Source organism: Lygodium microphyllum, chromosome 6 (assembly GCF_053477565.2).
Source record: "Lygodium microphyllum isolate KBCC chromosome 6, Lygodium_microphyllum_v1.1.10, whole genome shotgun sequence".
Lineage (NCBI taxonomy): Eukaryota > Viridiplantae > Streptophyta > Polypodiopsida > Schizaeales > Lygodiaceae > Lygodium > Lygodium microphyllum.
Window position 1 is genome coordinate 45,569,019 of NC_141140.1, and position 144,179 is coordinate 45,713,197.

The following is a 144,179-nucleotide window of genomic DNA, read 5'->3' on the forward strand; positions in this document are numbered from 1 at the left end:
GAGAAGCCAAGGGTAGGAAGTCTCCTTCAACACCTATTAATGAGAAAGAGAATGACGTAGTTTGTAGGTTGCAAGACTATGATGGATAGAAAAATTCGCATGCATTAGTTATTGATCAAAGTAATGGAGTAAAAATAGGATTAGTAAATGCCAAGGTTTGGATTAGTCTTAATAAATCGGTTCCCTTACTTTGGAAGATAATATTTGATAATAAAGATTAGAAAGAGTTTACTAATGCTATATATAGTTTCTATGAAACATGGTGTAGGCATGGGGTAAAAGTTCTATCACACATTACACTATATGTATTACGCCAATATTTTAGAAGTGTAAGAGTTTTATAAGTTATTTTGGATATTTTTATTCATATATAGTTTGTTTTCTTGTAGCATATCCTTGAGGAGCATGGTCCATACTTTGCAAAAAAGGAAAGCATCAGAGTTTGGTCCACTTAAGGGATGAAAATTTCACATTGGATAGCACATAGTACATACAAAAGAAAAATTAATCATGGTGGAGAGATGAGTGATGGCAATCCAATGATCCAATTGCTATCATGGCAGTGCATGATCACAGTGGGCAAATAAAGCTTAAGTCTTGCAAATAAAAGAAAATTAGAATATTGACGAATCAGCTACAAACATAATCAAATCGCATTGTATCACTAAAAGAGCATGTTATGATGCATCAAGTGCTAAAGAGGACTATGCTGTGAGTGGCTAGAAACAAGGCTTGATGTCTTGGCCTAAGGTAGCCATAAAGAAGCTTTCCCTTAAAGTCCCATATCATATTCATCTCAATGAAGCATGTGCTGACTCATGTATAGTATTTGATAATGGTACTTCTTAGCTTACTAGCGGACCACCCCCTTCTTGACTTGATTCAACTTCCTCAAGACATCTTGAGAAAGATTCTTCTCAACATCCCAACAAGAAATGTAGGTGGAGGCTAGGTATAGTGGCCTTAAAAGAAATTAGGAAGTGCCAATACCAATACTCTTTTGATCTCATCATTCCAAAGACTAGCTTCTCCAAATTTGTTCATGAGATTGTGCAAGATCTCTATTGAATAGAATGCAAGAGGTGGCTTCTATTACCATAAGGTTAATATAGACCTAAATTCTTCACAAAAGAATGTGTTTGCACTCTATAGGGGGTTGCAAAGTCTTTTTTGGTAAACGTAATGAGTGATGTTCAACATTTTACAATATGTGCAAAGCATGTTACTATAATCCCCAAGGACTTAAACTTGTAAGGAATCTTTACGAATTAAATGATGCATTTGTTCCAACAGAATCAATACTATTTATAACATTATCTTTTTTGGCTAGGTGTCCTCCATACGAATAAGACACGTGACTTTGTTTGGCTAGGTGTCCTCCATATGTACTAGCTTAAAAGTATAAGCAAAGTTTTTGCTTTTGGACTTTACTTTAAGCTTTAATGTGAGTCTTCTTGTTATATTTTTTGCTGCTTAATTACAATATTTGTTATGATTGTCTATTTCAACATGAAAAACACGTCAAAATTTGTCATATCTTATTACATACTTTACTCTTGATGCCTTTGTAGAGTCTACATGATATGTAGATTTCTAAAGATAACTAAATACAATGTTAATTTCTCAATTATTGATCAATCCATAATTTTGAATAGGAAAATTTTATAATCAAAGGCGGCAGCGGCAATCAGTACAATTTTAAGCAACAAGCCCCAAAAGTGCTTTAAAGACCCACCGAGCGACGGTTGGGGAATTTTCATAATTTTTTCGATTGTCGAATGAGACTCTGGGAGATGCTCGACAGTGGGGGACTTTGAGATGGATGCCCATGAATTTTGAGAAGTCGATTCGGAGGCCGAACACATGAGGAGTGTCAAAAATTGACCAACCATTTGAGAGTTGAAGGGGTGCCACCCTTTGGGGGCCTTGGGCATCCCCTAAATTTGACGAATTGGAAGGGGGGCCATTTTTTTTCATGGAGAAGAAAGAGATGGCAACGTTTTGTCAGCACACCAATTTTTGAGCGAAGAGGGGCTATGGGGGATGAAGAACAACTCCCCTTCTGATTATATAACTGATCTTCTTGCTTCCTTTGCTCTCCATTGCTGGTCTTTGTGCGATTTTTTTTCTTAGATTAGGTGTGTAGAAACCTTTCTTTGCATCTAATCTTGGACCTTGGAGAATATTGCTAGTGTACGTGGCCAAAAATTGTTGGCACAAAGTGATTTTTGTTGCCATTGTTTACGTTACGACAAAATCAAACGAGATCCGCAAGTGTTCGATTCACAGAGTGACGCTCGAACACCCTACACCCGTCCGATTCTGAAAATTGAACGTCCAATACCTAGACCAACTTGACCAATTTGATTAGGCTTAGGAAAATCAAACTCAGACACTCGGAAACACCAGATTCAAACACCCCAATAATCTGACCACTACCATGCATCCGATCCTGAGGATGGGACATTTGGACCTGACCTCGTCCAATTTTGAAAATCGGACTCTCAGACCACCCTGTCCGATTCTGGAAATCAGACACACTCAAATCAGACCAACCTAATCTGTCCAATCGGACACACCCTGTCCAATTCCTAGAATTGGACATCCCATAATCGAACCACTTGGAATCGAACATCTCAGAATCGGACACCTATCAAATTGGATGTTTGATTCCTAAAATTGTACACAGAAAAATCAGACTTTGTGACCAGATTTTGACACATCAAAATTGACAAAGTTGGTATGTCTAGTACGACAGAGAGCACAACCCGCAATATGAGAATTCACTGCAAGCATGGCATGCAAATCTAACCCTAGAAATCACAACCAAGCAACCAAGCATAGTGTTGACACTCACATCAGCATATTTGACACACTTAGAGCCGTAAGGCTAACCAGCAAACCCCATTTGACCTTGAGCAAGCTGAATGATGTAGCATAGACCCTAGAGACCAATGGAAGTGGCTAGGAATTGAGCCTAGAGCACCATTAGGCCAAGTACATAGATGAGAGTGCAAAAGGTGCAATTGTCACTCTGTATTTGCACTCACATGGTTTTCCAACACTAAAAGTGCACTTAAGAAAAGTTAAAATCTTGATTTCACACAATGCACAAAAGAGAGTGTACATACACACACATCGAGTGAGTCTAAGTTAAGGACTGTTTGTAAATAATAAGAAACTCACTCAGACCTAACCATCAGAACGAACCCACTAGTAGGAGAAGACCTTGAAACGTAGTTGGGTGATTGCGAACCCCAAGCGTAGGACTATACCATTGGAGGAGTGGATCTACCACACGACTTGATCAATCTCATTGACAACGTGGTGAGCACGAGACCATGAATATGGCAGAGTCAAGCACTAACAAAATGAACGTGACGAAGAGCTTGACTTAGGCGGTTTCTCGACAAAAATCCAGCGGCGGCTAGTTGCCAATTACGATCTACAAACTCGGACAGACCACCACGATAGGACATCCGAGGATATCATAACGAACCTCAAAGAGGATAAGAGACTAGCGAGGGAAGATTTGCATGGCATAGTGGCCTACAATCAAGAACAACAAGCTAGAATCTTGCAACGATAGAACATAGAAATGCTTGCGATTTAGCGAGTGCTAGCCCTAGCAAGCAGAAATAGGATAGGCCTTAATGTAGAAAGGGAAAGAGCATTGAAAGGCGACCTCACATTGAGCGAGCTTCTTACGAAGTGACTGGTAGACAACTCATCATGAATAGAGCAAAGCGTTGTTGCAATGGCAACCTCATTGCTTGCAGGTTTAGGAGTCAACCACGGCTCTAAGAGCCAATCAAGAATCCCTATCATGGCTAAGCAATTAGATAAGTACCAGTCAAACAATGACCCATATAGCTTCATAGAGCAGTTTGAGCAAGTCTACAAGGCCAACGGCCTCAAAGATCTTACTTTATGCTGGCAAGATTTCAATTTATGCTAATGGGACCTAAAATGGGCGGCATTGGCTATGGCACTAGCAGGACCTCATGCACACAACAGACAACCCCACACCACGGCCTCACGGACCAGGAGTGTCTGTAATACACCGATGTACACTAGATAGACTTAATTATGCGTTTGTAGCTTATACGTAGTCCAACGTTTACCTTCCCTTCTCCTCAGAGGGAGATCCCATAACATATAGGCATAATGTCTCGTAACACAAATATAAGGAAGCCCCCCTCGATTGATTGCTGCGGCTCCACTGTGACTCTCCTACACCTCGAGGATTGGCCCCAAGATGCATCACTCCAACATATAAAACATAACACACAAACTCCACTCTTTTCTTGTTTTGTACGATCCAGGAATATATAGATCCTCACCAAACAGTCCCAAGGAAAGCGTACAACTGCCCTATAGCAAAGGCTCCTTTCCACTCCACGTATAAGTCATGTCCTAGGAAGACAATCGCTATGCAATCTAGGATTGATACCATGTCATGTGTCATGCATAGTGCATATGATCCTAGTACAAAAAATATTCATCAAATCAACATTTTGTGATGTGGAAAAACAACCCTTTCATGATTTTCACTAAATGTATGCTTCGATGTATGGAGACTAGCACCGATTTCTCGTGCTACTAGCCCCTTAAACTGAAATATTGCAGTTCTGAATACAATGCACAATCAAATATTTCAAAGATTCAAAATCCTCTTAGCCCTCTTAATCTCTTAACATCACCCTTTCTCTCTAACGTTTGGGTTATGCTGCGTTGCACAGGTGTAGGGTTTTATTTATAACACATAAACAAAGCCGAACTAAAGCCAAACTTCATGCCTCAGTTTTGTTGTACAACCACAACCATGAATCATAATTTTCTAGATTTCTATAACGTGAAAATCCTAAATTTTTCCATTTTAGCTATTTTTCTCTATTTATTTGTGTATAAAAATAGATTATTTTTTGATTTATGATTAGTGACTAATTATGATAACTGAGAGATTTTTTGTCTCAGAATTTTATCCCACGCGCATCTCTTTTTCCCACCCAAAACTAATAAAACCTTCATTTTTACACTAAAAATGCGCTTTTCAGGCTACAATTTAATTATTGCGACTATTTATCATTATGGATCTGCATTTCTTTCATGCACAACCCTAAATCATAATGCAAATAAGATTCAAACAAATTTTTGTTCCATATGAAATCCATTTCGGATGGAGGAGAGAGAAAGATTAAAATCGGTTCTTCGTGTCCAGGTAGCCATTGCTCGCGCAAAGACCGGCGATGGAGAGCGAAGGAAGCAAGAAGATCAGCGATATAATCAGAAAGGGGGGTTGTTCTTCAACCCCCATAGCCCCTCTTCCCTAAAAAATTGGCATGCGGACAAAACGGCGCCATCTCTTTCTTCTCCATGAAAAAAAACTCGCCCCCCCTTCCAATTCATCAAATTTAGGGGGTGCCCAAGGCCCTCCAAAGGGTGGCACCCCTTCAACTCTCAAATGGTTGGCCAATTTTTGGCATTCCTCTCGTGTCCGGCCTCTGAATCGGCTTCTAAAAATTATTGGGTGTCCATCTTGAAGTCCCCCATTGCCGAGCATCTCCCAGAGTCTCATATGACAGTTAAAAAAATTATCAAAATTCCCCAACCGTCACTCAGTGGGTCTTTAAAGCACTTTTGGGGCTTACTACTTAAAATCCTACTGATTGCAGCTACCGCATTTCGAGGAAGTCTGTTTTTCCCTTGAAATTTGGATTTTTTGGCTATATTTAAGCACTTTTCAGAGTCAAAAATCACCGCTCATTGGCGACCATGGGATAGGGCAACTTAGCCCGTCGAACCCCACGAATAGATCTTCACATAAACACAACCACAAAGAGCATCAAGTTGGTACAAAATAGATACACAACAAAACACATCACAACTCTCACCCTACTCCCTGACAAAACCAAGGCATGAAATCCATGAGGAATAGGCCTAGCATAACCTGGTAAAAAGCCCAAAGCTAGTCACTAACCAGCTGCTCCAGCACAACCAAGCCAAAAAGAACTATTAGAGAGGTCATCCTAAGTGGTGGTCTGAACTACCTACCTAATGAAGGACAACTCAACCAAGAGCTCCTCCTCGGGGAGGACTCCTATAGCCTGATCAAAAAGTATTATCATTTTTTTTTGGCACGTCTTTCTTTAGGTTTCCATACTTGGGCGTGTAAAAAGGAGGGAGCTGAGTGTAGTGACCCAAGGAGAACAAGGCATCGGCCTCAGGTCTTGGTACCCAAGAACCTACCAAGCCCTCGCAAGGCGACAGTTAATCCTTTTCTAATGCTCACTTTTATTTTCGCTCCAACCTTCTTTTATTTGCTTTGCTTTTCAGCTAGTTGCCACCCCTAGGAAGACAAGGCATCGGCCCCGGGTCTTGTCTCGTCCCAAGGAACCTACCAGGCCTTCGCAAGGCAATAAACAACTGCTCAAAGATTTTTCTTTCTTCTATAGGGATTAAAACCTCTTTTTACACACCTTTGTATATTCATAGATTTTCTTTTAGATATTTAGGATTTTTTCCTTTTGGTTATTTTTAGTAGGCTTCTCTAACTGCGCCACACAAACAAGATCTCCTACAACAGCCACCTAGCAGGTTAGCAGAATAGGGTCACTAGAACTCCCATCTAAAACACGTCTTTCAGTACTAGACAATGCCAATATAGGAGGCAATGACTACTCAGACCTCCCCCAGACATACAAAACCTAAACCTGTGACTTCATGCCTTGATTGCCGGTCCCCGATAAACAAAAAGAAAGCACCCTTACATACACATGTATCATTATTTGCTTAAGGGAAAAAGACTTGAAAAGGGGACGAAACCACCTGGAATGGCCACAAGAAGCTCCTCCGCAGCCAAGACTCCCTCCAGCGACTTCGTCAACCTATATGATGCAATCACTAGAACAACAAACCATTAAACATACCTACACCAAACATACATACAACCCTCTTGGCCTAAAGAAATAGCACATTTCACTGCAAACTAACTGGCTCTCTTGGCCTAAAGAAATCAATCATTAAAACCTGATAGCAACTGGCCCTCTTGGCCCAAAGAAATCAAGCAAACTAGCTCATATAGATCCCTCCTTGAAAGAAGACAAATATACAAAAATACGCTCTATTCCAAAGGGAAAAATAGGGCTCTTAGCCCTAAACTAAATGCATCAAGTTGTGACCCATATCTCCTACATATATAGCAAGAGGTGTTCACATAACATGTCGTCTAACCAACCTATGGGTCCAATATAATAGTGGTAGATGGGTCTCGGCCACTCTTTGCATTACCCATATCAACTATCGCCTGCCATATAACACGTGATCTGATAAAACTCCCCACAAGTGACCAGGTCATTTCTCATTATCAATAGCAACATTCGGACTAGGATCACAATTGAAGAAGAGATTCTCCTCATAAGCAAAATTGACTAATGAATTCGCAAACTAATTCCAAGAACGGAAAATTAGCTGAAGAGAGACGCTCTCAAATTCATCAACTAGGGTCATAGTAGTTCAATGATACATGCGAAGGATAGGATTCTGGACTGTATATGTCCCATTTAGTTGATTTACAATCAGCCGGGAATCCCCTTTTACTAACAACCGCTGAATACCACCTTTCTTGGCAATATTTAGTCCCATAATCAAGGCTTTATACTCTGCCATGTTGTTAGTGAATCCTACCCTGAGATAAATAGCTAATTTCATTATAACTCTACGTCGGGGATCTCGGATAACTACTCCAACACTCCCTTTTTTATTAGGGCCCCAAGATGCTTCATCAAAGTATAACGTGTATGTCCACAATGGGTTTACACAGCCAGCCATCAAGAACTCCCCTATTCATAATGACGATAATCAAAATTCAACATATTTAGAGGATGAACTGACAGCTCCATCCCATCTTCTTCATTAAACTCAAAAGGGATGCTTGTCAAAATTTGTAAATAGTGATAGAAAACTTTGATCTCCCACACAAATGTATCGTCTTCGTGCTCAATCACTTTGTACCCTTTGCGCCACCAGATAAGCTTCCCCTGATATCTTTGTTTTAGATATGGGTGCTCCAAATAAGGGATTAACCGGCCCATCAACCTGTTTAAGCTCTCCTGTAGGTCTCAAATCAATCCCAGCATGGACCTGCAATGCATTTAGTGGGTTAGCATACTAAAAAATAGTAAGGTTTAATCTTATTAAGATTAACCTTATTTTTAAATTCCACTCCCTGTAGATCAACCAGTAAAGCTGTGGACTTGTTTTTACCTATCCTGACTATCTTGTAAGGGACATCCCATCTAGGTTCCAATTTCCCTGGAAATAACTCCCTACATGCATCGTAATACATAACTAACTGTCATTTTTTAAAGGTATACTTCTTTGCTTTTAGATCATGCAGCCGCTTCATCTGACATTTAGCTACCTCTTGGTGCAACAGACTCTGCAATTTAAGCTCATCCAAGTGGGCTATAATTGTAAACCACTTGAATAGGGCGTCTTCATCACCTAAAGAATGATTGATTGCGAATCTTACAGTTGGCAACTCAATTTCTAAGGGCAAGTTACACTCCTCCCCATAAACTAATTTAAATGGGGTGTGGCCAGTGGCTCGTTTAAACGTTGTGTTATACGCCTAAACCGCCACATATAATTTTGTATCCCAGTCCCGTTTCTTTTTAGAGACTATTTTGGATAGGATACCCACAAGCTGCTTATTGGTACTTTCAACTTGTCCATTGGCTTGTGTTTTATAGGGTGTCATCTTTTTATGCTTGATCTTCCATGCTTCAGCCAGGCTTTTAATTACCTTGTTAAAAAAATGGGTTCCATGGTCCGATACTATTTCCTTTGGCAGACCGAAACAGCAGATGTTCTCCTCAAGTAGGAAACTTGCAATCTCTTTTACATTGTCCTGCCTTATCGCCCGTGCATTTCACCACTTTGTAAAGTAATCACTGGCTACTATAATGTATCTCTTATGAGTAGTAGACGATGGGGTAATAGGACCCACAAAGTTGATGCCCCAGTTCTCAAATGGAAGGATAGCCATAATAGGCATAAGTGGACGCTTCCTATTCTCTCTACTATAATGTCTTTGGCATGTATCGCATCTCTTAACATACTCAAATGAACCTTGGAAGATGGATGGTCACCAATATCCAGCTCTTAAAGCCTTCTGTGCCGTCAACCGCCTAGCAAAGTGCCCTCCACAAGCGGAGTCATGGCACTCCTCCAAGATAAATAAAACCTTGTCAGGCATCACACATCGGCGATACATATCATCAATACCCTGCCAATATAGTGTTCTTGCGATCAAGGAAAATTTCAATGCATGTTGTTTAATTTTTCTCTTCTCGGATTTGGATAGAGTAGCTCGAGTGTCTCCCGTAGATAAATAGTGTGCTATAGCAGCATACTAGGAGGAAATACACACCATATCAATATTAAACAATGTTTCCATGTCACTTCCTTCAACCAAGACCTCTTTTGGCTCTCCGAAATCCATAAGACATTCTACAATGCCCAGAAGCTTCAGTGGCTTTTGCTCTTGATCTCGTAATCAAACTCTTGCAAAGTGATTAACCACTTTGCTAAACGATCTGGCAGATGTAACTTGTTTAGCAACAATCGAAGCACTTCCACCTTCGTATAAAAAACCACCTTCTCATAAAGAATGTAATGCCTAAACTTTTTGGTTGCAAATACCATCGCAAGGCACAACTTCTCCATATAGGTATAATTAATTTCCGATATGCCCAAATTCCGACTAGCAAAGGCTATCAGATGGTACCACTTTTCCTCCCAAATTTGGGATTAGCAGCAGCTGATACTATACATGGTGGGTGTTGAAAATATATAGAACATTTTGCCCCTTTTAGGTGCTTTTAAAATAGGTGTTTTGGCAAGCTTCTGCTTGGCTGAAAGCTATGTACTTCCTTTGCAGTACACGGTGGACTCATGGCAACTATGACCTTGATCTTTTCAGGGTTAGTCGCGATCCCTATTGAACTGACCACATGGCCAAACAACATCCCATAAGGCACTCCAAAGAAACACTTTCGTGGGTTGAGAGCCATGCAAAATTTTTTGTAACACTCAAAAAACTTCCATAAAATAATCAACTGCCTTTCTCTTGTGGTGGCTGCCCCCAGGTCATCAATGAATACTTTCAACTCCTCTGGGGAGATGTCATGTTCTTTGCCACGAACCAGGTGCATTACATAAACCAAATGCCATCACATGGTACTCAAAGGTACCAAAGATAGTAATAAATGTCGTTTTAAGCTTGTCTTGCTCAGCAGTCACCATTTGGTTATACCTTGCAAAGAAATCCATGAATGAATATATTTCCCTACTTGCTAATTGATCCAAAATTTGGTCAATAAAGGGCAACGGATAATAGTCTTTAATAATCTATTCATTTAACTCTCTAAAGTATACACATAGTCGGATTTGATTATTCTTCTTCTTTCTAATCACAACTAGTGAACATCATTCAGTATGCTGAATAGGAAAGATCAAACCCACTTTTCTCAACTTCTGTAGCTCCTCAAACAACTCGTCCCTTAATTCAAAAGGCATATGCCTTACTTTCTGATGTACAGGATGGGTACCTTCCTTTACAGGAATAGTATGCACAGCGAGATTGGGGGGAATGCCCCTAAGTTCATCATAGCTCCAAGCGAAGATGTCACGAAACTCCTAAATTAGGGACACATAGTCCTCTCTCTCTTCCGAACTAAGCATGGAACCCAATTTGATTGGCCACGAATCATTAGGCGTACCAAGGTCCAACTCAATAACATCTGCGTCTCTTATTCGATCTTGAGGCTCTATTGGCTCATTCAATGTTATCTGATAAATGTCCTCGGTAGTGAACCCTTCTTTAGATCCATCGCTCGATGACGTCTCACTACTGGATGGATCATCTACTACTATTTCTAGTTTAGTAGAGGATAAAGGAGCTCTCTCACTTTGAGGAGACTCAGGGTAAGCATCCACTATTACACAATTGACACCTCTACCTAGAATCACTCGACCAGCAGGTATAGATCACAATGTGATGAAACTTAACATGCATACTTGTTAGGTGATCAAGAGTACATTAAACTTTTTTAAAGCAAAAAGAATGCCAAGAAGATCCTTGTTTGAAGTTTGGCATATGGGGTCATTCTTGTGGCTTTGCTCAAACAAAATTTGCAATGCTCTAGGCCACCTAACCAAGTTTTATTGCATTCTAACAAAAGATTATGGCTTTAGCATCATGGAATGAATGCTATATGTGACACTATATTTAGCCAATTTAGGATTTTAAGGATTAGAAGTTCAATCTTCTTCTCATTTTCACATGTCAATTTCACTTCTTCCTCCTTAGCTTCCTCCTCTTCATTCTTCTCTACTTGAGCTTACATGGTGTACTCCAAGCAATCCACTTGGTTGTTTTCCCACCAAGACCACATGCATGGTGTTCCCTTGAGATAGCAAGTGCATCATCCTCGGATGAAAAATACTCCCCTTAAGGAATGGACACCTCCATAAAAGAAGAGAAGATGTGATTAAGTACGATGGCCATGTACAATTGTGTACTTATATAAGGGGTGCCCACATGACTATTGTCCATTCACCTTTAGCCTAACAACCTCCCACTTAAAGGCCGATTCACCTTTATGGGAGTATACGAAGAAAGTGAAAATACTATCCAATGCTTATCAACCTCTATAGTGTAAAAATCACTCAAAAGATAAACATGTTGTGATAAGATACACAAGGTTATCATCTGTATGGACCTTAATAAGCTTAATGTGCTTGTACTCAAGCATCTTCTTGATGAAATGATACTTCACTCATTGTGCTTTGCCTTTGCATGAAAGATAGGGTTCTAACCCAACTAAATGAAACTTTGACTATCACTATGCAATGTAGGTACCTCTCTTGTAATGCCCATGTCTTCCACTAGACAAGGAAGCCATATAGCTTCCTTTTGCAAGCCTCAATTGATTCAATATACTTAATCTTACTTGTAGATAAAGTTGTACATGGCTACAAATCAAGAGACCCAAGAGACTGCACCACTTGTGAAAGTAAATATAAAATCTATAGTAGACCTCTTGAGTCTACATTCCTTGCAAACTTAGTATCTATTTATTTAAGAACATATGCATCCTTTCTTCCTAAGCAAATGTACAAAGCTCTAGTGCCATTAAAATATCTCATGATACTCTTAATTGTCTCCCAATACTTCTGGCCATGGTTTTCCATATACTTGCTAACCACTTTCATTACATAGATAATGGCTAGACGTGTAGTAATCATGTCACACATCAAGCTACCAAAATTGAGGATGCATAAGGAACCTTGGCCATTTCAAACTTCTCATTTGATTTGGGGCCACCTTCTTGGATAAGTTTCAAAAATGGAGGTGATGGAACATTGATTTCCTTCCCCCTCTCCATATTGAAATGTTCAAATGCCTTCCCAACCTATTCCTTTTGAGATGAGTAGAGTATGTTTTCACCTCTACCTAGCATAATGTGCATGTCGAAAATTAGAGTAGAATTTCCCAAGTCCTTTATGTCAAAGGTTCCATGTAGCCTTTTCTTGTCCATCATAAAACTAGCTCAACATGAGCCTATGGCTATTCCACTTGTCCATCCTGTAGAGCATGAGGATACCCCCTGCATGTGGCACTCCCACCTCAGTATTAGCTGGCTATCCAAGCCCTGAAACATGTGGAATAGACCATATATGTTGGTCATGTGATGGCTATCTTGTTGAAATAGCAATGTGGGAGCATGAGAGTGTGCACAAGAGGGAGAGAGAGAGCTTAAGTACAAGAAGAAGATCTTGCTTAATGAGTTGTTCACAAGTACAACTGATACACTCTCCTCTATGTTGAGAGTGACCTTTAGGCTATTTATATAGCCTCTGGATGGCTAGGGTTAGGGTTTTCCCTTGCTCTCTAGTTCATTCACACCTAGCTACCCTTATCCACCCTTGCATCATTGAAGGATAATCTTACAAAAACGGGCTACAGGTTCGCAAGCAATGAGGAATGAAAGAATGTGTGCGGACACCCTCTATGGAGGGGAAAAGAAGGAGGTCCTTGAGAGACTCTCTCTCTCCCTCCTCACCTACCTCTTCATCTTCTTCTTCTTCTCTTTCTTCTTACCTCTCTTTCTTCTTCCTCTTATTCTTCTCTCTCTTCTCACCTCTCCTTCTTCTTCTTTTTCTTATTCTCTCTCTTCTCACCTCTCTCTTTCCCTCCCTATTAGCATGTTGAGGCCTTCCTCTTCTCCCTCTCTCTCTCTCTCGGCATGTCGAGCCCTTCAAGGCCTCCTCTCCCTCTTTGCTTATGATGGGGGGTTTTATATAAGGAAGAGAGTGGTGTTATTGGGGGTGGGTGTGATGGGGGCCCAATCACCCATTTGGGTGGTCAGAGTGGGCCGCCTCCATGCAATCTACCCTGTCACCTTCCACTTTACCTACTCCTTATCGACTTTGATTGTTCGTCGTCGTCATCCTCATGCCATCTTCAACTTTCTCCTCTTTGTCATTTTCTCTCCCTGCCACGTCAACTTCTTCCCCCTTGCTACCTATTGGTGACGGCAGAGGGGGGGAAGAAGGAATTAAAAAATTTTCCCTTAATTACAAGGGGGGTTTCCTATGCCCCACGGGTGGGGTATTACAGAGAACAAGGTAAAGTGAGAAAAATGAGATCTTCTTGTGCACTTATGTTAGGATGTAGCTGGAGGAAGCTTGTTGGATTAGAGATAGCTCTTATACCATTTTGAAATAGCAGAGTGAGAGCATGAGAGTGTGTAGAAGAGGGAGAGAGAGAGCTCAAGTATAGGGTTCACATGCCTATCTCTTAACATATCTATGCTATTGGAATACTATCTTGCAGATCTCAAGTGTTTTAATGGGATGCTATGGGAGCTCTCGCTCAACTGCCAAGACCCACGGACCGATTATTGTTTCAAGCATTCCAAGCCGAGCACTAATGGCTACCTCTCACATAGCCAACGCACCATCCATCTCTATGGGTGTATAAGCCCGATCAAGTTACCTCCTCTCCTGAGCACTCCAGTAGCTCCACGATCCAAGTGCAAGCTTCAAGCGAGCTCCATCCTTAAGCTCCCCACTCCAACCTCCATTGCTGCAAGCAAGAGAAGACAAGACAAGACAAGACAAGACAAGACAAGAAGAGAGGAGAAGATGGAGAGCTTCTCCTCCTCAGTCCCTCACCCTCACACACTCACTCCCTTACACTCTCACACTCCCTCTCTCAAGCACAAGCTCAAGCAAGCAAGAACAAGAATAAGAAGAAGAAGAAGAGGAGGAGAGCCACTTTTGGCCACAACAAGAATGAGCTTCTCATTCACTTTTCAACTTTATATACAAAACCCTAAATCCCTTTTGGGCAGTCATCCCCTTATCCCCTTTTTTACATGGCCGACCGTGGCCTAGGCCCTTTTTCCCATTGTCCTCCTATCTTCCTAGCTTCCTTCCTACCACTCATCTACCTTTACAATTTGCACAGGTGAGAACCAGGCACTCTTAAAAGAAATCATGGTGCGCCTTGCACTTTTTTACAAAAGTATAGACTTACGCTTTTTCTCGTGCACCTTTTTCCTTGCTTTAGGACTTTTCTCCACTTCTTGTGTTTCCAAATTCTTCTTGGCGTGCCTTCGCTCTTCTGTTTCACTCTTGCCTTTGCCTTGTCTTCTGCTTTAGATTTTTCGGCTTTTTCACCTTATTCGTTTGAGGGTTAACATTACCCCCCTCCTAAACGAGTGCCAGTCCCATGGCACTCATCGTCGTATATAGTCGGCTTTGGCATGCACTGAAGATGTGAGTGGAAGGGACAACAGTGGTTTGCCATGAAGGAGTTTTGGTGGTGGTGCGGATGAAGGTCGTTGGGGGCATGTGGTTGGTGATAGGGCTGGGAGTTGCACTCATGGGTTGGCACAAGTGTTGATGTTCTAGGGATTCTACGGGCCGACGATTCTTGGAGGGCTTGCATGATGATAAAGGATAAGAATTCAGAGTTAAGTGTTGATGAAGGGCGAATGACACTTTCGTTGGAGTCTTCAATACCCGCAATTGAAAACCTCTCATATGTGGTCTCTCCCTCTGGGTAGTGCTAGTCTTTTTATCATGCACAAGACGTAGTTCGATTAGTTTGGGAGACAAGTCAAAATCTAAGCAAGCTGGGAATATTGTCATGTACTTGAGGACCCAAAATGTGTATATATTTCAGTGCAAATATGATGTGAGTACTCGTGCATACTTGGATATTACGTAGTTAGAAAACCGCGGGTCTGGTTCCTTGTAACAACGTGTGGATGAAGCAAAGTTGTCCATGTTGAGGAGAAGTACACATGAAGGTGTATGAGATATCCTTTGCGTTGTGACAACATGATATAGCATAATTGAACACATTGACACCGAACTTTTGGTAGCTGGTAGCTACTGGGCTTGCTCGATGAGTACGGTGTACTTTTCATGGCCATTTGTGTGGTGCTTACCACGATCGATTGCAATGGTATTAAGGCAGAGTGCACAAAGGAATCATGCAAATGAGTCAGGGTGACAGGTCTAACCATAGGCGAGACAAGCTCCCTAGGTATGTCCTACCTTGATGTGCCTTGAACAATTGTGGGGGATGTGTAGAGAGCTAGGGGACTAGGGACAGAGCTAGCCGACCAAGGTCACTGGGCGTACTTAATTTGAGGACCGCTAGGTGTCGTGTTGTGATTGTGAGTGCTTCTTCTTTTTATTTTTTTCTTCTTTTCTTTTTCTTTTTCTTTTTTTCTTTTTCCTTCTCTTTTTCTTATTTTCTTTTCTTTCTTTTTTTGTTTTTTAATAAAAAGAATAACATGAGTACAACCATTGCAATACGTTGAGGCTATCAGTCTTTCAATTGGATTGGGAAATGTCGAGATTCAAAGGCTATGAAGATGGATATTACAGCGATGATTGTGTCCTAGCCTCGTTGCTAGAGGAATAGTTGTTGATATAAGGAGATACATTGGAGATTTTGCAAGACCTCTCTCTAACGTGCGATGTTGGTACAATTGAGCTAACAGCTGTCATGAGTGCTAGGTGTAGAGTTTGACCCAAAAGGAGAGAGTGTCCATTGATCATGCTTTGGGCCATGTGATGTGGGCGATCGATAGGGGTGATTTTCACTTTCGGCGGTGAGACTTCTGTCATGGCTCTTTGTGAGGTTGGCGCTCTTGCGGTGACTTGGGCATTGAACACTTTCGTACAAAGACTTGTGTTGTCCTGCATCCACTTGACACTTTGTGAGAGTATATGCAGGTCACATGCATCAATTATAATGAACAAATGCAATGCAAGAAGATATTACTTTATCTAAATCCTATGGTATTGACTGCTATACATATCATCGGTGCTTGTTAAAGACGTGACATGTATTAGTAGTCGGTAAGGGAGGTTTGTAGAGTTAGGGAGTGTGTCCCTTTAAACACTTAAGCACAAAAAGTTATGATAGAATGATATTTGGCAAGCAGCTTATACAACATAGGGCCTATTCTATTTGTATAAGGCGGGGTGAATTTGGCTGATCAAATGACTGGGGCTATGTCAGTGGTGGGCTCCCATCAAGTTGGGCGGGGAAGATATCGGCCAGGACCTAAATGGTGTAGTCCTTGGCCGCAACTGTTTCAAGAATGCTTTTAAATAGTTCATCAAATTCCCTCTTATTTCTAGCTGCCTTCTCCTCTTTCGAGCACCTGGGGCCTGAGTGTTTGGTGAGGGCCTGCACGGCCGGTGTCGCTACACCCCAGGGTCTCCCTTGAGCCTTCGTCCTCTTGGCTTGGGGAGTTTTCGGCCTGTGTCCTGGGCGATGTCACTTGGTGCCTCTTCTTGGCACGTACCTCTTTAGAGTAGACATGTAGCATTCTGGTGGAGATGCTAGTGCCTTACGCTCCCTCCGATGGCGGAGAGCTTCCTTGCATGCCAGATGCATAGTGTGCTCCATGATAACTACTGTGGGGGAATCTACAAAATGTGAACCAAGGTTAGGCTTTGAGGCAGGATAGAATTATTTGCATGAAAGGGTTAAATAGTGGATTATCAAGTGTATATGATGAGGAGAGGTGAGGTGAGGTATGCAATGTTTGTTGTAGAGGGACGGCCCTCGTGATGATATTCATCATGATTTGACTACAGGGCGTATTCCAGTCATTAACAGATCTTGGCTCATGCTAAGTTGCATGGACTGGTTGTGATGGAATGGAGCAGGGCTCATCCTTGGAAGGATAGACCAAAAAGGGATAAAGGTGTATAGAAGGGGACGGTGTCGCATCTACACCATCAAAGAAATTGGTCAAGACTTCCTATGTCGGTAATGAGGGTTGCATGCCCTCCACCTAAAGGCGGGAATGGTCACACGACTTCTAGACGTGTGGGGAGAGGAGGACCTGAGGAGCTCAGCCTATCAAACCCAACTCTTCTCCCTACGCTTGAATATCATTGCTTGTGTGTGTTGATATTATCTATACAGGGTTACAAAACTCATTTTTTATTTATGTACATATTTATGAATCCATGTCACTTTGTGAGGATAAAAACCAATTGTAGAACTCATGATTGTACTGGAGTGTGGCACACGCATTCAGTACTCATGGCAACTTACTCAATAATAATAGATATTTTGCAACATCGAGTAGCATGGTACCTTGTCCAAGACTACTGGCAACATGTAACTCCTCCTTAGTGAGAACCTTATCAGTCAGAGAGTTCTCTTGGCTAGTTTTAGCTAAGTCCATACCCTAAATGGTAGTCAGTACTCAAAAGGAAGTTGGTGCCACATAGGTTGGTTCTCTTTGAGACTGCCATTTGGCCAATTGCTCCTTTGAGACCGTCATAATTTGGGCTCCTAGTTTGGCCATTGTAACATGGTTTTCAAACCAACATTTTTAAAATTGACTTTGACCCTCTGATTTTCACTTTAGTTGCTCTATCTCTAAGAGATTTGGTTGGCAGAGCACATCATTAAATGTCACAGTTAAGCGTAGTTTGTCGGCTTCCTTGTCAGAGATGAGTCACATGCGTTCATGCAGGAGCCTGTCATAGTGCTCATCAAGATGTTCTTGCTCTTCTAGGATAGGGAAAATGGCAAGTATTCTTCAAGATGCTCCCGAGGAAATGCGTCCATGTTTGCCAAGACATAGACACGTGCGAACACTTTGAGCTTAGCATCCAACTCAGTTAAGCATTTTGCGACACTTCTATGTTCAATAAGGGCTTGCTTGGTTGCTATCTCATGCAAGGTTCTAGGAGTTTTCCTAGGCTTTAGCATAGCTGGGGGCTCACGCCTAGATAAGCAAGATTGGTCAACTCTAGGATTGCTTATGTCCTTGGGGTTTCCATGTGTCTCCTGAGGCTTTGTTGTTATTGCATCATGGTTCTCCTTGATGCGATTGGTATAGATTTGTCACCCTCTTGTTACAGTGTTGTATCCACTCTTGATTGGTCAATGCAAGTTCTATTGTCGGTGGATTGAGTGTTGCAAGCAATCGCCAAACTGATGGTGATGGTTGCTTTGACTTATCAGAACACACGAATGTTTCTGAGGTTTCACTGCTGTTAGGGGAGATGACAATGGATTCCTTAGTGGGTGGACTCGATGCTTTATTCCCAAGACCTTCCGTGCTCTTGGTCTCAATCTTCTTGGTGTCCACAACCACTTGTAACTGCCCTTGTGTTCGTTGTGTTCTCCTCTTATTCATGGGCAATGAAGGTGTCTTTCTCAAAGACATAGGACCCTGAACTAGGTCAGCACAACTGATGTGCTAGGTTGTGCCTTAGCACTCTCTTTCTTTGGTGTGCTCTCATGGGACTTAGTTGCGACATGTTGAATAACCTTGCTAGGTTGATTGGTCAAATGCACCATCTCCTTGGCCACATCTTCGAGAGGTTTCTCCTCAAGCCTAGGATCTAGGTGCTTTGGCAGGTATCAGGGATGTTGGTTGCGATACCTCTTCCATCGATGAATGGCTAAGGACACATTCCTCAAGAGGTATCATCACAGCCAAAGGTTGTGATTGCTATGGTTCCTAATCGGAAGTAGTAACGGCTAGTTCAGGGAACTGGCCACCATTGGTAGGCTGCAGTGTCAAGTCCTTAAGTAGATCAAAAGTGGCTATGTCTTTTGTTGCCCTTTGCGTATTCACCTGTGTAGGTTGAGCATTAGTTGAGCTAGTCACGATGGATTGCACAGACATATCGTTAGGCTGAGAGCTAAGGGTGGTGTCATGTTCCGCATTTTGGACATTTGGAAGCTCATATGGAGATAGAGATTGGGATTGAGCAGCTACGCTTGACGATTGCTGTTGTGCTTCATATGTCCATTTAGGGAAAGAGGGTGTAGGAGACTTGGGACTCCTAAGTGGCCTTGAACCTGGTTGGACGATTTGCTCATGGCTATTAGATGATTTTGCCATTTGCTATGTTGAGCAATTAACCTTACCATGAGCAATGTTCTGCCTATGATGCTCATTATTCTCTTGGGAAATCAAAGGCTCCTTGGGCACTAGTGGCTTTTGCGTACCCTCAACGATTACATCTGTTATCTGCTTGTCAAGCACACTAGGCTGAGGATCTACCCTTCGATTAGTCCCGTTGGTTTCTTGATTTCGATTGTGAGGGGCTCGATCACTCCAATGTTTTTGACTCGAGACTTGGTTTTTCGTTTAGATTTCCTCCTGTGCTTCTTCGCTCTTGATACGATCTGGCCTTCAGTTTGACAAAGGTGGTTTAGCCGGGGTTTTGGCACCCAAATCCATTGGTTACCTATGTAATATCCTTGAGCATGTAGCAACACTTTGGATATCCATCGCGCCGTTGTGTTGGCTCTCCATCGCTACCTTCGTCTATAAGGCTTGGGCTTCTTTTGTGGTCTTCTAAGATATTTTTAAGTCCAAAGCCCATCCTTGGCATTGTCTCATGACCTTCTTGTTTCAAGCATGGCCTCGCTCACTGGTTCTCTCTGTTCAACATGCACTTGTACCAACTCCTTCAACAAGTCCTTGCTCTCATTACTAGGCTTGCTTGGCATGTTGGAACATTCCTTGTCTTTCCCTCAAGGTTTAATGAGGTCACCCTTGCTAAATGTTGTGATTATCCTCACACCCGGTAGTGTCAAGTGTATCCTATGTGCTACATAATCGTCCTCACACTTAGTCACCCTTTTGAAAGGTCATCAAAGGAGGGTTTCCTTTCCACAATTAGCACTATTTGGAGGAACATGGAATACGATAGGCAAGCTTTCCGTTTCAATGGTTACAAGGATTTTGCGCTTCCCTATAAGTGCTTGTGAGTGTCCCCCATAAGGAATAAGAGTTGCATTAGTCGGTGTGAGCTCTGGTTGGCCTAGTAGGGTCCATGCATCATAGGTCAAGATATTAAAATCAGCTCCTTCATCAATGAGAGCATCGACAGTGTGCTCTCTCTTCGCGATGAGTTTGACCCTAAAATAAGTAGGTGGTACTATGTCTTCATCTTCCGGGTCTTGACTTATAACTTTAAGCCTTCTGACAAATCCCTTGAGTCCCCAACTACACGACCAGATATGGATTCTCCACTGATGTCTAGGACAGACTATACAGTGCTATTCAAGGAGCATCTATCGTCAAGACTGTCCTGTCTAGTCATCCTTGCAATTGTAGCTTGATGTTGTTACCTTCCGCTTTGACTAGATGTAGTCCGAATGCATCTAATACATGTTTTTGTGGTGTGGCCTTTTTGCCCTTGTTGGCTAGATTGGCCCTTTGAGGTTCTAGGGTCTCTGTTTATCTTTGTTCGGGTATGGGCTTTTGGTTGCTCTTTTGCAGGTGAGAATCCATGCTTTTGTAGAGCCATGACTACACTAGGATCTAATTTGGAGAACCTATCACGGCACATGTTTTCTCTCCAACCTACTTGGGGGAGGTGCGGAGGGGGTAGAGCCCCCTCTGCGGGGTTCTGGGGGGGCCAGTCCCCCCGGCCCGTAGGGCCGTTACGGTAAATACCATATATGATTTGAAGGACCATTTTTAGCTAAGTTTTGAACTACTTGCTCTAGATTTCAATCTAGTGATAGATCTATGATGTGCTTTTAGCTCTATGGGGTCTCTAGTCGGTTTCAGAATCTACAGGTTAGAAATTTGAAGAAATCCAAATTTGGCCCAACAAGTCTGAATTACAAGGGCCAAATGCCTGATCTGACCCATCCAAATGGTCGAGGGCCGAATAAAACTGGGCCGAATGTCAAATTTGGTCTGTCCAAATGTGGTTATTCGAGGGCCGATTGGCCGACTGGCCGAGGGCCAAGTCAGGTGGGCCAAGGGCCGAATGTCAACTTGTCTGAATGGGGTTGGACCGAGTCGGTAGGGCCGAGGGCGGAATATAAGATGAGATCGAGTGCCGATTTTGGGACTCGGCCCAGAATCTCCGTCACTTGAATGGGCCGAGCACAACGCGATTTTTGTCGAACTCCACAGAATTTGTCGCACCGAGCAATCGAGGCCTTCCTACTAGTGAAGCACCTCCAGATCTAAGCTACTCATGTGGGGGAAGGTGTGGAATTACCTATGGTGGGCAAAGAACTCCTCGATGGCAAGATCGAAGTAGGTCCACGCAATGAAGCTTTCTCTCCCTCTCTCCAGCTCTCTTGAAACCCTACAATGCAAAATGTGGTCTTCCTTGCCACTTCTGGTCCCTTATTACCCTGCCCAGGCCTGCACTCACCTTAGTCTTGCTCCCCTCATGTAACCCAAAATTTCACTTTTTGCCCTTCCTTTCCCTGTTTCAGGCTGTTACACGGCAACAAAAAACCCTACTGTGTGCTCCTATGTTTTGCTCCTATACTTCCTAATGCGAGAAAAAATCATAAGGAAAATATCTACACTACTCCAACATGCTTTTCCAAGTCCAAAACCAAAAACCTACTTGCTAAGGAGATCGAATACCTCTTCAAACTCCCTCGCTTCCTACCTATCTACCTCAAGCACCGGTTCGGGAAAAACCCTACTTCAATGCTTGATTCGAAGCGTGCATGCGCTCAAGTGCTCATTCACTTTTCAACTTTATATACAAAACCCTAAATCCCTTTTGGGCAATCATCCCCTTATCCTCTTTTTTACATGGTCGGCCGTGGCCTAGGCCCTTTTTCCCATTGTCCTCCTATCTTCCTAGCTTCCTTCCTACCGCTCATCTACCTTTACAATTTGCACGGGTGAGAGCCCGGCACTCTTAAAATAAATCATGGTGCACCTTGTGCTTTTTTACAAAAGTATAGACTCGCGCTTTTTCTCGTGTGCCTTTTTCCTTGCTTTAGGACTTTTCTGCACTTCTTGTGTTTCCAAATTCTTCTTGGCATGCCTTCGTCTTCTGTTTCACTTTTGCCTTGGCCTTGTCTTCTGCTTTAGATTTTTCAGCTTTTCCACCCTATTCATTTGAGGGTTAACTGATGCTTATGTATCTTATCTTCATTAAAAATGCCATCATGGATGTATACTATCTTCTTAGACTCACGATCCTATAAGGAATAGTCCATTTCTCTTGAATCTCCATATCCAAGAAATATAGAATTCTTAAAGTTAGGATCAAGCTTACTCCCCTTATCGTTAGATGCATGCATAAATGCTTTATAGCCAAAGACACATAAGTGATCATCACTAGGCCTCTTTCCACATCATAACTTCTCTAGAATTCTACCATCAAATGGCTTACTAGTAGATCTATTAATCAAATCCAATCTTGTTTTAAAGCTTCAACCCAAATCCCATTAGTGAGATCATTATTAGAGAGCATACTATTTAAACTCTTTCCTAAAAGCTAGATGGTATGCATCTCTACTTGAAAATGGACATGTATAAATAATAGTAGAATCCCACCTTTAATGATGGGTCTCTTGATGACATGAGAGGAAGTGATAGTGGGATGCAAAGTGAATGGAATGAGAGAGAGAGAGAGAGAGAGAGAGAGAGAGAGAGAGAGAGAGAGAGAGAGAGAGAGAGAGAGAGAGAGAGAGAGAGAGAGAGAGAGAGAGAGAGAGAGAGAGAGAGAGAGCATACAAGACATTAGTAGGTATTGAGATTACTCTTATTCTTCATTATATTTAACTATATATGATTGCATAGTTTATACTAGTACAAAGAGTGCCTACACTCGACCTTTGGCCATTGGCATTTACCCAAAAAACCTCTCACCTAAAGGGTAATGTACCTTTAAGGGAGAATAACTAGTAAAAATACTATCAAATTCCCACACTTTACAATGTGCAAAGCACTCAAAGATAAACTCTTTGTTGTGAGAAGATCTATAAAATTATTATCCATATAAATCTTGCGCAACTCAATGTGATTGCCCTCAAGCACCTTCAAAATGAGATGATGCACCTCAATGTGCTTTACTTTTGCATGAAAGAAAAGATTTTGTGCCAACTAGATGGTACTCTAACTATCACAATGCAAAATGGGCGCCTCTATAGTGATGCCTATATCTCCCACTAGATGAATAAGCCTCTATAGTGATGCATGTATCTCCCACTAGATGAATAAGCCATATCGCTTCCTTACATGTCTTAGTGGTAGCAATATATTTGCTCTTAGTGATAAACAAGGTTGTACAAATTCCCTATGAATGTGAAAACAAATTCTACCATAGACTTTCTAGAATCTATGTTCCCTACAAAATGTTTATTGCTCTAGTGTTGTTCAAGTGTCTTGCCAATGCTTCCTTATGCTTCTTAGCAAGGTTTTCCATAAACCTACTAATCACTCCTACTACATAAGCAAAGCAAACATAGCATACATCAAGCCACATAAACTTGCTAAACACTCCCACTATATAAAGTTGCTAATCACTCCCACTACATAAGCAATGTATGGACGTGTAGCAACCATATCATACATCAAGCTATCAACAACAGATGCATAAGTTACCTTGGCCATTTCAACATTTTGCTCATCCAACTTAGAGATGACCTCTTGGCTAAGCTTCAAATATGGAGGTAATGGAATATAGTTAGCCTTTTCCCTTTCCATATTGAAATGCTTAAGTATCTTCCCAATGCACTTATCTTGAGATAGATAGAGAATCTTATCCCTATCTCACATAATCTGCATGCTAAGAATAAGCATGCATTTCCCAAGTTCTTCATCTCAAAGGTTTCATGCAACCTTTTCTTCAATGCATCCACATCCATGAATTTCCAACAGTGAGCATGCCATCCACAGAAAATATCAAGAAAAGGTTTCGTACAACCTTTTATTCAATGTATCCACATCCATGAATGACTTGATAGTAATGAGCATGTCATCCACATAAAGCTCCAATATCATATGGATTCCATCCATAGCCTTCCATGTATATAAATAGCAACCAATCTCACTCCTAGTGTATCCTTCATACCTCATGAAGACATTAAACTTGTGATACCATTCCCGAGGAGCTTGTTTCACTTTTTAAGCTCTTGATGAGCTTATTTTTGCCTTCCACAACAAACCTTTATGGCTACTGCATATAAATATCCTCATGAAAATATCCATATAAGAAGGTTGTCTTGATATTCATACATATAAGCTCCATGCCATTCTTGAAACCAATGCAAGCATCATATGAAGGGTGGTCATCTTGACTAGTATCGATAGAATCTCATCAAAGTCTATGCCCTTCTCTTGCTTAAAGCCCCTACCAATCTTGCCTTCTACTTAGGCAATGCATCATATGGAGATACTAATCTTACCTTCAACTTAGGAAACAAATTAAATGGGGATACTTTTAGCTTGTAAATCCATTTGGTAATATATGGAAAAATGAGTGAACTCCCAAATAGAACTCTTAGCCAAAGAATCCGTCTATAACTATATAGTTTTCTTCCACTTATAACTATCATCCCTAGTCATGGCATCAACATAAAATCAAGGATCTTCATAATCTATCACACCATGACATTGTTGAGAGATAAATTTATCTCTTTGGTCGTATAGAGGCTCTCATGGATCATCTCAATACTAGCTCAACCTGAGCATCTAGTTGTCCCAATTATCTATTCAATTGTATGTGCAATTTCCCACTTAGCTAGGTCAATTTCACCTCAATATTTCCTAACTATCCAAGCCCTATACATGTAGGATAGGTTGTGCATAGTGCTCATAGATTCTATCCTCCTAGAGTACTCCTCTATGTATCTCAACTATCTTGATGATTTGTTTCTGCATCTTATCCTCATTAAATATAACATCATGGTTGCATACTATATTCTTAGGATTAGGATCCCAAAGATGATAATCCATCTCACTTGAATCTCCTTATCCAAGAAATATACACTTTTTGGATATATAATCAAGCTTGTTCCACACTTATTCTTAGAGATATACATGTAAGCCTCACAACCAAAGACTCCCAAGTGATCATATAAGGGTTTCTTGCCAAACCACAGCTAATTTGGAACTTGCTATCCAATGGCTTGCTATGTGGCCCATTACTCAAATGAGTAGCTATCTTAATAACTTTAGCCTAGAAACCATAAATGAGACTTGGATTAGACAACATATTCGAAACCCTTTCCCATATTCTCCCAGCCATCCCATTTTGAGCTAGTTTTTAGGAGTAATCAAGTCTCTATGGATACCATGCATATCACAAAATCTCTAGAGCACATGAGAAGTACACTCCCTACCATTATTAGCCCTTCAAGCATTTAAGCTTCCTTCCTAATAACTGATTTTTTTAATGTTAACAGAATGGGAGAGAGAGATGAGGCCACATAGAGCTAATTGCTTTCATTTTCTTCATCATTATTCAGGTACACACACACAGCCTTAGTAACCTAATACATCTAGGTCTAAGTGATCAAAACCATACTGATCTACTAACTATAGTTAAGTCATGACCCAAATTATTCAATGACATACACATGCTAGAGACAGCTGGACAAATATTTGTCATGTCGGGCATAGATGCAACTTGAGCTTGAAGTCTCAACACTCCCCTCAAGGTCAAGACAATAGTTTTATACCAAGTAGTTGTTTGAATACCTATTCTTTACAGTGATCTTATTTAAAGCTCGATAGTCAATGCACATACAATAGGTATTATTCTTTTTCTTGACTAACAGAACAGGTGCACAAATGGAGAACTACTAGGTCTAATCAATCCTCTATTTAGTAATTCCTCAACTTGACTCTGAATTTCTTTTTGCTCTATCTGGTTATGCCTATATGGTGCTTTGCAAGGTGGTTGTGTGCCAGGGATCAAATCTATTTTATGGTCTTCTAGACGTGAAGGAGGTAAACCAGGTGGTAGATCTTCGGCAAAACAGTCTTTAAAATGTGCAAGAAATTCTTTATGCCTAGGGTGCATATGATTATCTTTTACTTGCAGTTCATTCACCCAGATGAGATAGGCTTTACTACTCTTGCATAATGCACGTTTAGCTTGAGTATGCAAAAGCAGTGGAAAAACATTAGATGCATGCATACCATATAATGTAATAGATTTTCCTTGAAAATTAATATTCATTGAATGTGTGGAATAGTCTATATCTGGGTTATGCTGGTGACGCCAAGGCATACCAAAAATAATGTCACTCGACTGTAATGGAACAACTAGGAAATTTCTTCTTTCAGTGTATTGACCAATTTGGATCTCTAAGTCATGCACTTCCTGTGTGCCATTATACCTAGTGCCTAAGAATGCTGCTTTAATACGATAATGCGTAGGTACAGTCTGTAACTTCAATTCTTTTACTAATTTTGCTGAAATAAAATCATGAGTATTTGTCATTTTAGTAAACAAATTGTAATCAACCCTTCCAACCATAAAACCAAGACTCTGCAAGTAATTGTTGAAAGGAAAGTGGAACCCAACAGGAGGAAGAAGCTTGGTGGTGAGAGCTATGGCGGATGGAGAGCAAGAGCCAAGAGAGAGAGAGACTCAAGCGTGGGAACTCCAACAACCACCATGTGTGGCCGGGCCATTCTTTATTCAAACTGTCACTAAAACAATAAAGAATAAGTGACTGTGACGGGCGTCCGCCACTTGTAGTGTGCAATGGCATCATGCAAAATAATCTTTTCCTTTCCATGCACCAAACATTTCATAGTCAATAAAGAATGTGGAGTTGGCATACCTGGTAAAGTATCCGAAGTAGTAGTAGTGTCGTCCTCATCTTCTGTGAAATCAAGCATATCTTCATGTTCGTCTTCGTCCATTGCTCCAAGGTAGTTGATATGGGCAGGTGGCTTCTTTGAATGACAATTTGTTGCTAGATGTCCAGGCTGGTGGCATTTATAGCATACTATAGGTTTGGCTTTGGTTACATTGTTTGCAATGGCAGGAAGTCTAGGTACATTAGGATTTGGCTGTGGAATAGGCTTAGGGTTTTGATTGACATTAGATGGTAATGTAGGTGGTTTTGTCCAATTTTTACGGAAAGATGATGAAGAGAAACGACCTGGATTAAATCTTCTAAAGTTGGAATTGAATTGCTTAGATCCATAGTTACCATTGGATTGGAATTGCTGTGGACGTATGTCTCTACCTCGTAGCTTATCTTCAGTGTCATGAGCTAGTGAAATGGCGTCTTCAAGAGTAGCAGACTTGAACATGTTAACTTCAGCGTAGTAATGCCCAAGAAGTCCAGACATATGCTTGCGCTTGTGTGTCGCTTCAGGCACGTCTTCAAGCATGCGTAACTGGAGTAGTGCATTCCAAAAACGCTCTGTGTACTGAGGAATAGGCTCACGATCCCGTTGCTAAAGAAGATCCCATTGCTTAATAGCTTTCTCATGAAATTGTGGAGGAAGGAAATTCTGCACGAACTTCTTCTTGAAATTCTCCCAAGTAGCAGGATAATCTATACTCTTGCGTACTATAGTCCACCAAAGAGATGCTCTGTCCACTAAATGATTAGTGACACACTTGATTTTATCTTTTTCCGCATAGGTTTCCTCACGGAAATAGTCATCAAACTGACTAATGAATGCTAGAACAGTTTTTCCTTCTCGTATGCCATTGAAAGTACGGAATTTGAAACTTCTTTTACTTATCTTTGATTCCTTGAGGATGGTTTCAGCTTCGAGAGTTGTGTCGATGGTACGTCGAATAAGATCTTCAGCTTGAGGTTCTTCTTTGTCAGTAAACGCTCTTTGTAAATTTGCCAGTTGAACTTGCAATGCTTGCCTAGCCCTTCGTTCTTCATCCAATTGCATCATGATTAAGTCCAGCTTTTGCTCCATCGTAGGTTCAGGTAGGTCGCCTTCAGCCACATAAGATCATCCATATGTGGTTCCTCATCCTGCAAAACTCAAAAGACCTTTCTCACTCAAAATCAAGTTAGCAGGATGAGCGTAGCTCAAGTTCGGGAATACAAATCTTATGTGTTTTCGGGTATAGCTTTCACAATCTTCGAAAAATCTGTGTTTTATCCTTCTTCATATGCTGAAAATACTTCAGCAAACCTGCGTATGGGTAGAGTACCTTCCAATGAACAACTTTGCAGTTCGGAGTTTCTGCGCAGGAACAGCCCTTCTATGAGTTTTAAGCACAAGTCAGTTCTGACTCCAGTTGACTTGTCTGACTTGCAGAGTTGCAGACTTATGTGACTTGCAGAGTTGCAGACTTGCAGAACTTAGTCGATTTATGGAACTTGCAGAATTTAGACTTGAGAGACTTGCTGAATCTGAACTTTGCAGACTTGCAGTACTAGCTAAATCTGAGAGGCTTATATGACCTGTGACTTAGGTAACAAAGCTTTTAAGCTTAGTTAATAAAATCGTGAAATCGTGGGGGAGGCGGGGCCGTTTTTTTACGCCGCCAAAAAATCCGGGACGTCCTCTGATATCTCGCGTGATGATTTTGAAGCTTTTAAGCTTCTTAAAGCTTATAAGCTTCAATACTAAGCTTATTAAAAGGAAAAGCTTTTAAGCTTGTTAGCTATGGAGTTTATCTCACTGGTTTTTGACGACTTGTATGTGAGGATGTAGGAGTGGTCCTCCGCCTCTGTAGACCGGTCCTTCGCGATCCAATGATGGAAACAGGGATTCTTGATCCCCAGAAGTCTGCCTGTATCGACGGTTCGCGAAGATTGACCGTAGAGTCCGATCATTCCAGGAGCTCCGTCTTCGCACGAGATGGGTAGCGATTGGAAGCTCTTGATCTCAGCTTCGCTCTGATACCACTGATGCGCGGATCAGTTGTTGTACGCTCGCGTAGTGAATGCCGGAAGGTCCCCAAGAACAATAGAACTCTAGTTTTTGCACAAATTACAAGGTAAAAAGCATGAACGACAAGAGCAAGAGACCAATTGGGTGCAATCTCCCCCCATGCCTTGTGTGAGCGCTCCACAAAGCATGTATTTTATGTATTATTCATCTTCAAGCTCAAATAATAGCCCAAGTTACAAAATAGCAAGCTTTTAGCTTTTGAGTTTGCTTTAACACAAAAATAGGAATAAAGCGAATGGACGGTGCCCAAAGAGTCTGGCACGCCCAACACAATGTCCAAATAGAAATAACATAATCGTGACCCATGCGCATACAAAATAATAATAAATATCAAATGCCTCAATAAATACGCGTGACAAAATATAGGCGTGGCGCCTATCAAAATATCATCCATAAATCGAATACTCGCTATCCTCCAATGCTTTTCTCTGCCACTGCTGCTATCTCTACACATCAACTGAAGCATTCACAATCGTTAATACAATTAAACTGACAAAAGTGAATACCTAGCAGTCTTCAGCTACATAAATAAATCAACTGGTTAGAAATAAATCCTAACCTTAATTTATTACGAGTGCGCACTCTAAACTCATAAACATTTATTAATTTAATATGCATTTTGCGGAATCACCCGCTATGGAATCACCCATGTACACACTAAATTAATAAAACGCCCGAAAAGGACAGGCGTCTCCATCAACTTCTCGCACAAAGAATCCACTTTGTGTATGAGCCCCGGTCATCAAAGTTTATGGAATCCACCGTGGCACGGAATCCACCGTGAAATATGCCTCTTGGCATCATACCCCCGGGGTGGGATAGCAATTGACCTCAATTGCTATTATCTCAATGTGGAGCTAACAGAGTGGGAAAAGCATTTAAGTCTCTAGCGTGCATCCATTGTGCTTCCTCTACAGGATGGTTCTTAAATTTAACTAGATATCTAGAATATATTCGGCCAGTTCTAGTGGTCATAAAGTCAGTGTCTATGATAGCTTCTGGTTCAAGTATTTCAGTCTCTTCCTCTAACAAAGGTGGGTTTTTATAAACAGGGTGTACAGGTAATTGGCCTCTAAATGGTCTCAATAAACTAATGTGAAACGTGTTGTGAATTTTCCAATGAGGTGGCAATTCTAACTTGAATGCATTGTCGTTAATTTTATGAATGATCCTGAATGGTCCATAGAATCTAGGGGCTAATTTCACAACTGGATGTCTATCTACACTTTGTAGTCTACGTTTTTCTATTCTCAACCAAACATAGTCATCAACTTTGAAATTCATCGCTTGTCTTTTCTTATTAGCTTGTTTGGTATATGATTGCTGGGCTTTAGCAATCATATCTTTAACCTCATCAAAAATAGTATTATGCATACTAGCAATATCATCAGCACTCTTAATTCTATTTGACAAAGATGCAACAGGTGTAGATAATCTATATCCATAAATCACTTCAAACGGTGCTTTCTTTGTAGATGTGTGTGGTGTATTGTTATATGCAAACTGTAATAAATGCAAATGTGTGTCTCATGTCTGAGGTTTAGAAATAGTATATGCACGTAAGAGATCTAAAATAGTGCTATTAGTGGCTTCTGTTTGTCCATTAGTTTCAGATGAAATGCAGATGAGAAATCAATCTTTGTGCCTAGGTTAGCAAACAGAGTAATCCAAAAGTTGTTACAAAATCTAGAATCACGATCTTAAATAATAACTTTTGGCAATCCATGGTTAGTGAAAACAGTTTTCAAAAACAATTGTGCTGCTTGTGATGCTGTTAAAGTTTTCTTACATGGAATGAAATATGCTTGTTTACTAAATCTATCTACTACTGTCCAAATCATATCATGGTTAGATTTAGTATTAGGTAAACCAGTAATAAAATCCATAGAAATTTGTTCCCAAGGTTTAGATGGAATAGACAAAAGCATAAGTAATCCATACTGTTTACCATGATGTCTCTTAACTCTTTGACAAATCAAACATTCAGAAACAAAGTTAGATACATCAATGTCCATATGCGGCCAATAAAAATCTTCAGTTAATGTACGTAAAGTAGATATGATACCTCTATGACCTTGATATGGAGGACAATGAATCTCATTCAAAACAAAAGATCGGAATGGAATTGTAACACACAATCTCTTTTCATAAAACATAAATCCATCATTATATGACAATGAATCAATAGGAATCAAGTTATTTTGAACTAATTTATTCCAATCAGCATGAAAAGTAACATCATGATGATAAGTATCTTTCATAGCAATCAAAGAATCAAAAGATATAACAGAAATATTATGAATGGCATGTCTTCTACTTAATGCATCAGCCACTACATTTTCTTTGCCGGGTTGATATTGAATGATAAGATAAAAACTTTGAATAAAGGAGGCCCATTTGATATGTCGGTCAGAGATTTGGGGTTGGCTAAGTAAATGTCGAATACTTTGCTAATCGGTCTTAATTCTGAACCCATTAAGTAGTGTCTCCACTGTCTTAATGCTTGTACAACAACTAATAATTATTTGTCATATGTGGAATATTTCAGTTCAGAGGGTTTCAGCTTACAACTAGAATAGGCTATAGGATGATTATCTTGCATAAGTACAGCTCCTATTCCTGATCCACTAGCATCAGTCACTACTAGGAAGAATGGTCTATTAAAATCAGGCAACTGTAGGATAGGGGCATGGGTTAATGCATGTTTCAATAAATCAGAGGATTTCTGTTGATTCTCGGACCAATGATAAGCAATTCCTTTCTTCAGAAGTTTGGTTAATGGTAAAGCAAGTAATGAAAATTTACGTACAAACTTCCTATAGAAACTAGCAAGACCAAGGAATGAGCGTAACTCGTGCACATTTTTAGGTACAGGCCAATTCATATATTGCATCTATTTTCTTAGGATCAACTTTAATTCCATCATATGATACAATATGACCTAAATACTCAATTTCTGTTTTAAAGAATTCACTCTTTTTAGGATTTGCATACAATTGATTATCTTTTAGTAACTGGAAAACCAATGACAAATGCTCATAATGTTCCTTCTCATTTTGACTAAACACCAAAATATCATCAAAGAAGACAATTACACAATACTGATATTTCAAAAATATACGGTTCATCATTCTACTAAACGTAGCAGGTGCATTAGTCAATCCAAATGGCATCACTAAAAATTCGTAATGACCAAACTGTGTCCTAAATGCAGTCTTGAATATGTCTGACGTATCTAGTCTCACCTGATGATAATCAGACTTAAGGTCTATTTTACTAAATATAGCAGATCCTTGCTGTTTGTCCATAAGGTCATCAACTCTAGGAATGGGATACCTATTCTTTACAGTGATCTTATTTAAAGCTCGATAGTCAATGCACATAAGATAGGTATTATTCTTTTTCTTGACTAACAGAACAGGTGCACCAAATGGAGAACTACTAGGTCTAATCAATCCTCTATTTAGTAATTCCTCAACTTGACTCTGAATTTCTTTTTGCTCTATCTGGTTATGCCTATGGTGCTTTGCAAGGTGGTTGTGTGCTAGGGATCAAATCTATTTTATGGTCTTCTGGACGTGAAGGAGGTAAACCAGGTGGTAGATCTTCGGCAAAACAGTCTTTAAAATGTGCAAGAAATTCTTTATGCCTAGGGTGCATATGATTATCTTTTACTTGCAGTTCATGCACCCAAATGAGATAGGCTTTACTACTCTTGCATAATGCACGTTTAGCTTGAGTATGCAAAAGCAGTGGAAAAACATTAGATGCATGCATACCATATAATGTAATAGAATTTTCCTTGAAAATTAATATTCATTGAATGTGTGGAATAGTCTATATCTGGGTTATGCTGGTGACGCCAAGGCATACCAAAAATAATGTCACTCGACTGTAATGGAACAACTAGGAAATTTCTTCTTTCAGTGTATTGACCAATTTGAATCTCTAAGTCATGCACTTCCTGTGTGCCATTATACCTAGTGCCTAAGAATGCTGCTTTAATACGATAATGCATAGGTACAGTCTGTAACTTCAATTCTTTTACTAATTTTGCTGAAATAAAATCATGAGTGCTATCGTCATCATGCAAAATAATCTTTTCCTTTCCATGCACCAAACATTTCATAGTCAATAAAGAATGTGGAGTTGGCATACCTGGTAAAGTATCCGAAGTAGTAGTAGTGTCGTCCTCATCTTCTGTGAAATCAGGCATATCTTCATGTTCGTCTTCGTCCATTGCTCCAAGGTAGTTGATATGGGCAGGTGGCTTCTTTGAATGACAATTTGCTGCTAGATGTCCAGGCTGGGTGCATTTATAGCATACTATAGGTTTGGCTTTGGTTACATTGTTTGCAATGGCAGGAAGTCTAGGTACATTAGGATTTGGCTGTGGAATAGGCTTAGGGTTTTGATTGACATTAGATGGTAATGTAGGTGGTTTTGTCCAATTTTTACGGAAAGATGATGAAGAGAAACGACCTGGATTAAATCTTCTAAAGTTGGAATTGAATTGCTTAGATCCATAGTTACCATTGGATTGGAATTGCTGTGGACGTATGTCTCTACCTCGTAGCTTATCTTCAGTGTCATGAGCTAGTGAAATGGCGTCTTCAAGAGTAGCAGACTTGAACATGTTAACTTCAGCGTAGTAATGCCCAAGAAGTCTAGACATATACTTGCGCTTGTGTGTCGCTTCAGGCACGTCTTCAAGCATGCGTAATTGGAGTAGTGCATTCCAAAAACGCTTTGTGTACTGAGGAATAGGCTCACGATCCCGTTGCTGAAGAAGATCCCATTGCTTAATAGCTTTCTCATGAAATTGTGGAGGAAGGAAATTCTGCATGAACTTCTTCTTGAAATTCTCCCAAGTAGCAGGACAATCTATACTCTTGCGTACTACAGTCCACCAAAGAGATGCTCTGTCCACTAAATGATTAGTGACACACTTGATTTTATCTTTTTCCGCATAGGTTTCCTCACGGAAATAGTCATCAAACTAACTAATGAATGCTAGAACAGTTTTTCCTTCTCGTATGCCATTGAAAGTACGGAATTTGAAACTTCTTTTACTTATCTTTGATTCCTTGCGGATGGTTTCAGCTTCGAGAGTTGCGTCGATTGTACGTCGAATAAGATCTTCAGCTTGAGGTTCTTCTTTGTCGGTAAACGCTTTTTGTAAATTTGCCAGTTGAACTTGCAATGCTTGCCTAGCCCTTCGTTCTTCATCCAATTGCATCATGATTAAGTCCAGCTTTTGCTCCATCGTAGGTTCAGGTAGGTCGCCTTCAGCCACATAAGATCATCCATATGTGGTTCCTCATCCTGCAAAACTCAAAAGACCTTTCTCACTCAAAATCAAGTTAGCAGGATGAGCGTAGCTCAAGTTCGGGAATACAAAGCTTATGTGTTTTTGGGTATAGCTTTCACAATCTTCTAAAAATCTGTGTTTTATCCTTCTTCATATGCTGAAAATACTTCAGCAAACCTGCGTATGGATAGAGTACCTTCCAATGAACAACTTTGCAGTTCGGAGTTTCTGCGCAGGAACAACCCTTCTATGAGTTTTAAGCACAAGTCAGTTCTGACTCCAGTTGACTTGTATGACTTGCAGAGTTGCAGACTTGCAAAACTTAGTCGATTTATGGAACTTGCAGAATTTAGACTTGAGATATTTGCTGAATCTGAACTTTGCAGACTTGCAGTACTTGCTGAATCTGAGAGGCTTATATGACCTGTGACTTAGGTAACTAAGCTTTTAAGCTTAGTTAATAAAATTGTGAAATCGTGGGGGGGCGGGGGGGGGGGGGGGGGTGTCGTTTTTTTACGCCGCGGAAAAATCCGCGACGTCCTCTGATATCTCGCGTGATGATTTTGAAGCTTTTAAGCTTCTTAAAGCTTATAAGCTTCAATACTAAGCTTATTAAAAGGAAAAGCTTTTAAGCTTGTTAGGTATGGAGTTTATCTCACTGGTTTTTGACGACTTGTATGTGAGGATGTAGGAGTGGTCCTCCGCCTCTGTAGACCGGTCCTTCACGATCCAATGATGGAAACAGGGGTTCTTGATCGCCAGAAGTCTGCCTGTATCGACGGTTCGCGACAAGATTGACCGTAAAGTCCGATCGTTCCAGGAGCTCCGTCTTCGCACGAGATGGGTAGCGATTGGAAGCTCTTGATCTCAGCTTCGCTCTGATACCACTGGTGTGCGGATCGGTTGCTATACGCTCGCGTAGTGAATGCCGGAATGTCCCCAAGAACAATAGAACTCTAGTTTTTGCACAAATTACAAGGTAAAAAGCATGAACGACAAGAGCAAGAGACCAATTGGGTGCAATCTCCCCCCATGCCTTGTGTGAGCGCTCCACAAAGCATGTATATTATGTATTATTCATCTTCAAGCTCAAATAATAGCCCAAATTACAAAATAGCAAGCTTTTAGCTTTTGAGTTTGCTTTAACACAAAAATAGGAATAAAGCTAATGAACGGTGCCCAAAGAGTCTGGCACGCCCAACACAATGTCCAAATAGAAATAACATAATCGTGCGTCCATGCGCATACAAAATAATAATAAATATCAGATGCCTCAATAAATAGGCGTGACAAAATATAGGCGTGGTGCCTATCAAAATATAATCCATAAATCGAATACTCGCTATCCTCCAATGCTTTCCTCTGCCACTGCTGCTATCTCTACACATCAACTGAAGCATTCACAATCGTTAATACAATTAAACCGACAAAAGTGAATACCTAGCAGTCTTCAGCTACATAAATAAATCAACTGGTTAGAAATAAATCCTAACCTTAATTTATTACGAGTGCGCACTCTAAACTCATAAACGTTTATTAATTTAATATGCATTTTGCGGAATCACCCGCTATGGAATCACCCATGTACACACTAAATTAATGAAACGCCCGAAAAGGACAGGCGTCCCCATCAACTTCTCGCACAAAGAATCCACTTTGTGTATGAGCCCCGGTCATCAAAGTTTATGGAATCCACCGTGGCACGGAATCCACCGTGAAATATGCCTCCTGGCATCATACCCCCGGGGTGGGATAGCAATTGACCTCAATTGCTATTATCTCAATGTGGAGCTAACAGAGTGGGGAAAGCATTTAAGTCTCTAGCGTGCATCCATTGTGCTTCCTCTACAGGATGGTTCTTAAATTTAACTAGATATCTAGAATATATTCGGCCAGTTCTAGTGGTCATAAAGTCAATGTCTATGATAGCTTCTGGTCTCTTCCTCTAACAAAGGTGGGTTTTCATAAACAGGGTGTACAGGTAATTGGCCTCTAAATGGTCTCAATAAACTAATGTGAAACGTATTGTGAATTTTCCAATGAGGTGGTAATTCTAACTTGAATGCATTGTCGTTAATTTTATGAATGATACTAAATGGTCCATAAAATCTAGGGGCTAATTTCACAACTGGATGTCTATCTACACTTTGTAGTCTACGTTTTTCTATTCTCAACCAAACATAGTCATCAACTTTGAAATTCATCGCTTGTCTTTTCTTATTAGCTTGTTTGGTATATGATTGCTAGGCTTTAGCAATCATATCTTTAACCTCATCAAAAATAGTATTATGCATACTAGCAATATCATCAGCACTCTTAATTCTATTTGACAAAGATGCAACAGGTGTAGATAATCTATATCCATAAATCACTTCAAACGGTGCTTTCTTTGTAGATGTGTGTGGTGTATTGTTATATGCAAACTGTAATAAATGCAAATGTGTGTCTCATGTCTGAGGTTTAGAAATAGTATATGCACGTAAGAGATCTAAAATAGTGCTATTATTGGCTTCTATTTGTCCATTAGTTTCAGATGAAATGCAGATGAGAAATCAATCTTTGTGCCTAGGTTAGCAAACAGAGTAATCCAAAAGTTGTTACAAAATCTAGAATCACGATATTAAATAATAACTTTTGGCAATCCATGGTTAGTGAAAACAGTTTTCAAAAACAATTGTGCTGCTTGTGATGCTGTTAAAGTTTTCTTACATGGAATGAAATATGCTTGTTTACTAAATCTATCTACTACTGTCCAAATCATATCATGGTTAGATTTAGTATTAGGTAAACCAGTAATAAAATCCATAGAAATTTGTTCCCAAGGTTTAGATGGAATAGACAAAAGCATAAGTAATCCATACTGTTTACCATGATGTCTCTTAACTCTTTGACAAATCAAACATTCAAAAACAAAGTTAGATACATCAATGTCCATATGCGGCCAATAAAAATCTTCAGTTAATGTACGTAAAGTAGATATGATACCTCTATGACCTTGATATGGAGGACAATGAATCTCATTCAAAACAAAAGATCGGAATGGAATTGTAACACACAATCTCTTTTCATAAAACATAAATCCATCATTATATGACAATGAATCAATAGGAATCAAGTTATTTTGAACTAATTTATTCCAATCAGCATGAAAAGTAACATCGTGATGATAAGTATCTTTCATAGCAATCGAAGAATCAAAAGATATAACAGAGATATTATGAATGGCAGGTCTTCTACTTAATGCATCAGCCACTACATTTTCTTTGCCGGGTTGATATTGAATGATAGGATGAAAACTTTGAATAAAGGAGGCCCATTTGATATGTCGGTCAGAGATTTGGGGTTGGCTAAGTAAATGTCGAATACTTTGCTAATCGGTCTTAATTCTGAACCCATTAAGTAGTGTTTCCACTGTCTTAATGCTTGTACGACAACTAATAATTCTTTGTCATATGTGGAATATTTCAGTTCAGAGGGTTTCAGCATACAACTAGAATAGGCTATAGGATGATTATCTTGCATAAGTACAGCTCCTATTCCTGATCCACTAGCATCGGTCACTACTAGGAAGAATGTTCTATTAAAATCAGGCAATTGTAGGACAGGGGCATGGGTTAATGCATGTTTCAATAAATCAAAGGATTTCTATTGATTCTCGGACCAATGATAAGCAATTCCTTTCTTCAGAAGTTTGGTTAATGGTAAAGCAAGTAATGAAAAATTTCTATTGATTCTCGGACCAATGATAAGCAATTCCTTTCTTCAGAAGTTTGGTTAATGGTAAAGCAAGTAATGAAAATTTACGTACAAACTTCCTATAGAAACTAGCAAGACCAAGGAATGAGCGTAACTCGTGCACATTTTTAGGTACAAGCCAATTCATATATTGCATCTATTTTCTTAGGATCAACTTTAATTCCATCAGATGATACAATATGACCTAAATACTCAATTTCTGTTTTAAAAAATTCACTCTTTTCAGGATTTGCATACAATTGATTATCTTTTAGTAACTGGAAAACCAATGACAAATGCTCATAATGTTCCTTCTCATTTTGACTAAACACCAAAATATCATCAAAGAAGACAATTACACAATACTGATATTTCAAAAATATACAGTTCATCATTCCACTAAAGGTAGCAGGTGCATTAGTCAATCTAAATGGCATCACTAAAAATTTGTAATGATCAAACTGTGTCCTAAATGCAGTCTTGAATATCTCTGACGTATCTAGTCTCACCTGATGATATCCAGACTTAAGGTCTATTTTACTAAATATAGCAGATCCTTGCAGTTTGTCCATAAGGTCATCAACTCTAGGAATGGGATACCTATTCTTTACAGTGATCTTATTTAAAGCTCGATAGTCAATGCACATACGATAGGTATTATTCTTTTTCTTGACTAACAGAATAGGTGCACCAAATGGAGAACTACTAGGTCTAATCAATCCTCTATTTAGTAATTCCTCAACTTGACTCTGAATTTCTTTTTGCTCTATCTGGTTATGCCTATATGGTGCTTTGCAAGGTGGTTGTGTCCCAGGGATCAAATCTATTTTATGGTCTTCTAGACGTGAAGGAGGTAAACCAAGTGGTATATCTTCGGCAAAACAGTCTTTAAAATGTGCAAGAAATTCTTTATGCCTAGGGTGCATATGATTATCTTTTACTTGCAGTTCATTCACCCAAATGAGATAGGATTTACTACTCTTGCATAATGCACGTTTAGCTTGAGTATGCAAAAGCAGTGGAAAAACATTAGATACATGCATACCATATAATGTAATAGATTTTCCTTGAAAATTAATATTCATTGAATGTGTGGAATAGTCTATATCTGGGTTATGCTGGTGACGCCAAGGCATACCTAAAATAATGTCACTCGACTGTAATGGAACAACTAGGAAATTTCTTATTTTAGTGTATTGACCAATTTGAATCTCTAAGTCATGCACTTCCTGTGTACCATTATACCTAGTGCCTAAGAATGCTGCTTTAATACGATAATGCGTAGGTACAGTCTGTAACTTCAATTCTTTTACTAATTTTGCTGAAATAAAATCATGAGTGCTACCATCATCATGCAAAATAATCTTTTCCTTTCCATGCACCAAACATTTCATAGTCAATAAAGAATGTGGAGTTGGCATACCTGGTAAAGTATCCGAAGTAGTAGTAGTGACGTCCTCATCTTCTGTGAAATCATGCATATCTTCATGTTCGTCTTCGTCCATTGCTCCAAGGTAGTTGATATGGGCAGGTGGCTTCTTTGAATGACAATTTGCTGCTAGATGTCCAGGCTGGTGGCATTTATAGCATACTATAGGTTTGGCTTTGGTTACATTGTTTGCAATGGCAGGAAGTCTAGGTACATTAGGATTTGGCTGTGGAATAGGCTTAGGGTTTTGATTGACATTAGATGGTAATGTAGGTGGTTTTGCCCAATTTTTACGGAAAGATGATGAAGAGAAACGACCTGGATTAAATCTTCTAAAGTTGGAATTGAATTGCTTAGATCCATAGTTACCATTGGATTGGAATTGCTGTGGACGTCTGTCTCTACCTCGTAGGTTATCTTCAGTGTCATGAGCTAGTGAAATGGCGTCTTCAAGAGTAGCAGGCTTGAACATGTTAACTTCAGCGTAGTAATGCCTAAGAAGTCCAGACATATACTTGCGCTTGTGTGTCGCTTCAAGCACGTCTTCAAGCATGCGTAACTGGGGTAGTGCATTCCAAAAAATGCTCCGTGTACTGAGGAATAGGCTCATGATCATGTTGCTGAAGAAGATCCCATTGCTTAATGGCTTTCTCATGAAATTGTGGAGGAAGGAAATTCTGCACGAACTTCTTCTTGAAATTCTCCCAAGTAGTAGGACAATCTATACTCTTGCGTACTACAGTCCACCAAAGAGATGCTCTGTCCACTAAATGATTAGTGACACACTTGATTTTATCTTTTTCCGCATAGGTTTCCTCACGGAAATAGTCATCAAACTGACTAATGAATGCTAGAACAGTTTTTCCTTCTCGTATGCCATTGAAAGTACGGAATTTGAAACGTCTTTTACTTATCTTTGATTCCTTGCGGATGGTTTGAGCTTCGAGAGTTGCCTCGATGGTACGTCGAATAAGATCTTCAGCTTGAGGTTCTTCTTTGTCGGTAGACGCTCTTTGTAAATTTGCCAGTTGAACTTGCAATGCTTGCCTAGCCCTTCGTTCTTCATCCAATTGCATCATGATTAAGTCCAGCTTTTGCTCCATCGTAGGTTCAGGTAGGTCGCCTTCAGCCACATAAGATCATCCGCAAAACTCAAAAGACCTTTCTCACTCAAAATCAAGTTAGCAGGATGAGCGTAGCTCAAGTTCGGGAATACAAAGCTTATGTGTTTTTGGGTATAGCTTTCACAATCTTCTAAAAATCTGTGTTTTATCCTTCTTATGCAAGACATATAGCCAATAGGAAGTCCACCTCTAGTTATGTCTTCAACTTTGTTGGAGGTAATGTTTCTTGGATGCCCACAATGCAAAAATGCATGGCCCTATCTAATACTGAGGCAAAGTATATTGCAGCCATCGAGGCTTGTAAGGAGGCTCTCTGGTTTGGCCATTTGGTGGCAGACTTTAGTATTATTGATTTCCTACATTTCATTCAGATTCTATGAGTGTTATTCAATTGGCCAAGAATCCAGTATTTCATGCAAAGATAAAGCACATTGAGGTGCCTTATCACTTTATTAGAGAGGTTGTTGAGGATAAAGTCTATTGAGCTTGTAAAAATCTCAATTGACCAAAATCTTGTAGATTTGCTCACTAGAAGTCTCTTAGTCGAACATTTTGCCTTCCTTAAGAAGATGAGGGGCGTTGGATGAGATGATGTCTTTTCTCATCCTATTATACTTTATATATATTAGATAGGACTATTGACATGGAGTATTATAAGATAAGAGATAATGTGGTGGATTTGTTTACTAAGGCACTTCCTCAAGCCATTCTTTGTTAGCATTCTAGATCCCTTAGTTGTAGGTCGCATTTAGGATTTGAGAGGGGGTGTTAGAGGTTTGGTCATCTCTAGGATGGGCACAAGCATAGTCAAGATAGATTAGAGTATTTTGTGTAGCATTACTGTGTATAGGTTCAGGCAACAATTTTGGATAATAATTAGTGTAGACCATATAGTGCATTTAGGAGGGGAGCAAGTGGAGCAGATATGCCATGCAATTCATGCATCATTTTTTAATACAATCAGCCTTTTCGAGTAGCAATCGACCAATTTTAGACTAGCTAACATGATCTATTTTTTCATTACTTTTTCCCTATTTAGGAAAGGCTTACCCCTGGTCACATTCACTTATATATATATATATATATATATATATATATATATATATATATATATATATATATATATATATATAGAGAGAGAGAGAGAGAGAGAGAGAGAGAGAGAGAGAGAGAGAGAGAGAGAGAGAGAGAGAGAGAGAGAGAGAGAGAGAGAGAGAGAGTTCTTCATCTAGCTATTCATCATAGCCCTTTGTACATACTACTTCTGCATTTGGTATACATTCATTGTAATCTTCTATGTTCTTCTATCTTTTTCTCTCTCTTGCTCTTTTGTTCATTGTCACTTCATTCTTTTAGTGCGATCATATCCTTCCACATTTACTTCACTCTAATAGCAATAGCCCGATTTGGTTGTATTTTGATAGCCATTAGTGGCTAGATTGGAAGTAGAATAGCTTGGATTTGGATGCTCAGAAAGAGGTTTTGTACATGATTTTAATGTATGTGAGCACATGGCTTGTTTAAGAAGAAGGGGGCACCTTGTCATTTGAAAGTAGTGGGCCTACTTTCCAAAAGCATCAGGCCTAAGTAAGGGGTTTAAGTAGGGCCTTTAAGTAGGGGGCCTATTATAATTTAATAACAATGAAAAAGAAAGAGAGAGAACCTTGATGGTTTGCTAAGATAGTGATCTCTATGGATTTATTCCTATTATATTTTTAATTCTTTTGGAAGCTACAAAGCATCCATTTTATCATCATAAAAACCCATTTATGTAACATTTAGATTAAGGTTAATTGAGCTAGAATCAGCCTCACACTTTAAAACAAGATAGGTGCTTTTTTAAGGTTATTTTACTTGAGTTTAGTAGTCGAACATTTCCAAAAAAGAATTACAAAAAATTGGTATGCACTAAAGAGTGCTCGAGCTATTTTGATATTGTCATTGTTGTTTGTGGTTAGCACTTGGTTTTGCAAATTTTAGCCTTGCAATTAATTGTATCTTGGTTGCTTGGCATGCATTTGTCTCAATGTTAGGTTATTGATGCTATTTTAGCTATCATTTGGTCTTGTGGACTCAGATTGTAGTCAGTTGGTTTGCTTGGACTTGCGATTCTGCATATCCTGATATTTTGGTGTGCATGACATGTTGCACCTATTATGATTTCTTCTTCTACTTCCAAAAACACATTATTTCATATAAAATTGTTCACAGGGCAAGTCGTAAGGCCAAAACCTTAGTATGTGAGTCAACCATGTAACGAAGGTCATTTTAGTGGTTCTGAGTTATGAAACTAGGCCAAGTTGCTCAAATACTCGGTCACATTTCATATCACAACATATTTTCGCGTCTAAGGCTAGTGTTTTCGAGGTGGTTTTGCACAGCTTGCCATAACACCTGCATGCATCCAAAGCTGATGGATTGCTGATGAATATCTGTTTTTCACACTATGTTTCCGGGTCACGAGCTTGTTCTGTTACCTCTCGACCCTGACCTCACTTCCTTCTACACCAGCTTCAGCGTCCGGGTAAGCATAATCAGCGTGCCATGTTTAGTCCTTCTCGTAGCCAGCCAGAAGAGTCTTAATGCTCGAAAAATCCTCAAATGCAGGGGAAGGAATTTGCATTTAGTTTCTATAACGTGCCATCACCCGTGGATCAAGAAGCTTCTCTCCGAAATGCCAGAATTCAGTGCGACTCAGAAACCAGGCATTTGCTGTCAGGCTTTGATTCTCTCTTGCAGAAGGTATGCTTCTTTCTCGACCTTTGGCATTCGTATTGCTATTGTTACATATAACTGATCGTACAAGACACAGGTATTATATGCATTGGAACTGCTGATGTTCAGCTGTACATGTCAAATGTCAAATATGTCTTATTTTGAAACATTGCAAGGGCCGTTTTTTGAATCAAGGGTGGCCGATCTCTGGCTGGGATGGTTGCCAGAGACAGTAAACTCGGAAACAAGCTGTCATATTTTTTTTGAACCAAGGGCGGTCAATGTCTGGTTGGGATGGTTGCAGCTCGGAAGCATGCTGTCATATAGATGAAACTCTGCGTTGGATACAATCTACGTTCAAAGTCCGAGGCTTCCTTAGCCTACTGACCGTGTACTCCTTTGTTGAATTCGTGGAGTAGACTTGGATAGGACAGACACTCAGTTTCATGATTGGAGTAACCCAATTTCAAGATGCAACACAACCGAACAGATCCTCCCAACCACCCTCTTTTCCAACAAAGAAAAGAAAAAGAGAGACACTTTTGCATCAACTAGAGGGATTCTAAAAGAGGGCAGTTTCCTGCTCCTATGTCTACCCATTTTAGATCCTCTTCAAATACTTCTCGATGATTTTTGTTAGCTTTGATTCTTGCTTAGGTGCCCTGTCGCCCAAGTGTAGCAGACTTCACAGTTGGTATTCTTGGAGCTTCTCATGTTAGATGAATGTGGAGCAACAGAACCAAAATGATGAAGCTGCCGTAAACACAAAGAACTGAACAGAAGATCAAGAACACATGAACTTAGAATAATAAACGTGGGAAACTGTATCCATAAACCAAAGCACAAGAGTGTGTACAAAGGTATAGGATGTGGGCAACTAGCAGAGTGCTCCCAGTTTCCATCTTTCCAGCAGGATGTAGTGTGCACGTATATTATGAGATTGAGGAGAGCTGGCCTATAAATACGCTGAAATAAAGCAATACAATGATTAGATCAGTCAACAATTAAGAAGGCCATAAATATAGGTCGGCCAGATAAAATGTGCCATCCATTCAAAAACACAATGCACTCAAATAATGTGCCCCTAGATCCATGAAATGTAATATTACCCTCTCTCAAATCATGGGCGATGAGTACAATAATATTTACAATGATGAACCACCATAGTACATACAACTTATTACAATGAGATAGGACCATGGATACCCAAGTAGTGAGTGATCAAGCCACCACCAAGGTGCCTTGGAAAGACACTGATATCAATGTTGATCACACCAATCCTTGATCATAGAGTGTGGAAATAGCTGAATCTCAATGCTTGGCATGAATCCGCTTTGTAGAAAGCATATCATGACCATGGATTCCATGCCTTTGTTCAAGATCACTAAAGTGTGGGAATAGTCTAGGAGCAAAGACCGCTCACTATCACACTTGCCATCATGAACTTGAAAAGCAAACTAGGTCTAGGATTTGAATTTGTCAGACTTCATTGGTGCTTGTAGAAAGCCACACTCAAGATCCACCACACTTGCATGTGGATGAGACTCACGTGCTCCACTCCACTCTTAGTTGTTGTATCACATCATCTTGCATCCTTGGAGAGAGGGCGATTGGAGGCACTACTGTTGTTGGTCATCATTGTGTTGGCACCCTACTAGTATGGTACTGCCCATCTTGTGCTTTATCTCATGGAGCCATTGCCTGTGCATTTTGAGTTTCTTGTGTTCATTGTTAGTGTTCATGCTTTCTCTTCCCCACTTCTGATTATCTACACATTCTCACATAGTATCAGATGACTAATGTTACTGGTTTGCCGATTTTGTGTACTGTGAAACCTCTACATTTTCTGCTGCTGGAGCTTTCTAAACCTGCATTTCAGTGTCGTACCTTTTCCTATCTGGCTGGTGACCTCTCTTCTTGCTGGGCGAACCATTTCCTCAGTCTCTGGAGCTGTTTTCCTTGTATTATCGTTTGCTGGTTGGTTGTTTGGGGCTAGAACTGCTTTGCCTGGGCCTGGTTTGCTGTTGCCCACTGTCTTGAAGACTCAAGTTTCACAGATCCTGCATTTGTGGGCTAACCTAATCCAGTGGCTGGGTAAATGCACATTTTTGCTGATCTGCTCCTTGCACTTTTGCTTTGTTTTCATTTTCTGTTTTAGAGAGCATCTCATGTGTCAGTTGTTCTGATTCTTCACTAAATTCACTTTACTGCTACTCTAGTCTGTATCTGCTCTTGTGTGTTGGTGTGTATGAACTGTTGAACTGCTGAACTCTAGTTTCATTGGGCTGATTTTGACCACAAAGTATACCAGGATCTCTCTCTATCCTTCTTTCTTCCTTCACTCTCATGGCACCTCCATGTTCTTCTACTAATAATAAACTGAAAGGGCTTGACTACTCTACTTTGAGTGTTGTTATGAAGGCTTGGTTTGTGCAGATGTGGTTGCAGTACATTGTCTCTTGTTCGTCTTTACAGAACGTAGGGCGATTTCCAATGGCTGGTGGCAGCATTCTCCAAGTTGTGGGCAGACTGAGGAGTTTGAGAGCTGATGGTTGAATCATCAAGGGATCAATATGGATGCCCACAACTTGTCCTTTATAGTGGATTTTCTGGTTTCCCTATTGCTCAAAAGTAAAGCCTTTTACTTTTGGCAATTGCCTTTTTTGCCTGTTTTAAGGAGTCTAAATTGGGCATTAATGTATGCGTTAATTTTAGTGGTTCAACATCCCCCACATGTATTCCACTCTTTTGAGCTTTCATCCATTGAGTGTATGACTAGTCCCATTGCTAAGGCCAAGAAGTCTTTCTATCATAAGACTTGCTTCAATGGGTCAAACTTCACTGCCTAGTGAAACTTAATGCAAAAGACTAAAGTTCTCACCTCTCCGAGCCTATGGAAATGGGAAACTCTCATATCTCCCACCTTGAGCTTGTCTACCAATGGGAAATTCTCAATGCTATCACAATTATTGAGTCGATGTAGAGTTTTACTTCTAGAATTTCACTCCCAATTACAACACTTCCCCTTGCATCTTCCCATTGGCTCACCTCACTAATCGCTATCCGGCTAGAGCTTGTACAATGCACCAATGAACTCAATTCCAACATCAAGGAACCGAATAACCTGAAAATTAAGATGACCAAACATGGGCATCAACTAGCTGATTTTGGTAGAAAATAAATCCAATGGACAATAGGTTGGCATGGGGATCATTGGCCCTCCAAAGTCGGATCGAAATCAAGCTACTTTTTTTCCTCAACAAGATGATTGAAATCCTATGTAGCAAGTCATTTCTATGCTCACCTTGCTGACCTTTTATGAGTTTGAGTTTGGCTTGTGCATTATGCATAGTGCCATGACCAAGTCTCTAAGAAGAGTATTTCCCTTGCTTGTATTGAAGGTTGGGCCTTGGTTTCACTTCTTTGAAGAAGGAGACACCAGGGAGTGGAAGATTTGCAAGGATCGGGAGGAAAGTCCTCCAAGGGCAAGTCCTCATGCATGGATGAAAGCAATACATTCCTTAAAAGAAAGGTTTTGTACATGTTGATAGAAGTTGGGCCATATTGATGACAAATGTAAAAGCTAGACAATTTAAGGGTAACCAATTTCATGATTGTACTCATCGGACTCCACCCCATCTAGAGGTGCCTGTTGAGCTATGTCAAAATGAGCCTAGAAGTCAACCTCAAATTAAGGGCTGATTTCTCTTGGCTCTTGTACAACTCCAAAACATAATCCAGATAAAACTCATTCAAACTACTAAACTCCAGAGTTTTTTGGTTGGACAACTAGCTCACAAAGTTGTATAAAAGGGGATCATGAGTTGGAACTTGGACCACTCTTTCATCCCGAATCCCTCATTCTTCTTTGTCATCAGCCCTTGCCACCATCATCATCCTCATTCTCATCTTCATCATCATCATTATCCTCATCACCATCTTCTTCCATCAGTTGAAATGTCTGTAGGAGCTGCTACCCTGCCATCCTATTGCTGTGTTAGGTCCAAGGAGTTGCCACTCTGCATCTTGCAGCTGCATTTGGGCCTAGGAGGTCTGCCTTGGCATCTTGCCACTGTGTTTGGCCCTAAGAGCTGCTGCCCTGCACCCTATTGCTGTGTTTCTGCATCCATGCTGCTGCAAGCTGCCTGAGGAGTCTAGAGCCCGCTGCTTTTCACTGCCACATGCTTCTGTGCAGCATGAATGTCACCTTCTGCTGCTGTGTTTGTCTTTTGCATTCATTGTCTGCTCTGGAATTTCTGTGTTTGACAGTTTCCTCCATTGTTCCTGGCTGGGCCATCAGGATGAAATGTTACCTCCTTTAGAGATCCCAAGTAATACAAAGGGAAAGTATTTAGGTGGACGTTATAGTTAATCCCTAGAACTCAGGGGTGTCATGATGCTATTTCGGATTGCTGTTCATAGATTGACATATCAACACGCAATGATATAACTGCAACTGTTTGCTCATCAGTTTATGGGCTAATTGTGGATAGATTGTACGGGTTGCCTTTTACATGGTTGGCAATAAGGATACAAAGCTCACAAGTGGTTTTTGGAGGTTAGTGTTTAAGAAGTTGGAGACAACTTGCATGAGTTTCATATGTCTCAAAGAGCAGATTACATCATTAATTCCAGTAGAAGGAAGGTCCATAAACTCAATTTGTGTATGGCATGTAAGTGCTCAAAGTTATCTACGTAAAAAAGGGATTCAGTTCCGTGCAATAATAATTTGCTTCTGTTGACTTGCAGCGTCTGAATGAGAGTGTTGACCTTCCTACTTTCATATTGGAACTCAAGGACATTCTTGTAAGTCTACCTTGTTAGTCGCATGATTTTGATGAGCACATAATGTCTCAATGGTATAGGAACATAATGATTTTTTATGATTTAGTAATGTTGTTATTCAATCAGGGGAATGTTAATTTTACGATGTCAGAAGCTCTGCTGCCACCTGCTGAATTTTACAAGAGTGTATATAAGGAGGTAAAGAAATATAGGCTACATTGCACATCAAATCTTAGGAACAATGGACATCATCATGTTAAAGTGTTGACATAGTTACTCTTTTCCTTGTTGTGATTTACCATTATTTATGATAGCATTGCAAGTATATTAAAGTGTTGACGTAGTTACTCTTTTTCGTGTTATGATTTACCATTATTTATGATAGCATTGCAAGTATAAATTTGAGATCTGCTAAGGCAGAACCCTCAAGTAAAGCATTTAGAAGAATGACAGGTCCATTTAAATTAGTTTTAAGGTTGCCATGGATTAGCTGAGGATGCATGCGGGAAATTGGTAATAAAAAGTGCAAGTTATATCAAAAGTATCATTATAAAGGAAGAGATTGCAAGCCCAGGTGCTTACCCATATTGTGATTCGTGAATGTATACATGCCATTGATGGTTCTAGGTTAATGTACATTTTACATCATGTGCTAGCTTTTATGTTTAGCTCTCCTCCATCTGTTGAACAGGCATTGTTGTGATAGCAGATAAGCAACTTGGGCCTGGATCGACTTGCCTTTGTTGGGTCAGGTCTCAATGAACTGCACTTTCGAATCTTGTAATCCGATTCCTTCACATTTTGCTTCATGGATTTTTGTTTTGGAAACTTGAAAGGATGTGAGATGCTTTACTGACACTGCATAGTTTGATTGTTTTGAAAGTGATGAGGCAGGTAGGGAGCATGTTGTTGCAGTTTTATTGCCCGTCGACTACCCTAAAACACAGCCACTAGTGACATCAGTAAGCTATCTCTAACTTACCGACTCTGTGGACTTCTTTTGTAACTGGGTGGTTATTTTGTTGTGGAGTATCTGAACCAGAAAGATAGAAAGGTAATTTAGTGGTAAACTGATGAGCACTTCTCATAAGGAGGTCTTGCATCAATAGGCTGCTTCTGATCCTGGTAATCCACTCCTGTACCCTTTCATGGTCCAGCTTATATAGAAGATCTAATACCAGCTTACTACCCCTGTCCATCCAACAAGAAATAGGAACAGATTTTATACCTTGTGGCATAAAAATAAGCCCCTTCCTTTATTACAATGAAGCAAGAAGATGGGGAAATGTCAAAAAAACATTTTAGCCTTAAATGGGAAGGTTCTGCGGGAGCATGTTTTGCATGCACATCACAAATTTGGACATCATCAGAGATGTCCAACTATGTCACGCCAACCTACCCCAATGTAACAGCTGAACGTTCCAGAAAATGCTAACACCAGCTCTATGACAAGGTTTCAAGTTGAGAAAGTCAATGGTAAGGTTGTCAAAGTGATAAATCAGTTAGCTATGCAGCTTGATGTTTCTTGGACACCAAAAAACTAGGGAAAGAAAAGTTAAAAAATAAAAATTCTCAGACCTAGATGGACAACAATAATTTGGAAAGGTTATCTCTTTGAAACACCTCCTTAATCTCAAAACAACACTCCTACTCTAAAACAGATTGCCTGTTACTTTCGTAGGTATCATGGGCTTTATGCATAGTGTTTAGCTTGCATTAGGGAGCCTAACAGAGGCAGCTGGGTGGCTCATTTAGGTCTGTTCAGTTGTCTTGTGTCTTGTCCCGAGGCTTCTATATATGTTCCACTCCTCTCATTCTTGTTGTATCGCATCATCTTGCATCCTTGGAGAGAGGGAGACTGGAGGCATCGCTGCTGGTGATCATTGTGCTGGTATTGTACTGCACATCTTGTGCTTCATCTTATGGAGTCCAATGCCCTTACATGGTGGACTCCATAAGATCATACTTTCTCTTTCTCACTTCTGATTATCTTGGAGTCCAATGCCCTTACATGCCCTTACATGGTGGAGTCCATAAGATCTTATGAAGCGATCATAGTTTCTCTTTCTCACTTCTGACTATCTGCAGAGTCATACATGGTATTGGATGATCAATGTTGCTGGGTTTGCTGGTTTTGTGTGCTGCTACTCAGTTCTCTGGTCTGAAAGTCTCTGGTTTCTGCTGCTGGAATGTTCCTTTCTTGAATTTCAGCTTTGTACCTCCTTGCAACTTGGCAACCTGTGATACTGCTGGGCGACCTATTTCTGGTGCTGGGTGACCTGTTTCTGGTCTTGGTTAACATTTTTTCTCTGCATTTGAAGCTGTAAAACCCTGTGTTTTAGGTGCTGAATGGTTGTGGAGGCTGGATCTGCTGTCACAAAGGCTGGTTTCCCTGTCACTTACTGTACTGCACCTTTCTTCAGGTTGCATTTGTGGGTGGACTGCTCTTGGTGGCTGGTAAAATCTGTGTTTTTCTGATTTGAACCCTACGCACTTGTGTTTTGTGTTTTCAGCTGAGTCTTGTGTGTTGGTTGTGATTCTTCGCTACATTCACTTCACTGCTGCTGCACTCTCTGTCTTCTCTTGACTAGTTGAACTATTGAACTCTTATTTGATTGGGCTATCTTGACCACAAAGTGCCCCAAGGATCTCTCTCTAACTCCTATCTTCATTCACTCTCATAGCACTTTTGTGTTCTTCTTCTGATGATAAGCTTAAAGGGCGTAACTGTGAACATGCGCTATGGAAGAGGAAACACGAACGTGGAGAGAGAAGGGACTGCAATGGAAGAAGACAATCTGCACTGAACTCTAAAAGAATGCTGAATACAAGGATTGATTAGTCCCTGCATATAGTGCAAGGGATCAATGAGGGCACCTAATTAGGCTGATGATGGAAGGTAGCACCAGAAGATGGAGGAGCTGTTGGGTTTCACTAATGCCTACGCTCATATAGGAGTGTCGATGATCCTTAGTAGGACACTGGGGCACTTTTTACTCTCCGTACGAGAGGTTTTTTCCCCCGGATTTATTCCCTTTATTTTATGTGCCTATGTTACACAGTTTTGGGCACTTATTGTGTTTCACACACTTTGGGTGTGAAACACCCTCTTACAGCCCTAAGGTTCAAGGGTTGTAGTTTGTACTTGCACCTTACACTTCAGATTATTGCATTGGGTGTCATCCTCTCACACTCTACACTGTCTACTGCAGTCTCAGTTGAGCTTTGATCCCTTCTTGTTCTCACGGTTGGTATCAGAGCTGTGTTCAGCTGAGCTTCGATCCCTTCCTGTTCTCACAGTTGGTATCAGAGCTGTGTTCAACTCAGTCTTCTCTCCCTTTGCTCTGCAACTAGCAGCAGGGTCCAGCTCTGCTCTTCCCTTAACTTGGTCAGCTGCTTGTTAGCACCACCAGCTGACATTTGCATCAGAGGTTGCCACTTGCTCCAGAGTCCCCGTCAGCTACCCCGCCCTGTACCAGTAACCTGCAGTCTGCGCCACCCAGTCCCGTTAGTCATTTGCGCAGCTTGGTCAGCTGCGCTGCCTTGCAGCCTATAATAAACACTTGCCTGCACTACAGTCCAGTCAGCTAGTGGCACCTCCATAGGAGCCAGATCCCAGTGCCTGTCCATCAGCCATCCGCGCAGCTCCACCAGCAGTGCCACCTTGCAGCTTGTGCCCTGCGACTCGTCCAGCTCTTGCGCCTTCTTGCCCGGTGTGCTCTTCCTGCAAGCGACCTGGGCACTGCCTGTAACCTGCACCCGTCTACCCACATTGACCTCCAGTTGCTACTTGTTAGCTCAGAATCAGAGGTACAAGTTTTTTTTTTAAAATTTTTAAATTCAGATTCACTTCTGGGGAAGGGGCTTTTGCTCGGGCAGGCACTATCAGCTTCAATACGTGTCTGGGACACGATTAACACACACACACACACACACACACACACACACACACACACACACACACACACACACACACACACACACACACACACACACTCTCTCTCTCTCTCTCTCTCTCTCTCTCTCTCTCTCTCTTCTCTTCTCTTGGGACAATAAATTTCGTGGCTTTTGCATCTATAGTGCTGCTGAGTATTTATTACACCTTGGACTGTGTGCATTTCAAACAGCTTTGACAAAGTGTGCTTCAATTTAGCTAATTACAGCAAATTACTTCTGTAATTTCTGGAAATTCTGAGATTTCCATGTTAGTCTAGCTTGGGACATTACTCTTTTGCTCTCTAATAAGCATTGTTTATCATGGCAAATTAGGGAGGTGATGTATTTACTTACGTATCCGAGGAGGATAGGTTGGATGGTAACAACTATTCACTCTGGTCCTTCATGATGAAAAATGTGCTGATTGCGAAGAATCTTTGGGATTATGTTAGGAGTGAAGAAGTTAGGCCTGGAGTCGTGGCTCCTGCTACTTCTCCTCCAGGAGGATGTGGACAACGGGCAATTGAGCCTGTTTAGCTTGCTCCAGCTTAGCCACTTCCCCAAAGATCAGCAGCACAAAAGGCATGGGATGCACAAGCTTTGTGGCTAATTGAATTGGCAGTTCAACGGTCTATTATCCCTCACATTTGGTATGCAGCTTCTTAACGAGAAGCTTGGCTGACGTTGGAGTAGATGTTTGCTGGAAAGAATGAGATCCGCATCTCTTTCTTGAAGAAAGATCTTGAGATAGCGAAGATGGATGAGGGTGATTCTATGCAGAATCACCTAAATAAAATTCAGGACTTGCGTAAGTAGCTTATGAATGTTGATGAGTATTACTCAGATGCATAGTTGATATCTACTACCTTAAATCCATTGCCGCCCTCGTACTTGGCCTTTCATGTGGCCTTTAACCTCACCATGAGGATTGCCCCACAGCCACTTACTTACCTTCAGTTGGTCAATTTGCTCTTAGAGGAGGAGCAAACATGAAAGAACAATGGTGTGGATGTTATAGCCTTTGAACAGGCTTTTATGGCACGACAAAAGGGCAAGGGTAGCCAAGCAAAGAATGCTCCACAGAGTTCTGGGACTTCAGGCACTTCATAGGGCAATAAGAAACAAGGGGACACATAAACCAAGAAGGGTAAGTGCCACTATTGGAAAAAGCTAGGCCACTACATCACTGAGTGTAGAAAGCGCATAGCCAAGGAGAAGATAGAGTCAAGGATGTCTGTTTCTGATGCAGCTTCCACTCCTACTGAGCCAATGTCCTTTGTTGCAGATATGGACTATTGTTTTTATACATGCAATTATGACCCTTCTTGGGCTGATAGAGCATTTAGCTCTAGTGAGGATGTAGACACATGGTTTTTTGACACTGGTGCATCTAGGCACATCACATCTCACAGAGATTTGTTTGCTTCTATTGTTACAGCCCCGGTTGGCAAGTTTGTACAGTGTGCCAACAATGCATCATACTTTGTTAGAGGTATTGGGGAGATTGTGGTGACAGCCATTGATAACTCTATTCTGCGCCTACAAGATGCCTTGTTTGTGCTAGGTATAAATAAGAATTTGTTATCTATTTTTTCTTTGGCACGGTGTGGTTTGTAGGTCACCTTTGATGATGACAGATGCATGGTGAGAGATAAGGAACACATGACTTTGGTTTTAATTGGCACTCTATATCATGGGTTATATGAGTTGGATGCTCTTTCAGTTGATCAATTGGTCTATTTAGCGTCCACTCTTACTCTTGCTATGTTACACGCGGAGTTATGGTATGCTTGCATGGGACATGTAAACTATGGTAGCTTGATGCTTTTGCAGTTGCTTTTAGAGCCATTGCCAGGTTACAGATTGTGCACTTAGGATTTTTTCCTTTATTTTATGTGCCTACGTTACACAGTTTTGGGTACTTATTGTGTTTTATACACTTCAAGTGTGAATATTATCCACAGGTTAAAAGAGAATTATGGGGAATTGTGACAGCCCTTAAATGTGATAAGGAGTATTTTATGGGTGCTCATGTAGTCATCGAGACCGATTGTTTGCCGGTATTGGGTATGATTACTAGTTGTGCTACCTCAGACATTACTATGCTCCGGTGGATTTTGGCACATACCAGAGGATGTGCAGGTTCAGAGGGGGTGGATGTCGTGATGCTATGTGGACACGGTGTGAAAAAGCATGGAATGCATCATCATCTGACTTTCTTATTGATCAAGAGAGTCAATGTGATTTGGGTCATTAGTACTAGTGCGAGTGGCATAGATGGTCCAAAAATATTAGATTTTGGACAATTTTAGCCTATTATTTATTGTACATATCCAAAAATCTAAGAAAGCTTCTAGATTAGGATAGTATGCAAAAAGCAAGTGGCTTTTTCAGTCAGTTATTGGATTTTTCATAAAAAAGACAGATTGATGAAATCGCGTGCATCGCGATCACTGTTGACAGGCTGAAAACTACAATTTGAACTGGAAGAAGAAGGAGTGATCTGGGAGATCCTTAATTAGGCGTTTTGGGGTTTTACCCCCCTTCCAAAGCCAACGGAGCCATCAGATTTGGGTTCTGAGTAGCAGAGAAGGTGCTGTTATTTCGATCCACGTTTTTGTTATACGAAGAAGCTCCAAGAGATCTAATGCCTGGAGAGTGCTTTTGAGTAGTGCCAGACAAAGGATTTTAGGTTCTGTCAATACATATTGATTTGATTCATTGTGCTTTGTCATTATTATGTTTACCTCTTGTGTATTCTTTATCTTCTCTTTCATCTCCTATCTCTACTTTCTTTTATCTTTGATCCTCGGTGGATACAACTTTTCGACAAAAACCCCTCCGACAATGTACAGGTAGTATGATGGGAGGAGAAGAGCAACCCACAAGAAGATGCTAAGACACTTGCTGCCAAAATTGGGGCTTCAGACGTACCTATCATTAGTGCTTGGAGAGTGGGGAAAGAGGACTCTTAAGTCCAAGGCTCTAATTCTTCACTTTGGGGATATAGAGAAAAAAAAGGTCTTCCTCTCCAAGAGGAGAGCCCTCAAGGGTGAGAAGATTTATTTGGATGAGGACCTTACCCTAGCACAAATAGCCCATCGCAGAGAATACATGCCCAAGGTATCAGAGGCTCGCAAAGAGGAAAAGTGGGTTGTTTATAGGGATGGACGAGTCATCATCACCGACAAAAGGACTTCATGACGGTACGAGGCCTATGAGACACTTTGGATGTCAATATGGAATTGTAATGGAGCCCTACGCTTGGATGCTGGTTACTTTGAAGATAGCTTCCGAAACATAGATATAGCAATATACATAGAAACACGCCAATGTAAAGGTAGCCGACTACCAGACGTGTGGGGATACAAGTGGAAAGGTGTATTTCGTCCAGTAGCTAGAAAACCATGAAGCACTAGGGGTTCTGGAGGTGTGGCCATACTATACCGGGAAGACCTCAAAGGGAGAGTGCAAGTAATGAAAAGAGATGATGATGCATGATATTTATGGATTAGGATACATGCAGGAAGACCATGGGATATATTCATTGCAATATGCTACTTTCCTCTGCAAATTCTACCTATGCCACACGAGATGGATCTCCCTTTGATGTACTTTATGAGGATATCATGAGATATGCTAGCATTGGGGACATATTATTAGTAGGAGATTTCAATGCACGCATTGGAGATAGACAAAGTGACTTTTATATGCATGATAATGTCATGTTCAAAGAGATCGACATAGATGAAATAGGCCTACATAGGAGAGCCCAGGATAAAGAAGTGAGTACCTATAGGACACACCTATTGACTTTGGGAAGTGTACATAGACTAGCCATCTTTAATGGTCTGCCACAATGGCGAGGATTTGACAATTTGACATGCTGGAATCACAAAGGAGGGGCAAGTACTGTGGACTACTTGATGGGCTCACCAACATTGATACCGGACACCCAAAACTTTAAGATATCTAAGAGACCAATTGGCATAGCAGCAGATCATGCTATTTTGACATTCATGCTCTCTTGTGTACATATGAAACATGAAACACCATGCCTCCCTAGACATCCCAAATACTACTTTACAGAAGACATCTCACACATCTACAGTGGTTCTCTTCAGACTAGTTTATACACATTGGACTTGAGTAGATCGTTGGAAGAATGTACAAGGGATTTAGCAGAGGCCATACATGGATCAATCATGTATGCATTCCCACACACCTTGCCCCGATGTAGACCCACACGATCTATTGCTTCCCAAAATAGCTGGTATGATGAGTGTAGAGTCACCCGAGCTTGCTTACAAAGAGAAGTGGAGCTAGGCACTCAGACACATTGCCAAGCAAAGGCGTTCTTCAAACGCCTTGTGCGGAAGAAGAAACGAGACTACTTAGTGAAACCAAAAGCAGAGATATATCAGCTATTTTTGGGGCGGGATAGCAAGAGCACATGGAAGATGTTTCATGAAAGATAACCCCCCATATAGATTACATCACCAGATGCTTGGCTTGGCTATGGGAGACAGCTGTATGACGTGCCACGATAGCCACCTATTGTAATATTTCCGCTCGAAATATTAAAGAACCTTGATCACCACACGCCCACGCAAAAGCCGTGCAAAGTCATCTGCCGCAACGGAATAATGATAGTGACAAGTCCTTACCCTGACGTGCAATAATGAGCCCATCCGCATTGTGCAAATGAGGCCGGGGCTTAAAAACCGTAAGCCGCACAAGAAACGCCCCTTACATAAAGGCAAATGGATAAATGATTAAAGTAGTGCAATTTTTTTAATTAATTACCCCTCCCCTCAGCCGATGCATGGCAGGGGGAGAGGGAGTGTGTGGAGGAGTGAGTTAAGTGGAGAGAGGGGGGAGTGTGGTGTGGGGATGCATGAGGGAGGGAAGGCATGAAGCCTCCATGTGGTGGATCTCCCCCCCCCCCCTTCCTTAGCCTATATAACCTCCCTCTTAGAGCTTGGGGGGAGGCACGACGAAAAGAGAGAGAAGAGGACGATTTGCTACCGTGCCGTGCTGTTTGAGGGAGTTGACGCCGTGCTGCAGCCGCCAAATTGCCGCCCTGCTACGGCCGTAGTCCGCTAGGCCACCGCGCATACCACCGCCGCATCATCATAATCTCCCCCTCCTTTTCGTCGTCATCTCTTCCCTTTCCCAATCATTCCCTCCTTCTACGTCATTCTGTTGTAAAGCAGAAGCTTCTTGGAAGCTTCCTTAGAAGCTTCTAAGGATAAGGCTTCCATAAGCCTTGTGCACGCGGTTTTTTCCCCGGGTTCTTAAAACCCACACCCTGTAAAGGGGTATTCTTGCGCGAGGGAGAAGTAGACAGATTTTGAGGCTGTTTTGCCAAGCTTGGAAGGAATTCGAAGATCGCGTAGAGGCAAGGACAAACTGCGGAGTCCAAATTCCACAACATCAACGATGGCTCCAAAACAAAAGATGCAAGGCGCACGCGCAGAAATCTCCAACCCGAGCATATGCGTGGACATCCCTACGAGCCCACAAGCCCAGGTTCTTAAAATAATGATTTCGCATTTAAGCGATGTATTAGGCACGTTAAATTTCATGGGAAGAATGCATTTACGCATGTTCAAATTCACGTAGCCTAGTTAAAATACATTTGGGAATTTATCCCCTTGGACGATCTATGAAAATTTGTGCATGGCGTGCATTTCCAAAGTTATGAATGTAAATTACTTATCCGTCTTACGAGCTTAGTTGCATGTTGCCCTTTTCGTGCATTTCTAAAGTGACAAGCCTAAACACATATTGCTTAGGTTTAAAAGGATGAAAAATTTGTTTAAATCCACCCTGGTCTTCCTTGCAAGAAGGAACAAGCGTATATTGCATTTAGGCAATAACTTCCTTGTTGTGATTCGCATGAGGAAAAATCGTTAACATCCGTTAGATGTTGTCCAAAGAATTGCATGGCATGGAAATGAAACCATGGACTTGCATGTTGCATGCGAAGATGCTTGTAGAATGGATTAAGTCAACATTAGTCTTATAATATTCGTCTTGCATAAACTTCATTTATCGAAGTTGTATCTAGAAAATGTTGCATGTCACATATTCGTGATGCATGAACTTCATTTATCGAAGTTGTATTTAGGAAAGGTTGCATGTTATATCAAAGCCTGAAATTCAATTGCATTAAACGAAAGGTTGTAGGCAAAACTCTTGATATAAATCTATGTAGGTTTTGTGCAAGTTATTTCTTGAATTGTCAATCATCATGATTTTTGCAAGGAAAAGAAATAGTTATTACAAACCTTATAGTTGGATAGAAGAAATAAATCACATGTTTACACGTAATGTGATGTCTTGCAACTATTTACACCTTTAGAACAAGTTTAGCCTCTCTAAGAAGAGATCGTTTCTTGTCGCAAGACAAGTAGACCGATTGGTTAAATCACTTGTAAGGGTATAACCCTCAAGGGATTCGTATAAGCATAACTAGTTAGTACAACGAACACCTCAAGTGCTAGCTAGGGTTTAGCACGTTAGAAATTCTGCCTAGTATTGCACTTGGTCGCCAAGTCGAGACCCTCAAATCCAAAAGTCCTACCCACATTCACGGAATGTTTGGGTTAATTGGACGCCGCCCATACACTAACGATCTAGGGTTTTTACCCTAAGGATCGAACGACCTAATACTAAAATTCCGATTGAGCCTAAAAACCCTAGGCCCAAACGTTATTGGCCTAGCAAGGTTAGCGTTGGGTTGGGTAAGAAGACACCCCAAACCCTATATCTTGGCCAAACATAATTTCTTGACCAAGAAACACTGTTTGATGGGTGAAATGTTCCCATGAGTGAGGTGCGATACTTGTGCAACAAGTTGCAACGTCGCATGTTTGTGTTAAATCACAAAGTAGAGTTGCCACTCCTTAGAACAAGGTTGGCGGGTTCTAGTGCAAGTCTAACTTGCAAGAGGATGAGTAGACATCCTGCTACATCACCCTTCTTGGGCTGATTTGCTAAGTTAAGGGAAGTTATGTATTGCCTAGTAAGCAAAGGATCAATCAAGTTAAAGCGACACGGTCGCCAGGATTTACTGTCTTAACTTAAGGAACCTAAGGTGTTGGTTAATTTGGGTTGACAGGGTATAAACCCTAACCCAAGGATAAAAGGGTAAACAAACAAACCCTTGGGGAACTTGCCAAGTCGCAATTGATCCCAAATCGAATGCTGGATGCATTCGGAGAGATGGATTCACACCTTAGCAGTGGGCCAAATAAAACGACCACTGGATTGTTTGTGTTTGTATAAGTTAGGAGCACTGTTTGTATTTCTTTGCTCAATGAACTAAAGATGGAAAGATAATTAATACTTCAGGTTGAAGGCCTGAAGGGAGAGGCAGTATCAGTTACCCCCGACTGTCTGCTTGACCCTAACCAAGGGGGTTGTTAGCCATGCCAGGAACGTGGGCCGAATCCGCCGCGAGAGGTCTCTCCGTTGGGCGCTACTTGGAGCAGGAGGACGCTTGGGTGCCAGGGGAGGCTCTGGCTGTAAATCCCTTGCCTTCCGAGCCCTGCACAAGAGGCCGACGTGACTCGGGATTGGATCTCGAGGCCCGCATACTAGTCTACGGGCGAAATCTTGGATTAGTAATCCCTGTGGATTGCTGGATTGCCTTCGGGCGGATTATGGATTGTCTTCGGGCGGATTATGGATTAGCCTTCGGGCTGGATTATATGACGTATTCCAAAGACTGATAAATAAGATCAATTGTTGAAAAGGGAACTTATTTGACATTGCTTTTCTATGTCAGTGTTTAAGTTATGTGAAGGAACCGGTGTTTAATTGGCTAATTAAGGCAGCTGTTTTATGCGTGTCCAACTAAATGTGGTAGGTAATTAGACAATTAAAGCAATCCCGAGGAAAGTGCGGTGGATGTGGCCATGGGTCCGTCCTACGGATGGGTGGTCCCGGTTGGCCAGGAACTTTTCTCAAATGAAATCGACAGCAGGGAACCTTTCACGAAGAAAATGAACAGCAAGGAACGTTGACCTAGAATCTAGGATACTAGAGTCCCGATTTGTGCTGTTTTAGGGGAACGGAATGGGACTATGCCTTATGGGCAGAGAGGTCGAGCTTTGCATCCCTCTCGTTTCCCATTCTTCTTGAACCAAGTACAGCATGAATCCGCTTCGACCCTGACGTTTCTGCATAAAGTAGTTCGCCTGGGGTTCGACGCTAGCTGCCATTCTAGGAATTTGACCACTAGGAAAACCCTGATTCAGGTCAGTCCTAAGTGGGAACGGTCGGAATGCTTCCGCTTCGCGGCAGACGCGGGAAGACCTAGATTGCAAACCCCGTGACATTCCGTGGAAGTGCCAGGCGGCGCTTTCTGGACTCTCTTCCCGATGGGCTGCTAAGACGTGTCCTGCAAGTGAACAGGTGGACACGTTACACCTATGCAACCCCCACAAGTTTGTAGGCCAACACAGTGGTCATTCTTCACATGGAAAATGGTTAGGGATGCAATTTATAGATTATAAAATGAGAGGGCACAGGATGAGGATGGACTAGTAGCAAAACATTTCTCACATGCTTGTGACATATTAGCACCTATATTAGCACATATGTTTAATAGAGCAGTATGTGAAGTTTTCTCTATGAGTTGGTCAAACAATACTATAATCCCACTATTTAAAAGTGGTGATCCCCTGATTCCTAGCAACTACAGGACTATCATGATCGGTCATACTTTGGCCAAGATATATGGATCTATATTGGAGCATGAACTCAGTGAGTGGGCTGAAATGCAAGGCAAGAGAGCACAAGGACACAGGCAGGTTTCAGACGAGGATATACCATGCTAGACCATATTCTCACACTTAGAGCCATTATTGAGGAGGGTCGCAAGAGGATCTACTGTTGCTTTGTAGACTTTCTCAAAGCTTTTGATACTGTGCCTTGTACACGCATCATGTAGAGATTGCAGGACATTGGAGTACTAGAGGGTATACGATGGGGTGTCTATGCATTATATGAGGCAGTGACAGGTCATGTACGAGCACCTGGGGGGCTATCAGAGAGGGTTGATAGTACCATAGGAGTGAAACAAGGATGCCTACTTTCACCCACATTGTTTAGTCTATACATAGATGAAGTGTTTGATTACATAGACCGAGGAGGAGGAGCTGGAGCCAGAGCCTGGCAGGGGTGTTGATACTGATAGTACTGTATGTAGATGATATTGTTCTCATTTCAGACTCATCAGAGGGATTGCAGTGCCATCTAGACGCTTTGCATATCTCCTGTAGAGATAAAGACCTCACAGTGAACCTTGGGAAGACCAAAACCATGGTTTTTAATACTTCATCAGCATGGGTGACTAGATCTATGTATCAGTTCACATTTGGGGGAGACATACTGGAGCATGTAAGGGAATATGCCTATTTGGGAGTCACCTTCTCTGGCCCACGTTTTTCATTGAGAGGGGCATTAGAGGCACATCTGGCACGTGGATACGCAGCACTAGGGGCACTCGAGAGTCAATGTGCTGACATATAATTCCAGGAGCCCCGCACCAAACTCTGGTTGTTTGACACCCTAGTCACACCGGAGGAGCACTACATATGCAGATGCATAGTATACTATGACATACGAGGACAGTACCACTGCCTTTTCCGTGATGGATTTGGACCCCTTCGTCATGTCATGGAGTATGAGAACCAGAGATGCCTAGGTCTTTTCCTCCTGGAGCTCGAGAGACGCCGAACTGCACTACTGCGAGACAGGAGGCCAGCTCATCCAAAAGGACACACACAAAGAGCAGTGACAACTTCTTCTACAGAGCCCACCCTACTGACACTACCAGCCTAGCAAAGATAGAGCCACCCTGCCAGACACCTTACAGGCCACGCTGTGGAGTCACATTGGATAGAGCCATTTCCCTTCGTCAAGCACGACGACCCTGTCTACCAGGACCACATCCGAGGAGGCCACACCACAGTCGAATTAGAGCCATTATCATGAGACATCGAAGACTCACCACCAGGCATATCAGTGAAGCAGCTAGGGACTGCATCATGGCTGAGATCATGTGCAGATCTTGAGATCAGCTACATCCCATAGTCTCCACCACACTTTTGTACATGGCTCTATCAGATCTGGTTCTCCTTTCCTTTTCCTTTTCTTTTCTATCAATGGAACAACACTACACATGGTTCAACCCTAGTATAGTCCCATCGTATGGTTATTTTCAGTATTGTTTCATAGGCCATCCACTTATTTGTAATGTTGTCTTTACCTTACTGATGAGATCGCATTAGACATGGATGTACTTTGGATTTTGTCTCATAGGCCACATTGGCCTTATGTAGGCGTTAATATATCTTTCTTTCTTTCTTTCTTTCTAAGGAAAAGTTTGAAGCCTTTTGCCAGGCTTTAGGTGTATTACCATTTGGGGATTGATATGTGGATTCCATGTATACATTCACATCATTCACTTGAGGGGGGTTTTTTACACTTATTGTGTTTCTCCGTAGCTGTGGTGTGAACGCTTCCTTGTCTATGGACACTTTTTACCTTCTAGTTGGAGAAGGGTTTTTTGATCATGTGAACACCCATTAGTGGGTGTGGGTACTTTAGTACCTTAGGGATTGTACTTTCATTATCATTCTGACATAGTGGATGTGACCTACCAACAACTCTCGTCTCTCTTGTTGTTCACTTGTTCAATATGAGTGTGTGTGAGTCTCCGTGCTACTGAATTTTAACCTAACACCAAATGTCCTTTGTCATCACAAAGCAAGCACTTTTTAGCATCCTTCAAAGTCAGAAGTGTTTTTCAAGTAGCATTTTGTCTTGTAAACCCTTTTTCTGCTTTAAATGCAGCCTTGAAAGATTTATTTGACTGTCTTGCTTTCTTTGCAGAGTCATCTTGCTACTTTTGTAACCACTTATCTTGGCTTCAGCAATGCATCAACTATACTTGCATTTTTCATTAGTCGAGCAATGCTGGTTACACTCGTCTTTGTGCAATGGTTTCAAAAAGAATCTCCTTGGGCAGAGCAACAAATTGATGATGCAATTATGTACATGAAACAAATGAGGCTGCCTGTCACAACTCTATAGAAACAGAATTTGTATCCTTTTCCATTAATTTGTCTATATAATGATTTATTAGATTTATTTCCTTTGCACTAATTAGATATAAAGAAAAGTGCATTGGAGCTGGCCACTGATGAGTGGTCACAGGTTATGGTGGACCCACGCGGTGGGTTAGAGAAAAGATAGTTCACACTTCCACCTATATGGCCCGATTGGGCGCTTGTGACCAGAACTCACGCATATCAGGGTTAGACTCGCACACAGAAAAGATTGATGCCTTGAAGTGTGGGCTAGATCCACCAGAACAGACAGTTACAATCAACAAGATGGCATGATCATGAAATGCTTGTATAATGTGCATGTGTGGGCTGAAAGCTTGAAATGCACATTTCTTTGCATAAGAAAGTCACATGAAGATTCTGATACCGTTTTTGCGATGTACACGGAAAAAGCTTTCATAGCCTAGGTCAGGGCTAGAAACATCAGGGCTGTAGGGTCTGGCGGAGCCAATCGCTTCAACAATTTAGTCATTTTGCATGTGTTTCATCAGGCTTACTTTGACTTGTCAGGCAAAAGTAGGGGGCCTCTGCTTGAAGCAGGGGGACTGCTTCCCAATTCTCCCAGGACATAGTATTTCCGCACACCTGAAACCTGCCATGGACATGCCATTAACCTCCTCATTCACCTTTGCACCCTTCGTACGATTCCTCACACATGCAACCTCCATCTCCCCCTCCCCTGTACAACCCCAACAAGCAGAATTGCAGCAGGATCCAGATGTGATATAACCCATTGAGGCAATGACACTAGCAGCCTCTCAAGAGTAACAACAGGCTATAGATATGCCACAATCCCCTAGACCATCGCCTCACCAAGCTGTGCTTCCAGAGTTCAGCCCATCTGAGGTATTCGATATACAACAGATAGGGGAGGCCGTGATGACCTAGGAGAGGGAGTAGGAGGTAGAGGAATCAAATGCCTACTCTGAGGACTTCCCTCCATTCACCCCACAGCAAAGATACTTGAGAGGACACATGATAAGGTATATCCTAGGAGGCAACAAAGGCAGGCACATGGGGTGCAGAACCATTCCAGTCTGAGAGGTTGAGATGCACTCCACATGAGGATATTCTCATGTTACATACGAGGCTTCAGAGGGCGGCACTTAGGCAAGCCTAGAGCCTCATGCGATAGGATTTGCATAGATCTGTAGTAGGAGGATTGATTAATTTTCTCATGTCATAGAAACACCATCTCTTGGGAGATAAGATATCCTGATGTTGTGGGAAGGTACTGCCATGTCAGAGTCACAGTTATTGGGCAGGAGTTGTGGGTGTCATTGAGATACAAGTTGGAGTACGTGTATGCATTGGGGAGTAATGGACTCAATCGGTACAGAGCTAGGGTATTTTGGTTCTAGGGAGACCCATGTGGGTTTTGGTGAGAGTGGAGAAGACACTCGTTGATCTGTTGGACATTTATGCCCCGAATGGCTAGCAAGACATGAGACAGTTCCAAACTACTCTCAGTTAGTCTCTGCAACCACAGGTCGATCATTGGATGTTAGGAGGTGACTTTAACATGGTGGAGGCCCTTGAGGACAGTAGAGGTAGATGCACAGAAATCATTAGGGGAGGAGAGCAAGCTGCTTTTGGGAGGAGTTCTTATTCCAGATCAGAGGTCAGGACCTGTGGTTTGTTGTGGAGTTTGGCAAGACTACAGGTTCACTTTAGTTCTCCAAGAGAGATAGGGTGGTAGGAGTAAAGACTTTCTCTAGGATCAATAGATTTTATGTGGATGACTGGGCATGCGACATATAGGTGGCCTTACACGTATCATACTTGACAGACCAGCTCGGACCACTCATTGATTCAGATGCTTCTTTTTGAGAGAGTAGGGGGACTGCACTCTAGTGTTAGGATTCTAGAGCACTTATTCTATGAGGATGATCTCATAGAGACAATCACATAAGTTTTGGTGATCTAGAACCTTCTTAGCTTGACGGGCAGCTAATGACTTGGATGAGAGTCGTCTATAGGAGATTAGTTTCTTCTTTAGAGAGGAGGCTACAAGGAGGAGACATAGCCTTCTAGAGAAGGAAAGAGCCACTAGAGCATCATTGGCAGCCTTACAAAAGGAGGAGGAGAGACAGCCAATACAATTGAGAGGATGCATATTGCTAGAGCAAAGATTGCCATGAATGAAGCTAGATTGGAGTATATATTCCATGCAAGAGCTTCTTTTTGGACTTAGTTTGGCGGCAGGGTTAATAGGGATTTTCTCCACATAATAGGGCCTAAACACTCTAGAGAAGGTGTTCGGAGACTTAGGAGAGCTGATAGATGTTGAGCGAAAACAAGCTTTATAGCTGATTAGCATTTTTAAATAGCCCCAAAACACACTTAATTAATGAAAAATGTAAATTTAGTGTGTGGTTTGAGAGAATTTCCATAGTCCTCCAAACCCTGGATTTTTGGAGCACCCTTCAACATCTATAAATAGATAGGTTTCCCACCATTCAGCCTCATTCTTTTGTGCAGGTTTCTTACTCTACCATGCAGATTTCAGCCATCGGCCATCTACCATCTACTATCCAGCCATCAGCGATTGCAGCCCATCACTATAGAGTCTTAGACGGTCTATTTTCAGCCATCGCTCTGTTGTTTGGAGGCCTTCATTTACTGGGTCATCATAGCACTTGTGTTTTCAGCATCTGGTGCCAGGTGACAAGTTGTTGCCATCTCACCCATCGGACGACTGTCGTAGTACCTACGTTTTTGTTGTCTAGCAGGTCGTCTACATCAACTAACACCTCTCCTATTGTCACCCGACAATTCTTTGCCTCAGATGATCTGTTTTCAGCCTTCTTTGGTAGTGCACTATTATGTTTACCGAATTTTAGCCTTCGAATGCTGTGTTTTGGTGACTAGTCTACTGCCCTTCAGTATTTAGCACTCTCTCATCTCCGACTGGTGGTCATAGCACTTGGGATCCGTCTCCGGTGGATGTCACTCTCCGACACTGCATTGCTCTACCCTTGGGCATTCTGTACACTCTTACATTCATTTATAGCATTCATTCACTTAGTGTTTCTTCTCTTTGTGTTTGTCTCTGTGTTTGAGTTTTGAGGTTTTGTGTTTTGCATTTTGCGTTTAGGGGAGGTTTGTCTCTATTTGAGTCGTCGTGTTTTAGTCTTGGTCGTACATGGTGTGTTTCCTCAGTACAAACCCTAGCATATATTCACAATGGATCCATTGCACATGGTTCTCTGGAGACCTAGACATGTGGCCATACAATACTACACAACCCTACTAGGATCCATCACTAGGCTCCTTGGATATGTGTGTGTGTGAAGAGAGAGAGAGAGAGAGAGAGAGAGAGAGAGAGAGAGAGAGAGAGAGAGAGAGAGAGAGAGAGAGAGAGAGAAGAAAGAAAGAAAGTTATATTAACGTCTACAACAGGCCAAGTTGGCCTATGAGACCAAAATGTTGCATACAAAATGTCTGGGAGATTTCAAAAGTCCTAGTGAAGCTAACATTTATGCTATGTTGAACTAAATTGAGTAGGCACAAAATGATATCTAGAGTAGATACAATCTAGAGGTACTCCTAGTGCGGTGTGGAACTGCTCCTGGAGTGTTCATCCTAGGATGTCCCACATGGGTCGATCTAACATGGAGAGACTAAAGCGGCGGGGCAGGGTCCTCCGATGGCGACGTAGTATCCCTTGTATCTTCGACATGTGTCTTCTGCGGGGACGGGGGCCGGCGGGGCGTGGGCGCCGGGCTTTACCTCTCGCTGTGGCTATTTCTAAGGTGGTCCCTTGGGGTCGGGAGGCCGGTTGGGCTGGTGGGGGCTCGGTGGTGGGGAGGGTAGCTGGTATTTGGTAGAATTCATTGAGTGTGCGTTGGTTGGTGACTCCTTGTCTTTGCTCCATGGTTCGTAGGAGGTGGCCTCTGTGGCGTCGTATTTCCAGTAGAAAGAGCCCCAGGCATCTTTGGTCTTTGAATTCCATCACCTTGGAGAGTGGTCCGAATCCTTCGTTGAATAGGCAGTGGAAGCGTCCCCGGATTTCGTAGTACATTGGGCATCTACAGATATAGTGTTCCTCTGTCTCTGGCTCGAGATGGCAGAGCTGACAGATTTGGTCTTCTCGGGGGAGGGGGTTGGCCCCTTATCTGCCCGTTTCGACCCGTAGTTGGTGTGAGGACATGCGGATCTGTCCGATGGCACTTGTGACCCCGTGAGACAGGTGTGTGTCCATGTAGCTTGGGCGGGTGATGAAGCCATCCGGGGAGATGTGCAGGAAGTGCTCTCGGTAGAAAGCCTTCTTGGTTCCTAGTTCCGACGCGGGGGTCACCCATGTCCTGGCTGTGTCTGTCTGGATGATATCCATTCTGATGATGCGATTCACCTCCTCTCGGCTGAGCTCCAGGTGTGGGCAGTCTAGGTTGTATTGTGGTGGGGGGAGGTGGTCCATGTGCAGGCCATGGAGCCGTGGCCAGGTCTTTGTTCGGGCATACCAGCACTCAGTGTCCCCTTGTGTTGCTAGCTGTTTGGATGACTCTAGGGCGAGTCTGGGGTACTGGTGCCGGGGCAGGTCCCATATTCGGTGCAAGAAGGTCACGGTCTGGAAGAGGGCCTCAGCCACGAGGGGCGGTGCCCCCAGCTCTGCGCGGATGATCTCGTGTGGTACAGAGGGCTTGCTTTGGATCATCCGTGAGATCATAAGTATTAAGGGTCTCTCCATCTGCTCCCATCCCTCATAGGTGGCCTCCTCCTTAGGTAGTGGCTGATCTTGTGGGGCCCTCCGCATGTGGTAGAGACTGGACCCCCATATGGGAGCCCCGTACAGGAGGGCTGGTGTGAACAAGGTGTCAAAAAGCTAGAGCTTTGTCTGGGGTTCCTGGAATTGTATACGGGCACATTGGTTCTCCATTGACTCGAGGGCTGCATAGCCTTGGGTTAGTCTATCTTCTGTTGCTTTTCTCAGGGTAAATCTCGGTCTAGAGAATGTAATCCCCAGATAGACGTATCTTTGGATCACGTCCACGGTCTCTCCGCCGTATGTGAAGGGGGGTACCGACCGTTGGAGCCATTGGGTTGACGTGTTGAACACCATGACCTTGGTTTTCCCCAGGTTCACAATTAGGTCTTTGTCTTGGCAGAAGGCCTGTAGTCCGTCCAGTTGGCGTTGTAGCCCTTAGGGTGTGCTGGAGATGAGGACTATGTTGTCCGCATATAGTAAGATGGGTATCAGTGTCCCTCCCAGGCTTGATCCCTCCTCGCCCAATCTATCTATGTACTCTGAGATCTCATCAATGTAGAGGCCAAATAGGGTGGGTGAGAGTGGGCATCCCTGCTTGACTCCGATGGTGCTGGTTATCTCCTTTGACAGCCCTCCTGGTGTCCGAACTCGGCCCGTTACCGATTCGTATAGTGCCAGTATCCCCCATCGCATTTTGGTTGGGACCTCCAGTTCCTGTAGTGTCTGTGCGAGCCTCGTTCGTGGGGGAGAGAGAGAGAGAGAGAGAGAGAGAGAGAGAGAGAGAGAGAGAGAGAGAGAGAGAGAGAGAGAGAGAGAGAGAGAGAGAGAGAGAGAGAGAGAGAGAGAGAGAGAGAGATTTTTGCCATGACTTTTGTAACTCTTTTGTCGTTTAGTACTTTATAAATATAACATCCATTATGAAAAAAAAGAGAGAGAGAATTTGGTAGAGCACTCAAAGGGTGGTTATTGACAATATGAACAAACATTTGATGACTCATTTTACAGAGAAGGAATTGGAGGCACTTTAGGCATTGCCCTTAGGCAAGTATCTAGGGGAAGATGGACTAGATAAGTCCTTTATGAGCTATTGGGATCTTATGAGTACAGAGATTATGGCATTAGGGGCTATGGTAGGGAGACTTTCCGAGGGGCTGATTCATCTCATCCCCAAGATCACACATTGGAGACCAATCACCTTGCTTGGAACTACCTACAAGATCCTTGCAAAGGCGATATAGTCTCATGCTATCACCATTGATGTTCGATATTATACTCCCCACTCAAACATGATTTGTCCGAGAGCTCAACAACTTGGATAACATTTTCGCCTTTTGGGAGACCACAGCTTTTGCTAGATCTAGGAGGCAAGATCTTATTGTCCTCCTTGACTTTGAAGAAGCATATGATTGCATGGATTAGGAGTTCCCGGAGGGCATAATGTTGAGGATGGGCTTTCGAAAGGAGTGGGTCAGGGGAGCAACGGCTTTCCACTCTTCAGCACATAGCTAGGTCATGGCTGGCGAGCATTCATAGATTGGTCAAATAGGGATGTTCACTAGCTTCTTTCTTATTTTTATTTCTAGCAGAGGCCATGAGCTCCTTTTTGAGAGACAAATCTACATGTATTAGAGGCATTAGGCTATCCATCCTCGAGTTTGAGGAGCTTCTTGATGTGGACTCTAGAGTTTGTTGATGATACATCAGTTTACTTGGATGGGGATGAGTGTAACTTTAGAGCCTTTGTTACGGCCATGGAGACATTTTGCAGAACATTAGGGGCCCTAACTAGTTGGCACAAATCCTATGGATTTTTGGCATGCAACACTAAATTGCTGGAGTGGCAAGTGCATGAGGATTTCACATGGGTTCCTTGTAGGACAACTATGGGATATCTCAGATGCCATGTGGGGTTTGGCATTACCTCAGAGAAGCAATTGGAACCTCTCCTTTTGAGCATTAGCTAGAAGCTTCTATATTGAAGCTTGACGAGACTCTCATTAGTAGGTAGAGTAGTGGTTTCCAACCAAGCTCTTCTGGTGACCATGTGGTGCATCACTTCTTGTTGGGCATTCTCTAGGTCATACATTGGCCAGGTGAAGCATCTTATTAGGAACTTCATTTGGTTGGGGGGAGATGGGAGCCTCGACCAAAGTGAAGATGTCTTGAGATGTCATCATATACTCTAGATCTAGAGGAGGATTAGGGATCATAGATCCAGATAGCTAGAGCATAGCCTTATTGGTTAAGCTCATTGTTAGGGGTTTGCTTCCAGGCGAGGAGCCCTGGAAGAAACTTTTGATGGGGAGGCTACAGGATATGACACCTACACATGGACCATGGCAGCCCGAACTTTCACTAGATATTTTAGGAGATGAGCACCAAAGATTTAGGAAAGAGCTTCGAGGTCAGATTTGTGGCTGCCATTATTAGAGCATGGAGATTTGTATCTTCGGGGCTTTAGTAGCTTCTCATGACTGCTATCAAAGAGAAGAGGAGACAATCTCTTCTTTTTAATAATTATTTGAGATCAAAGTCATGCCACATTAATAGGCAGCAGATATACTTGTTAGGAGATTCTCTATACAGGTTGCTATGTCAATGGGAGATTGATTTGCATTTGAGGAGTTGCCACATGAGACTTAGAGGCAAAGATTACATGGTCTTAGGGGAGCCAAGGCTATGGTTGAGGCCATGATGGAGGGAGTTCCACGAGATTGGTAGATAGATACAGCTACCTCCCAGGCCTGGATTGGTCTCTTCTCTAGAGGGGATATCCTTCTAGTAGTTGTTGTGCCTAGCAAAGACAATGTAGGGACCGGTTAGGCATGGAGTTCGAGACAGACCGTCCTACGCGCAGTGAGAGACAGAGAGAGTGAGAGAGAGTAGAGTAGAGAGTGAGCACGCTTTCAGGTACAATGACGAGTGTGTACCTTTAGGTTTTTAGATAGATATATATGTGTAAGTACAAGTGCTAAGGGTGTGTTCACACCTGAGCACATTTAAAAGGCACGAAGCGTTTATTTCTAACAACCTTTCACCTAAAGGCAACGTGCCTTAAGAGGAGAAAAGAATCAGCTAAGTCTAGGTATGTACAAAGCTGAAATACATGTATCTATCCAACTCCCATCATTTGTCGGCAATGAGCAAACCGCTTTGCTGGAAGACCCTTCGTGAGAAGGTCTGCAGGGTTATCATCTGTATGCACTTTGACAAGCTCAATGCTTTTGCTGTCAAGTACATCTCTAATGTAGTGGTACTTCACCTGTATGTGCTGTCTTTGCATGAAAGACAGGATTCCATGCTAGCATGATAGCACTTTGACTATCACAATGGAGAACAGGTAACTCTGTGATGCCAAGTTCTCCCACCAGACGTGAAAGCCATAAAGTCTCCTTGCATGTCTCAGTAGCAGCCACATACTCTGCCTCTGTAGTAGACAATGCAGCACACTTTTGTAGCCTGGAGATCCAAGAGACTGCTCCTCCTGTGAAAGTAAACGCATACCTGGAAGTGGACTTTTTGCAGTCCGCATGACCAGTATAGTCTGCATCCGTAAAGCCAACAACAAATGCCTTCTGCTTTCCAAAGCAGATGCACAACTCCTTTGTGCCTTTGAGGTATCTCATAATACCTTTCACTGCATCCCAATGCTTCTTGCCAGGGGTTGCTATGCATATGCTAACCACTCCCACTGCAAAGGCAATGTCAGGACGTGTAGCAACCATAGCATACATCAAACTGCCAACAGCTGAAGCATATGGTATCTTGGCCATTTTAGCCTTCTCATCATCAGATGTAGGGTTGTCCTCTGCACTAAGTTTCACAAATGGAGGCAATGGAACCCCAATTGTTTTCCCACCCTCCATATTGAAACGTTGCAAAACTTTGGAGATATACTCTTGCTGAGATAGATAGAGTAAGCCTTTTGATCTATCTTTGAGTATTCGCATGCCAAGAATGTGATTTGCATCACCAAGATTCTTCATGTCAAAGCTGCCATGAAGACTTTGCTTCAATGAATCCAAGGCATGAGTATCCCTGCTAAATCAACATGTCATCAACATACAAAACCAAGATAATTAGGCTGCCATCTGCTGCCTTCTTGGTGTACAAGCAGTGATCCACTTGACTTCTATGAAAGCCTTGGAATTGCATGAATGTATTAAAATTATGATACCATTCTCTTGGTGCTTGTTTCAGCCCATACAAACTTCTTTTGAGTTTATGTACCATTTTTTCTTTCCCTTATTCAACAAACCCTTCTGGCTGCTGCATATATATGTCTTCATGTAGATTACCATGTAAATACGCAGTCTTTACATCCATCTATATGAGCTCCATATCCTCAACTGCAACCAGGCCCAAAATGGTTCTCAATGTAGTCATCTTGACTACAGGAGAGAAAATCTCATCAAAGTCAATTCCATGCTCGTGCTTGTACCCCTTTGCAACCAATCTTGCTTTGTACTTTGGTGAGGAATGAGAAGTGACCTTCATCTTGTAAACCCATTTGCATGGAAGAGTTTTCTGCCCTTTAGGCAACTGCACCAAGTCCCAAGTGCCATTTTTTTCAAGAGATTCCATCTCTAACAGCATGGCTTTATACCATTTCTTGCTGTCCTGTCTGTCCATTGCTTCCTTGAAGCAAGACGGTTCACCACAGTCTGTCAACATGACATAATCAGCCACATTAATTACACCACGAACAAACCTGTCAGGTTGTCTAGTAGCTCTAGACGATCTTCTAACCCAATGGTCATTGTTTGCTGGCTGTTCCTGCAAATTTCCATTTTCAGCATGCTGTCCTGGCATTTCAGACTGTAAATCAGCATTAACAGCTTGCTGTCCTGGCTATTCCTTCACATGTAATGGCTCATTTTCATGGACAATAGCTGGCTGATCATTTCCTGCATTTACAGGTTCATTTACAGCAAGTATTTGCTGCTGTACAACGGGCACATTTTGTTGTCCAAAAGGTATTTCTTCCTGGAATACAACCCTACAAACCTCCTTAGTCTTTTCGGGCTGTTTATGCATGCGATCTTGTCATTGCTGCATACTACTTTTCTTTTCTCGGGATCCCATAATCTATACTCTATTTCACCCTCGTCACCATATCCTAGGAAAATGCATTTATAGGACTTTGGCTCAAGTTTGCTGCGTATTTCTTTACGAATGTGCACAAAAGTCTCACAACCAAACACTTTCAGATGAGTATATGAAGGTGGCTTGCCCGACCACGCTTCTTGGGGAACAACCAAACCACCCCTCCCCCCCCAAAGATCTGTTCCGTACGATGCTATCTCATGCTAATGCAGCATGAGATAGCATCGTACGGACCTTATTCTGTATGGTCCGATTCATACGCTCTGCAACTTCATTTTGGGCGGATTATGAGGGGCAATGAGCTTCCTCTTTATCCCGTTGTTGTCACAAAATGCATGAAAGGCCTTGGACACATATTCCCCACCATTGTCAGAGCGAAGACACTTAAGTGTCTTATCTGTCTGATTTTCAGCCAATGCTAAGAATTTTTTAAACTTATCAAGCACTTCATCCTTGCTACGAATGGAATAAACCCATACCTTCCGTGTAGCATCATCGACAAAGGTGACAAAATATTTATTTCCCCCTAAAGATAATCCTAGCATTTGACATACATTTGAATGTACTAACTCTAGAGGCGAAGATTTCAAAGAAAGAGACTTATTGTGAGACGTGTGTGCATGTTTCATAGTTTCCAGAAACGGTGTTTCTGGTGCCCAAAAATGGGACGGCTGTTTTTGGCCGTTTCCGTTTTTGGGAAACAACGTTTCTGCTAGACAGGAGACGGGCAGGGTAAAACCCCCAAAACAGGCTGCGTTTCTTAGTCGTCTGCATATTTCGTCTCTCCCCCTACTCGTTTTGGACTCTCCTACTGTTGCACTTGCTCGAACTAAAGAAATTGTGCCTGAACTGCTGCACATCAGCCCGTGGTTACTCAGTAATGCTGCAAGCTATCTTCTCGAAAGGTAACCTTCAGCTGTGAACATTCAGCTTGTTTTCCTGTATATGTCAGACCTGAATGTCTGCAATTTTCAGCCAAGATATATGAAATTTTTTGTCCTGCCAGTTGTATGTGCACTATTTCAGCCTTGTGTGTCATTTGTCTATGAACATTCAGCCTGTTTCATGCAGATTTCAGACCTGAATGTCTGGAATAATCAATTTTCAGCCAAGATATATGAATTTTTTGACTTGCCAGTTGTGTGCACACTATTTCAGCCTTGTGTCATTTGTTTGTGAACATTCAGCCTGTTTCATGCAGATTTCAGACCTGAATGTTTGCAATAATCAATTTTCAGCCAAGATATATGAAATTTTTTGTCGTGCCAGTTATGTGCACACATTTCAGCCTTATGTGTCATTTGTTTGTGAACATTCAGCCTGTTTTCATGGCACATGTAGATTTCAGAACTGAATTTTTGCAATTTTCAGCCAAGATATAAGAAAATTTTTGTCTTGCTAGCCATGTGCACATTATGTCAACCTTATGTGTTACTTGTTTGATGTTTGGACAGCTTGCAGCCAAGAAAATACCATGGCTCCTGATCCTAATTGGCGCCATGTTACTCTCATAATCTCATATGAGGGGTCAGGTGGATCTAAAAAGTGAGAATGTATTTATTGTGCCACAGTGAAAACAGGGAGTGTCACTAGGGTCAAAGACCATCTTGCTCATGTGCCAAGAAGAGACACAACTCCACGTGCAAATGTGCCAAGAGATGTGAAGCTTTCTCTTGATTTATGGAGGAGGCAACGGCTTGGTCTTCCGACAGCTGGTGCAGAACACGACCAAGACTTAGCCACAACTCAACAACAAGAGGGTAGCACAAGTGTGGTTGGACTGTCAAAGAGAAGTAGGGCTGCATCAAATCCTGCTACAAGTGCATCCGCTTCAGCCTCGGTCTCTAATTCACGTCCGACGAGGACTCCTTTACCTCAACCTGATGTTTCAGGTATTCCTAGAGGTTCATTGCAGAGGGCTAGTTTACATGCTGCTATGTAAAAGCAAGCCATAGCTGAGGCAACTCGAGGGTTGATGAGATTGTTCATTAGATGTACTATTCCCTTCCTTGTGGCTAAAACAAAGCAATGGAGGCGAACCATAAAAGCTATTAGCCGCATTGGATGTGAATGAGAGGGCCCATCCTCAGAGGCACTACGCACACGGGAGCTCAAGAAGGAAAAGACATGCATTGAGGTTAACTATATGGTCTGATGAGTTCATGCAGTGGGATGAGTATGATTATCCAAAGACCATGGCATTTCGGTGCAATGTCATGAATGATACTTGGTGGAAAGATGTGGAGGCTATGGTGAGAACTCTTAATTCTATCTACACAGTGCTACGCATTACCGATATGGAGGGTAGCACTGTGGGTCTTCTTTATGAGTATATGGATAAGATAGGAGAGGCTCTAGAAAAAAATAACTTTTTCCCCTCGGACAAGCAACTCTTGAGTCTTTATTTTACAAATTGATATTATATGTGTGTGTTGAGATATCGAGCTCCACTCGTGATATGCCAGAGTGACCGTTGTGCATTTATGTCACCGACTTGTCAGTTGTAGATGCAGTTGGTACACCGCCCATGAATAATAGCTACATGATAGCTATCCTTATCTACTCTAGTTCGTGGCTCAGTTAGTATGCCACCTTAGTTAGTTGTCTTTGGTTTGAGACCCATATATAGGGTTCTTCTATTTCTTTGTATGAGACTTCTTTTGGTTTACACAACTAAGAAGAGGAAAATTGTTTTCAGCCTCCACCCTTGTGTGTCTTCCCCCATTGTGCAAGCAAAAAAGCTACAAGTGAGACTCCTTCCTTCTCTCCCACAATCTTGACATGGTATCAGAGTCTTGTTCGTGGTAAGGAGCTCAAGAAAGCAAGCCAAGCTCGTGGTGTTCTGGTAAGAGGAGCAGTGCTGCTTTCATTTTCTGTTTTGGGAGCAGATCTCTGCAGGTAGCACAGCCAGAAATTGCAAGAGTGCACTGTCTCAGGTTGAGACGCTATTCGCGGTGAAGCAAGAGGGCAGTATATGCTGCGGGAAAAGCCTTTAGCTCTCGGCGACCTTGTTTTTTTGATTTGAGGCCATTTCGGGGCCTGTTTTGGAGGCGGAACTTTTCTGCACGTACTCAGGAGAAGGCCCAGTTTTATGCTGTGCAGCCACTGTTCTACAGGTCGGTGAAAAGTTACTGTAGAAATTGCATCGTATACCTGTGCGCAGAGACATTGGGAGTTACAGAATCATCCTTGTTGCCTGTTGTTGCAAAATCGTCACTAGGAAGTGACTGTGTGGTCAAATACCACTTTCGTCAGTTTTGCAGATTTGCCCTTGTGAGGCTGAAGCTGTGTTCTTTGCAATGACAGAATTTTTTGCAGTGTTCTGTAATGGCGTCTGATTCCTTTTCACAGATTGTCACTGAAAAGCTTGACAAGAACAACTTCCAAGCATGGAAGTTTAGAATGACGAATTTCCTTATGGGAAAAGGATATTGGGAATTTGTTGCAGGAAATGAAGAAGAACCAGTTTTTTCTGATGTTCCCAATCAACAACAAATGCAGGTATTCAAAGCATGGCATGAGAGAGCCAGGAAAGTTATGTACTAGCTGTCTATCAGTATTTTAGACTCTATGATTGTGCATATTCAGGATGCAAGTACGCCAAAGGAGGCATGGGATACTTTGTCAAAAATGTATAGCACAAATACGCAAGCCAGGAAAATGCAGCTCAAGCAAGAGCTGCATAATGTGCAAAGAGAAAGTATGAGCATTAATGACTACCACATGAAGGTGAAGAAGATTGTAGATGCACTTGCTTTCATTGGGTCGCCAGTGGAAGATGATGATTTAGTTTCTGTGACCTTGAATGGTCTAGGAAAGGATTATGCACAGTTTCGGACATTCATTTCAGTTCGTGAAAGATTTCCTGATTTTGAGGAGTTGATTGCTCTTCTAATTTCTGAGGAGCAGAGAAATGATGGTGCATCTTCTTCAGGAGGAACTTCAAAAGAAGCTGTCTTCTACTCAAATGCTGAAAGAGGTAGAGGCAGAGGTAGAGGAGGCCGATTTGGAGGCCGTGGTAGAAATCAGAATATGCAGCAAACTCAAGAAAACCAGTCCTATGGAGGAGGACGTGGTAACTCTAGAGGCAGGGGGAGCCAAAGAGGTCGTGGTGGATGGCAAAGAGGCCAAAATGCAAACAGTAATGTTGAATGCTACTACTGTGGTAAAATGGGTCATATGGCTAAAGACTGCTATAAAAAGTAGAATGATATAATGAATGGAAAACTGCAACAAGGGAATTATGCATCTTCTAGTAGACAAGGTGATGAAAGAAATGAGCATTTGTTTATGGTGCAGCACATGAATAATTCTATGACAAGTGCAGAAGAAAGCAACGATGTATGGTATGTTGACTCAGGTGCATCAAACCACATGACAGGTCATGCAGAATGGATGGAGGATGCAAGGAAAATGGAAAAACCAGGATTTGTGGAGACTGGTGATGATACTGCACATCCGATTGTGCAAATTGGAAAAATTCCTTTGTCTATGCAGATTGGGAAAAAGAAATACCTGTCCGATGTATTTCATGTCCCGAATATCACCAAGAATCTGGTTTCTGTTGGTCAAATGGTTGAACAGGGCTTGCAGGTCAGATTTAATCCTCATGGATGCTTTGTTGAGGATATGAAAAATAAAGGTCGCTTGATAGCAAAAGGAAAGAAGAAGGGCATAATGTTTACATTGGATGCAGACATGTCTGAATTGAGTGCAACAATGTTTGCACATGGGACCGGTGTAGTTGCAGATATTGATATCTGGCATAAACGCATTGGTCATGTTAATGTACAACGACTTAAATCAATGCAGGCCCAAAATATTATTGCAGGATTGTCAAAATTCAAGGTTGCAGAAATGCATAAGGTATGTGAAGCCTGTCAGTTTGGAAAACAGACAAGGAAACCATTTCCTAGACATGTTCAAGAGAGTAAGAAGCCATTGGAATTAATCCACTCTGATGTGTGGACTACTAAAGCTGCATCTCTTGGAGACTGTCATTATTTTGTCACTTTTATTGATGACTATAGCAGAAAAGTTTGGGTGTATTTTATGAAAAAGAAAAGTGAAGTTTTTAGGCATTTCAAAACTCTTAAAGCTATGGTTGAAAAAGAAACAGGCCTGCAAATAAAATGCCTAAGGTCAGATGGAGGGGGAGAGTACCTCTCAAATGAGTTTGCAAGGTTCTTGCAGGAGCATGGCATAAAGCAGCAATATTCATGCAGTCATACCCCACAATAAAATGGAATTGCAAAAAGGAAAAACATGCATATTGGAGAGGTATCTCGTGCCATGCTTAATGAAAAAGACCTGCCAGATTTTTATTGGGCTGAAGCAGTTGCTACAGCAGTCTATATAATGAACAGGACTCCCACTGCAGCAATACATGGAATGACTCCAGAGGAGAGGTATACTGGTAGGAAACCAGATATTTCTCATTTGAAAATTTTTGGCTGCATTGCCTATGTACATGTGCCAGATGAGTTGAGATCCAAGTTGGATCCAAAAGCTGAGAAGTGCATATTTATTGGTTACTCTCTGCAGCAAAAAGAGTATAGATGCTATAACCCTTCTACTCGTAAGTTTACAGTGAGTAGAGATGTTGTTTTTGATGAGATGAGTAGCTGGTATAAACCAGTAAATGTGATTGATGATGTAGATGCACAAAATGGTAATGCTGTACAGAATTCACAGCAGCAGTCACAAAATATTAGTGGACCTGGAGCGTCCTCTAGCAGTGGTTCACATTCTTCGCCATGGACAGGCAGATTGAGATCAGGAGAATCTTCTCAAAGCAATGCAGATAGTGGTATGCAGGTATCACGAAAAGGAAAAGAGAAGATTGATCAGCCCATGTTTGATGTGAATGCAGGTCACTCTTATGTGGATGGTGAATCCAGTGGCTCAGAACAGAGCATTGATGATGAGTTGGGTATTCCTTCTATTGTTACACCTGGAGTAAGGAAGACCATGGATGTTTTGAGAGCACCTGGGAGTGAACCTACTTTGCGCAGGTTTACGAGAGCTAGGTATCTTGTGGATAGGCTGAAATATGATGGATTTACAGCCATTCACTATGCATATATGGTCAAAGTGATACAGGAACTGGAACCCACTTCTTTTGAGCAAGCCATGGGAAAAGAAAAATGGGAGAAAGCCATGGATGAAGAAATGGATGCCTTGGAAGCAAATGCTACATGGGAATTGGTACCTTTGCCTAAAGGTAAAAATGCAATTGGCTGTAAGTGGGTTTATAAGGTGAAGCACAATGCAGATGGTTCTGTGAACAGATACAAGGCAAGATTAGTAGTCAAGGGGTATGCATAAACATATGGCATTGACTATGAAGAAACATTCAGTCCGGTTGCAAGGATGGCAACTATAAGAGCAGTCATTGCTATGGCTGCATCAAAGGGATGGTCTTTACATCAGATGGATGTAAAGAATGCCTTCTTGTATGGTGATTTGCAAGAAGAGGTCTATATGGAGCAGCCACCAAGTTATGTGCATACTGTTCATCCTGAGTTTGTTTGCAGGTTGAAGAAAGCCTTGTATGGCTTGAAGCAAGCACCTAGAGCATGGTCTGACAAGATAGGACAGTATCTTGTCACTATTGGCTTTGAGATTTCCAAGGCAGATTTCTCACTTTATGTGAGAAAAACAGAGAAAGGTATTATGCTGCTTGTCATTTATGTTGATGATTTGATTATGACAGGTGACAGTGATGAAGATATCCTTCATGTAAAAATGCTATTGAAGCAAAAGTTTGAGATGAAGGATTTGGGAGAGCTACTTTATTTCTTGGGTATTGAGGTGATTAGATCACCAAGTGGGATACAGCTCTTGCAGAGGCAGTATGGATTGGACATGCTGTCCAAATATGGGATGACAGGCTGTAAGCCTATTTCAGTTCCTTTGAAGCAGAATGTGAAGCTGAGCGCAGATGCAGGTGAACTTCTGGGGGACCCTACTATGTACAGACGCATAGTAGGAAGTTTGATTTATATGACTATTACCAGGCCAGATTTGAGCTATGCTGTTAGATTGGTGAGTCAGTTTATGCAGGCTCCAAGGAAACCGCATTTGGATGCGGCTAGACGCATACTCAGGTATGTGAAGTCCACATTGCAGTATGGACTATTTTATGAGACTGGGGTTCAGATACAGGTGCATGGATACACTGATGCTGATTGGGCTGGTAGCATTTCTGATAGACGATCTACCAGTGGATATGTGTTCTCTTTTGGGAGTGCTGCAGTCACTTGGAGCAGCAAGAAACAGCCTACAGTTGCCTTGTCGAGCACAGAGGCTGAGTACAGGGGTGTAGCAATGGCTGCATGTGAGGTAGCTTGGTTACATAAGCTACTTTATGATATGCATCAGTCTACAGATGGGCCAGTTGTCATTTATTGTGACAACATGAGCAGTATACACTTGGCAAATAACCCAGTCTATCATGCTAGAACAAAGCACATTGAGGTGCATTATCACTATGTACGGGAGAGGGTTTAACTAGGTCTTATTGATCTAGTTTATGTCAGCACAGAGGATCAGGTAGCTGACATATTTACGAAGGCATTGGGCGCAGAGAAGCTGCGCAAGTTCAGAGACCTGCTTGGTGTGCAGGAATTGGAATTGAGCTCGAGGGGGAGTGTTGAGATATCGAGCTCCACTCGTGATATGCCAGGGTGACCGTTGTGCATTTATGTCACCGACTTGTCAGTTGTAGATGCGGTTGGTACACCGCCCATGAATAATAGCTACATGATACCTATCCTTATCTACTCTAGTTCGTGGCTCAGTTAGTATGCCACCTTAGTTAGTTGTCTTTGGTTTGAGACCCATATATAGGGTTCTTCTATTTCTTTGTATGAGACTTCTTTTGGCTTACACAACTAAGAAGAGAAAAACTGTTTTCAGCCTCCACCCTTGTGTGTCTTCCCCCATTGTGCAAGCAAGAAAGCTACAAGTGAGACTCCTTCCTTCTCTCCCACGATCTTGACAGTGTGAAATTTGAAATTTGAATAACTATTCTTGAGACTTGAATTGACATTTTTTCAATGTTGACACCTTAAGGACTGCTCAAATTATAGTTGTGTGGGAGAGGAGATGGAATTGGTTTCATAGACCAACTCATGCAGTGGCCCATGTCTTGCATCCTCTTTGGCGAGATGATGAGCAGAGTGAGTGTGAGGAGCTAGAGGAGGGATTCATGGCGTATATGACAAAGGTGATAGGTGGCGATGTGTCAATGCTTCAAAGGATTGAGGATGATCTTTTGACATTCCGCAATGAGAGCTTGCATTTTGGTAGAGAGACTGTGAAGTTGAGAGAGACTCAACTTCAGTCTGTCTCATGGTGGGAAAAGTATGAAAATTGTGTGCCCACATTGGTAATTTGCAACCCCAAGATCTCTTTTAATAATTATACATAATCACATATTTGTAATTTATTATTACTAGCATTCACTGCATAGTTTGATTCTTGAAAGTTGAATCCCGTTTGTGTTTCTATTTGAATGATGATTTATAGAAACGCATTGCTATACGGGTTCTCTCACAAGATTGTAGCTCAGGTCCTTGTGAGAGAAATTGGAGTACTTGGGCCCTTTTCCATACAAAGAAAAGGAATAAACTTACCACTGCTCAGTTAGAGAGGTTGGTCTTTTGCCATTGCAACCTCCAAGTGCTTGAGAAAAACGATATTCATCCAGAGTCTGCGCAAGTGATTATATTTATATTTTGCTAATAGCTTATGGTCTTTGAAGTTTGACTCTTGAATGCCAATCGTTGATGTTGAGCATTGTTGACAGTTATCAGTTGCTTATGTTTTTTCCCATGGTTGGCCAGTGGCCGTTGTTTGAACTTTGAAGTTACCAGTTCTTTGAGATCTCATAGATCTATTATCTTACTTTGATATTTAACTCTTGAGACATGTCACAACTCACATGATACATCATATGATCATTGCTATAGCTTGTAGTCTTGACTCTTAAGTCTTTAAATTGGCTTTTGTTGATGTTAGATGTATCTAGATTCTAGAATCTAGGTTGCCTTATTTTGAAATTTGAATGATAAATGATGAATCTTGATGTATCATGCATCTACTTAGTACTATGATCTGTCACCGGTGACTACTCGTATTATCATGAGTGACAAGTGATGAGTCTCATGAATGATGAACTTGACTTTTAACTTTTAAGTTCTGATCATGATTCTTGGATGACAGATGTTATGATGTTAGTATGTTATACTTTTGTTTCAAAATATTGTAAGTTATTTTGGGTGATTTAAGATTTATTCAATCTTGTGATTTGCAGCTTGCGAAATTGATAACTATGTGAAATTGCTGCACAATGTGATTTGTGAAATTTAAATCATGGGTCTTGGAAGTTGGATTCTTGTGCTAAAAGTTAAGATTGTTCAATCACCAGTGACTCTAGTCTCTAGTATACTTACTATGTGTATATATATGTATATTTAATCATAATTTATTGGTTTCTCCGAAATGCCGTTTCCACCAAAAATTTCAAATGGCCGAAACTCCGAAACTCCGTTTCTTCCAGTTTCCAAAACTCCTATTTCCGAAACGCATGGAAACTATGGCATGTTTGCCATAAATACAATGATCACAATGCTCAAAATCAGCATAACGAAGACAAGACAAGTAACCCAAACGAGAAAGCACTTTCATTCCTATTTAACTCATGTGTCCCAATTGGCCATGCCACAAAGAAATGCTTGGCTGCTCGGTTACGGCAACAACATGGTCACGCACACTAGACATGAAGTGGATACAAAGTATCACTCTTGCAACCTCTGGTAATAATCCTAGATCCCTTTTGCAGATCTTCCATTTTCCATCACCAAAGGTGGTATGAAAACCATCATTATCTAGCTGCCCTGTGCTAATCAAGCTCATGTTGAGCTAAGGTACATGCCGTACATACTGAAGTGTAAAGACAGAGCCATGCTGAAACTGTAATTGCACACTGCCAATACTTGCAATCTCACATGCATAGTTGTCCCCAAGATGGACAACACCATGTCGGCCCCTTGTATAGCAGGAAAACCACTCACGATTAGGGAAGACATGAAAAGAAGCACCTGAATCAAGAATCCAGGTATGCATGTCATCATCTATATCTACAAGTAAAGCATGTGCACCAAAGTGTGAAGAGACAAAGAGTACATTACTCCCACTATCACTGTCATGAGTGACTACATTCACCTCTTCAAATTTTACACTGCTCTTCTTATGCCGATGTCCTTATTCTCTTCCTTGCTATCATCTGACTTCTTGCCTTTTCCTTTCTCTTTCTTCCATTTGTAACAGTCACGTTTAAAGTGACCCTTCTTGCCACAATGATGGCATTCAACATCTTTGTCACGTGATTTACTGTGTCCCTTGCCATCATATTTGCCCTTTTGCTGTGATCTGCCCCTAGTATGCAAAGCATTGGAAGACTTATTGGATGCATTGTTCTGCCGATTCATCTCTTCCATAAGTAGAGCACTCTCTACATCAGCATATACAAAAGGATTACATTAGAATTGCTCATAGCAATTGAATATATCCTAACTCTCTGGTAGAGTGCAAAGCAAGAAAGTAACCTTAAATTCCTCATCAATCATGAACTTCAAGGCAACTAGGTGGCTGAAAATGGAGTTAAACTCACTCAAGTGAGTAGACATTGTTATACCCTCTTTCATACGCAAAATCCATAAGCTTTTTCAGCCAATACACTTTGCTTGCAGCACTCTTTTGTGCATACAGTTCTTCCAGTCTAGTCCATATAGCATATGCAGAATCCAAACCTTCAATGTTGAAGAGCAAGCAAGGCATCAGAAATCGATAGCTCTATGGTTGAGTGTGCAAGCTCATTTAACTCATCCCAATCGTCCCGATCCATGTCCGCGGGCTTTGCCCCGTTGGTTTTGATCGGCTTTGCTTGCTTCTTTTGTAACAGGATATTGTTGCACTGCTTTTGCCAAACTGCAAATTTGTGTGCGCCTTCAAGCTTCTTTATGTGCATCGGATTACTGCTGTGATTGCTGTCAGCCATGATTTTCAGCCCAAATATGACAAAAAAACCAGCAAATGCAGGTCCAAACTATCACCCAAGTGACTAAGGTACAAACAAGTACCAATCAGCAATAAATGACCACACAGAAACACAAATTTCAGATCTATAACTAAATTTTCAGAAGCACCCAATTATGTGCTACAGCATTATCCAACTGATTACAGCTGTTCCAAGGGCATATGCATCACATTACATGAGAAATCCCAAAATTTCAGCTGCAATTCCTGTTGTACATGTACCCATGGGCATAAAATTTGACACGAATAGTCAAAAAAGCCCCAAAATTTTGTGCCAAAGCATCAAACACACATCTGCATTTCCTCTGTCATGCATAGGACAGTCCAATTTTGCCAAAATAGAGCAGTTTCAGCAAAACCCCCAAATTTTACCAAGTGTTGATGTCCAAATTGCATGGAATTCAATTTGAATGTACTTAAAATGACCAAATGCTGCACAAATTTTGCCCAAACTGCAAAAGCCCCAAATTGCACGAGGTCCAATGTGCATCAATGTCGAGAAATTGGGTAAATTTCAGTCCAATTTGTGCATGTACATGAAAAGCCCCAAATGTCGAGGACAAAATGTCACAAATTCCTGCAATTTCTAAGACAAATTTGCTTGTCCTACATCACAATTCCCAAATCTGGGAAAAGCCCCAAATTTTATGGCCAAGATTGCACGGATTTCAGTGAAATTAACTCATCCAAGAAAAATCTCACTTGTATTTGAGAATTAAAAAAAAAAAACTGATGTTTGCGCATTCAATGACTGCAATTTCTGGTTCAAAGAACACTGTAGTGTGTGTTGGGTACAAATTTAGGAAAAACCCCAAATTTTAAGAGAAAAATTTGCACAGATTCGGGCTCTGTGCTTGCTCACGTGAACACTCGGAAGAACGGAAGTAAATCTTACTGAAATTTTCTGATTTCAATTTAAAGAAAAAATGGGTGTTGACAGCCCGTGGTCCGGCTACTTGACGTTCGTTACTCGTGCAGTCCCCCCCCCCGTCGCCCGTCACGCGCGAGTCAATCGTGGAACCCCCCCGTTGTGCAGCCCCCCGGTCGTTCTGCAGGTCGACAGTCGCGTGGTTGCCTGTCAGGAAAGCCCACTGGCGTCGTGGTCCACGCTGGACCCCCGACCAGTCGCCTGGCCCGTTATGCCTGCACCCGACTGTCCTGTTAGTCCCCGCTAGTCGTCGCCAGGCTGGTCAGCTCGTTTCGTCAGCTGCCGTCGCCTATTCACGACCTGTTGCACCCCGTCCAATAGTCCGTTGACTTGGACTTTCTCAGTCCTGTCGCCCACGATGCTTGCAGCCCAATCTACAACTCCGACTTTGCCGTTGACTCCTGCAAGACTGATGGAGTGTTGAGCACTTAGGCTCTGATACCAGTTTGTAGGGACCGGTTAGGCACGGAGTTTGAGACAGACAGTTCTACGCGCAGTGAGAGACAGAGAGAGTGAGAGAGAGCAGAGTAGAGAGTGAGCACGTTTTCAGATACAATGACGAGTGTGTACCTTTAGGTTTTTAGATCGATATATATGTGTAAGTAAGTGCTAAGGGTGTGTTCACACCCGAGCACATTTAAAAGGCACGAGGCCTTTATTCCCAACAGACAAGACATTCACTTTCATGATTGATGAGGATGGCCATTTTCAAAGAGAAGATCTTTGACCTTATAGCACTTGGCGGTTGCTTCAAGCAAAGGATCAGAGTAGTGGCACACTTCGAGAGGAAGTGGCACATAGACCCAAACCTAGCCACTTGTTTGTGAAGATATGCTAGGGTTTGCACTGAGAAAACACAGCATGTACAACCAAGATTGAAACACAAAGACTAAAACAGAGACAAGCAAAACTCAAATCCTAAACGCAAAACAGAAAATGCAAAACGCAGAAGCTTAAAACTCAAACACAAAGACATATACAGAGAGAAGAAACTTTGAAGTGAATGAGTGTTGTGAATGGATGTAAGAGTGTACAGAATGCCCAAATGCAGAGCAATGTAGTGTCAAAGAGTGATGTCCACTAGAGACGGATCCCAAGTGCAGTAACCACTAGTCGGAGATGAGAGAGTGCTGAATAATGAAGGGTAGTAGGCTGGTCACCAAAACACAGCAGTTAGAGGCTGAAATCTAGTAAACATAGCAATGTACCACCAAAGGCAGGCTAGAAACTGATCACCGAGGCAAAGAACTGTCAGGCGACAACAAGAGAGGTGTTTGTTGATGTAGATGGCTTGCTAGACAGCAAAAACGCAGGTAGTGCCGCGGTCGGCCGGTGGGAGAGATGGCAACAGCCTGTCGCCCGACATCAGAATGCTGAAAACACAGGTCGATCAGGTGCAATGATAACACAACGGATGGAGATCTCCAAACAATAGGGCGATGGCTGAAAACAAGCCGTCTAGGGCTGGATAATGATGGGCTACAGTCAATGATGGTTGGACAGCAGATGGTAGGTGACTGATGATTGAAATCTGCATGGTAGAGTGAGAAACCTACACCAAAGGGTGAAGCTGAATGGTGGGCAGCCCGTCCATTTATAGATGTTAAAGGGTACCCCCAAAAATTAGGGTTTTGTGGGACAAAAAAAATCTCTCAAACTACGTACCAAATTTGTATTTTTCATTAATTAAGTGTGTTTTTGGGCTAGTGTAAAGATGCTAATTAGGTGTAAAGTGTGTTTTAGCTCAGCACCCTCTCTCAAGCCCAAAACTAAGCCTAAAAAGGAAAGGCATGCAATGTATTTCCCAAGGCGTCCCACCCCAAAGTAGTTTGGGCATCCAAAAAAGGGTGCACATCGGCTACCCAATGGCCTACCAAGACTATAAAGACGATGACTATCTTATCAAGGGAGTCCAATTAGTCACCCCTAGAGAGGACAGGGCATCAAATAAAGGATGCTCTAGTAGCCTACTAAGCCTTATGAAGGCGGATGGAACCACATTGAACTTTTTTTGTTTTGTTTTTTTTTGTGTAAAGTTAATTTTAGGGGTGGCGGTTGATTAAGTAACAGTGACCTAGAAGATGGGAGTATGGATGGTATACCCAACACATCACAAAACAATACAAGCTTACCCAACCACTCGAGAATGTTGATGACAAGCGAAAGGTAGTGAAGTATCATGGGAAGAAGGATGGTGGTGTGATTCATCAGTGGAAACAGCTTAGGATCTATCCGGTAGTGCTTTGCACAATGGGATGCATAGTATGCTATATGTTGAAGAATGCTTATGTAGCAAGTACCACTTGGATAGTGTCCCTTGTGGGAAAATTGTTCACTTGTCCAAGCGCCCTAGTACAAAGATAATGAAACCATCCAATGCATTGAAGACAAGTACCGAAACTTGTAGAATACCAAAAAGGGTAGGAACCTTCTCTTAACGTGGATATTGATGCCAAAGAAGGAAAAGAAGCCTGAGGATGTCGGCCTTCGTGTGGTTTTGAGAACCATGTGGATGAAAATAATGAAGCATTCCTAATGCAAGAGCAAGGATAGAGAGGCATCGCCATGATAGCATTTGGAGAGATGCTACATGATTTGCCGAAGGAGGGAAAGCCTCCATGCTAGTAGAAGAGCAAAACTCCAAGTAGATGGAACCATGAAAGGAACGACGTGTATCTCTTGTCTCTAGCTCAGGAAGGACTGGCGCAAGGCTGTATGTTAGCCCTACACTGTAATATAAAACCCTGCAAACGAGATCAAAATCTACAAGAACAAAGGTGAGTAGTAGTGAGATGCTCTAAAACCAAAACTGAAAATAAAAGAAAGCAAAGCTAAGTGTAATGCAATGAGGATGTAAATGTGCATTGGAAGTTTAAAAAGAGAAAGCTGTGTGTGGCTACCATCGTATACAACAAGCTAGGGAAAGGGTCCTAGAAGGTGTAGTGAAAGTTTAAAAGGAGAAAGGCTAAGTGTGTGGCTACCATCGCATACAGCGAGCTAGGGAAGGAGTCCCAGAAGGTGCAGTGGATGCCCTAAGAATGGATGTGGAAAGTGCAATAGGCGCATCACTAGCAAACCAATCAACCAATCCTTTAGGAGTAGTGAAGGAGATAGGCTACTGAAACTGTCTGCGGGCCACATATCCAGTAGCCGCCGGGGCAGATGGAGTAGATGGGGTGGTAGCAAGAGAGATAGCCCATCTGGCCAGCCAAAGTCGCAGCAATTTGTTGTGGTTTTCTAGGAGGAAGACCATGGGCCTTGGTACGATACTCGTCGTCCACATGGCCTGTCTGACAGTGTGTGTAAAACCTATTTTTCTTAGGAATTTGCTGCCAAAGGGATTGTCTTTCTTTGGTTCCATTGGAGAAAGTGGTGTCCTTGTTTTCGCTTGTCTTTGCATCTTTTGAGTTCTTGCCATTGTTGGTTTTTCCTCCCGAAGAAAAGGCAACCAACCCTCACACCTCTGAACGGATGTGTTGAGGACTTCTTGTGAGAAGGAAGGACGGATCGCTAAGCTCAGTTGAGAGTACAGTTGACAGTGTAGAGTGTGAGAGCATGATACTCAATGCAATTATCTGAAGTGTAAGGTGCAAGTATGAAGTACAAGCCTTAAATCTTAGGGTTGTAAGAGGGTGTTTATACCCAAAGAGTATGAAACACGATAAGTGCCTAAAACTGTGTAATATAGGCACATAAAATAAAAGAAATAAATTTGGGGGAAAAAAGCTCTCGTACAGAGAGTAAAAAGTGCCCTAGTGTCCTACTGAAGATCATCGACACTCCTCTGTGAGCATAGGCGTGAGTTGAACCCAAAAAACCCCCCTGGAGTGATGAGTGATTAAGATACAAGGGTCATCCACCAAAGGAGATCAAATTTAAAGCATTGTGAAATGCTTCAAATTTGTCATGAGGAAGAGCTTTGGTGAAGATGTCTGCTACATTACTGGTGGTAGGACAGTAGACAAGGTTGATGTCACTTGCATGTAGCCTCTCTCTGACAAAGTGATAATGGATCTCAATGTGTTTTGTGTGTGTATGAAACATTGGGTTCCGTGCCATTGCAATGGCACTCTGAGTGTTAGTAAACAAAGGAGTGGGCTCCGTGACAGATACATCCAAATCAGCTAACAAGAGTCTAAGCCATACGCATTCAATTGTGGTAGTGAAAGATGCCTTGTATTCAGCTTCACATGATGATGTGGCAACAGTGGATTGTTTCTTGCTAAGCCAAGAGATGCAAGATGAGCTAAGAAAGAAACAATTGCCACTAGTGGAGTGACGAGAATCATAATCACCAGCCCAATCAGAATCATTGTAAGCAAGTAAGTGCAGTGATCTCCCCTTGGCATAAAGCAATCCAAGAGTCATTTGCCTAGCCTCCTGACTATGTACAAGCTCTTGCTGAATTTCAAATTCAGCACCTTACTAAATATTTAGATCAGCCATGGGCTGATTTTCTGCATTACCCAAAGGAGCAGCTGGCTGAACATTAAGTTCACTTGCTGAAGCTCCAGCTGTATCACTGAAAGAAATGGGCAGCAGCCCTTCAAATACATCATTGTTCGCCTGATATGTGTCAAAACCAGCAAGGGATAATTCTGATTTTTCATCGAAAACCATATCTCTACTGACAAATATATTTTTAGAGATAGGATCATATAACGTATATCCTTTGCTCTCATTGCTTTACCCCATAAAAATGCATTTAACAGCCTTGTTATCCAAATTCTTCTTGATCCTCTCTGCAAACCCATTCTGTTGTGCAGTATAAGTAGTAGTGTATTGATGAACAATGTCCTCCTGCTTCAAAAAAGAATTCAGAATAGAGGACACGTATTCCTCCCCTCGATCCGAATGGAGAGTCTTTACCCTACAGCCAGATTGATTTTCAGCAAGTGCTACAAAAGCCAAAAATGCATCATATACTTCTGACTTTTTCACCAAAGAGTAGACCTAGAAAAACGAGTGAAGTCATCAATGAAAGGGACAAAATAGTAACAATCACCCAATGACTTTATCTGTATAGAGCCACATACATTAGAGTGCACAAATTGTAATCTGGCAGCTGCTCTAAAAGCAACATCATGGGAAAACAAAAAAGAATGCATTTTCCCCAAAATACATCCCTCGCATAAGTGCTCAGGAGGTCTCTCCAAGAGAGCTAAACCATCAAGCATCTATGTACGTTGCATAAGCATCAAGCTACCATAGTTTACATGCCCCATGCGAGCATGCCATAACTCCACTTGTGACATAGCAGGAGTAAGAGTGGACGCTAGATAGACCGATTGATTAACTGAAAAACTCATATAACCCATGACATAGAGTGCCAATCAAAACCAAAGTCATGTGTTCCTTATCTCTCACCATGCATCTGTCATCATCAAAGGTGACTTGCAAACCCTACCTTGCCAAAGAAAAAATAGATAGCAAATTCTTCTGTGCCTGGCACAAACAAGCCATCTTGCAAGTAGAGAATAGAGCCATCAATGGCTATCAACACAATCTCCCCGATACCTCTAACAAGGTATGATGCATTATTAGCACACTTACATACTTGCCAACCGGGGTTGCAATAAAAGAAGCAAACAAATCTCTGTAAGAGGTGATATGCCGAGAAGCACCAATGTCAAAAAACCATGTGCTGGCATCCTTACTAGAGCTAAATGCTCTATCAGTCCAAGAAGTCATAATTGCATGTGTAAAAACAATAGTCTTTGTTTGCAACAAAGGATGTGGACTTAGTAGCAGTAGAAGGTGCATTAGAAACAGACATCTCTAACTCCTCCTTGAGGACGGATCGAAGCTCAGCTGAGAGTACAATTGACAGTATAGAGTGTGAGAGTACGACACCCGATGCAATTATTTGAAGTATAAGGTGCCAGTACAAAGTACAACCCTTAAACCTTAGGGTTGTAAGAGGGTGCATACATTGAAGAGTGTGAAACACGATAAGTATCCAAAACTATGTAATATAGGCACATAAAATAAAATAAATAATTTTGGGGGGAAAAACCTCTTGTACAGAGAGTAAAAAGTGTCCCAGTGTCCTATTGAAGATCACCGACACTCCTCTGTGAGCATTGGTGTGAATTGAACCCAACACTTCTTCTGGACTTGATAATGCAGCCTCGCGTAACGCAAGAACTGGCACTTAAAATCATAGAAGGTTGGCAATCCAGGTAGGGCGATAGTGTTGGATAAAATGGAAGTATTTATTGGGCAACTTGTTCAAGAAGAACATGACTTGATCATTGATTGTCATCTGACTTTAGGAAGCCAATAGTGGAAAACTCAACAAGTAACCACCAACATTTAGCTAATTTGATTTTCAAATCATCCCCTTTCCTAATGGAAAACTCTTGAAGCTCAAAATTGAGATTGATATATCAAGTGTGATCTTGAGCCACAACCCTTGCATTAACTCAACATTGGCTATAGCATTACGGGCTCTCCATTGATGGATGTGATTAGGGTGAGCTAATGGAGGGTCCAAGCATACGAGCAGCTTGGTAGCAACAACGAGGTTCCAAAGTCCCTGAGATCCAAGCACTTGGTGCATGAAGTTTGACCAAGTGGTCAAATTCGACCCATTAAAACAAGTCTTATCCATGGAGGCATTTTTGGCCATTGCCACAGGAGTGGTAGTGTTGGGAGATAGACAAGGTATGTAATAGTGGTAGGGTAAAGGGGGGATAGGGTAGGGAAGCAGAGTACACTTGGAAAGAAATCCCAAAGTGCCCACCATGCATATGAGAAATATGCATAGTGGATCCAAATGTGGGCAAGGGCGGACTGGGTGTGGACATGGTAACTGCTTATGGAGCCCAAGGCGGAGGGATAGAGACACAATTGTTGGGAATAAAGGGTCACCGTGTCTTTTACGGTGTTCAGGTGTGCACCCACCCTTACACATGTACTTTATATATATTATCAAAAACCTAAAGTGGTATACTTTGTCATTGTACCCACATCAAATCTTGCTTATTTCTCACTCCCTCACTCTCTACTCTCTGCACTCACCCTCTCTCACCGTGCATATCTTAGCCTTGCACTTAGTCTTGATCCTCATGCCTCTATGACAACAAACTGGTATCAAAGCAGACAAGAGGTAGCTCAGGAGTTGACACTTCTCAAGATACTATTAGGCATGAGCTACATAGGCAATGGGCACATGAGCAGGTGTGAGCTTGATAGGTTGGGTGATTAGGCGACTGCCTGACACAGGCGGTTGACATGTAGATCTAGGTGATGTTGGAGGCATTGTACGATCAGGCGGCACAACGCAGTCAGTAGGCAATCAATAGGGACGGGGGTGCAGTCAAGTGATAGGTTGACGCAGGAAAATCAGAAAATCAGGGAGATTCTAAAGAAAAGAAGCCTAAAACATCAATGGGATTGGTGCCCGATGTTGTTAGTGATCAGCCCAATGATGATGTTACTGAGTTGTGCAAAGCATGGGGCAAAATTAGGGATCAACATGCATTGATTTTCTTTGATAATGGTGCACGAGCCAACTTCATCTCTGTTGACATGGCTGCCCGTCTAGGCTTCAAAGAGGATGAGATGGGACCCATGGGGGAAGTTGGAATGGCATGTAAAGGCCATGCAGAGCCTATCACATCACCCATTGGAAAGCTTCGGTTGCACATACAAGAATATGTGGACAATGAAGAGTTCTTCATTGCTCCACTTGAGGGTTGTGATGTATTGCTTGGTATGCCATGGTGTCACCGTATGTATGCAGTGATTGATTCTCGTGCAAAAAAGATCACTATTCAGCATAAGGGAAAGGTACTCACACTTGATGTAAAGTTGAAAGGTGAATCTGTCCCTATTGTATTTGCAGTTCTCATTTCTAAAGTAATGAAAAATCATCTTTCAGCGTACTTGGTTTTTACTAAGGATAATTTTTGAAAATATATGTTGATTGCTTCTCTCAGTCACTTCTAGGGTAGCTACCGCTTGAAAGGCTAGAAGATCATGGCATAGATCTTATCCCTGGAAGTAGCCCACCTAATAAGCCACCTACAAAGTCAGTGCAGCCCAACAGGAGGAGATTATGAGTTAGGTAAATGAGCTGTTAGAAAAAGGGTTGATTCAGCCCACCTCATCTTCTTTTTGTTATGTAGTGCTTTTGGTACAGAAAAAGGATGGTTCATGGCATATGTGCATTGATTATCGTGCTCTGAACAAGATCACAATAAAGAATCACTTTTCGATTTCTCGGATTGATGATGTTATGGATAGATTGCAAGGGGCAGCCATATTTAGCCGTATAGATTTAAAAAGTGGGTATCATCAGATATGCATTAGACCAGAAGATGTGCCTAAGACAACTTTTAGGACATCTTTTAGATTGTATGAGTTTCTTATTATGCCTTTTGGACTTACGAATGCTCTTGCTACTTTTGATTGGATGATGGATCGTATCTTTAAGCCACATAGAGGATTTGTGGGCACTTTCTTTGATGACACGACTGTCTATTCAAAGAACGAGGCAGGGCATAGTAAACACTTGGATATGGTGTTCAATGAAATGCGTAACGATAGGTTGGTTATCAATGACAAGAAAAGTGATTCTTCTTGTATGAAATCCACTTTTTGGGACATATTGTATCGGCTGATGGTGCTCACATGGACCTTGCAAAGGTTGAAGCAATACGATCATGGCCACCTTTGAGGAATGTGCATGAGATCCGCAGCTTCTTGGGTTTATATTCTTACTACAAGAAGTATATATGTGGGTTTGCTGTAATTGCATCTCCATTGCATGCCTTGCAGAAGAAAGACGTGTCATTTAGATGGACAACAGTGAAAATTTCAGCATTTGCAAAGTTGAAGGAAAAGATGACTTCAGATCCTGTGCTTGTGTTGCCCGATCTAAGGAAGTCATTCATAGTTCAATGTGATGCATGTGGTAACAACATTGGGGCTGTTCTTATGCAGGACGGCCGAATTGTGGCTTATGAGAGCCGAATTCTCCACGGTGTAGAAAAGAATTTGCAGGTCTATGAGAAAGAGCTCTTGGCTGTAATTCATGCACTGTCTATGTGGAAACATTATTTGTTGGGGGACTGATTTTACAGTGCAGACAGACCATCAAACTTTGAGGTACTTTCTGACGCAGATAAAGTTGTCAGAGAAGCATATGAGATGGGGAAATTTTCTCTCTATGTTTCATTTTCAGATTGTACATACTGATGGTAAAAAGAATATTGTGGCTGATGCACTGTCACATAAGCCACAAATTTCAGCTGTCAGTATGGTTTATCACACTGAGTTGGATGCCATGAAAGAGCAATATGTTGTTGATTCGGACTTTGCTAATGTTTATGATCAGCTTTGCAATGGCCAAAGACATGAACACTTTGTGCTAAGAGATGGATTTCTGACGATGCATGGACGACCATGTGTCACAAAGCAGTTAAGGCTTAGAGTTATCATTGAAAGTCATGTTCCTTTATATGCAGGACACAGAGGTATTGATGCTACGATCAAGGCAGTGGAACATTTCTTTTATTGGCCAGCTTTGAGGCATGATGTAGAATAGTTTGTTAAGACATGCATCGTATGCTAGAAGGTAAAGCACGATAGGAAAAAGTTGCCAGGATAATTGTAGTCCTTTTCTATTCCAGATTGGCCTTGGTAGAACATTGCAATGGACTTTATTTTTGAGCTTCCTAAGACACCTACAAGGAATGATGGGATATGGACTATCATTTGCAGTTTTAGCAAACAAGCCCATTTCATTCCGGCGAGGAAAAAAATAAAGGTTGATCATATGACACGATTGTTTTTGCAGCACATCTTTAAATATCATGGTATGCCAGATTCGATCGTTAGTGATTGAGACCCTCGGATGACCAGTTTATTTTGGAAGGGCTTGTTTGAGAATATGGGTATTACGTTGAAATTCTCATCATCCTTCCATCCGCAGACAGATGGTCAATCTGAGGAAGCAAATTCCACAGTGTTAGATCTTTTAAGGTGCTATGTTTCAGACCACAAGACACAGTGGGAGCAGTATTTGCCCTTGGTTGAGTTTACTTACAACAACACAGTGCATAGTTCTACGGGCAAAGCTCCATTTGAGGTGGTTGAGGTGGCAAGAAGGTACCACCTATTCTACAAACTAAGGATAAGATCTTTGAGGCTGATTGTTATGTGGAAAACTTGAATGTAGCCTATGCAAAGATAAAATATGCGCTTCATAGATCGCAAGAAAAGCAAAAGAGGGCAGCTGATCGACATAGATGTGCTTTGCAGTTTGCAAAGGGTGATTATGTATTGCTACGTTTTGAAAAGGCAAGGCTGAAAAAGATGAAAGGAAGAAAAAGATTATATCCAAAGTTGAGTATGAGATACTATAGGACCTTCCAGGTGTTGGAGAAGATCAACAATGTGACATATCGGCTGAAATTACCTCCACATTGGCGGATACATAATGCCTTTCACATCAGTTTGTTGAGGCCTTTTCATGGTGATGTGCCAGAGGATATGTCTGCTGAAATTCAGCCTGAGGTTGAGGAGCTAGATAAGATTTTGGTACTTGAATAGATTTTGGCACATAAGGATAGAAAGGTCAAAGGTAAAGTTTTCAGGAGATACTTGGTGAAATTTCAGAATTATTCACCAATGGATGCCAAATGGATGGAACAGGATGACTTGACAGACCATCCTCAGTTGTTGTAGCTTTACCTAGATGCCTTTCAGTTAGAGCCGACTTTAGTTCGGGCTCTGTTAGGTTCAGCAGAGCAAGGGTCTGGAGTATTGCCTGATGCTCAAGGTGGAGGTAGCACTTCCCCTCCTCTAGTTATGGACAACTCTCGTATGTAGTGGATCGCGGATGTATTCAACATGCATCCAAGGTATTGCGCTGACAGTATGTTTGCCATGAGATCACTACTTAGTGTATTAGTCACTGTGAGATGTATGTAGATGAGTATGAGTTTCACCCGGGCATTGGAACTATACTTTTGTATCAGTTTATGATCAATTTAGAATGAACATTGCCTCAATTTTGAGACAAAAATTTTGATTAGTTTTAGCTTAGTTTTTGATAAGCTTCAGAACCGTTTATGGTCACTTTTTGGATCAGTTGCGTATCAGTTTTTGCAATAATTTTGTGATCAGATTGGGGTTACATTTGCAGCAGTTTGTGATCAGTTCTCAGATCAGCAGTTAGGCATATGGAATGGTTGAACAACAGTGGACAATGTTGTGTTGACTATGATGCACTGTGGAAATTCCAAAGTAATACTTTGCTTTTGATGCATTTGGCAGTGCAATTGAGGACGATTGCAAGGATTTCAAGGGGGAGGGCTGTCATGAGGACATGTATTTTTGAAATCTCACTTAACATGTGGATTAATTTTAATCACATGATTAAGTAAATGTTGCACATGTGAGGTGCAACTGGGGTTAAAGTAAATTTACGAGCCTGGGACTCGAAAAAATCGCGGGTGTCAAAGGCAAAAGTTGCTATAAGTTATGCCGCACAGGTACTTGGTGGTATTTGGTGTCAGTTGTTGACCTAGGTCATCCATTTGGCCATAAGTGTCAGTTGGTGACACTGGAGAAGTGGCGTTTAATGGTATCTAACACCAATCTGATGGTCAAAAATGGCGCAGAGACACTCAGGAATGGAAGTTGCCTAGCCAATTTAATTATTGGTGAGTCAGATTATTTTTCAGGGAACCGAAATAATTATTAGATTAATTTTCAGTATTTTTAGGCTGAAAATTAATATTTAATCATGGAAAATGCTAGAAAAACCATTTGGGAAGACTGTCACTTGTGAAAAATGCCCATATAAGATTGAAAAACGTCTTTAGAGGCTGGAGAGAGGCATTTTTATAAATTCAGCTTGCAAGAGAGAGGGAGGGGAGGCTACTGGTCTGATTTGTAGCCATTGGAGGACTTTCTGAGGCAGCCAGGGGCAAAAGAAGACCAATCAACAGCAGCTGACAGTATCTACAGGTTGTTGAGGCAAGGCAGTAGCAATAAATGACTGGGTTTTTTCAATTCTTTGCATCTACATGCTGTTGTGGCAGGGCAGCAGCTACACTTGACTGATTTTCAGTCATTCTTCATGACAGAACTCTGAATTTTCTCTCTCTACAGCTTTCCCTCTTATCTTCCATCCATTTCACAGCCTTGCTCGGAAGATCTCAGCATTTGGATCCTTGGGAGGTTGAGAAATTGCAAAATTCTTTGCTGTAAACCCTAATATGCAGCAAAAATTAGGGTTTAGCAGCAACCTCCAGAATCGTGCCCAAAATTGAAAGCTCCAAGACTTAGATTGAACAAGGCTAAAGCTTTTTTTAGCCTATTCAAGTGGAGGGACCAATAAATAATTGAATTTGGGGCATTTTCCATTTCCATCAAAGCGGGTGAAGGCCAATTGATTGCTCGAATCAAGGGGCAAATCGGATTAAAGACTTGTTGGTGATTCATCATAGCAAGGGGAGTTGGAATACTGAAAGGGATTGGGAGAATCCCATTGTAAATCAACTTCTTCTTCAATAAAGCTAAAGAAATACCGAAAGGGGTATCAATTTTGGGGCCAATCGGGTGTGCATTGTCTAAGATCAGTAGGTAAATTTGTATTTTCAAATTTGCATTAATTGTTTGTTGCTGTAATTAAGTTATAATCAGGGACTTACCACCTATCCACGGAAGGGGCTGGTTGCAGTCATCATTGTGGCAAGAAAGGGCACTACAAAAGGGACTATTTTCAATTAAAGAAAGAGAAAGGTAAGAGAAAAAACACTGAAGACAACAAGGTTGAGAAAAAGGACAGTCAACCTGCAAAGAAAAGGAGTGAAAATAGAGGAGGCAAATGTAGTCACTCATGAGAATGACAGTGACGGTGATGTACTCCTTGCTTTTTCTTTGAGTACACATGCATTGATTGTAGAATCTAATGATGACATGCACACTTGGATACTTGATTCAAGTGCATATTTTCATGTCAAACCACATGCACGTGGTGTTGTTCACTTCAGGGATAACTATGTATATAAAATTGCAGGTATTGGTAGTGTGAAATTGGAATTTCAGCATGGCTCTGTGTTTGTTTTGCATAATGTGAGGCATGTATCTCAGCTTAAGAAGAGCTTGATGAGCACAGGGAAGGTAGATGACGAAGGCTATCACACCACCTTTGGGGATAGCAAATGCGTGACCATGTAGTCGCCATAACTGAGCAGCCAAGTGTCTTTTTGTGGCATAGCTAGTTGGGACACATGACTCAAATTGGAACGAAAGTGCTTTCTTGTTTGGGTTATTTGCCATCTTTGAGGTATGCTGATTTTGAACAATGTAATCATTGTATTTATTGTAAGCATGCTCAAACATCACATAAAAAATCTTTCTCTAAAGTCTTCACTCTTAGAGTTGGTACATTCAAATGTATGTCAGATGCTAGGATTATCTCTAGGAGAAAAGAAGTATTTCATTACTTTTGTTGATGATGCCACATGCAAAGTATGGGTTTATCCAATCCATCGTAAAGATGAGGCCTTGGGTAAATTTAAAAAATTCTTGGCACTTGCTGAAAATCAGACCAACAAGACATTAAAGTGTCTTCCCTTTGACAATGGTGGGGAATATGTGTCCAAAGCCTCTCAGGACTTTTGTGGTAATAAAGGGATTAAAAGGGAGCTCATCACCCCTCACAATCCACTCCAAAATGGTATTGTAGTTCCTCAAGAAGTGTGGTCAGGCAAGCTACCTTTGTATACTCACTTGAGAGTGTCTGGTTGCGAGGTATTTGTGTACATTCGCAAGGAAGAGCGCAACAAACTTGAGCCAAAGTCCTGTAAATGTATTTTCCTATGATATGGTGATGAGGATGAAATGGATTATAGGTTATTGGAATCCCGAAAAAATGAAAATTGTATGTAGAAATGATGTTATCTTCTAGGAAGATCGCATGTACAAACAACCAAAAAAGATTGAGGAAGTCGTAAGGATTGTATTCCGGGAAGATGTACTGATAGGACAACAAAGAATGCCCACTAGACAGCAGCAAATGCTTACTGTAAATGGCCCTGAAAATGTAGAGAATGATGCTGAAAATTATCAGCAAGATATTGCCCATGATGTACCACAATTTCAGCAAGGATAGATGCCTTTGGAACAACTTGAACCAATTGTACAACATGCTGAACTTGTAGAACAACAAGCTGTTAATGCAAATTTGCAGGCTGAACAACAAGCAAATCTTGATAATTGGGTCCGTAGGTCGACCAAAATGCAAAGAAAGCTAGATAGGTTTTTTCGTGGTGTCAATTATGTGGTTGATTATGTCATGTTGACAGACTGTGGTGAGTTGTCATGCTTCAAGGAAGCAATGGATAGAAAAGATAGTAAGAAATGGCATAAGACTATGCTGTCAGAGATGGAATCTCTCATGAAAAATGACACTTGGGATTTGGTGCATTTGCCTAAAGGGCAAAAAGTGCTACCATGCAAATGGGTTTACAAAATGAAAGTCACTTTTGGTTCTTTGCCAAGGTATAAGGTACGCGTGGTTGCTAAGGGATACAAGTAAGAACAAGGAATTGATTTTGATGAATTTTTTATTTATAGGCAAAATGATTACTTTGCGAACCATTTTGGGCTTGGTTGCATTTGAAGATATGGAACTAATATGGATGGATGTAAAAATAACTTTCTTACATGGTGATCTACATGAGGAGATCTATATGTAGTATCTTGAGGGTTTTGTTGCAAACGGGAAAGAGCACATGGTATGTAAACTCAACAAGAGTTTATATGGATTGAAACAAGCACCACGAGAATGGTATCATAAATTTGATACATTTATGCAATCTCAAGGATTCCATAGATCTCAAGTTTATCATTGCTTATACACCAAGAAGGCAGCAGATAGTAGCCTTCTTTTCTTGGTTTTATATGTGGATGACATGTTGATTGCAGGCAAGGATGTTCATGCCTTGGACTTTTTGAAACAAAGCTTACACAGTAGCGTTGATATGAAGAATCTTGGTGAGGCCAATCATATTCTTGGCATGCGTATACTCAGGGGTAGATTGCAGGGTCTTCTCTATTTGTCACAACAAGAGTATGTTACTAAGGTTTTGCAGTGTTTTAATATGGAGGGAGAGAAAGTCATTGGCATATTGTTGCCTACATATTTTTGAAACTTAGTGCAAATGATAGCTCTACATTTGATGATGGAAAGGCTGAGATGGCCAAGATTCCTTATGCTTTAACTGTTGGTAGCTTGATGTATGCTATGGTTGCTACACGTTTTGACATTGCATTTGCGGTGGAAGTGGTTAGTAGATACATGGCATATCCTGACAAAAAGCATTGGAAAGTAGTGAAGGGTATCATGAGATTCTTTAAGGACACAAATGACTTGTGCATCAGCTTTGGGAAGCATAAGTCATTTGTTATTGGCTTCACAGATGCAGACTATGCTGGTCATCCTGACTACAAGAAGTCTACTTCAGGATATGTGTTTATATTCACAGGGGGAGTAGTCTCTTGGATATCTAGGCTGCAAAAGTGTGTTGCATTGTCTACAACACAGGCAGAGTATGTGGCTGTCATTGAGGTATGCAAGGAGGCTTTATGGGTTTCACGTCTGGTGAGAGAGCTTGATATTACTGATGTTTCTATCCTCCATCGTGAGAGTCAATGTACTATCATGCTAGTACGGAATCTTGTCTTTCATGCAAAGACAAAGCACATACAAGTGAAGTATTATTTTATCAGGGATATACCTGACAACAAGAGCATTAAGCTTGTCAAGGTACATATAGATGATAACCTTGCAAACCTTCTCACGAAGGGTCTTCTAGCAGAGGAGTTTGCTCATTGTCGCCAAATGATGGATATTGGATAGTATATATGTATTTCAGTTTTGTACATACATAGACTTAGTTGATTCTTTCCTCTACCTTCAGGCACGTTGCCTTTGGGTGGGAGGTTGTTAAGAATAAAGGGTCATCGTGCCTTTTATGGTGTTCGGGTGTGCATGCATCCTTATATACATACTTTATATATATTATCAAAAACCTAAAGTAGTACACTTCGTTATTGTATCTACATTGAGTCTTACTTCTTTTTCACTTCCTCACTCTCTACTTTGCACTCACCCTCTCTCACTGTGTATATCTCAGCCCCACACTTTGTCTTGATCCTTGTGCCCACAATAACAAGAGCGAGCTAAGGATGGAAATCCTTATGTAGGAGTGACCCAAGGGATGTGTGACGACAATCCATAAGCATAGGATGGATATCCTTACTCTAAAAGGTTATGTGGGGGGTTTGTGAATGTCTAGGGGTAGTGAGGGGAATGCCCATCACAACCGTCCCAGAATGTAAGGATGTGGTAAAGTGGGGGTAGGTGAAAGGTATAGTGTTAAAGGGTGGCATTACCCCTAACGATGCACCAAGAGGTGGAGTAAATGGAGGATAAGTAGATGTTGGGATGCTAAATGAAAAGGTGCTAGGAGCTGAGGTGGAAGATCCAACCCCTAGTGTGCTTTGAGTGGAAGTTGAATGTAATCCAAGATTTTAAAATGAAGATGTGAGTAGATCAAAATATGGATAAGATAGTGGTGGGATGGAAGGGAGTTCAAAAGTGTGGTTTACTTGCTCAAATAAAATAGATGGCAAAGATATACCTAATGAAGGGTATTTGCTTCAAGATTCTCCTCTATTAAAGTAACATATGAAAAATCATCCAAATCCTACACAACAAAGGAAGAAATAGGAGAGGGTTTTGGCTCATATGACTCAAAAGGGTTATACAAACTTGATATAAGTCCTAGCTGAAATAAAGAAGATGGATCACCAGATGTGCCAAATGTTGTGGTCCCTCTAAGATCAGAGAGGTGGCTAGTTTCACCAATCGGTCCAGACAGAGTAGTAGCGCTCATTGGAGGAGTGTAAACCGAACTGTACGTGATGTGTAAGCACTCCTTAAACTCTTCATTTGTAAGGTGACCAAAATGAGAAAAAGAAGATGATAAAGGTGAAGGTGTGTCTGTCTCCTCCTTGAGACCATAATACCTTCTCAAAGCCTCCAATGACGGAGAACCCTGATAGGGTGTCATAGGATCCCTAGAAGAAGGCGCCTGAGACATTATAAGTCAAAATTGAGTAACATGTGAGTCTTGCACAAAAACTAGCCTCCACAATCACCACAATATACTCTTTAGAAAAGCATCGGCTCTGATGCCATGTGAAGATATGCTAGGATTTGCACTGAGGAAACACAACATGTACGACCAAGACTGAAACACAAAGACTCAGACAGAGATAAGCAAAACTCAAACCTTAAATGCAATACATAAAAAACTTAAAACTCAAACATAGAGAGAAGAAACTTTGAAGTGAATGAATGCTGTGAATGAACATAAGGGTGTAAGAATGTCCAAGGGCAGAGCAATGTATATTTATAGATGTTGAAGGGTGCCCCAAAAAATTAGGGTTTTGGGGGACCACTAAAACTCTTTGGAATTGCACACCAAATTTGTGGTTTTTATTAATTAAGCATGTTTTGGGGCTATTTTAAATATGCTAATTGGTTGTAAAGCGTGTTTTAGCTCAACATTGTCTTGTAGACCGATGGAGATATTGGGCATAGAAGAGGAGGCCTCTGCAAAGGCTTCAGTGGGATCGGAGAGAGTGGGTGTGGACGGACCCCTACCTTGAGAGACTATATGATGTACCCTCTTTTGGCTACACTACCAGATTGGGGTGGAAGACATAGATGAGTAGGATTGGAGCACAACCAATAGCCACCCCCCATTGGCACAAAGAAGGAATCTTAGATGAGTTTCCACATGACTTTTTGATGCAGCTACATGATAGCGTAAGGCCTAGCAAAATCTCTCTCTTTCTATGGCTTCTGGCCTATAGGAGTTTAGCAATTGCCACTTAGCTTAGATATTGCTGGGACCTAGTGGCATGTGTACGAGATGTAGTGAGCTAGAGGAGACACAAAGACATTGCCTATGGGACTGCCCAAAGCCTAGGAGGTTTGGAGGAAAGCTCTCGATGCTAGGTTAGGATTTAGCAGTACACATATACTCACACACTCATTGTGAAGAAGTGAACAACAAGAGAGGAGAGTGCTAGAAGGTTACATCCACTGTGTGAGAATGATAGTGAAAGTACAATCCGTAAGGTACTAAATACCACACCCACTAATGGGTGTTCACACGGGGAAAAAACCCTTCTTTAGCTAGAAGGTAAAAAGTGTCTGTAAATAAGGGAGCGTTCACACCAGAACTATGGAGGAACTAATAAGTGTATCAAACTCCCCTCCAGTGAATGATGTGAATGCATACAGGGAATAGGTAAATCAATCCCCAAATGCTATCAAGCCTAGAGCCTTGCGAAAGGCTTCAAACTTCTCTATAGAGAGAGCTTTTGTAAACACATTTGCCAAGTTGTCCTATGTATGGGCATAAACCAAGTCAATCTCCCCTGCATGGGGCCTCTCTTTGACCCAATGATAATTCACCTCAATGTGCTTAGCGCTAGCATGAAAAACTAGATTCCTCACAATTGCCATGGCACTTTGTTTGTCAGTATAGATAGGAGTGGGTGACTAGTATTCCACACTAAGATCGACCAAAAGACGTCTCAGCCATACACATTCCAATGTAGCTGTAAATGCTGCCACGTATTCAGCTTCACAACTAGATGTGACCACTGTAGATTGCTTCTTGCTCAGCCAAGAGGTGCATGAATCACTAAGCATGAAACCATTACCACTATTGGACACTCGTGTGTCAAAAAATCCAGCCCAGTCATTGTTTGTGAATGCATGCAAGCAAAGACAAGTGCCTCTTGGGTAAAAGAGGCCCAATGTCTGAGTGCCTCTAAGATAGCGAAAGACACATTTGATTGCTTGCCACTATGTAATACTAGGCTGTGCATAAAGTGTGCCAATTGAGAGAACCCAAACTGAATATCTGGATTCTGGCCTTGTATTACACAAATACAATAGACAGCCAATAGCTTGTTGATAGACAACCAATTGAGACCCCAAACTGAATATCTGGCAATGTATTACACAAATATAATAGACAGCCAACAGCTTGCTGATAGAGAGAAGCATCAAATGGATCTTGTGCATCCTCAAGTGAAACTTGTGGCCTGAGATAGGCTTGTAGTCTTGCATTTGAAAATGCTCAAGGAGCCGCCCAATGTATGTAGAATGTCACAAAAGAATGCCTCCCTCAATTGCAGTAAATGGTATGCAAGATATTAGTGACATTAATTAACTTATCTAAATAAAAAGAATTAAAATGTAGCCAATGAGTCTGAAAGTTTCATAATTATGGTCTATTTTGCTCTTTTATATATGCCAGGATCTTCCATGCATGCTTGAATTGGATTGGCAAGAAGAAGGAAGTATCAAGAAATTATTGCAACAGTATGAAGAGGTGGACATCACTGATGCAATATAACATTTGTTTGACATTGTGTGTTATGCAGACCATCTGATTCTCGACTTGTGCGTTCTTAGTGCACTTAAATGTTGTACTGTTAATCTTCATTGACAGGCTATCCTATCATATCAAGATTTTTGGGCTGTAATGGAGGACTTGGACAAAAAGTTTTGGATTATGGAACCTGAACACCCGTCACGGGCAAATACATTCAGACGTGTTGCATTAGGTATGTATGCCAGTTGCACCTTTGATTGAGAAAGTTAAAGCAGAGTGAATGGAAACAAGAGATGTCTATCTGTGTTGCCTTAGGTATGTATGCCAGTTGCACCTTTGATTGAGAAAGTTAAAGCAGAGTGAATAGAAACAAGAGATGGTTATCTGTGTTGAAGATTATTTGGCTTGGTACGTGGTAGCACGAAATGCTTGTAGGCGGAGTCTTGAATTTTTTGACTGGTATCAAGGGATACCCTCTACAGCATGGTTCTATTCTTGGCATCTGTATGTGCTGTGGACTGGTACCTATTTTTTCTTAACTTTGTAAGGACGATGATTAATCTCTCTTGTTCTTCAAATCAAAACTAAATACTAAAACTGTGTGCACACAGCAGTATGAACTGACTGATCTGTACTGATTAGTAGACATTTTACTTTCACACAGGAACAAAGAACTCTTTTAACTGTATTAGAAGGAAAAACATGAACAAAAACCAGTAGAGACACCAAAACTGTTTTTTAGGAGGGACTGCTGACTTTGTAAAATGTGCTACTTAGGCTTTTCTATACAAATGTCTGCAGGAAACCATTGCTCTCTCTCTTTAACAGTTGATCCAGCAGCACCTCGATCGGTTCCAGAGTAGGTGCAGCAATGCTCTGATTGCCCTTAGACATTTAACTTAGTATTGCTTCATTTGAAGATGGGTTTACTGGGGTTCTAAAGACTAAAATGTTTCTTTCAACAGGTGTCGTTTTTTTGGCTCAGACACAGTTGTCGGTCCTCTCAGGAACAAACTAAACAGGAACATAAGGAAATGGTATGTTTGTAACTAAATATTAGTTTGAAGTAGCTGATTCTTTTGTGTATGCATGAACAAAAGGCATTGTAGTTGCACGGTTGGGTAGCTTTTCAAAGAGCTAACAATAAAAGACCAAATTTTGTTTCCTTCTTTCCCCTTTGATTAGTCTAATAATCTGGATCACTGCTCGGTTTGATACTACGATCAAGTGTGCAAGAAAACTAAATGGATGGATATTCGATATGAATATGATGTAGATCTACTGCTCAAGAGGGCAAAAGCTGTAGAAATCAATGTCACTAATAGAAGCCATGGGTCAGCAGACTGTTAGTTACTATTCAAGACAACTGCCAACAGCAACATTGGCACTCTTTTAGGAGAGAGAAGGTTGCATGTAGCCTGCATAAAACCCTTGATAGCAAGTCTACACAATCCAAAGCAGCTCACAGCTGTTACCAGCACAAAATGATCTCTTCCAACCTTGCATGTTGCTGTCCAGCTCCAACCTATGCTTATGAAAGAAGAAAAACCAACTGTATTTGCATGCACACTATCAAGGGAAACATCCCATGCTCCATTTTACTTACCTCTTTGAAGCTTTTCTGTAATTTTATTGCAGAAGAAATATATTTACTCCAAAAATATGAACTTCCAATGTCATGGCCCAAACTTTGGCTCTACTACCCAAATCTTATATTCTAATTGAAGCTTTGGCACTCGGGTTCATAGCCCCAAATTATTTCAATGTGCACATAAAACTCTCACTTAAAATGATTACTTAATTTTTGTCTTCTTTACATTGAATCTTTCCCTTTGATGGACCTGCGCATGTCTTCCTCAACTTATGCAATGGCTTGCATGCCCCGAGAGCTAGGAGGTAATCACATGTTAATCTTGAACTTGGATAAACATATCTTGGTGGCATCTTCAAGAAGGCTCTTTACTGCTAATGTCTTTCCCATTTGTTCTCCTTAGGAGTTACAAGCACAAGTAGTGTTAGATATGCTCAATGCCTCACCCTTGTAAGGTGCCAAGAATGGTGCATGGTGCTCAAAATTGTAGGGCCCCTATCATGAGAAGAAGCCATGTGTGAGCTTGGACATTGGTTGAGTCCTGGCTTATATGTTAGATGAGGTCTATGTGATTGGATGGCAAAAAAGTGACCTTTGTGGATCTAGCATTTGGGTTAGATATGGTTAAGCTAGTAGCAGCTTCAGGCACAATACATTGAGTTGTGAGGTGTGGGAGTTATTACGGACCCCCTATTTTGGGGTTGGGAGGCTGTGGAAGTGGCCCTTGATTGGTGGGGGGGTTTGAAAGGGGTAAACGGCCCTTTGCCCAATGGTAAAGGGAATATTCCTTGGCCGACTAGCGAAAGTTTGTAATATTGATAGGTCAAACCAACTAACTTGATTACCTTTGCGGGCTATAAAAGGGAGACCCCTTTAGAGCCATCATCATCTCTCTTTCACCCAGTCAGAATTCTTATAGTAAGCCTTGAACTCTTCACCTATCATTTGTTTTTATCACTATCTAAGCTTCACATTGGAAGTGCATGGGTGGACAAAGCCATCTTTGTATCAATCTGTTTGGAATTAAAGAAATTACTATTCTTCTAGTAATTTTACAAGCAAGATTTTTGAGGGGGTGTTAATGGTCATGGTCATCTTTTGTTTGTGAGCCCTACACTAAGTCAACGATGGACATTAGAAGCTTTGTCTACTGGTGTCTAGTTTGGTCCACTTTGGTCTAGTTTTGGTAAGTGTCTTTACTTTTGGCCCACCCACCTTTTTTTTTGTTGGGTACTAGGCATTTGACACACTAGTTGAGGTCATGAAGTTATGGCACCTTATTTAGGACAATTTGTAAGTTGGGCGATATCCAATTAGGTGATCTCCCAAGCCCTCACTATGGGTAACATTGTACCACATGGAGGGACTTTCATAGAATCAGACTTCATCAATTTGCTGATTATTCATTGACTTCATCAGCTCTGCAGTATTCAGTCATTTTGTTTGCCTTTCATGGTTTTGCTCATATTTTGACACAACACGTGTTCTGCTGCATATTGCAGTTCCAACAGTCTGTCCAACAGGTAACGCTCCAGCAAAATGTCCCACTGTCAGTCTATTTTGCCAGATTTCTGCAGATTTTGTTTTCAGTGTATAGATCAGTTTTTTTTCTTATTGCTAAGCAAGGTGCATGAAAGATCAGCCTATGAATTGTAGCTGGGGAAATGAAATAAGGCATCACGCATTGGAATTTGATGAGATGGACACCTAGCACATAGAAGCACCAACTGTCAAATGAGTCTGTTTTAAAACTGGGTATGCTGCAATCTTAACAGAGGACTATCAGATTCTTTGACCAAGATCAACTAGACTGACCTCGAGAATGAGTGAAAGTATACTTTATTGCCCACAGGCTGCAGTTACCGAACGAGGCAAATATTTAGGTTGCTTCAGATATCGACGACTGTCTTCCTTTTTAGAGTTCTTTGAGGATTTTTCAACCGTATGTAAGAACATTTTATACTGATGCCTCCTATGTGAGTGAGTGAGCTTAGTAAACTACTTGTACATAGAGATGCGGGACAGATTCACCAGAGCATATGTTCTTGAGATTTGTGCAGGAATTCAGCAAAGTATTTGTCAGAAAATCTTGTAGAAGTTTTAGAAATGACGTTTCCATCACGGCAAAGCAGTGCAAATGAGGATATCAGTGTTGCGTGTGGAATCTGTTATGCCTTCCGTCTTTCAGATGGTAAAACTGTAAGCCATGAATGAGAAGTTGCTAGCTGACTGAGTGACTCTGTTAAGTGACATTTCCTTATTTTTCTACTTTACAGAAGCTTCCACCAGCAGCAACTTAGGGAGAGAAGGTATTGTGCCAGACCGGGTGTGTGACAATGGCAACTGTGGACGGCCCTTTCATAACAGCTGTCTGGTGGAGTGGCTGCGATCAATCACTACAACACGGCAGTTGAAGCCCTTTACCGTCTCTTCTTTCTGAAACATTGCTGGGCTTCTTTTTCTTCTATCTCATTGGTGTTTGGAAAGCTAATTGTAGTGTTCTACCTGTGGTATGTTTGATTGACAGATCATTTGATGTGCTGTTTGGGAACTGCCCCTATTGCTCTCATCCCATTGCGGTGAAGCTACCATCAACCTAAGTCTCAAACACGAATCTCTTTTGTTTCAGATTATGTTATTTGGTACATTGAACAGATCATGTGCATGATTGCAACTGGTTGGTGTGGCATTGAAAGTCAGGGTAAGAACCTACATTGGCTCTAGCTTCATCTCTACAGTTACTTGAGACTACTAATGGAGATTTATTGACCAAATCTATAGTTAGTTTTCACTCACATCCTTCACTGCAGTGGCCTCTTTGGCCTCTTACAAGTGGCAGACAAGGTATAGGACTACTTCAATGTACGATACGGAGGATCCATCAATGGTTCCACAGGAAGTATCTCCTGAACCCTTGGTACCTAGACAGACTAATGCTGCAAGCATTTAATTGGGATTGTAAAAGGCATAGATCGAAAATGAGCTGGTCTTGTGTCAGATCTCCAATCAAAGAAATACCTTAGAACTTGGGCACCATTTGGGTTATATGCTGTGAGGCTTCTCAATCCAAATGATGATTTGCCAGCTCAACGTTTTGAAAATTACAATTGAGATATGATTAGAAGAAAGATGTATCCTTTTAGTGGTGTGAACACTTAAATCTAGAAGGTAACTTTGGTGAAAAGACAAATTCTTTTGTAAGTGTTGATCGGAAGGGGCATATCTTGTTACAATCGTTATTGTGCCATTAACTCAATTTCATTGGAAAACATAATCCTAGCTGAGGGGGACCTAAGAAGAATATTTATGGTTTGCCTTATAAGGCTTTAGTGTTTGGGGTGGGTGGTTATTTTCAGTATTTACAAAAAACCAAAGCCTGCATTTCCTAATTGAACAAGGCGATGCTATCACAAAGGCTTAGTTTTAGAAGATGATAAGGTGATTTGTGAACTCGGATTTTACACTAACCTAAGGTTTTAGAAGAATGATAAATATGTAATACAATAATGATGATGATTTGCTATGTGACAGGCTTTTAATATGTTTGTGATGTATATGTGCATGCACATTGCATACATATATATGCATTAGTATCCCATCTATAATATACTACATATTTAGAGGAGGTTTGCACCTCAACTACATGTCAACATTATAAGGAGAGTGAATGGACAAAGACACTGCCCATGTGACAGTCCATGGTGAGCAGTGCGCTTAAAAAAAACTTTTTCCAAAAACATGAACTAGGTTGATACATGTAGCTAGGTTTAGGTAGTGTTTTTGTTTTTGTTTTTTGTTGGGGGGGGGGGGGGGGGGGGCGGGGGGTTTGATAGCTTCTTTTTGACTAATTAGAAGGACTATTTTGTATGCATTAGATGAATAATGATCGCAAGTTTTTGGAGCTAATTAGATTTGGCTAGAAACTTAGTATACAACCTAAGACATGTTGATCAAGATTGGTTTTTAGCCATATGCATGCAAAATTAATGTGTCAAAGTGAAAGGTCTCTTTTAAACTATGCATTAGATGATTGACATTCACAAGCTTTTGGAGATAATTAGATTTGGCTAGAAATTTGTTGTACAACTTGAGACATGTTGATGAAGAGCACCTTGTAAATCAGAAACCAAAAACTAGAAAGTTGCTTCTAGGATGTAGCAACTTTTAGATTTCACTTGGTTTTGTGTTAAGAATTAATTGATAATTTTGTAAAAGCACTATAGTAACACAAGTAAAGACAAACATGCTATATAAGATGCATATCGAAGAGTTGGCACATCTCTCTTCATTGGTTTATAGAGGAAGGTGTCATTTCCTCTTTTGAGAAAATATGCACTTTTCTTTGATTTTCTCTACTCTATTATTCATTATAACAAAGAAAAAAAGGTAGATTTTAACCTTGTGAAATATTGTATTTACCTTTGTTAAACCGAATCTTGCAATTATGCGACAAAACTAAATAAGAAAACTCTTAAGTATAACAATTATTGGTTTTATGCTAAAAAGTAATAACTAATAATAATTATTAGTCTCACATTCAAAAGTAAGAACAATCAACACACATATATATACTCTCTCTCTCTCTCTCTCTCTCTCTCTCTCTCTCTCTCTATGTATGTATCTATGTGGAATGTCTTTTTTGTAACATTTTGATTAATTTAATACTTGATTTATTAGTTAATTACTAATTATTAAATACTTAATTAATTACTTTATTTAGAATTAGTAATTAAGTTTTAAAACTAATGATTAAATAATGAGATAATTAGTTTACCTAAATTTACATTAATGCTTTAATTATTTAAGTGTCTAACTAGTTTTATTAAAATTTAATATCAATTTTTATTGATTTAATTAGTAATTGATATTAATTTAATTTTTAAAATATTAAATATTAATTTAAATTTATTATTAATCAATCAATGAAAGTTAATTAAATTAAGAAATTATTAGTGAATTAATTTAAGTTAACAATTAGTAATCAATCAAGTTTTAAAGTTAATTATTAATCAATTAAATTTTAAAAATAGTATTTTAATTGCTTTTGAAAATTGGTAACTAATTATTAAATTAATTAGTTTAATTACTATTTACTAATTAACCCATTAGTTATACTATACTAAACTAACAACTAATTCATAATTAACTAATTAGCTACACAAATAACTAATTGGTTACCATGTTTACATTAGTTATACAAATAATCTTATGTAGTATGAGCACAAATTATCCACTATTAATGGTGTGCGGACTAGTCATTGATGGTGCATGAACTCATGTCGATCGAGTGCGAACTCTTATTAATGGTGCAAAGCTTATCGATGGTTGACCAAACTTTATCAAATTCTTGCTTGGTGGGTTGATGTATGATCAGGTGGCACACTAGTGGCCCACTAGCAAATTGTGGTCGGCAAATTGATGTACGACTACCTAGTGACCTCGTGCAAAACTAACAAGTAATTGTCGAACCATTGTATTGCTACTACAACTACACAAGTACGATTGCAAATTGTAGATTGAATTGTCAATGGATTAAACCATTAAACTCTTGCAAAATTTTAAATTGCTGTTACAACATTGCGGATGGGGCTTGAGCTATATAATATTGAGATTGAGCTCATAAATTATATTTTAGCTTTCACTTCTCTCATTGGATTTTTAGTAATGCTCTCTTTTACATTGGAATTTTCTTTAATTTAATTCTAGATTCACTTAAAAAAAAAGTAAAAAAAAAGTAAAAAATATTGTTAGCTATATGTGTCAAAAACTTTGAATGAAAATTTTGAGATTAAATGCTTATATTTAAAGTTGTTAATATTTAAATAGTTTTGGGAGGTTTTTTACACATTTTAGTTTTAGAGATCAATTTTAAATTTCAAAGGTGAGATTACACTAAATCTAGGTTTTTTAAAAGCATTGATAGTGATAAAAAGTGTTCAACTTTGCAATTACTACACTGACAATACCTGCCACTGCACACTGTAGATGGTGGAGACCTGTCATTGTCACTTTATTCTGTATTCTTTTAGTGATTTTGTTGAGATGACAAGATCGATGCATGCGGACATTAATGATGGAAGGCCTGGTTAGATGGGTCCACATGTCTATACTTAGCACGTCGGTGGTCATTATGACTCTCACATGGCCACTGACTCATTACTTATTATATTCAAGTTGTTACACCTATTTACAGTTGGCATAGTTATAGTGCCAGTCGACTAGTGTAGTCGGTTATGCATTGTTTGACTTAGTAGGCTACTTTCCTTTATGTTGTATCTTATCTATACTTTGTGTATATTGTAAAGTGTGTGGAAGAAGAAGAAAAAACCAGCAAGAAAACGTTTTGACCTCTATTTCTCTTCTTGTCTCTTGAGTGAGCTTCTCCTTGTGCATTTTGTGTGTGTTCGACGCAGCATCTTGAGCAAGTCCCCCTACCACGCGATTCTTGATATGGTATCAGAGCCGCGTCACTGAGAGGCTGATTTCGAAGGTTGAAGTGAAGGAGAAGAAATAAGGTTCGAGTAAACAAGTCAGTGTAAAAAGTGGAGAGAGAGAGAGAGAGAAAGAGAGAGAGAGAGAGAGAGAGAGAGAGAGAGAGTGTGTGTGTGTGTGTGTGTGTGTATGTGAGGAGATAATTATTTATTATAAATATATTATAATAATACTCTTAAGATTATTAGGATTATTTATAAACTTTAATAGTAATAATATTATAAATATTATTACGATATAAAATATGTTCATATTTTATTAGATATTTTTTGTAAGCTAACAATATTAAAGTGAATGTCTTTTGAATTAATCATAAATATACATGGATTATTTATAATATACTAAAATATTGTAAGTATAAAAAATATTTATTATAAATTATTTTTTCTTTATTAAATATATATCACTATTTATAAGATGTTTATTATCAAATAATATTTTTTAATATTTTATTTAAATTTAATTATAAATATATATAATAAATTGTGTAATAAATATTTTATATTTTAAGAATGGTTATATATATAATGTTAATGTTAATATTAAATATATTATTTATGATATTCATAATAATTTACATTATAATTTAATATTAAACTTTTATAATATAGACACACACATACATATGTAGTATATAGATATTGATATTTCATAATAATATTTTGTTTTATAGAGTACATAAAACTTTGAAGGTATTAATATAATTAATATATCTAATAATCTTACCAATATACTACTATTAAATATCATTACATTTGTTGATATTTATATGTTATGATATTATATAGTACTATATAAATATAAATATATAATATCATGTTGTGAAATATAGTATGAATGTATCTTTTTAGTATGAAGATATTAATAACATTATTAATGTATTAATACCAGTATTAATACTAAGAAAATTATTTTTCCTTTTTATATGGATAGGGAGAGGAAACGATGAGAGAAAACACACACACAAGCACCACTACACACTGAGGTATCTAGGTGTTGGAAGGTATAACATGTGAATCATGACATCTATACAGTCATGCATACACATAAAGGTGTGAAGTAGTAGCCTTAGGTGTTGGAAATTAGGCACACACACACACACACATGTGAAGTAGTAGCCCTAGGTGTTAGAAACTATGGCATGTGAAGTGTGATATAGATAAACATGCACACATGTGCACACATATAATCGTTATGTACCTTAGATCTCTCACAAGCATAATGTATAACTCAAAGCGAAATAGTGTAAGTTGCTACACTTTGACCCAATTTGAGGCTATATGAAAGCAGTAGAATTCTAGCTCAACATCTACATAACTTGAATTTCAGAGAATTTTATGTGATCTATCAAAGAAATTTTATTTTTCTAAGCTTGTGTACATTTTGAAAAAGTAGTAACTAATTTTCCTTATGCTAAATTTATTTTTTCTTATATGGAAAAGAAAAATGAAAAAAACTTATCCTCATCTACACATAATTATCTATTAAAAATTTCCTCCTTGAAATTGGGAAGGCCTTAGCATTTTAAATTAGTAACTAATTTTCCTTATGCCGAATTGATTTTGTGTTATATGAAAAAGAAAAATGATAACTTTTTTACCTCAATTAAAATTTTAATGTATCTAATAACATTCTCACTTCTTATACTCATTATTCTCTAGTTCCAATCTTTCTATTGATTGGCCATTTAAAGATTTCATCATAAAGTAATAATGATATTGTACACTTATCTCTATAACCTCTTTAATAATATGGTAAATATATGATAAGGTAAACCACTTTTTATTATCCTAGTAGGCATAGCTAGTAAAGGTACTTCAATACACCGAACACCAATTTGCTAGCACAAATAGTGTTATACCTTACCATGCATTCAACCATTACATTGCTTGGGCCCTATCTCTATCTCTTTAACAATAGTTGAAGGCTAGGTGGGTACACTTGTACTAGTGCATGTTGTACAATCATATATAAGTGAAGATAATGAAGAATAAGGGTAATCTTAGTACCCACTAAAAAATTCTGGTACTCTCTCTCTCTCTCTCTCTCTCTCTCTCTCTCTCTCTCATTCCATTGACTCTACATCCCACCATATCTTCCTCTCAAAAAATGGTATCAGAGTGACATTCATGGGAGCTCATGGTTATATCAAGGAGTGTGAGAAGTCGAGGTTTGTCACGAGCTCTAGAATTCCAGATTCATTGCGACATTTGTGTATACTATCCAAATTGTAAGAGATATAATCTTACTACCAAATTCCCCATTTAAGTCAAACTAGTGCTTCGATTTAGGTAGCCATTGAGGCTCAATTCGGGGTTTACCATAGCGCCATAGAAATCGTTGTTGTAAAGAAAAATCACTATTTTTTTTTGTCTTTTTAACGTAATGCTCTTTTGGAATTGATTAGTCTTTATTAAATTACTAATGTTTTAGTAGAGTGATGCTCCACGTATGGCCCTTGAGAGCACATCTTTGCAAGAGGCCGAGGGTCAGAGTAGTCCGGGTACTCAACCAAGTGATGTCTTGACATTTGAAACTATTAGCGACATCCCAACGAACAATATTCGTATTGTGAACCAATGCCCACTTTTTCGATCCAAGGAAACGCCTAATAAATAATCAAATATTGACATCTTTAGCTACTATACTCCGGAAACAAAGTAAGGGAAAGTCATGTATGGCTGATTTTAGAATATTTGGGCGATCAATCTTAGCTAGATTCAAGATAGTCTAGTTGGTGTTTGGATTGTTTGGTAAGAGATTTGAATAGTCAAGTATTCAATGTACGTAAGCATGGGGGTCTCTTAAGCATAAGGTCACTTTGCTATTTCAAAAGTAGCAGGGTTAGCTTAACTGGAAAATTAGGGGATCTACTTGTTTTCAAGCTTCAGACTTGCTTGTGTCTATTAATAGAGAAGAAGAAAGAGAGGTAGAGTTAATTCTTTGCTAAGATTGCAATGTCTATGGGCTCTATTGTTCAATTGAGTGCTCGAGGAAGTTTTTCTTAGTAAAAACGATGTATGTTAATGCATTTTTAGGGCCAATGTTATTCATGACATTTCTCTTACCTTTTTTATGTCCTTGGAGCTATAAAGAAGTAATTTTATAAAAGTGTCCTCCTCTTTAACCCTTGGATTAAGGTTAAGCAAGCTAGAACCACTTTCACACAATTATACAAGTGTGTGGATGCTATTTTACTTGAGATAAATAGCCATGAAATTGCATGAAATTTTTTAAAAAATGTTGGTATGCATTGAAGAATGGTCAAGGTGTTTTGGTATTGGTTTTGCCATTGGTTGGCCATTCTAGCCTAGCACTCAATAATTTAGTAGTTTATTGGTCTTCTTAGCTATGTAGTTGGTACTATTTTGTTTGCTTTTTACTTGGCACATATTACAACATCTTCTACTTCGAAATGATGCATTGTTTGATATTGAGAAGTTGAATGGCACATATTTCTCTAATGAAAAGAATAGATTTACAATGTATTGATGTAAAAGAAGTATGTTAACCTTATTATCGAATGCAAAGAGGAGAGACATGAAGATATGGATAGAGATGTATTGGTGCAAAAGAAGTACATTGAGCCTATCAAATGCAAAGGGGAAAGATAAAGGTATGGATAGAGATGTATGGGATGAGATGGATGATCTTGCACACTCTACCATTATGTGGACTCTCTTTGCATCAATTTATTCAATGTAAAGAACACTAAGGTTGGTACATATGTGGAGTTTGGTTGAAGTAATGCAACCTCTATGAGGAGTAAAGTACCACATCATAGGTTTATTAGCTTTTAAAACTCATCGATCTTCACATGGAGGAGGGGACTTCTATCATTTAAGTGAGTTTAGCACTGAAGATTGCATTTGAGGACTTAGTGAAGGCTATGTTTTTGTTTGTCACCCTACTTGAAAGTTAGGATACTTTCAAGTCTACAATAGCAACTCGACACCCGTTAGCGGATTGACTAGTACTAATGTGAAAAGCAACTTACTTACAAAAGAGGTGAATAGGAAGAACAATACTGATTCCAAGAGCTCAAGTGTAGTTATAGTTTGAGGGAGGATGTATGCAAGGGAGAAATCCATGATAGACATCAAGAACTCACACAAGGAAAAACATGAAATTTGTTTACTACAATAAAGGGCTTACATCAATTAAGGACTTTTTCAAGTGGCACAAAGGAAAGCAAAAGAGGGATGAAGATGTCGAGAAAGAGAAAAAATAGAAGATGAAAGAAGTCACCACCATAACTAGTGATGATGGTGGTGTGCTATATATCTCTATACTTGGGGATTTATTCTTGGTTGTTGTAGATGATGGTATATGTCAAGATTGGATTCTTGATTCAAGGGCATCATTTCATGTTACTCCTAATAGGGAGTGGTTTACCACATGATCTCTCGATAGAAAAGGATGTGCTCGATTGGGAAATTACCTTTCTTGCAACATTATTGGAGTGGAAGCCATACACTTTGTACTTGCCAATGGTTCCTCCTTTTTGTACTTAAGAATGTCTGAAAGAAAATCTTGATAAGTACATGATAGCTAGATGGCCACAATTATCATGTGATATTTGATAAGTACATGACAACTAGATGGCCATAGTTACCATGCGATATTTGGTAACCATGCTTGGAAGATCTGCAAAGGGTCACTTGTACTTGCTAGAGGGCCAAAATATGACAAGTTTATGTGCATCTATTATGAAAGGCCACATTGTAGCTATTACTAAACAACCGTCTATATCACTTTGGTATCACCATTTAAGCCATATGTTAGCCATTGAAATGAAATTTATTTCTTGTTAACACAATATCTTCTATCTTTCAAATTTTATGATCTTGAATTGTATGATCATTGTATGCATGAAAAATAAACTAATGTGACAAAAAAGGTTTTTATACTCGAAATTTTTAACCTTTAGAATTGGTACATAGTGATGTATGTGGGCCTATTCCTATAGTCTCTTTGGGAGGAATATCTTACTCCATCATTTTCATTGATTATGCCACTAGATAAATATGGGTATTTTCTATCCATAAGAAGAGTGATGTGTGTGATGCATGTCAAAAGTTCTTTGCTTATACAATGTCGAGACTTCAAGCTCAAGCTGCATGTATGCCCGACATGACATCTATGTGTCCAAAAATCTCTAGCATGTGTGTGTCATTGAATAAGTTAGGTCATGACTTAACTCTAGTCAGTAGATCAGCATGGTTTTGATCACTCAGACCTAGTGTGTGTGTGCACCTGAATAATGATGAAGAAAATGAGAGTAATTAGCTCTTTGTGGCCTCATCTCTCTCTCCCATTCTCTCAACATGGTATCATGCATGGTCTTGCTGAGCATAAGCATAACTAGGAGGTGAATGTGGACTGCAGTCTCAATGAAAATCTCAGGAAAGAGGCATGTAACTAATATGTCTTCTAATCAAAGCCTGAGGCATTCAAGGGAGTCCATAGTGTTGAGTGTTAACTATTGGAACTTCAACTTACAGCAAACATGTGTGCTTTTGACCAGCGTGAACATCCCTGAAATTGCACATGTTTCTAGATGATTACATGGACATCATTTGAGCTTTGATAAGTGTTGGCATACTTGATTGCATTACTTCAAGGTATTACTCCTATGATTGGTGTGATTGGATCTTGCTGTCCTTCTGAGAAGAGGAGTCAATAATGTTCGAAACCGTATAGCTAAGGATGCTAAAATAGATGATGTCTAGTACATTGATTCTGGAGCTTTGAATCACATGACACCTCATGGTGATTGGCTTATAGACGTGGTTTTTAAAAAGAATGGATATGTGTGTATAGGGGATGATACTCCGCACACAATTGAGAATAAGGTTGTAGTACCCTTGGTCATTCATGATGGGCAAAAGAAAAGTTTGCATGATGTATTGCATGTGCCCTCCATTACAAGAAACTTGTTATTAGTTGGTCAGATTGACTGAGCAGAACTTACAGGTTCGTTTTAATAAACATGGCTGCTTTATAGAAGAGTTTGGTAATGGCTGTAAACTCATTGCTTGAGGTCATAGACATGGTAGAATGCTCACATTGGATGCAATGTTACCTCAGTTGAAATTTGCCATGTTTGCACAAGGTTAGGGCACTCTTAGATATTTGGAAATATGGCAAAAAAGGGTTGGTCATGTAAATATTCAGCAGCTGCAAACTATGTAGAAAAAGCAACTTGTGATAGGTTTGCCAAAGTTTGCATACATTGAGATTGATCATGTCTGTAATGCATGCTAGTTTGGCAAACAATCTCACTTTCCATTTGTAAATCATGTCCGAAATAGTACGAGACCATTACAATTAATACATTTTGATGTATGGGGACCAACCCATAATGCCGCTTTGGGAGGATCTAAATATTATGTGACTTTTATAGAGAATTTCGGTAGATATACCTGGGTGTATATCTTGAAACACAAGGATGAAGTGTTTGTTGTTTTTAAAGAGTTGAAGAGGCAAGTTGAGAAGGAATTTGATTGCTACATCTCATGCTTGAGATCCAACAGTGGTGGGGAATGTGTATCTAATGAGTTTGATGGATAGTTAGCTAAAAATGGCATTTATAGGCAACTCACATGTAGTTACACTCCACAATAGAATGGATTGGTTGAAAGAAAGAACAGAGTGCTTATGGAGATTGCTCGTGCAATGTTGAATGAAAAAAACATGCCATTGTACTATTGGGCTGAGGTTGTTGTGATAGCCATGTATGTGTTGAATCGAACCCCCACTGCAAGTATACATGACATGACTCCATACCAGAAACTCTATGGGCACAAGTGAGACATAAGTCACATGAAAGTTTTTGGCTGTATTGGCTATGTTCATATCCCTAATGAGAAACATAAGAAATTGGATCCTAAAGCACACAAGTGTGTGTTCATTGGTTATCCACAAGAGAGGAAGGCATATAAATGTTATGATCCATCTACTAGAGAGACACTCTTTAGCAAACAGATGTCATATTTGATGAAATGGCTTCATGGTATGCATCATCACTTGTTGTGCCTACTAATCACCTACTAATATACCTTCAGACACTAGTTCTCATGTTATTTCATAGTAGAGTGCTTCTTTGTCAGGCCCTACAGGTGGTGTATCTTCTAGTGTATCTCCATGGACTTACAGATTGATAAGTTCTGCATCACCATCCATTGACACCACTATGTTAGTGAGGGGGAGAAATGAGGTAGAAAGCAAAGGAAAAGAAAAAGTTTCTCATGATATTTCTGGCATTATGACTCTTGATATGATGATTTTTGGTTATGATTCAGCTGATAGCCTTGATAATGAACTTGGCATTCCATCTGTGTTTATGCTTGGTGCTCGGCAATAAAGCAGGTATGTTCTGCCTCATGAAAGAGGGGAATCAAGCAATGTACCACAATTGAGACACTTGCAAAGAGTTAGATACCCAGTGGATAGACTCACATATAGTGAATGCATACATGACAAAGGCTATGGAGTATAAGAACCCGCTGCATTTGCTAAGACAGTATTGAATAAGAATTGGTGCAAAGCCATGGATGAAGAAATGGCTGCATTGACTAAAAATTGAACTTTGGATCTTGTTTAATGGTCTGGAGGTAAGAAGATCATAAGCTGCAAATGGGTATATAAAATCAAATGCAAGTATGATGCTAGCATAGAGAGTTATAAAGCCAGGTTGGTTGCCAAAGGATATGCTCAGCAATATGGTTTAGATTATGAAGAAACTTTTAGCTATGTTTCCAAGATGGCAACCATTAGAACTGTAATTGCTTTGGCTATAGCAAAGGGCTAGAAATTGCAATAGATGGATGTAAAGAACACATTCTTGAATGGTGACCTAGAAGAGGATGTATTCATGGATTAGCTTGAAGGGAATGCATACCCACGGTTTCCTTATTATGTGTTTTCAAGGTGAAGAAAGCTTTGTATGGGTTGAAACAGGCTCCAAGAGCATGGTATGCACCGGTTAGCAATTGTTGGGGGTAAAGGCGCCTCCGCCTAGCCGCCCGTGTATTACTACATTGACAGTACCTACCACTGCACACTATAGGTGGCGGGTGCCCGTCACAATCACTTATTCTTTATTCTTTTAGTGAAAATTTGAATAAAGGAAGGCCTGGCCACACATTGTGGTTGTTGGAGTTCCCACTCTTGAGTCTCTCTCTCTCTCTCTCTCTTGGCTCTTGCTCTCCATCCGCCATAGCTCTCATCACCAAGCTTCTTCCTCCTGGGTTTCACTTCCCTTTCAACTGGTATTAGAGAAAAGGCATTGGAGCTTGCCCAGCATTCTCTTCAGCCGAGATTCGAAGAGCTTCAACTTGAGCTTCAATGGTAGCCATGGCACCTTCATTTGTAGGTATGTTTTGATCTCCCGCCTCCTCCCCGAGCTTCCATACCTTCATCGGCTTCTTCCCGGGCTGCATTGGAGCCCCTTGGACATTGCCAAGTGTCCCCGAGGACTGTTGAAGACCCCCCAACCCCCAGATCAGCCATCACAATTTTCGACACATTTTTAGGGGGCTGGGCTGACCTACTCCTAGCATTTCCCTGCTCTTTCTCGACTTCCCGCGACTCTTGGCAACCTTCCTGAGCATTGCTTGATTCCTCGACATTAGTGCTTGACTCTCGGTGATTGATTCGAGTGCTTCCCCCTTCAACCCTTTGCTGTATACACAGTCCCAGGACTATCAAAACAGGGCAGCACTTGACATTTACTGTTTGATGCTTCTTGGCATTGCCCGTTTGATACCTATTGATGCCCAATGATGCTCGGATATTATGGGATGCTATGTCTATGATTTGGGACTGATTTGGAGAAAATTTGAGCACCGTTTGAGCTTCATTTAACAATAAATTGCTTGTTGTAATACAGTGGGATGAAGCTCATTTACTTGGTGTATGCATTGGTTCATGCATACAGGGTGCTTATTGGAGGTTTGAATGTTCATACCAATGTATTTGGAGGTTGTCTAATGCTTCTTCTTGGTTCTGAAATGCTTTTAAGCTTGGAATAGGCTCCGCCTTGGTTGTCATCATAGGCATTTGGCTTTATTTGGCATGCTTTGGACCGGTTTATGCCTATGGTCACTACTTGACATTTAGGCTTCTTACATTTATGCTTTGGTCAAATATGGATGCCACTTGGTTTGCCCATGCTTGATAGTTACTTGGAGCTTTATCTTCAGATCTATTTGAGCATTTTGGATCTATTGGGCATTACATTTGGTTGTCAATTACATGCTCTTTGGATGCTTTCAGACTTATGCTTTACGAGTATGAGATAGCTTGGGATTTATGCTCCGGATGTACCCTACTGGGATTTGGCATGTCTAATGCTATGTATTCGATGTATTAGAGCATTGCTTGCTCTCTTTGCATCTGACTTTACTTCTAATGGGAGCCTCTTGGTATATTCGGATGTACACAGATCTTATTTACACTTGAGCTTGAGCTTGTGGGACAGTTACATGCATTTGCTCTTTTGAGAGCTTTATGTCTGGAATTAGTCTATAGTGGGATGATTTGATATGCCTATTGGGACAGGCACCTATCTCTGTCACAGGTTTGTCAGTTTTGTATGCATCTTGGATGGTTATGCATTGAGCTTCTTACTCTATCAGTTGTGCTTGTGCGTGGTCTCTTCTCTTACCCCGAGACCCATTACATGCATGACTTCTAGACCTATGAGATGTCTCTTGCCTGACAGGTTGTTGGTTTGACAGTTCTTGGTACCTTCTTGCCCCTGGACACTCACTATTGGATGTATCTTGCTACCTGGCAGTTGCAGTGACATATGTATTAGTGATTGCTTCATTTTGGGATAGTTTTACATACTACTGTCATTTATTACAGCAAGCTGAAATCTACAGATTTTGAGCACTTCTATGAGAATAATGCTTACTATTTGATGTTATCTTGGTCATATTTGGTGGACAGGTGCTTCTCTTGGTGAAATCCACTCTTTTAGCCAGTTTTAGTAGTGGTTTTAGTGCATTTTCTATGAATCACACCAACCTGCAATTTTTCTTTTTTGCTTTGATTTGGGACAATATGGCTGGTCATTTGAAAGGCATAGCTCTCTTTAACATTGCCAAGTTGGATGGTACCAACTATGGGTATTGGAAGTCCCAAACAAGGCAGATTTTGGTGCAGAAGTTGCAGATTAAACCCTTGCATTTCAAGGGTGTTAAACCTAAGGATATGGATGATGATGTTTGGATGGAAGTTGATGAGCTATGCAAGTCTACCATTATTTTGTCACTCTCAAAAGAGGTCCATCATAATGTTGTTGAAGATGAAAATTAGAGTGCATGGGATTTATGGGAGAAGATTCAGGAGCTTTATGTGCAGCAGAGTCCTGCATCATAGATGTATCAGCTGAAGCAGTTAATGGACCTTCGCATGAAGGAGGGGACCTCCCTTTCATCTCATTTTAGTCAGTTTCATGCTATCATGAAGAGTCTGTTGTCACATGGTATTGAGTTCAAACACAACTTGCACCCGTTGTTTCTTCTTGATACCTTGCCTGAATCATGGGATGTCTTCTGTACTGCCATATACACGAAAAAGCTTGATGGGCTGAAAATCAAAGATGTTGAGAGTGCTTTATTGACTGAGGAAATCAATAAGGAGAAACAATGATGCTTGCGGCTCTTCACATGCATTGATCTTTAGAGGTGGCAGACATGGCAGGCATAATAATGATCATAAGGGCAGGGACTCTCAGAAGTCCAGGTCCAAGTCACGTGGTCGCAGTAAGTCCCATGGACAGAAGTTTGATCTTACCTGTCATTATTGTGGGAAAGTAGGACATATTAGGCCGCAGTGCCATAAAATGTGTGATGATAAGCGCAAGGAAAAGGGAAAAGAAAAAGTGCAGGAAAAGTCTTCTGAGCACATTCCAATGTGAAGATAGATGAGGTTAATGTCATGCATGCCACTGATTGAGATGATGATTACATACTTGCAGCTTCTTTGTGCGATGCCTTACAAGCTTCCGAGATACATTCTATGTATGGGCAATACTAGCTCTTGGATTCGGGTGCATCCTTTCAAGTGACACCTTGTAGAGATTGGTCTCATACCTATCGTACCATGTCTGGTTCTGTACGTCGTGGTGATGACAGGTCTCTTGACATTGTGGGCATTGGAGATGTTAGACTGCAGTTTCCTTCTGGTAGTTCTTTTGTTTTGCATGATGTACGCCATGTACCTACGTTGACTCACAGTCTTATGTCAGCTAGATAGCTTGATGATGCATGGTATTTTGTGTCTTTTGGAGACTCTGCATGGAATATTACTCGTGGCAGGCTTGTGCTTGCAAGAGGTGCCAATTGTGGCAGCCTCTATCCCTTGTATCTGGAGCTACATTGAATCATGTTTTGTCTATGGGTTCTATTCCCCATGTATCCCTTTGGCATGCTCGTTTGGGGCATATGTCTCTTAAAGGAATGAAAATGCTCCGTGCTTTGCAGTATTTTCTGCCTTTTGACTCTTCGCATTTTGATTCTTGTGATCATTGTTTGTATGGCAGGCAGACTAGAAATACACATAAAAAGTTTGGTAAGAAACACATGGATGAGCCCTTGGCTCTTATGCACTCAGATGTATATGGGCCCATGTCCTATCAGTCACTTGGTGGGGAAAAGTACTTTGTTACTTTCATAGATGATTACTCACGTAAGGTTTGGGCTTATCCCATAAAGAGAAAATCCGATGTCTTAGACACATTTCAGCGTTGGCTTGCATTGGCAGAGAACCAGTCTAGGAAAAAGGCTGAAATGCCTCAGGTTAGATAATGGAGGTGAGTATGTATCACGTGCTTTTGAGCAGTTTTGTGATGAACGGGGTATTAAGAGTCAGTTGACCGCCCCTTACACCCCTCCCTAGAATGGTATAGCCGAATGCATGAATAGGACCATTTAGGAAAGGTTCGGTAGCATGCTTAGCCAAGCTGGCTTACCATAGCACTTTTGGGCTGAGGCAGTTACTACTGCAGTGCATCTCATTAACAGGTTGCCTAGTAGTGGCATTGACTTTCAGGTTACAGAGGAGATATGGGTAGGAAAGTCCCCCCTCTTATGATCATTTGCGTGTCTCTGGATGTGAGGCATTCTGCCATGTGCCCAAGGACAAATGCAATAAGCTGGATCCTAAAAGTGTTAAATGCATTTCATTGGCTATGGAGATGCAGGATAGATGGGTTATCGTCTATGGGATCTGCATGTGCGGAAAGTGATTCGCAGCCATGATGTCATCTTTCATGAGGACAAAATGCATATGCATCATGAGAAAGTGATTGAGGTACACAGAGTTATCTTTCAGGAGGAGCCACCTGCTCCCGTTCAGCCTGCTCCACGGCCAGCTAGACAGCGTGCGGCATCATCAGCTCATGGCCTAGATGCTAGACATACTGATGTTAGACAGGATGTCGGTTAGTAGCAGAGCCTGGGTTGAGGCGTTCTACTAGAGATAGATGACCTCCTGACCTTTTTGCGCCCTCTATGGATTATGTACTAGTTATAGATGCAAGAGAGCCTCTCACTTATGATGAGGCTATGCGCAGGGGTGATTGTCACTCCTAGGAGAGGGCTATGCAGTCTGAGCTTGACTCATTACATAAGAATTAGACTTGGGATTTGGTTTCCTTGCCTTAGGGTAAGAAGGCTTTGCCATGCAAGTGGGTGTACAAGTTGAAAAGTACTCCTGGACACCCCAAGTTGGCATACAAGGCTCGATTGGTTGCGAAGGGTTTTAAGGAGGAGCATGGTGTTGACTTTGATGAATTCTTTTCTCCTATGGTCAAGATGACCACCCTATGCTTAGTCTTGACCTTGGTTGCACAGCTTGACCTGGCAGATGGATGCCAAGACCACCTTTTTACATGGGGACTTGCACGATGAGATTTACATGGAGCAGCCTAAGGGCTTTGTAGACCCTGGTAGGGAACACCTAGTGTGCAAGCTAAAGAAGAGTCTATATGGCTTGAAGCAGGCACCTAGGGAATGGTATCATAAGTTTGATACATTCATGTAGTCACATGGCTATAGCCGCAGTGCTATGGATCCGTGCTTGTACACGAAGAAAGCTGGTGACGGTTCTTTACTGATTTTGGTACTCTATGTGGATGACATGCTTTTAGCAGGGACAGCTCATGAGGAGCTAGATGCTCTTAAGGCTCAGCTCAAGAAGAGCTTTGAGATGAAAGATCTGGGGTAGGCCTCTCATATACTCGGTATATGCATTACGCGCGATAGATCTCAAGGACTGCTCTATCTGTCACACAGAGAGAGTACATTCATAAAGTCCTTGAGTGCTTCCGCATGATGCAGGATGTTAAGCCTATTGGTTTTCCATTATCTTCTCATGTAAAGGTTTCACAGGGCGATTGTCTGTAGACAGATGAGCAGAGGGCTGACATGGCCAAGATTCCCTATGCATTAGCCGTGGGAAGTCTTATGTATGCCGTGATAGCCACCCATCCAGATATTGCTTTTGTAGTCGGGATTGTGACATGTTATATGGCTACACATGGCAAGAAACATTGGGATGCCGTGAAGGGTATCATGAGGTACCTGGCATAACAGATATGTGTCTCTATTATGGCAGCCATGATACAGGAGTCATAGGATACATTGACTCCGATTATGCAGGACATGCAGACAGTAGGAAGTCCACTTCTGGCTATGTGTTCACTTATGATGGAGGGGCTATCTCTTGGATGTCCAGGGTGCAGAAGTGTACGACCCTTTCTACTACAGAGGCCGAGTATATTGCAGCCACAGAGGCTTGCAAGGCGGCTATTTAGTTAGGTTGTTTGTTATTGACCTTGGTATGACAGATGCTATGTCTACACTGCAATCGGATTCCATGAGTGCCATTTAGTTGGCCAAGAATATGGTCTTCCATGTGAAAATGAAACATATTGAGGTAAGGTATCACTTGATTTGCGAGGTCATTGAGGACAAGTCTATTGACCTTGTCAAGATTCTGACTGAGCAGAATCCTACAGATTTGCTCATGAAGAGCCTCACTACTAAGCAATTTGCCTTCCTTAGGAGATTGATGGGCATTGGATGAGATGACGTCCTTTTCCTCATCCTGTTGTACATGTGTACTGTCTTTTTCTTTTTTCTCTCCCACTAGGGCAGATTTGCCTTTAAGTGGGAGGTTGTTGGGGGTAAAGGTGTCTCTGCCTATCTAGCCACCCGTGTATTACTACACAATTGTCTTCTTTGATGATATTTTGGTGTTTAGTCAAAATGAGAAGGAACATTATGAGCATTTGTAATTGGTTTTCCAGTTACTAAAAGATAATCAATTGTATGCAAATCCTGAAAAGAGTGAATTCTTTAAAACAGAAATTGAGTATTTAGGTCATATTGTATCATCTGATGGAATTAAAGTTGATCCTAAGAAAATAGATGCAATATATGAATTGGCCTGTACCTAAAAATGTGCATGAGTTACGCTCATTCCTTGGTCTTGCTAGTTTCTATAGGAAGTTTGTACGTAAATTTTCATTACTTGCTTTACCATTAACCAAACTTCTGAAGAAAGGAATTGCTTATCATTGGTCCGAGAATCAACAGAAATCCTTTGATTTATTGAAACATGCATTAACCCATGCCCCTGTCCTACAGTTGCCTGATTTTAATAGACCATTCTTCCTAGTAGTGACCGATGCTAGTGGATCAGGAATATGAGCTGTACTTATGCAAGATAATCATCCTATAGCCTATTCTAGTTGTAAGCTGAAACCCTCTGAACTGAAATATTCCACATATGACAAAGAATTATTAGCTATTGTACAAGCATTAAGACAATGGAAACACTACTTAATGGGTTCAGAATTAAGACCGATCAGTAAAGTATTCGACATTTACTTGGCCAACCCCAAATCTCTGACCGACATATCAAATGTGCCTCCTTTATTCAAAGTTTTTATCCTATCATTCAATATCAACCCGGCAAAGAAAATGTAGTGGCTGATGCATTAAGTAGAAGACCTGCCATTCATAATATTTCTGTTATATCTTTTGATTCTTTGATTGCTATGAAAGATACTTATCATCACGATATTACTTTTCATGCTGATTGGAATAAATTAGTTCAAAATAACTTGATTCCTATTGATTCATTGTCATATAATGATGGATTTATGTTTTATGAAAAGAGATTGTGTGTTACAATTCCATTCCGATCTTTTGTTTTGAATGAGATTCATTGTCCTCCATATCAAGGTCATAGAGGTATCATATCTACTTTACGTACATTAACTGAAGATTTTTATTGGCCGCATATGGACATTGATGTATCTAACTTTGTTTCTGAATGTTTGATTTGTCAAAGAGTTAAGAGACATCATGGTAAACAGTATGGATTACTTATGCTTTTGTCTATTCCATCTAAACCTTGGAAACAAATTTCTATGGATTTTATTACTAGTTTACCTAATACTAAATCTAACCATGATATGATTTGGACAGTAGTAGATAGATTTAGTAAACAAGCATATTTCATTCCATGTAAGAAAACTTTAACAGCATCACAAGCAGCACAATTGTTTTTGAAAACTGTTTTCACTAACCATGGATTGCCAAAAGTTATTATTTCAGATCGTGATTCTAGATTTTGTAACAACTTTTGGATTACTCGGTTTGCTAACCTAGGCACAAAGATTGATTTCTCATCTGCATTTCATCTGAAACTAATGGACAAACAGAAGCCACTAATAGCACTATTTTAGATCTCTTAGGTGCATATACTATTTCTAAACCTCAGACATGAGACACACATTTGCATTTATTACAGTTTGCATATAACAATACACCACACACATCTACAAAGAAAGCACCGTTTGAAGTGATTTATGGATATAGATTATCTACACCTGTTGCATCTTTGTCAAATAGAATTCAGAGTGCTGATGATATTGCTAGTATGCATAATACTATTTTTGATGAGGTTAAAGATATGATTGCTAAAGCCCAGCAATCATATACCAAACAAGCTAATAAGAAAAGACAAGCGATGAATTTCAAAGTTGATGACTATGTTTGGTTGAGAATAGAAAAATGTAGACTACAAAGTGTAGATAGACATCCAGTTGTGAAATTAGCCCCTAGATTCTATGGACCATTTAGGATCATTCATAAAATTAACGACAATGCATTCAAGTTAGAATTATCACCTCATTGGAAAATTCACAACACGTTTCACATTAGTTTATTGAGACCATTTAGAGGCCAATTACCTGTACACCCTGTTTATGAAAACCCACCTTTGTTAGAGGAAGAGACTGAAATACTTGAACCAGAAGCTATCATAGACACTGACTTTATGACCACTAGAACTGGCCGAAGATATTCTAGATATCTAGTTAAATTTAAGAACCATCCTGTAGAGGAAGCACAATGGATGCACGCTAGAGACTTAAATGCTTTCCCCACTCTGTTAGCTCCACATTGAGATAATAGCAATCAAGGTCAATTGCTATCCCACCCCGGGAGTATGATGCCAGGAGGCATATTTCATGGTGGATTCCGTGCCACGGTGGATTCCATAAACTTTGATAACCGGGGCTCATACACAAAGTGGATTCTTTGTGCGAGAAGTTGATGGGGACGCCTGTCCTTTTCGGGCGTTTCATTAATTTAGTGTGCACATGGGTGATTCCATAGCGGGTGATTTTGCAAAATGCATATTAAATTAATAAACGTTTATGAGTTTAGAGTGCACACTCGTAATAAATTAAGGTTAGGATTTATTTCTAACCAGTTGATTTATTTATGTAGCTGAAGACTGCTAGGTATTCACTTTTGTCGGTTTAATTGTATTAACGATTGTGAATGCTTCAGTTGATGTGTAGAGATAGCAGCAGTGGCAGAGGAAAGCATTGGAGGATAGCGAGTATTCGATTTATGGATTATATTTTGATAGGCACGACGCCTATATTTTGTCACGCCTATTTATTGAGGCATCTGATATTTATTATTATTTTGTATGCGCATGGGCGCACGATTATATTATTTTTATTTGGACATTGTGTTGGGCGTGCCAGACTCTTTGGGCATCGTCCATTAGCTTTATTCCTATTTTTGTGTTAAAGCAAACTCAAAAGCTAAAAGCTTGCTATTTTGTAATTTGGGCTATTATTTGAGCTTGAAGATGAATAATACATAAAATACATGCTTTGTGGAGTACTCACACAAGGCATGGGGAGAGATTCACCCAATTGGTCTCTTGCTCTTGTCGTTCATGCTTTTTACCTTGTAATTTGTGCAAAAACTAGAGTTCTATTGTTCTTGGGGACCTTCCAGCATTCACTACGCGAGCGTACAGCAACCGATCTGTGCACCATTTTTTGGCTACCATAATATATGCAAATATCTACAATGTCGTTAAGGTATCTCATGATATCCTTCACAGCATACCAATGCCATCTACTAGGTGTAGCCATATAGCATCCCATAACTCCCATTGTAGATGCCATGTCAAAACAAGTGGCTATCATGGCATACATCAAACTTGATGCTACAGATGCATAAGGAATCTTGGCCATCTTGAAATTTTACTCATAAAACGGTAGACAATTAGCCTAACTAACCTTTACATGAGAAGGTAAGGAACAACTAATAGGCTTAACATCTTGTATATGAAATCGCTCAAGAACCTTCTGAATGTACTCCTTCTATGATAAGTAAAGGAGCCCCTTAGAGTGATTGCGTGTGATGCGCATCCCACGAATATGGGAGATCTATCCCATGTCCTTCATCTCAATGCTCTTTTTGAGTTTATCTTTCAAGGCATCCAGCTTATCATGAGCTCTCCTAGCAATCAATATATCATCCGCATAGAGTACCAAAATCATAAGGCTATCATCATGGGCCTTCTTCATGTATAAATAGGGATCCATATCACTATGGGCATATCCCTATGAATGCATGAAAGTATTGAACTTGTGGTACCATTTCTTAGGTGCCTGCTTAGGGCCATAAAGGCTCTTTTTCAACTTGCACACTAGGTGTTTCCTGCCTTTTTTCTCAAAGCCTTTAGGTTGCTACATATAAATCTCATCATGAAGGTCCTCATGTAAGAAAGCCGCCTTTAAATCCATTGGATAAAGGTCCATATCTAATTGTGCAACCAACGCCAATATCAATCATAGGGTAGTCATCTTGACTATAGGAGAGAAGACTTCATTGAAGTCAACACCATGCTCCTACTTAAAACCCTTAGCAATCAATTTGGCCATATCGGCTAGCTTGGGGTATCCAAGAGTACTCTTCAACTTGTACATCCACTTGCATGGCAAAGCACATTTTACACTAGGCAAATGAATCAAATCCCACATATGATTTTTTTGAAGTAAGTCACACTCAGACTGCATGGTCCTCTCCCAAGTGTGACTATCACCTCTATGCATGGCCTCGCCATAAGTAAGAGGCTCACTAGTATATATCATCATAACATATAATCTATAGAGGGCGCAAACCAATTAGACTAATGTCTATCTCTAGTAGACTATCACAAAATAGGTTGTGGAGCCTATACATCATATCCAAGATCATGTGATCATGGGCCACTCGAATATCAACTACAAGCTCTCTAGTTGGCTATACGATAATAGGGGGCTCCTCTTGGAATATCACCCTATGTACCTCAATGACTTGCTCAGGCTACTTATGTATTCTCTCCTCATGAAAAACAACATTGATAGCTGATTTTAAGATGGAATTTAAAGCACAAAAGTAGCGTAGGAGCTATAAAAGCTATGGTTTTGACGAAAAATGTATTGATCATAGATTGAGGAGCCAGAGTTTTGCGAGGTGCATTTTAACGTTGGGAATCCAATGCAAGTGTCTATTCATCAATCAAACTCCATTTGACCCCCTATTTAATGACTGCAAGGTTTCGAGTTATAAAATAGCTACTTGGTTGAGAATTTGGAAATAGAGTCCACGAGGCCAAGCTAATAGTTTTTGATACTAGAAATGCGCATGTATTTTAAAATTTTAATTCCAACTCCATGTGGACCTCCAATTTTAAGCAAACCACTAATAGTGAGAATACAAGGGAAATGGACCAATTAATTTGTAAGTTAGTGTTAATGAGGATTAAGAAGCCTCAAAGTGAAGAAAACTAAAGGTGATGTTGGGGAGTATATTTTTCGACACACCCCTTCATACCCCCAAAAATGGTAATTTTTGCCTGATGAAATCACAAGGATCAGGCTTGGCCATGGCTTCTTGCAACTTTTCACTCTATTTTGCCACGACAAGTAAGAGAAATGATGCACTAAATGAAAAGATTAAAATCTAGTCTTTCTCTCTCCTCTTTCTCTCTTGCCATAATTGCTATTCATATGGGCTCTGAGGATGAGGGGGAATGGGTGCCGTTTCATGGCAAGATGTAAGGAATGGAGTAAGAAGGTGGAAGTGTCAGTGGGTTGTGTGATGGCATCAGCGGCTCCGTTTTTTTATATACGATGCGTTATGTATATGAGATTTAGTGTAAGTACTAATTTATTACATATTATGTCGTATCACTTGTATCTATTGTGAAAATGGGTTGAAAATGCTTGAGTTATGTTTGCTAATATCTGAGATCATAAAAAACTTAGTCTCACTGTTTGTCATTTACATAAAAGATTAAAATCGCAAAGCTCAAGATATGAGATTTAATATGAGAATGGAGATTTTGTTTGGTTTTGAGGGTTCAATGTTGCTCAAATGGGATAATAATTGATATGCTGATGGATCACAGTCCATACTAGTCACATAAATCAAAAAATTAGGAAAAAGAAATAATTTATATTCAAATAAATGGAAAAAATCATGAAAAAATAGTATTTTTAAAGATAGAAGAAAAATAGTTTTAGTGCATTAAAATTTATTAACAATTAAAAGTGTACATGTGGATGTATAATGAGGGTAAGATATGAGGACTTACCTTAGCCTACCTTCATTTATGTGTGAAAAGTATGTATTTATTGCTAATTCATACAAAAAATGATGGCAAAGCTCTTTTACACTTCTGCACGAAAGCAAAACCTAAGCAGTAGGTAGAAAATGACTGAAAAGAGATAAGATTTGAATAAGTTCTAATTTCAATACATATTATGGCATATAGCCTTTGGTTATTTAATTTTGAAGAGGAATAGTAGCACGGGTTAGCGCGGTACTGTCCCTTTGCAATGCAACATGACGTTAAAGAAAAGAAATAATGGAAAGATTGTTTTGGCATAACACTTGGCTGAATTATAGTTAAAGTTGTTTCAGCACAATGAGTCATATACATTGCATTTGCATTTAAGCATGGTATCAAAATAAAAACTCTTGGATGCATAGCACTCGTATGCCTATTTGTGACCAATATTGCATGTGTGAGGTTCCTTTGCTGGTAGGGCAGCATGGTGTTCTTTGGGGAGACATTATGTGAGGTTGAAATATTCCTAGATCATTATACACATCATGATATGATTTTTTTACGTTTATGTTTGAGATGGTGCATTCTTGGGCCAACTGTAGGGTAGCATGGTGATCTTTGGGGAGACATTATGTGAGGCTGAAATATTCCTAGATCATTATATACATCATGGGATGATTTTGTTATGTTTATTATTTATGTTTAAGATGACGCATTCTCGGGCCAATCGTAGGGTGTAGAAGAGTTGTAGGGGCCACATCATTTAGCTAGGGCATGCTCCATTTGTGTGTATAACGAGGTGTTAGTCACCTATATGTATGGGATACTCCCTTTGCATGGAGTCGAGATATGCAATTCGTTGGGGACTACAATTTGAAACTCATGTCTACAAATGCACTCGTTAGATAAATCGTTTCATAGCATTCAAATGCTCTTGGGCTGCGAGGCAATGGGGATTGTTTGGTGTGTGTAGGAGCCCAGTTAGAGCCTTAGAGTTAGTGTTGAGCTAATTTTTGGTCTCGAAAGGTGGTGCATTTGTTGGGAGTTGCTAATAAGTAGCAATTTTTAAACCTTGGCTAATAGGGACCTAGTTAGCCAATGTATGCCAAAAAGTGTCGAGATAGATCCAATATATCCTAATAGAAATCATCAAGCTAAGATTCAACATCAAGAAATAGATGAAAGGACTAGACGGAGACTAGAGATTCTTAGGAGGCATTCTCCTAAGCGTAACATTCTGATATCACTAAGAGTGAGAGATCTTATTAACCCAATTAATATCCTAATTAGTCTATTAGGGGAGGAGGAAGCTCTAGTGTTCCCTTTTCCCCAAAAAGTTAGTTTACTCCAAGTAGGAGTGTAATCCCTCCCCATACAAACCCCTAGAGCAAACCCAATCATTGTGATGGCAACCACTTGCGATACCTATAGGACTAGCAGATTTGCTAGTGCTTTGTTTTCCCTATCCATTTTCAATGGGTTAGCATAGGAGGATGCAAAACTCCATATTAGTGAGTTTCAAAAGTTAATGTTTAATTTCCAAATCCAAGACAAAGGACATCTTATGATGTTCTTTAATATGACATTGAAAGGAAGAGTTGTAGTGTGGTATCATGGCTTGGAAGGCAAAACCATAACTATGATTGATCTATTTTATGCGGCCTTTTGAAGAGATTTTTCCCCTTAGAGAGGTGGTGTAGTGGGAGCTCATGCTCAACCGATAAGACCCATAGACCGCTTATTGCTTCAAGCATTTCAAGCAGCACATATAGCTATCTCTCACCTAGTCGATGCACCTTTGATCCTACAGGGGTGTAGTGAGCTTACCTTGATGCCCAAACGAGTAGCCTCCTCCCTCAAGAAACCTGGTAGCTCCACAATTCGAGATGCAAGCGCAAGCAACATCAAGCCTCCACCTTGAAGCTCCATCGTCCATAGCCGCATGCAAGACAAGAGAAGAAAAGAGAAGAGAAGAAGAGAGGAGATGATAGAGAGCTTCTTCTCCTTGATCCCTCACCCTCACACACTCACTCCCTCACACTTTCACACTCCCTCTCTCAAGCACATACAAGCAAGCAAGAATGAGAGAAGAAGAGATCACTTTTGCCACACACCAAAGAATGAGCCTTTCATTTACTTTTTGAGTTTATATACAAAACCCCAAATCCCTTGGGCACCCATCCCCTTTTTTACATGATCGAGCATCATGCCAAGGTCCTCTTTCTCCATTTCCTTCTAGTTGCTTTATCCCTTCACCCATGTCTGTTTAGACTTTATAACTTGCATATGAGGGAGCCTTATGCTCTTATAAAATGAATTACATTGCATCCCACACTTTCCTTGCAAGAGCCCTTGGAGTTTCTTCTTCATCCTTTTGAGAGAGCATCCTTCATTCTTGAGAGAACCTCCCTCATCCTTGAAAGAGCCTTGCTAGAATATTTAGTGCTCTCCTTCGTCCTTGGGAGCATCTTGCTAGAATATTCAGTGGTTTCCCACGTTTTTTTAAAGCTTTCATTTTCCTCCACTTTTCTTGCCTAGGTACTTTTGGACTTGGGCTTCCTTGGTCTTTCTCTGCTTTCTTTTGGCTGCATGATCCTTGTCCCTGACATGTCTTGTAACACTACCTTGTAACACTACCCCATCCTAGACAAGTGACGGTTCCACGGCACTTGCAGGTTTAAATTGGGGGAGATTCGGTGAGTTGATATAGGCGATCATGTGCATCAAGGATGATGGGACCTCCAAAGTTGGTGGCTTTCATTATTTGGAGTTACCTGTAAAGAAAAGAAGGTGCACTGCTTGGGGCTGTGTCTATCTTTCCGTGTGGTGCCTTGTGCTCATGTTAGTGAAACTGGGAGTTGGATCAATGGGTGTTGTTCCAGACTCGAGGACCTAGTTTTTGCATAAGGGTGGTGTTGTGAATGTGATTTAGGGACAGAAGTCTAACCGTAGGTGAGGGTGACCTCCCTCGGTATGTCTTGCCCTTGATGGGCCCTAAGTGTGATGTGGAGAATCAAAACAAGCTAGGGAATTAGGGACAAATCCTATCGATCAAAGCCACTGTGCATTCCCAACTCGAGGACCTGTAGGTGCAATGACTATGGCCTACATGTAGTGAGTTGATGCAGTTGCTTTTCCTTGTGATTTCCTTCTAGTGATCTCTTGTTCTGTTTCTTTGCTTTTCTCTTCTGGTCCTTTCTTTTATTTTCTTCTTTTAAAAAAAATAATAAGTAGATGAAGATTTAGTCCTCGTCATCGTCAGAGATATGAGAGGGAGGGTTTGGAGGCTTAATGGATTTGCTAAGAAATTTTCTACTTTGGATGTATCCTTTTAGACCTAGTCAAGCATTAAGAGGAGTCATGGATAGGAAGGGATGGTTGTAGCTAGTGAAATAGATGTTGCTCATATTCTCTAAGAGGCCTACGCAAAAAGAGGGTAGGAGGGCAACACGCATCATTAGCCTAGCCATTGCACAGCTATCTATGCCTGCATTGAGATAAAAATAGAGTGGTGGGAGATGGTGCTCTTATGGCATAGGCTCATGTCTAAGTATTACCCTAAGCAATTTCAGATAATTACAAGTAGTAATAAAGGGTGGGATTTGGGCAGAAAGTGAACTCGTTGAGAAAATGGGCGATTTTGTCCCATAGATGAGTTTTGGAGAAGGTCAGGGCATCCTTCGGCTTGGTGGCGTTTACGTTTTATATCTTTGGAAAATCGTATTTGCCATGCATGTCAGGGTTGAAATCCATCCCTATCCTTCTTGGTGGATATGGCATATGTGTGGGGTCATCTCTCTCGAAGGGTAATGTGTTGGAAAATGACATCCATGTGTCTACGTTTCCGTCCCAGATTCTCCTTTGCCACTTTGTTTGGGACTCATAGCCTTGGATTTCCGGGGCATCTCCATGACTTTGTCTTCCCAATATTCGGGTGCCTCCATTTTCCATCATGTCGGGTTCTTCTCCCTCTCCTAGTGCCACCTACTATCGAGCCTTCCTCCCATTCTTATCACCTCTTCCACCACTTTGGTCAATAGCACTTTGCATAAGGTGGAGGGGATTTCAAAGGTGAAGTTAAAGGGTTGGCGGCCATTTTCTTTTTGCTCCCACACTATGAGTTCTGCATTCTAATCCACTAGAAAGCATTTTGCTCATGGTGGAATGGGTGCGAGTGGCCATTGTTGGTTGGGCTCTTAATCTTCTCCTTGCCTACTTTAATATCCTCACCCTTTTCCTCTTGAGTTCTACTCTTCGCTTGGCAGTGGGGTGCACTTCTTGCTGCATCTCTGGTTGTTGTGGAGAGAGAGGTTGCAGTCTTAGTTCCTCTTCAAACTCTAGCTTGGCTTTTGGAAGTGGCCTTTGCCTTTCAGCTTCACTCCTAGGCTCTTGTGGTTCTTTTTCCTTGAAGCTTAGTAGGTCCACCTCTTTGACCATTAGCCCTGCCCTTAGCAAGTAATCCCTTTGCTCTTCTTAGCTTAGGCTGGTCTCGTCTTCCCTGCGGTTGGGCACACAGGCCATACCTTACTGCTCTGTGGGTGATCTCCAATTTCTTCTTTAGGGATTCAATGGCCTCCTCCTCCTTTGACTCTGTGATATCCATTATAGTGTTGAGGAGAAGGCACGTTGTTGGGCTTCTAGTATTGTCTGAGCAGCCTCTGCCTTGCTCTTTGCTAACATTCTATCTCCTTCTGCAAGGCCATGCAGCTCACTAGGGTTCTTATGCATCCTTCATTCCTACCTGCCAATTTGTCTAGTCTTCTTTTCATCCCTTCCAAGCTTTCATTATGTCCTTGGGATAAGGCCCTTGTTCTCTACTCTTGCTCTTTGATTTCTCTTTCTATCCCTTTCTACTCTTCTAGCCCCACTTCCACCATTTTCTCCAACTGGGCCATGGTTTCCTAGTACCCTTGGGCTCTCTCTTCTTCTCCAGCTGCTGCGAGCTCCTCCATGGCGTCTTGGACCCTCTTCATTTGTCCTTACAGCTCTTCTTGCTGTAGGATCAAGAGCTTGTACTCCCTTTGAAGCCCCATTAGCTCTTGATTTTCATCTTCTAGCTTTCTTCACCAATTGTCCTCTTCTCCTTCTTTAGCCTTGAGCACTGCTTTTAGCTCGCTTATTTCTTTCTGATAGCTTACCACTTGGCGTGTCTTCTCTAGCTAGAAGGTTGCCATGGCCTCCTTTTTAGCCTCTAGCTCTGCAACGATGACTTTCTTTTCTTCTTTGGCCCTTTCCTACTGTGATAGGAGCTCCTGTACATATTCATCATAGTTTGCAAAAAATGGCAGTGCGGTGGGGGTTGTGGTTGTAGATGCTTCTATTTTCGGCCTTTTGGGGTCCTATTGTCTGGACTCCACATCTACAAACATCCAGTCTTTTAGCTCTAGTCATAGGGGTTTGTTCACTTGCACCGCTATTTGATAGGCCCACAAGGATGCCATCAGCTTGTTGTCCTAGTCACTGTGTAAGGCAGAGAGAGACCACCTTGGTTAGGACGTTCACTAAGATCTTATTAGTAGACTCAGCCTGGCTATTTGCTTGAGGGTAGTAAGGTGAGGAGTTTCGATGGATGATTAAAAAGGTTGACAATAGGAGGTGAGTGATCACTTCATTAATGAAGTGTGTGCCTTGATCACTAAAACGAGTTCAATGGGGCAGCGAAAGTGTGAGATCACCTGCTTCCAAAGGAACTTAGTAGTGGTTCTGGCATCGTTGTTTCTCGTGGCTCGTGTTTCTGCCCACTTTGTGAATTAGTTAGTAGTAGCAATGATAATGTACTTGTCCTACAAGTATTATGCCGCGAGACTAATTAGTCTAATGAAGTCAATTCCACATTTCTTGAATGGTTGTCTTGTAATGATTGGACCGGCTCCATTTTGTCCTTGCGAATTGGTACTTTAGTCCATTGGCATTCGTCGTAGTGCTTTATAAATTGTGCTGCATCTCAAAAAAGAATAGGCCACCACAATTGAGACTACAACACCTTCTTGCGGGCCACTGTGTCTCCATTGAAGTGCTTTCTTACAATTCTGCCATGTTTGCTTTTGCAAGTATGCCATGCATCTCATGTTTGCATACACATCTATGCGGCAAGTCGTCGTACTCTAACTTATAAATTTGTCCTGCAATTAACTGATAGGGTTGCTTTTTGAGGATGAGTTGCCTAGGTCAAGCCTTCTCAAGGTCTTTTACGCAGTCCGTGCTCAAGCACTTGGACTACATCATCAGCTGAGTATGGCGTCAAGTTAGCTCTAAACAAGTCTGTCTCACTCAATAGGTTAAAATATGCACATCAAGCAAGTCATTTGTGATGCCCTATCCAGTGGCTTCTCTTTGGGTATGCAACACATATGGTCGGCCATGTAGTGCTGCTTCCCTTTGTGTACAACCACAGAGAATTCAAACTCTAGAAGTAGAAGTAACCATCGAGTGATGCGTCTCTTAGTGCAAGGTTTGTTAATAAGTTAAAGCAAGGCTTGATGGTCAACAAGGAAGACAAAGGGTGTATCCAAAAGGTAATGCCAACATTTCTTCACAGAAAATACCATGTCTAACCCTTCCCTTTCCATGGTGGAGTAGTTCATCTCGATATCCATGAGTTGTCTACTAGCAAAGCTCATTGGATAGTCTAAATTGTATTCATTCGGCTGGCACAACACAACCCCCATGGTAGACTTCGAGGCATCAATATGAACGTGGAAGGTTATGGTCCAATCTACGGCTCATAAGATTGGTGCTATGGTTAGAGCCTTCTTAAGTTCTTAGTATACACACCGACATTCCTCGGTCCATTCAAATATCACCAACAATTTGTATAGAGGCCTAACAATTAATGCATAGTTTAACACAAATCATTGATAGTACCCTATATGGCCGAGGAAGCACCGAACTCCCTCGTAATCGGTTGGTGGTAGGAGATCGACGATAGTCCTAACTTTTGAGAACTTGGTGGCAATGCCATTCTTTGACACCACATGCCCTAGGAGGCATCCATGCTTCACCCAAAATTGGCATTTCAAGGGGTTCAATGAGAGATGATACAATCTAGATCTTTCAAAGATTGCTTAGAGCTTACCCAAGTGTGTCTTCCAAGTGGAGTGGACACATAGATTGTCGACAAATACCTCTAACCCTTGCCTAAACATGCCTTTGAAAATGGCACACATGAGCCTTTGACATGTGACTGATGCATTAGTCAACCCGAAGGGCATGACTATGTAGGTGAAGATGCCCAACTCAATAGCAAAAGCAGACTTGTGCCTATCATCCGGATGTACTTACACTTGGTTGTATCCGGAGAAGCCGTCAAGGAAATTGTAGGCCTCTTTACCAGCCACCCTCTCAAGCATATACTTAGTTTATGGCAGTGGATAATTATCTCTCGTTGTAGTAGCGTTGACTTTCTTGTAGTTGACACACGCTCTGATTTTTCCATTCTTCTTCATCACAATCACTATGGGTGACAAAGTTTGCGTGCTCAATCTCATAAATGAATCCTACTCTTAGTAGCTTATCAATTTCCTCCTTGATAGCGTAAGCATGTTTGGGATTCATTAGATACGATTGCTGCTTGACCGGCATTGCATCATATGTCATTGGGATGATATGAGTTGCTACACTTCGATCTACCCCTCTTAGCTCATTGAGAGACCAGGCAAATACGTCTATGTATTCTCACAAGAGAGCAACGAGAGTTGCCTTCTCTTCCATGGTCAAGTCATCAGCCATAAAAATAGATCTGAGTGTCTCCCCTTCCTCAACTAAGTTGGCCTCCTTGACTTTGGCGGGTCCTTCGATAGGCTCGCTCACTTTCCCTTGTCTCTTGGCCCCTAGCAAGATCACTGCCTTCCCACCCTTCTTAAACCTTGTGAATCATTTTTGTAGGTCTCGCAGCTTCCTCTGATCCTTAGTTTGCAGATCCCTAGGTTTTTTTCTCTTTTCCTCCTTCACCCTTCGGTGCCTTAGGTGAGCTGGTAGATCCCCTTTGGTGCAGCTGGTCTTAGGTGATCCAGGTATCTTAGGGTCACTGTCCGAGCTTACCTCTGACTCGAAGTCAAACTCTCTGTCTTTGCTAGAAGAGGAAGTCTCTCCAGGGGGTCGTGGCTCATATAGTGATTCCATTTTGAGTATTGGTGTGGCACTTGGTCCGGCAAGACCCGCTCATTCGTAATCAATAGCTCTTATATGCTCCAATGAAGTGCCATCGCAACCCATTTACATGAGCTCCTAGCTATCATATAGATTGGGAGCATGTCTTTGGGCTTACTAATTGCCATAGTATCTTGCTTGGACTCCTCATTGTCCGAGAGTGGCAGATCAATTGTGGCTAACACATGCATCCAATCTTGCTCATCCTCCGAGCAAGGGATATATTTAGTCACTAGCCTGTAATCTTTCCTAACCTAGCATCACCCTTGAGCATAGTCGAGACAGTGTCTAGGTCGACTGGTTTCCAAGGGTCAACTGGTTCTACATTACAATGCTCATCGTGAGCTATTTTGAGGCAAGTTAAAACCTAAGTGAGATGGCCTTTATAAGATTGTTCTTATAGGAAAGAATGAATCTACAGTCCTTTTAGTGGATTTGTAAGGGATAGAGTTCAAAACTAAAGTAAACTTCAATAAACTAAAGCCCTATTATATATAGGGACTAAGATCAGACTTGGTGCATTTGCAAGTCCTTAAGGAGTCCTTCGGACTTAGTGCCTATTATGTATAGGGGCTAAGGTTAGCCTTGGTACCTTTGCAAGCCCTTCAGACTTGGTGCTTATTATGTATAGGGGCTAAGGTTAGACTTGGTGCCTTTGCAAGTCCTTTAGGAGTCATCTTAAATTTCCAGAGGGTATCAAGACCATTGAATGGACAAAGTCATTCCTTATCTTGAGCATCCATGTTTAGAGTAGTATTATGACCAAGGCAAAGTGATTTGGTGGAGTAAGGGTTATCATATTGCTGAGTGGCAAGACTAAACTTTCACATGGGATGTTCAAGTTTATTACCATCATTATCATCAAGTTGCATCCCCATTGAGTTTAGTGAGGAAGGAGGAATTGTACCTATCTTATACCCCCTCTCTAGGTTTCTCTAGGTTAGACTTTGACTATCATAAGTATGAGTATGTTGATAGTTATGGCATGTTACATCAATGAAGCCTTGATTTATACATTATATTTTGATGGAGCTTCTCAAGAATGTGCTAAATATGCAAGTTTAGAGGTCATCATAAAAGACCCCTATCATTAAGCGATTTTGAAAATGGGAGTGTATTTAGGTATCACTTTTACTAATAATATAGCAGAATACAAGGCTTTGCTGATGGGTCTAAATTTAGCAAGACATGGTGGTATTCATCGGTTATTGGTGAAAGGTGACTTGTAGTTAGTGATCAACCAATTGAATGGGACCTACAGTGTGAGGTATTCCATTCTAAGAATGTACCATCATGTAGCCTTGGACATCCTTGAGATCTTTGAGGTAGTGACTTATCAATTGATTCCCATTAGAGGGAATTGCTTTGTAGACTCCTTCATTAATTATGCCTTTATTGAAGATGTCTTTCACAACTATGGTCCTGAGGGGCTTTTACAATTTTCTGTTGATATCAACCCACGGTTACTATGGGGATTGCTTGGCTGACATGTCTTGTTTTGGACCCACTGATGGTTAGTATGGGTTATGAGTCAAGTAGTGATTGACCATCTTCCTATTCTTTTATGGACGCATCAAATCGTTCAATGGCATATTCATTGAACTCCCCTTGCCATTTATGTAGGGGGTTTAGCTAATAATTTGATGCATTTAGTGTAGGGCATGAGCAGTCCATCCCCTTGGTCTAGTTTTGTGATTCAATAGGGTTATGTGGAGACTAAGGGTTTGCTTTCAGTAGTAGGTTGCTAAATGATCTACTTTATGGTTGATTCCATTAGGCCAAAAGGGCCATTTCTTTTTTAGTGCAATGTTACATTTTGTTAGGCCAAAAGGGCCATTTCTTTCATTGAGAAATGATTTATCTCATAAGGCCAAGAGGGCCATGCGTCTATTTGGTGCAGGTGCATTTGATAGTTATTTGTTTTAGTGCTGCACTAGACAAGTTTGGAGGAGAACCTAAAGGGAGCCAATTGTTGTGTGGAAGATTTTTGCAGCTAGTCCAGGTGATATCTTTCCTTTCCAAGTTATTTTTCCTTAAGCAAAATGTGTTATGTGTATGTTGGGGATTGATAGTCAAGACATGATGTCCCAGGATTAGGTTGACTATGTCTAAGGAGTTTTGAGCAGTTGTTTGCCTCCTATGAAGACATTGTCGGGCATGTAAATAGATGTTTTAGAATGTAGTCCTGGTGACTCTGTCCTTCTAGCCTACCAGTAGTAGGGACATGGTACTAGGAATCCCTATTAGTTGTGAGGCAACTAGGGAAGTTTGCTAAATAAAAAAATTCTAACCCCTGTAATAAGAAAATAAAGAAAGAAAAATTTCAAAGAGGATGCTCATCGCCTTGTGAAAGCATGGTAGGTTCCTAGGGGGATGAGTCAACTCAGGGCTGTGATGCCTTGTCTTCCTGGGGGTGGCATTTTGCCAAAAGGAAATAAGAATGGTTGAAGTGAAAATAAAACTGAGCCGGAATTAAAAAAAATCGTTTCATCTCACGAGAGCTTGGTAGATTCTTGGGTATCGAGACTAGACCTGAGATCAATGCTCTATTTTTATTAGGTTACAATACACTCAACTTCAACCTTTTTACACATCTGAGTACACAATAATGAAGAATTAAGATTGAGCCAATCGAAAAAATTATATAAATGAGATAGGCTATAGGAGTCCTTGCCTAGTAGGAGTTAGTGGTCTAGTTGTCTTAGGTTAGGTAGGCATGTTAGACGCTACTTAGAATGACTCCTTTGATAGCTCTTTTAGTTGGTTTGTGTCAGAGCAGTTGGTTTGCAACTAGCTTTTGACTTCTTTTTTAGATTATTCTTGGCCTATCCCTCGTGGAATTCATGCCTTGATTTTATTGGGGGGGGGTAGGTCGAGACTTGTATTGTGCTCTATTCTATATGTTATTTGAGGCTACTTGATACCCTCTATGTTTTCTTTGTGTGCAGATCAGTTGTGGGTTCGATGGGTTGAGTCACCCTATCATGTAGTCACCAATGAGAGCCAATTTGAAGATGGAATTTAAAACGCAAAAGTAGCCCGAAAGCTATAAAGTGGCGATTTTGGTAGAAAATGTATTTATCACATATCAAGAAGCTAGAGTTTTTCTAAGTGTATTTTGATGCCAAGAATCCAGCACAAGTAGCCATTCATCGATTAGAGTCTATTTGACCCTCATTTAATGGTTGCAAGGTCTAGTGTTATAAAGCAAATCTACTTGATTCAGAAGCCAGAAATAGCATCTAGGAGACTAGGCTAATACATGCTAGGAATGTGCTTGTGTTTTCAG

General features: G+C 40.8%; 2 protein-coding genes across 7 annotated transcripts; both read left to right on the forward strand.

The window, feature by feature from the left end:
- Positions 1-43,089: 43,089 nt before the first annotated feature.
- Positions 43,090-109,686, forward strand: LOC148034516 (zinc ion binding protein). Of its 6 annotated transcripts, none has more exons than XR_015691087.1 (14): positions 43,091-43,363; positions 43,447-43,581; positions 48,304-48,360; positions 48,466-48,537; positions 49,049-49,086; positions 49,223-49,301; positions 104,632-104,706; positions 104,827-104,941; positions 105,511-105,568; positions 105,675-105,746; positions 108,361-108,491; positions 108,577-108,709; positions 108,828-109,001; positions 109,111-109,685. XR_015691087.1 is itself a non-coding variant. In XM_087679453.1 (13 exons), exons 1-13 carry the CDS (start codon positions 43,286-43,288, stop codon positions 108,898-108,900), a joined length of 1,149 nt encoding a protein of 382 aa, XP_087535579.1. In that variant the 5' UTR covers positions 43,092-43,285; the 3' UTR covers positions 108,901-109,686. The 6 variants fall into 6 exon arrangements, 1 of the variants encoding a protein (XP_087535579.1); XR_015691086.1 differs by having other exon boundaries at positions 43,092-43,363; positions 49,049-49,119; positions 109,111-109,684; XR_015691089.1 differs by lacking the exon at positions 104,632-104,706 and having other exon boundaries at positions 43,090-43,363; positions 49,049-49,119.
- Positions 75,453-99,398, forward strand: LOC148034517 (uncharacterized). The gene is made up of 4 exons (XM_087680440.1): positions 75,453-75,619; positions 81,310-81,625; positions 81,766-81,957; positions 99,195-99,398. The coding sequence occupies exons 1-4, from the start codon at positions 75,483-75,485 to the stop codon at positions 99,396-99,398; spliced, it is 849 nt and encodes a 282-aa protein (XP_087536566.1). The 5' UTR covers positions 75,453-75,482.
- Positions 109,687-144,179: the final 34,493 nt, after the last annotated feature.

Coding starts and splice junctions, on each gene's coding strand:
- LOC148034517 (XM_087680440.1), top strand. CDS start 75,483: ATGGTGAGAACTCTTAATTCTATCTACACAGTGCTACGCATTACCGAT. Junction 81,626..81,765: donor AAAATTGTGTGCCCACATTG/GTAATTTGCAAC, acceptor GATGATTTATAG/AAACGCATTGCTATACGGGT. Junction 81,958..99,194: donor TTCATCCAGAGTCTGCGCAA/GTGATTATATTT, acceptor GTTATCTTCTAG/GAAGATCGCATGTACAAACA.
- LOC148034516 (XM_087679453.1), top strand. CDS start 43,286: ATGTTTCCGGGTCACGAGCTTGTTCTGTTACCTCTCGACCCTGACCTC. Junction 49,302..104,631: donor CACAGCCACTAGTGACATCA/GTAAGCTATCTC, acceptor TATATATGCCAG/GATCTTCCATGCATGCTTGA. Junction 108,710..108,827: donor TCAATCACTACAACACGGCA/GTTGAAGCCCTT, acceptor TTTGATTGACAG/ATCATTTGATGTGCTGTTTG.